The sequence below is a fragment of the Juglans microcarpa x Juglans regia genome, chromosome 5D (assembly GCF_004785595.1).
Source record: "Juglans microcarpa x Juglans regia isolate MS1-56 chromosome 5D, Jm3101_v1.0, whole genome shotgun sequence".
In the NCBI taxonomy this organism is placed as follows: domain Eukaryota; kingdom Viridiplantae; phylum Streptophyta; class Magnoliopsida; order Fagales; family Juglandaceae; genus Juglans; species Juglans microcarpa x Juglans regia.
The window spans coordinates 24,208,851-24,353,029 of record NC_054602.1 but is presented as its reverse complement, the minus strand read 5'-3'; the positions used below and the strand labels follow the sequence as shown (position 1 = coordinate 24,353,029).

Below are 144,179 nucleotides of genomic sequence, written 5' to 3'. Positions count from 1 at the left end.
AGAGTCATAACATCCTCTCCCTCTCAAAGGAACCTTGTCCTCAAGGTTAATAACAATGGCACAATTGTCACTCACACTCCAAGATAAGAATATTGAAAGGCATAGAATAGTATAGAAGAGTATAGGTTGCAGGCTCTAAGCAATTTTCTGAGATCAAAATCCAATCCTCATCCATGCACCAAAAATCATTTTGAATCATATATCAATCATAACGCCAAGCTTCCCACTCACATCAACTAAAACAAGAGGAGGCAAGTACTGGTTACTAGCTTTAAGTCTCTCCCTCCATTTCTTGAGAGCTTCCACCTCATATCCAAATAAGCACACTTGGCCAAAAGTTTACCTTAGAGAAACTACATTTAACCCCATTTCTTTTTCCTTTTCTCTGTCAAAGGGCCACCATATTTGTTCCTCTATCAGTTCCCAAGGTTGTGGCAAATTCATCTCATGCCACTAAAAAACAACCTTAAGTGATTATATCAAGCAGTTGAGGGGCACTATTCACCCCCTCATCCCATTTGCCACCAACATTCAAAAGATATACATGCCACATAAACTATGAAAGAAGTAAGTGTACAACACCAACAATGAAATTTTTACACTTCAAATGGTCACGAATCAGACCAAGAAACGTCTTCCCACACAAAGTCAACTGCACACGTGAAATACCATCCGCATCCACATTATTAAAAGTGAATGCTATTCCTTTATCACAATAAACTTTGTCTCCATCGTTACAATACTCACAAATCTCTCTACTGATCCCAGACAAAACTCCATCATCCCATGACCTTCCTCTATCAAAAAGTGCAAAAAAAATCTCATCAGGTCTTACCCCTTTCTCAAGCATTTCTTCAAACAGGTTCTCTACTCTAACCACCTTCCCACACTCAACTATTTTTACAAGAGAAGTGTACCTTGCATCATATTCCTGAAAGTATACACACAATACCTTATCCATGAGAGTGTAGAAAAAATAACGAGAAATGCTTGAGTGAATGGATTTAAGAGGGAAATCAAGAGTCTCTTGTTGATGGTGCTCCTTTAAGTCTGCTTTGAACTTCCAACATAAATGTGCAAGCATTTGATCTTGCAAGCGTACAGACAGTTGTGTCCTCTGCATGAAACTCGAGGTAGCTTGAATGGCATACTGGATAACAGCAAGCTCCAGCTCTGACTTCAAAACACGGCATTCAGTCAAAATGGGATGCAAGGTTTCCAAATCCATCTCAAACTTGTCCACACCCTCAAACTCTGTTGGTTTTGCATATTGATTGTTGTCGGTATTGAGCCCATGCAATAGAAACAACAAGGTTTTCCCACCCCCATTGAATCCAGGCAATCCATAACGCCGGAGAGCCCATGGCCCCACTCCCCTCTGGTTTGTATCACCAGTATCACTTCCCTCTGGTTTAATCCGACCATGAAAAGCGTCCCAAAATTCCACATACCTACGGACCATTTTCTCAAACACAGTTCTACTCCCACTTCGAATCTTTGAGCAAAAAGAAGCAAGAGATACATCAAAGGTCTCCTGTCCTCTATCAAAAGGCTCTAACACACCCCTCAGCAGCAATACATCAAGCAAAAGATGAGGAATACTGATGGCTAGGGCTTCCCCTTTCAAATCTAGTACCTCGATTTTGCTAGAAATGACCCAGGAAAGAGAAGGGAAGAGGTAATGATTTCTGAGATGAAATGAAGGAAACAAAATTCGGAGAGGAAAATCTGAGGGTTTAGAAATGAATGTTAGATTTGGGTTTCTAAGGACAGATGTATAAGAGATTACTTTGGGAGTAAGTTTCGTGGCCATCGCTACACTTCTCTCCCTCTCTGGTGCCTTTTCTATGCCTTCCTCCACAAATTCATCTTCATCTTTTGGTCCCTTTTCTTTTTGCACTATCAATTTTTGTGAGTTTTCGATTGAAGCCGTAGCTTCTTTTTCTACTCCCTCCCTCGCAGCTTGGTCTTCCCAGACCAAGAAGGATTCCTGTACTTGTTGCTTGAAAACCTTATAATTTGCTTGCATTCGATCGACTAATTCTGTGATGTGCAGCATTTTTTCAAGAGCCTTTTCCATCAATGGCAGTAAATTCACTTGCTGGTTGTTGAAGGCTAATTTGGAGGCCAGACCAACAAATTAACAACTCAAATACAAGAAAAAGTAACAACTAATTTGGAGGCCCATCAAGCCCGGCCCAACTTAATTGGGTTCATTACAGGATTATATATATATATATCTTGGTTTCATCCCTTGTTAAAACCTGTCTTGTAGGAACATGCTAGAAGGGGAGAAAGAGTCAATGGCGGTCCGGAGCGGTGAGATGGTATTTGTACGTACGCCCATTGTAGTAAATAAAAAATAAATACAACAAATATAAATGGAGAATGGGACACAAAGATTTACGTGGCTCGACACAGGGACTAAGTCCACGAGTCGCTTAGAGGAAAAATCCACTATAAATAGTATATTTTGCAGTCTCTTGTGGATCATTGTACTAAAGGGATCAACGACCCCTACAGCCTGAAATAAATAAAACTGAAGTTTTCATCTTGAGGTTGAAGAAGCTCCTGCATTCAGTCTCCTAGTAGTCCCCTGATATCTGATCTCAGATCCCTCTTTATTGAGCCCCTGTCAGTGGTTGCTTTATATCACTTTGCTGCCCACTTTGCGTGCCTGACCCCCCTTCTCTCTCTTTTCTCCTCTTTTCCGTCACTTCCCTCTGACACCTTTCTTTTCTTTTCTCAGCCTTTGTCCCTTCATCTCATTTTTACCACTTGCTTCATGATGCCTCTTGTGGCGGACTAGGACTGGGATGCCATATGGGCCAAGAGTACTTTAAACCTTCCAGTTTCCACGCAATTCTTAAGGTCGTCTTGCTCATCAAGAAGTCTTTGAGAACCTTCAAATCAAGCTACCTATAGAAAAAATAAATTTCAGAAATTGGTCATCGGTCTTCCACTTGCTAAAATGATGATGACCCTCGAGCATGGGGCTCAGCTTATAGAGCTACTCGACCACGCTAGGTGCGAGAGCGAAGCTCGGCTTATTGAATCAGGCGGGAGATGACTCAACTGCACTAGGTAGTGAGCATGGAGTTCGGCTTGTAGACCTAGGTGGGACATTACTCGATCGTGCTAGGTGCGAACACAGAGCTCGGCATGTAGAGTTAGGCAGGAGATGACTCGACCATGCTAGGTATGAGTGCGGAGCTTGGCTAATAGAGTTAGGCGGGAGATGACTCCACTACGCTAGGTGCAAGCGCAGAGCTTGGCTCGTAGAGCTAGGTAGGAGATGTCTTAACTGTGCTAGGTCTGAGCGTTTGCCAAATAATCGAATGCTTGGTTGGTCACACATGTTTGTTCAATGTTAGCGATGATTGTGTATACTTGTGAGTGTTCAGTGGGTTTTTGCCCCTTGTTGTAAGTTTTTGTTTGATGTTTCCATTCTGGCGTTGATGTTAGAACTTGTTTGCAGTAACCCATGCTTAAGTAGTCAAGGAGTCTATCTACCCCCTAGGTCCATCTTAGGCGGTATTCGAGCTCGTCAACTCGTTTTCGAAGGAAATCCACGCGAGGCGGTTGTGGAACTCGGAGATTCATTTCTAGAGGAAACCTGCTGGCGGTGGTCGCTGCTCGAGTGTACACATTTGGCTTTTACTAGAGAAGATGTTGTGCTAGCATTGCTATCCAGATGCGAGCGTGAAGCTCGACTTTGAACTAGGCAAGAGGTTTTCTCGACCGCACTGGGTGGCGTGGAGGGATTGAGACACTTAGGAGAGGTGTTCCCTCTTATGATCACTGGAGTGAGAGCGCGGAGCATCAACTTATGGCAGGGAATGAGTGAGACACTTGAGAGAGGTGTTCCCCCCATTGACTGGCGGGTGTGAGCTCAGAGTATCAACTTTGATGGGAGATGTGCTTGACCGCATTGAGGTGCGGAATGACTGGTTCACTTGGGAAAGATGTTCCCCCGTTGATCGTTGGGTGTGAGCACAAAGCATCAACTTATGGCAGGGAGGAAGTGAGACACTTGGGAGAAGTTTTCCCTCCGTTAATTTTCAGGTGCTAGAGTGAAGCATCGACTTTGGCGGGAAATGGACTCAACGACGTTGAGGTAAGGAGGGACTAGGTCACTTGGGAGAGGTATTCCCCCCATTGATCATCGGGTGTGATGCAAATCATCAACTTTGGTGAGAGATAGACTCGACTGCGTTGAGGCGTGAGGGACTGGGACACTTGGGAGAGGTGCTCCCCCATTGATTGTCGGGTGTGACACGAGACAGAGTTCGACCGCACTGCTGCGACGAGAGACAAAGCTCGATCTTGCTGCTACGTCGAGAGATAAAAACTTGACTAATCTAATGGGGCGAGAGAGGGAGCTTGACCGCGCTGAGAGGTCTCTGCAAAAAACCAAACGAGTCAGTATAGATAATCCAAATTACAAGTTTGAGATATGTAAACCTGAGCCATTTCTCTTGAGTGTTGTGAACGTTTAAGGTGCACAAGCGAGGCCCATGGGTGGCCAAGCTTTGGCGATGGTGAAAACTTGGGGTGTGCTAACATAGAGCGGTGTAGCCACTATTTCCAGTCTTTACTTGCCTGAGACTGTCCATTGCCTTTTTCTCTTTTCTTGTTTTGGCATATCCTCTACACTTTATTTGTGATCAAGGTGCTCTATCTCTATGCGGCTTTGGGCGTGGCAGGCTGTGCAATGCTTCTCTGGTTTTTGTTTCAACGAGTGTGGCAGTAAGCTTATGGTGAGGAATGGTCTTCGCAGGAAAAAAGTTGCGATGAGGAATCGTGATTAGTGGCACACGTTGCATGGCCCATGCAACATGTCGTGTAACTCTGTAGCATCGAATCTCCATGGTGTGAGTAGCTTGCTGGGCGAGCATAGGTGATCGAGTACAATTGAGTAACTCCCTATGGCCAAGTAGCTGTGTAGGGCCGAGGAGCTCGTGGTCGTTGATAGTCACTGTAGTGAGTAAGAAGTGTGACCAACCGGTCATTTTTCTCTCGATTGGTCACGAGTCTCGCTTTTGCGTTTTAAATCTTGAATTTGTGTTTTAAATTTAGCAGACGATTTTTAAATGGAGCCCAATGTTTTTTAGTCTTCAAAATCTTTATATAAGTCCAAAATTATTTTAAATGAGGTGTGTTTTAGTATTATTGAACCATATCTAATTTTTAAAGTAAGCCTTTTTATATTTTTGGAACCCTGAAAATAATATAGTTTTAGAAAATCATTTTATTTAAATGATTTTAGTTTTTTAGGAATATTATTTAATATTCATTATTTTATCTTATGTTAAAAACTCTATTTAGTTAGATGATTTTATTTCTCTTAAGAAATATTTATTAAACTCATTTTTATTTTATGATGAAGAATATTATTATCTAATCAAGAATAAAACTTTTGGTTTTAATACTTAGTATATTTACCTTTCATTTATTTTCTAGTCTTTATTTTCTATTTAGTCATCTTTTATTCCTTTTAGTTTAATCTCCACTGTTGGATCTAGGTTAGGAACCCTTAGATGTAGGGCTAGGATTAAAACCCTAAAGCCCTAATTTCCTCTCTTCTCTCTCTCACCCCCCTCTGCATCTTTTCTTCCCCCAAGCAGAATCCCCAGCCCATAACTCTCTCTTCTCCCCGCCTCCGCCGCACAGCCGCCGTGATCTTCCAGTGCTACCACCGGCCACGCCACCTCATGCCGATAAACTACTCTCTCTCCATTTCTCTCTGATTGCCTCTCTTTTCCTCCCCGATCTCTACTCCTCTCACCCTCCCCTGTACAAGCCCGTACCACCGCCGTCGACAACACCCCCCCTCCGCGAGCATGTCGTCGTCGTGACCACCCTCTCCTCTCCCTCAGCTCCTCACTCTCTCATCGTTGGCCTGTCTCTCTCTTGGCTTCTCCCTCCCGATCTCTCTGTTTCTCCCCTCCCTGCCGCCGTGGCCGCCACGTGCCACCAGGAGCGGTCACTGACGAAAGATCAACCCATAAGCCACCTCGAGCCACTGCTGTTTACCCTAGCTCAACTCAATGCCTCTATCTCCCTCTCCCACACGATCTCTTTGGCCACAACCTTGCCACCACACGAAGAGCATGCCGTTGCTACCTAGCTCAGCCACCGACAGAAGCAAGCTCCAGCCCCTAACATCTCCTTCACCCATGGCCACAACCACTACACCTAATGGAGAACACCGTAACCCTCCTCCAAGCTGCCCTTACTTAACCGTGAGCCACCATCTCCTTCCCTCCACATAGTTCTTCCCCTTAAGGTCTCGGCAGTATGCCACCCTTCTCCTCCATACACCACTTCAATGCCTCCTATTTTTAGCAACAAGAAAACAGAGCAAATGTTCTTGATCCTCATCCCTGCTCCACCCTACACGGAACATCAATTATCTCACAAACCCCCTTCGTACGTCACTGCTCAGCCCACCTCAGACCACTGAGAACCACCACATGGCATCCTCCCGATTTATGGTATATTTTTTATCCCTTTATATTTAGAATTTATTATGTTGGTGAATCTTATTGGTGTTGTGAATAGTGTACTGTTGTTGGTAATTGTGAGTTGAAAACTATGAACGGAGTAATTTGTGATGTGGCTGTGTGGTTTGAAGTGATGGACATTATGGAGTAGTTTGTGTTATGATTGTAAGTAGTATGAAGTGACGGGGTTGTTGTACAATTGTGATGTAGTGGGTGATATGGCAGAATGTTATGAAGTGTTGGGATTAATGTGAAGTTGTGATAAGATTGTGATGGGTTATGATTGTGAAGTGGCAAGACTATGGTGAATGTGCTCTGTGTAGTGAATTATGCTTCGTGAAGTGAAGGTATGTTGTGTAGTCGGCGACGTGGTTGTATGTTGTGTGAGATGTTGGGATAAGTTATGTTGTTTGGATGTGCTATGTACAGTGATATGTTGGTTGGGATTGTATTGGATGGTAGGAAGCATGTAAAAGCAAGTGGACGTGTTGGTAGACTATATATTGATCTTAAGTGATAAAAAGGTAATGTACATGTGTATATTGGTTGGACGCATGTGCCAGACAGGTTTACCATCTATAATGGATAGTCTGTCCTGAGCATGAGTATACGATGTTTAAGCCCAAGGTTGGTTTAAAGTTGTATGTTATGCTTGGTTTGGATTATGATGAAATGTTGATTAGATTATGCATGAATGGAGGAAGAGATGTATGTATTGACTAGGATTGAGATGCATAACTTGGTTGGTTCAAGTTATGCATCAGAATGGATAGTTTAGTAGGAAGAGTGTGATGAAGGTGATAGTATTTCTTAACATTGAAAGTGAATCATGGAGGTTCAGTTTAAAGGATAAGAACATGGAATAGAATGTTGTGTTTGGAAATATGACCTCAAGTGAGTCTCAAGCTATGGGTTTGAGAATTCTGAAAAGCGTGATAAAGGAAAGTATGAAGTATGGAATCATATAGTAGAGTATGTCTAAGTGAAAGAAGTCAAAGTGAAAGAAAGTGGAGGGTAGTTTATGCATTTTCTAAGTTTTAGTTGCTTATGCACTTGAGAAAAAAGAATAATGTAAAGTTAAGTATGCATGTAGGTTGTCATTTGACACACACATGAGTGGACTGCATGAAATGAAATTAGCATGGAGTCCAGGTAAGTATTATGTCTATACTCTTATAGAGTTTTCTAAATAATATGAAATGAAAATGAAAAACTTTTATAAAAAATATTCTTTTATACAATGAAGGAAACTAAAGGATGTTTTATGAAAATATGCTAAGTTAATATGTTTAAAGGTATATTTATGTAAAGGCCTTCTTTGGCAGCCCCTATTTATGCTCTTAAAGTAATAGTTGTGTGTATGTGAATGGATGTTATATGTAGTAGCTATTGTCTTTATTTTTCATGAAATGAAATGTTGAGATTTATGCTTGATGCTAAAAAATGATATTTAAATGATGCGTTGAAATTGTATTTAAATGATGCTATAAAAGAAAGTTTAAATGATGCTATGAAAGGAACGTTTAATGGATGCTATGAAATGATGATGTTTATGCTTATGCTTTTAAATGATGTTTATGAAATGAAATGGACAGATGAATGAAAAAAATGAAAATGAAATGACTGAAAGGAATTAATTAATGAAAGGAAAGGAAAGGAAATGAAATGAATGAATGTTTAATGTATGAAAATACGTAACGGCTATGACTGAATGAATGAATGATGGTATCAATAGATTGGGCAGATTGCAATGCTGGGTAAGTAGTATTGGTAGTGCACCCAGTGCTACCCCCTGACTGAATGAGATTCCCAACCTGTGACCACGAGCGAAATCCGAGTCCAAAAGACTGCTAATCCCAACACACAGTGCGTAACACTGTACCAACTAAAAGAAAAGTGAAAAAAGTAATTGAATGTATGAATGATTTAGTTTCTTTATGAATGAATGTACAAGGTGTGAGAAATATTTTATAAGAAATGAAAACCTTTTTAAAGAAAAAATCCACCTTGTAATATTTTCAAAGAACGTGAATGTTTTATGTAAAGTATGTAGATAAATGCCAAATGCATGAATGAAAAACTATGTCAATATATTTTTACAGTATGAAGTAATGCTTACTGAGTATTCTACTGTTTTTATTTTTATGTATGTCCCTTCCCCTCTTAAGAACAAAATGAGTAAGAAGTGCCAGTCAGACATTGCCCAAGGGAAGAGTGACAGAAGCCTAGACCTGTTTTTATGTAAGGTATGAATGTCAATTTTTTTTGTAAAAGGCCTTTTAATTCCATTTAATGATTTCCATTGTAAACTCTCTTTGAATTTATATATCATATTTTAATTCTAAATATAGAATTTTTTATATCCTGGGAAGGAAAGGGAAAAAGTTTTAAAAATGTCAGTAATTCTCGTCTCATTTTCTTAAATTATTTTCTAAAGTCCAACCACAATGATAGGCGTTACAAGAAGCATCAACCGTCGCATGGGACATGCAAAGTGTGGTCGAGCAACTTCTCATTGGCCAGGCATCTTTCTACACCCAAGAAACTCTGTTGGCCGAGGAGCTTAACCAAGCTTAGGTCATGCAAGTAGTGGCCAAGCAAACTCAGGCCGAGTTGCTTTGGCTGAGAAAACTCAAGTCGAGGAGCTATGGCCGAGCAAACTCGGACCGAGCAAGGGGGAGGATCTTCCTTGAGGGTAGAGAAGAACTTTTGTGGCGAGGAGGTTGCTCGCCTGAGTGGCGGGATGGATGCTTGCCTGTTGTGGCTGAGAGGATGCCAACCTGAGAGGCAGGATGGGTATCTCAGGTTGAGTAAGCTTAGGCCAAGCAAACTCAAGTCGAGGAGCTTTGGCCGAGCAAGGGTTTGTGGCTGTGGAGCTTGTGGCTCAGGAACACCCTACCGGTGACTGAAATCACCAACAGTTCTAGTGGCGGGTGGTAACAGTCCTGCTAGTCCACGGTTGCCTGCCATGGTGCTGCTCGGGCCACACAGCACCGCGCACCCACAACACAAATTGTGCATAGTGTGTAGGACCACCTCGGCGGCGGTAGAAAATGCCGGTGGTCAACGTGGTGGTCGTTGGCGCCTTTGCCAAGACCATGACTAGTGGGTAAAGGAATTTTGTTGACCTCAGGACATAGTACGGCGTGACTTGGGTGAGATGGCCTCCGCCAACTCTATTTGGCCACCCAGAGGAGCGACCATAAATAAACGGAGCTACTCACAATGGGCGGCGGGTTGAGCCTCCAGGGCGCATGATGGGCGTGAGCCCATCGTGTTGCCCTGCATGGCACTGTGCATGTGCATTTGGTGCACTGTTAAGACCTCCAGGGCGGCACTAAATGTTAAGGCCTGTTTTGTAGGAACATGCTAGAATGAGATAAATAGTCATTATCGGCCCACAGCGGCAGTTTGGGTCTCGATTAGTGTCATTTGGACCCCACAATAGCAATCCGAAGTGGTGATACGGTGTCCTTACGTATGTTCATTGCAATAAATAGAAAATAAATACAACAAGTATAAATAGAGAATGGGATCCACAAGTTTATGTGGTTCGACATAGGGCCTATGTTCATATGTCGTTTGGATAGCAAATCTATAAATGGTGTGGTTTACAGTCTTTCATGGTCTCTCATAGCTCACTGTACAAACGAGGTTGGTGACCCGTACTGCTTTGAAATAAATAAAACTGAAGCTTTCATCTGAAGGTTAAAGAAGCTCTCGCATTTAGTCGCCCAACAATCCCTTGATATATGATCTCATATACCTCTTTATTGAGCCCCTGACCCCCATTCTCTCTCTTTTTTCCTCATTTCTGTCACTTTCCTCTAACACCTTGCTTTTGTTTTTTTTAGCCTTTGTCCCCTCATCTCATTTTTACCACTTGCTTCCTGATACCTCTTTTGATGGACTAGGCCTAGGATGCCATATGGGTTAAGGATATTTTATCCTTTCCATCCCTTCTCATCGTCATTTTTTCTCCTCAATTCCATGTCAGTAATTAGGTTTTTTCTCTTCATTTTCTCTCTTGAGATATTCCATGAGTTGCACCTCCATGCTCCCTAGTCAAGATAGGCCAAGCCACCCCCATTTTTTGTTAGACGTTTCGCTAGGCAGATCATGAGCCCACAACCTAATTGATTAACATATATGCAATGTACCTATCTAGTTATAAAAGAGCTAGCAGTTTAAGGTCTTGTTTGAATATTAAGATAAGATAAGATGATAAATTTATATATAGTAGTGAAATAGTTTGTGAATCATAGTAAAATATTTTGAGTTAAGATATTTTATGGGATTTTGAGAAAATAAATAGAAAAAATTAAATAAAAATATTATAAAGTTAAAATATTGTTATAATATAACTTTTTTAATAATATTTTTATTTTAAAATTTGAAAAAGTTAAATTGGTTTTTGTGCTTTGTTTGGAAGTTTGAAAAAGTTATAATAATTATGTAATAATTAGATCAAAAAATTAAAAATCTGGAATTAAAAAATATTTATATTTTTAATGTTTGAATGTTAAGATGAAATGAGATGTGATGTGTAGGTCATCGAAATTATCTCACAGTGATCATTGTATATAGATAGAATAGGGAGCATAGGGGCCTAAGGCTGTAAAATGAACAAGATACTCGACAGGCAGCTCGAACTCGACTCGATTAAACTCAAGTTCGACTCGAATCGAATATTAAATAGACCGTTCACAAACACATAAATAAGCTTGATTATTAAACGATACAAACTTGTATAAAGCTCGACCGACTTGATTAATATTCGTGAGCAAAATTGTATGAAACCCGACTCAACTCGTAAACTCGATTTGTATATATTTTTACATATATAATACAAGATATATATATATATATATTATAATATACATAATTATGTATATAGACTTATAGTCCATTACATATACTATATATAAATTTATAAATTATAATATTATCTTCTAGTCTTATAGAACTATAAGTTATGATGAATACATGAGTCCAAATTCCAATAAGTATATAACATCATATATTTACAAATTACACCATATAGATGATATAGTCCATATATTATATATATATATATTCATATTAGTATATGTATGTTAGAAAGATGGTGGTGTTAGAACTAATTTACATTCATAATTTCATATACTATTACTAATGTATGGTGGTGTATTAGCATAACATATACTAATATACTAACATTAATATGAAAGAAAGATGGTGGTTTATTAGTATAATATCATATTAGCATATCATATTTTATATCAGAGCCATCTCGTTATCGTATTAGTATAATAGTATTATAGAGTCATATACTACAGTATATAATATAACTATAATATTATATTATGAGTAATAAATTATAATGTTTGATAAAATATAAATTTTTTATAAATATATATATATATATATAAAGTTAGACAATGTTATCTTTATGAGGAGTATTAATATTTTTTTAGCTATTTTTAATAAAATATGAACTTGTAATAATATAAATTATAAAGTTCCATCAAGCAATATAAAGTTGTTATAAAAAAATATATCTATATAAAATTAGAAAATGTTATAAACTTATATATGTATTATTGTATATAGTATAAATATTAAATATATAGTTTTATAGTATATAACATATTTTACAGTCTTAATTCTTAGTCATTAGATCTCTATAACTAAATCTGAGCCGTTAGATCATAAAGTTACATCCATAATTCTTAGTCGTTTGATCTGTATATTTAAATATAAGCCGTTGATTCATAAAGTAACAGCCCTAATTCGAAGCTATTGGATCTGTAGAAGCAAATCGTAGCCGTTGATTAAACTCATTACAACTTTAGCCCTAGTCGCCCCCTTAGTCCTTTCACCTTTGTCCTTCACACTTCTGCCGTTTCACTTTCACTGTTTCACACACAAGTCTCACTTCCTCTCAGACTCATCGCGATTCGCTATTCGTGAAACCCCAGCCTCCTTAGTCCTACGCTTCATCGCTTTCCTTGTGATTTCCATGGAATGAAGACTTGAATGGCTTGATTCTTGATTCTTGAAGGCTTGTAGCTGTCTATGAGTCTGCGACTGCTCAAAACCCTTGCAAATGGATGCGTCAGTTGGATTTGAGGGGAGCCATGACTGCAATCTCAATCTCAGAGATGGCAGTGAAGCCTCAACAGATGGGTCATTAAATGCTATCATTTATGACTCCCAACCAACAGAATCCCTGATGTCGTGGTTCATGCTTCTCTGGTTCTATGTTTGGTTCGTCCATTAGTTGATTACCAGGTTATTTTCCTGTTTCTAACCATTTTGTTGGGAAGTTGGGAGATTTGGTCCTTGACTCCTTTGGAAGTTTGGAAGCACTTACATAATTATTATTAGAGTACTTTTTAACCTCTGGTTCTCTCCTAACTATTTCTAAATTCTAGTATTGTAGATCTAATCATGTAATTCATGTTTGTATTTGTAAACCCTAGTACGCCAAAATTGTGTGACAGTGTGACATTGTCCTGCCATAGGCCCATACATGTTAAATCATGACATATATGATATATGCATGCTTGAATAAATCTGTGAGAGTTTGAGATTGAGACTGTCTTTGTCTATCACTCCAATATATCTTGATCTTGTTGTTGTTTGCACATTGCACTTGCACTATACAATCTGTTTCGAGCTTTATAGTTGTCATACTGAGAATGTTGAGGGAAAAACCTTCTGAAGAAAGAACTTACAAGTTACAGATCTATACTTGAAAGTTGAAGCAAAACTTGCAGCCCACAACGCAGTGAGTTTAACTTATTCTTCCTTGATTTGGATTGTTCTTTATGTCTGCTAAAAGTATGTAAAGATGCTTTCGTTAACATGTTTATGTGTTTATAAATTTTTTTGTTCTGTGTTTATGTGCTTATAAATTGGTAGGTTTTGTGTTTATGTGTTTATGAAATGCTATTATGTATTTATGTGTTAATGTGTTTATAAATTGTTCTGTTATGTGTTTATAATTTTTTTTGTTATGTGTTTGTGTTTAAGTTCTATTTTGTTCTGTGTTGATGTGTTTATGTTATATTTTGTGTTTATCCAATATGTTCTGTGTTTATGTTCTGTCTTCAAATATGAGAAAAATTGTTGTTGTGCTTAACATGTTTTGCTTCATTAAGTATTTTCTTTCTTCAAATATGAAATGGTGTTGTGTGTTTATGAAATGGTGTTCTTTCTTTATCCAATTTGTTCTGTGTTTATGTTGTTGAGGTGCCTTGCTTTTGGAGGCAAATGGATGATCGTATGAATTTGGTTGATCCGGTGGAGGAGTATGAAAATGAAAAGTCTATTGAGCTTAGCTTAGTAGAGCCCATATCTGATGATGATGATGGAGACACTGCAAATATTGAGGCCCCTAATACTCTCTCTACTGAGGGCCCAACAGAAGTTCAAACGGTAGCCTATGAAAGAAAGAAGAGAAATAGGATTTCTGTTGTATGAAATGATTTTGTCAAAATTGAACGAGATGAGGCTAAACAGCCTCAACATAAGTGGTGTAAAACTTTGTTTAAAGCATCTTGCTCAAGTTCTACGACTACACTACGTAGGCACTTGCTAACTTGTTTGTCATACATGGGATCTAAGAAAAAACAGAAAGTCTTAGCAGTTGAGTCTAAGGAGGCAGTTGGTGACTTCACTGTCTCAAACTTTACCTATGATTGTAGCAGGGTCCGAGAGCTTGCCTCTCATATGATACTTTACCATGAATATCCATTTTCTTTAATGGAGCTTGTGGTATTTAATAAGTTTATGAGTGCAAGCACTCCATATTGGAAAAGAATGTCTCGGGCTGCTGCAAAGAAGGAATGCATGAGAACTTATGAGACTGAAAAGATAAAGTTAAAGGTTTTGCTTAAACCTATTAACAAAGTTCATGTCACAACTGACATGTGGACTTATTGTCAAAAACTTTCATATATAGTAGTGACATGTCATTTTATAGATATTGATTGGCATCTTCAAAGACGTGTGTTGAATTTTTATAATGTGCCACCTCCACATACTGGCCTTCTTATTCCTGATGCTTTAGAAAAGTGTTTCCAAAATTGAAGAATTGGGAATAAAATAAGTTCAATTACTGTTGACAATGCAAGTTCTAATGATGTTGTCATTAGGATCTTAAAAGATGATTTTAGATTGAAGAAAACATTGTCTGTAGGAGGGAAATTGTTTCATGTACGTTGTTGTGCACATATAACTAATTTACTTGTGCAATATGGACTTGGGGAGATTAGGGAGATCGTTGATTGTGTGAGAGATAGTATAAAATATCTGGTAGCATCATAGAGTAGGCTAAAATAGTTTAGTAAAATTGCAAAATAGTTACAATTGCCCTAAAAAAAACTGATTTTTAGATGTGCCTACAAGATGGAATAACACTTATTTAATGTTGGATGCTGCAATTCAATTCAAAGAAGTTTTTCCTAGATATGGTGATAGATATAGCAGTTTTGAATGGGCTTCGATTGTTGAAAAGTGGGGGCAAGTTGAAAATGTTTGTCAACTACTTGCTATTTTCAATGAAGTAATCAATATTGTATTCGGAATTGATTATCCAACAAAAAACTTATTTCTTTCTGAAGTATCGAGGATGGAGAATGAAGGACACCTTAGGTAAGAAGAGTAGAGATGAGAATGAGTATATGAAATCAATGGTAAGGAAAATGAGTGCTAAGTTTGAGAAATATTAGGGAGAGTGTAATCTATTGATGGCAATTGCTGCGGTGTTAGACCCTAGATTCAAAATGGTCTTGATTCAGTTTTGTTTTCATTTAATTTATCACGAGCCGGACGCTTCTAAGAATATTGATCATGTCTCTCAAGTGTTGCATGAGTTATATGATGAGTATGTTCATGAATACAATTCGACTCTTGAGGCATAAAGAGAAGTTGAAAATGCTCAAATGAATGTATCCAATTGTTCCTCAAGTGCTGGGAGAAGCATGCAGAGTGGTTAGTCATTATTTAGATATTTTGTTAGAAGTGTTGATACAATGCAGTCTATTAAATCAAAACTGGACAATTATTTAGAGGAGAGTATATACATCTGTGAAGAGGGTTCAGATGCAAGTTTAGATGCCTTGGAATGGTGGAAAAAAAATAGTCTCAAGTTTCGAACTCTGTCAAAATTGGCCTGAGATATATTGGATACACCCATTACTACAGTTAGCTCAGAATCAACATCCAGTGCAGGAGGCTGAGTCATTGATCCTCATTGAACTTTATTGTCAACTGAAACAGTATAGATGTTGTTATGTAGGTTTGATTGAGTTAGACCATTATATGGGTTTAAAAAATCATTCACTAGTTCTGTAAGTGTTACATTTATTTTAATTTTAAGTTACTATTTTACTATTTTATACTTAGTATTATTTATAAAAATACTAACTACTGTTTTTTCTTGTCAATAGAAGGATGTTCCATCATAAACTCAGATTCTCTTGCCATAGCCATAGGCTGTCCTGATTCAGATTCATCATTCAAGTGAAACTAATATTTTCACATTTTATCATGTTTAATCTATGGAGCATCTGGACAGTTTGGTTGTTTTATCTGGTCTGCATTGTTTAATTTATCTGATTTGCTATCTGATATTTGGACAGTTTACTTTGTAATATTTGGACAGTTTGGTTGTTCTATCTGATTTTGTTTGGGATGATATGAGTCATGACAGTTCAGGTAATTTCTAAGTTCTTACTTCTCACCATCTAGATTTCCTAAAATTTTTTAAATGGCAAATTAAATTTTACATTGTAAACATCCCTTGACAGTTGACAATATTACTAAGTTAAAAGTATTTGAGTAATAATGCAATGGAATAAAAATGATATTAATATCTTTTATTGTATCAGTGTGTGCAGGTTGTCATGGTGATTTTGTTCAAGTTTGGAAACTTGCTAACTTTTATCATGGTGATTTCAGATTTTGCAAAAGTTTGGTAACTTTTTGTCATTGTGATTTTGTTGAAGTTTGGTAACTGCAGTTGTCTGGTTGATTTTGTTGAATTTTGGTAACTTGTTGTGAACTTGTTACTAAGCTAATTTTGTTTTGGTAACTGCAATTGTCTGGCTGATTTTGTTGTCTGATTGTTTTGGTAACTTGTTTGGTAATTGCATGTGGTATTAGTAATTTAGTGCATCTGTTTATAAAAAAAGAAGAAGTAATTTAGTGTATATGTGTATGCCTATTGCATACTACTGCCTGCAGGTTTATCTTCGATTCTTCTTGTGTCATGCTGATTTTGTTTTGGTAATTGCAGTTGTCCGCCTCACAGTTTGGCGTCTGACTGTTTTGGTAACTTCTTTGGTAACTGCATGTGGTATTCGTGTATGCCTATTGCATACTGCTGCTTGCTGGTTGGCAGATTCAATTGTTCTTGTGTCTTACTAATTTTGTTGTGGGAACTGTAGTTGTCTGCCTCATTTTGCTGTCAACTTGTCTGGCTGTTTTGGTAACTTCTTTGGTAACTGCATTTGGTATCAGAATCCCTTATGCACATATTTATTTATCAAATTGCTTGTATAATTGTATTGTATAACTGTGTTAAAGATATGACATTGATTTTTTAAGCAAATTAAGTTTGCATTTTCTGTCAAACATCCATTGACATTATTACTAAGTTAACAGTACTTGGGCAATGGATTAAAAATAAGTTTAAATTTTTTAGTGTATTAGTATATGCAAGGCAACAATGTCAAGATTTCTGACTCCATTCATGAAGACTGAGGACTTCACTGATTTTACAGCCCATTTTTTGTTTTGAAGTTTAATGTACCTTATTTCATAATTTATTGTTGTAAAATATTTTTTGATTCACTTGTTCCATTAGAATGTAAAATGTCATTTAATGTACCATAACCATAATACTCTTGAAGACTTCATGATGTAAATTTGTATTTAATTTGTTATTTTACTTATGCATTTATTTTAATTTTATATTATATATTTTGGATATAAAATATTTAGTTAACGAGGCTCGGCTCGTTAACAGAACCGAGCTTGAGCCGAGCTCGAGTTTACATTACATGTAAACGGGCCAAGCTCGTGCATTCTCATAGGCCGCCCGGCTGTAAACGAGCTGAGCCCAAGCTCAACTTGAGTTGTGAACGAGCCGAGCTCGCACACCCCATGCTTGCTCGAGCTTGGCTCGTTTACAGCCTATAGGGGCCTACTCTATTCGTATTGTATCATACCGATCTTTCTATATTTCCTTTTCTCTCTCTCTCTCTCTCTCTGTATTCCATGCACACTTTCTCACTAATCACTCTTCAATATTTTTCAACACACAATTCTTTGTGGTTGGTATGCGGCATCGTGCATGAGAGGTGAAGAGAGAAGTCTGAGGTGTGGGAGACTGCTTTGCATAACCTAAGTATGTGTGCACTGTGTGCACACATACACAGGGAGGTAAGGGTTCTGGAGATGAGACATGGATCGGCTCTCACATTTGAGCCAAGCTGGGTATTTAATAATAAAATTTAAGAAAAATTATGAAAGAATTAAATTGATTAAGTAAATGATGTAGTGGATTAATGGATGATGCGGTAGATTAATGAAGATTATACAAGAAATAGAAGAATTACAACTACAAAAAGATTTTATAAAAATAAATTAACTAAAAAATTGACATGATTTTATATGATACATTGGATCTACTTTACAATAAAAGTGATTTTACGATTTAACGTACTACATCAATTCACATCATTTTGTAAATTTACTTTTATAAAATTTGTTTGTGACAAACATTTCTCAAAAGGAAAGAGATATAGATGAATATGGTAATCTTTATAGCATAATGACGTGGCTGGTTAATGACAATCTTCTCTCTTGAGGCTCGTCTAGATTATGAGATGAGATGGGATAGTTTTAGATGAATTGAATAAAATATTGTTAGAATATTATTTTTTAATATTATTATTATTTTGAGATATGAAAAAGTTGAATTATTTATTATATTTTATATGAGAATTTAAAAAAATTAAAATAATAAAATGAAATGAAATAAATTAAAAATATTTTTGTATCCAAACCAACCTTAATATTTTCACCATCACAAAAACCTGGAAGGGAGATCGGCTTAAAAGTCTTAATCATGCAAATGTTTGTTAAATTAATGATACGTCCTGATTAAAGTCCAAACTAATTATGATCCCTCCTTCTTTAGTATTCCTGTCGTCGTCGTCATCATCATCCATCCTCCATTTAACAATTATTCCAGCCTTTGAAGTTTTGATAGCCACTAATTTCTGTTCCTCGAACCTTCTTCTCCAAATCACGCCATCTCCTATCATCCAACAAAGTAATATTCTGGGACCCATTATTCCCACAAACAACAAGTTCCATAATCCATTTCAAAAGCATCCATTATGGTCTTCTTGACAGAAGATTCTAACTTCTGATTGGTTTTTATGGAATATTAGAAATGTAGTGAGATCCATGAGGCCATGAAAAATACATAATATTAATTATTAGTTAGTGCTATGGTGGCTTTTGAATGAAAATCTACGCATGAGGTTCACAAGCTCATAGTCACCAATAAAATAAATAAATATATTATTTGATTAAATAATGCTTGATAAAAATTTAGGGCATGCAACTCTTGTGCAAACTCTCTTAAAAAAAGTAGGATCCATAAATAAAAAATTATAATTGAATTTTCACTTTTTCTAATGAGTCTCACTTTTTATGAAGAGTTTAGACGCCTTAAACTTGCATATATTGTTTTTCAATTTCATTTTAATGGCGTGGCTCGCTGCCATGGATATCGCATGTTTAGAAATGCCAAAAAAGTGTGTAACAAGTGGGCTTACAATGGAAATAAAATAATGTAGCTCACTCATAATTCCTCACTATTAAGGGTATAACCAGTCTGATTCGATTTGGTTTTTGATATTTTGTTGAACTGAACTGATATATAACGATTTTAGAAAATTAAGAACCAATAGCAGACTGATTAACTACCGAAATTGGAACTTTCGATTTTTCTAATTTTAGTCCGATTTTTCCGATTTTACGGATAAATAAAATCATACTCTAACAAAATTTTAGCAAGTGATTGACTCATATCCCTCATTTTATATATTTTGATTAAAAAGTTATAAAATTAAGATTTATATGTTAATATCAAAATTCAAATGTTATATTAAAAATATAAGATTAATTTTTGTTATATCATAATCAAATGTTATTGTTAATGGCTACAATCGCACAACATGCTAGAAGGGGAGAAAGAGTCATTCTCGACCCTCTATGACAATTTGGACTTCGATCGGTGTGGTTGGAGCCCCGACTGTGATCCGATGTGGCTGGATGGTGTCTGTGTGTACATCTATGACAGTGAATGGAAAATATATGCATGAAAAATAAAAGTGAGGGAGACACTCAGATTTATATGGTACGGCATAATGCCCTACTTCCAAGGGGAGTTTGGGGAGGAAAAATTCACTATAATATGCTTGTTCTATAGTCTCTCATAGCCTCTCGTCCTCACTGTACAATGGAGATCGGAGATCTATCTTCTAGGGAGATGTTGTCGCTGGAGTCCTTGTCGAGAGGTTGAAGAAGCTGGAGTCGTAGCCAGGCCAAAAAGCCATTTGGAAGACCCTCAAAAGTCCCCTTCAAATCGTCTAGTTTCCCCCTTTCATTTTCAGTTCATCCTTCCTTTATGTCACATCCCCTCTCCTTTATGTCACTTCTCTCATTTTTCTCTTGACACCCTGTCCTTCCTTGGCCTTTGTCCCATCTTTGTCTCTTCTTCCTCTCTTCTTCTGTTGTCTTCTAATGGGACCCTTTGATGTGCTGGGCCTGGCTTATATGGGCCTGAGATATTTTATCTCCTTCAGCTGCCCGCAATTCTTAAGGTCGATTTGCTCCAAAAGAAAGTTTTGAGAATTTTCAAGATAAAATATACGACAAAGATAGTTTGAAGAAATCTATAGAAAAATAAATTTTGGGAGTGGGTCCTTGGTTTTTTGTTTTGCTTGCGCTAAGCGATAAAAATCTCCAAGTGCAAGACTAGGCGGGAGATAGGCTCGACCGCGTAAGTTGCGAGCTCTGAGCTCGGCTCTAGCGGGAGATGGGCTCGACTGCGTAAGGTGCAAGCGCAGAGCTCAGTTGTTATGCGTACGAGGGTGTTCAGGCAGTCAAGTGACTTGTTTGCCTATTCGGGAGCCAGGGCGGTCCCTGACCTTTCCCGCCTGTTAACTCGTTAATGAAAGTGGTGATAAGCCAGACAGCCGAAAGACTAGACATGCCTTTTTGGCATGACGAAGGTCATGCAATTCGTAAGGCTGGACTCACCTCTTTGACCTTCGTAGATGTGAGAGAGGCCAATCAGTTTGTAAGACTGGACTGTCCTCATTGAACCTCATAGACATGAAGGAGGCCGAGCAGTTTGTAAGACTGGACCTGCCTTGTTGCCGTGAGGGAGGTCAAGCAGTTCGTAAGACTGAACTCGCCTCGTTACTGTGAGGGAGGTTGAGCAGTTCGTAAGACTGAACTCACCTGTTGACTCTCACGGGGAAGGTTACTGTGAGGGAGGTCGAGTAGTTTGTATGAACGTCTGTCATTGTCGAAAGGGTATATTCATCTGATGTTTTTGTTTTCGATGGTGTTGGTGAATTTTTCTCTTATGATGTGAATTATTGTTAACGTCTGTCGACTCCTTGGGTCCACCTTAGGCGGTTACTGAGCCCATCGACTCATTCTCAAAGGTAACCCGCAAGAGGCGGTTATTGTGCTCAGAGGCACGTTAACTCCGAATGCTCGTTCTCGAAGGTAATTTGCTGGTAGGGGTTATGGTACCAATGCGGACATCCGGCGTTTGATGGTGGAGATGCTCCCGGGAGTAACGTCCGGTAGTGCGTGAGACTGAACCTGCCTTGTTGTCCTGGCGAAGGTCGAGCAGTACGTAAGACTGGACTCGCCTCGTTAACCCTGGTAGAAGTGAGAGAATGTCGAGTAGTTCATAAGACTATACTCGCGTCGTTAACCCTGGTAGAAGTGAGAGAATGTCGAGTAGTTCATAAGACTATACTCGCCTCGCTGACCCTAGTAGAAGTGAGGGAATGTCGAGGAGGTCGAGCAGTTCGTAAGACTGGACTCGCCTCGTTGTCCCTCGTAGAAGTGAGGGAAGTAAGTAGTTGGAGCGTTTGACTGTGCTACATAAGCCAAATTGGTTAGCGTAGATAATTGCCAACCACAAGTATGAGATTTGCGAACCTAAATCTTCTTGTTGGAGTGTGGCGACGGTCTGAGGCATGCTGGCAAGGCCTAGGGGCAGCCATGTTACGGCAATGTTGAAGATCCGTGTGCCCGTGATGCCAAGCAAGGTGTTGCATCCGATGTCCAGCATTGTGCGAGTGAGTTACGTCAAAGTATGTTCCCAGGGTATGCTGACATTGGGATCCCCGTGGAACCATGGCGATGAGGTCGTCGTTCTTGATTTATGCTTGATTAAATTTGACCATCGTTGATTTTTCTTCCTTTTCTCTCCATTTTTTTTTTGTTAAGATTGTTTGCTGCTGGAGGAGTTGCTCACGTGCATGTGAATGCCAAGAAGTTTATTTTGATGGAGACATATTGGGACGTCTGAGCGGTGCCTAAGTGGGACTATGCAGCCGGTGTTTCGCGCCACAGGAATCAATTACATTAGTAAAAATGGAATTCATATAAATTTAGAGAGAGACAAACCGGGGTGTTTTAGCTATTGTAACTAATTTTTGCTTGACTGAAATTGCCCTCTTTCGATTGTTGTTTCTTCTTTTCCTCGCTCTTCGTTCCTTATTTCTTTTTTTTTTTTTTCTTTTTTCTCCTATTTTTTTTAGGGAGACTCACTATGGCCATGTGAAGCATTGTGGCTGGAGAGGTGGTAGGCCCCTATGCCCATGGCGGAAGAGCTGGGCAGTGGCTGAGGAGTTGGATTATTTTTACAGTGATACTAAGGGACCTCTTGTCTGAGTTCTATTGATGTCGAGTTATGTCATGAGAACTATTGAAGTCGAGGAGGTTGTGTCTGTGCAACTGTTGTCCAAGACGTATATGGTTGTGTAGTTCATAGCCGAATGACTTGTGGTCAAGGAAGGTACGATTGAGCAGCGTGTGTGTGTGGCACGGTCTACTTGTTTGCACCTGGCCAAGATGGGTGGTTGAGTAACTCATTTTCCGAGCAATCTTTGGCAGTGAAAGTGTGTTGGCCAAGCAACCAGTGATGGCCAAGGTCCATGGGCGCTGATGGTGTTGGTTGAGATGCTTGTGAAGGACAGGATGGTACTGGCTGAGTCAGGATGACACAGGTGGTCAAGTGAGACGATGCAGGTGGCCAGGACGGGATGTGTGCATGGCTGAGTCAGGATGGTGTTGGCAATGCAGGGCCGAGTCGGGATGACGAAGGTGGCCGGGGTTAAACGATGTAGGTGGTCGGGACGGGATGCATGCACGGTCGAGTAAACCAAGGCCAAGAAACCAGTGGCCTAGGAAGGCTGGGATGGTATTGGCCGAGGTACCCACGGTTGAGGAACATCCACGGCCGGGGAAGCCGACAATGTGGCTGGGGAACATTTTCTGTTGAGGGACCAGTGGGGAGGGTCCCCATCGGCATCTTCTGTGGTCGAGGACAACCACGCTGATGACAAAAAACGTTGGCGTGGTGCATGTTGTGTGTGCTGCTTCCGTGGATGGTGGTCGCTCCTGTGGCGGCAAAGATCTCCGGTGGCACATGAGGTAGCTGTCAGCATGCGAGGGATGTTAATGATGCGATGGAGGCTGCTGGAGGACTTCACAATCCTTAGGCAGTTGGTGAGGTGGCTACTGATTGCGTGCATGGCCCCAGCACTCGGGGCATGTCACCTTCATGGATGGGGGCAATCGCTGCGGCGGCAGAAATCACCAATTGGCCAAATTGGTGGTTGCCGACACCCTCACCAGGCCCACGGCTGGTGGGTGAGAGACGCCCTGGTTGTACGTTACCATGCATCCTTCTTACTATGCATGGCACTGTTCATGCCATGCACAGTCATCACGTTCCCTAGTGTAGTGTGCAGTTAAGTGCACAGTTCATAGTCTGTGCTCATGTGCATATTTCGAGTGTACTACGCCCTTGCTCTAAGTGCACAATGCATTCAGAGTGTATTTAAGTGCACAGTGCTTGTCTATGTACTCCCCCCCCTCTTTTTGCACATTTGCAGCTCAAGTGGCGAGTAACTTGGCCATTTTTTTAGTAATATTTTTCATAAAAATAAAAGTTGGAAAGCTGAGAATACTTATTTGGGAGAATTTCATCTGCTCGTTCGGTGATTACTTAGCGCGCTGAAAAATCATCATTCTCTCGCTTCTAGTGTAGAAAATAACTCAATTCCACAAACGGTGCAAATTGTTAATGCCTAAAATCGTACAACAGGCCGGATGAGAAGAAATAGTCATTCCTAGCCCATTGTGATGATTCGGGCCTCGATCGGTGTAGTTTGAAGCCCCTAACTGTGGTTCGGTGTGGTTGTATGGTGGTCGTGCGTACATTCATGGCAGTGAATGGAAAATATATGCAGAAAAAATAAAAGAGAGGGAAACACTCACTTAGATTTATGTAGTTCGGCATAATGCCTACGTCCATAAGGAGTTTGGGGAGGGGAAATTCACTATAATATGTTTATTTTATGGTCTTTCATAGTCTCTCGTCCTTACTATATAATGGAGATTGGATATCTATCTTTTGGGGAGATGTTGTCGCCGGAATCCTTGTCAAGAGGTTGAAAAAGCTAGAGTCATAGCCTGGCCAAAAAGTCATATGGAAGAAACCCTCAAAAATCCCCTTCAAGTCATTTGGTTTCTCCCTTTTATTTTCAGTCCCTCCTTTCTTTCTATCACATCTCCTCTCTTTTATGTCACTTCTCTCATTTTCCTTCTGACACACTGTCCTTCTTCCTCAGCCTTTGTCTCCGCCTTGTTTCTTCTTCATCTCTCCTTCTGTTGTCTTCTAGTGGGGGTCTTTTGATGGGCTGGGCTTGGCTTATCTTATCTGAGCCTATGATATTTTATCACATTCAGTTATACTAAAACTTTTAAGATTAATTTTATGTCATATCAAATGTTATATTAATTTTATATTATAAGATTAATAAATATGAATAATAAGATTAAAACTTCATGTTATATTAATTAGCAATTTAACATATAATATATATAATATATTATAAATAGTTATATAAATAAATATATATACCAATTCGGTTCAAACCGGTTTTCAAAATATGAAAACTCGTACCGATTTAGAACTGATTTCAATTCTTAAGAACCAGTTCCAAACCGGACCCATTACGAACTGGACCAAACACACTTGCTCACTCTAGTTCAACTAGTTTATCGATTTGTTTCACACCCCTACTCACTATTATGAGCTCACTTAAAAAGTTGTAGAAATCTCAATAGACCTTCTACTTACAAGATATTGTAGATAATACACCTCCCACACTGTGAAAGCCTGAAATGACATAATTTAATTTGTAAGAAAAATTTAAAAATAAATTCTCTTAGAAATAAATTATCTACACTTGCAAGTATAAATTTTCAAATCTCAATACATAAAAGTGGGTGTTTTGATAATATTTTGACAATTATTTTATAATTTATTTATAATCAATCAATACAATTAGCCTATTTTCAGGGGCGGAACTAGGATTTAGTGCGTGGGGAGGGGAGGGCGGGCGATTAGCAAAATGTATCATATGTAGGCGACAATAGTAACCGATATTTAAGGTAGCAAATTGTGTCATCGACATTTAACATTAACCATATAATGTTGTTATCTAGAGACAAACTAAATTATTAAAGCCACCCATCTAAACCTCTTATTTGAGCTCTATTGGACTCAAGTGAAAGATAAAAATTAAGATGGAAATAGTCATGTAAGATTTTTTGAAGCAAATGATAAAAATTAAGTAAACAAAGATAAACTTTTTTGTTGAATCTAAAATTAAATATTGTATAGTCTCTATAATATAGATAGAAATAGTTATGCGAGATTTGTTGCATTCGCTCCTAATTGTTAACTTGATGGTAGTATATATGAATTTACTAACAAAACTAATCCAAACAAGCTAGCTACTGGAAGACTTAAAAAGAAAAGTGTAAATAAATAAGAAAAATGAGGTTGTAAATTTACTAAATAGCTTATAATACGAGACCAAGATATTTTATTGCCTCTTATGAGATGTAAAAAAAAAATGAGAATGTGAGATTTTATTAATGACAAAAAATAGGTATAATTACGAAAAAATTATTAAAAAATTAAAAGAAACCTAGACAACTAAGTACTAAATGAGATTTTTAAAAATGTTTTGAGAGGGCAAATTATCTTTATATTAGGATATCTTTAAAAAAACCATATACTAAAGCATATTTTTTTAAAAACTTGGGGGGGTAACACCAATGTAGGTCCGCCCCTGCCTACTTTATTAAAATTAATTTTAATTTTATACAACTATCTTCTATTTAAAATACAATTATAAAATAATTATAAAAAAGAAAACTTAGGCGAATAGGGTGATTTTTTCATACTTTTGGAAATGGTCCACAAACGTGTTTAGAAATTGAAAGTGGGATCCATAAAAATAATTAGAATTGAATTTTCACTTTTTCTAATAAGTCTCGCTTTTTGTAAAGAGGTTTACACACCTTAAACTCGTATATATTGTTTTTCAATTACATTAATGGTTGATAAATGTTACTTATCATTCTTATACATTAATACGTGATTTGTTATTTTTGTCCTTCTATTTTAATATACATATTTACACATCAATATATGTATGTTTAAATAGAAGAACAAAAATGATAAATCACTTATTAGTATGTGGTGTAGGAGATAATAAGTAGAATTTTTCATATAAGATAATGGAGCTCACTCAAAATTCCTCACTATTATGAGCTCACTCAAAAAGTTGTAAAAATCTCAATAGAGCTTAACGGGTCGTATTCGTATCGTGTCAAGTCGTATATATTATAAGATATGAGTCAATTTGAAAACGACCCGTTAAGTTTAACGGGTCAAATTTCTAAACCCTAACACAACCTATTAAAATAATTGGTTGACACGATACCACCCGTTTTGACCAGTTATAAATTAGTTAAAAACATATTGGCACGACATGACACGACTTGTTTATGTAAATGTGTTGAATTGACACAAATAATCTATTTGATCTAATTAACATAATTTCACATAAAAGTTAAAATCACAATATTTTTCAAAAATATAAAACTAATTACATAAGTCTAAAATTACAATACAAATAATAAAAACACCAAAATTACGGGTATTTTTGTTTTCAAGTTAAAAAGAATATAATTATAATTTTGAGTAAAAAATTTCATAGGTCTAAACAGATCACTAACGTGTCAAGCGGGTTGACCCATTAATAAATCATGTATTAACGAGTTAACCTATTTTGACCTGAACCCATTAACATCAAATTCAAACCCGTTAATTTTGTATTGTGTTTGTGTTGGGTTAACGAATTGTGTCACATATTGTCACCCGTACTTATACTTACAAGATAATGTTAATGATACATCTCCCACACTATTGAAATGACATAATATTTTCTTATAAATATAATTTTACCATATCAATAATATGGAGGCAAAATCAATTTTAATTTTATACAACTATCTTCCATTTAAAATACAATTATAAAATAATTATAAAAAAAAAACTTAGGCAGAGAAGGTGATCATTGCATACTTTTGGAAATGGTCGGCAAACGTGTTTAGAAATTGAATGAAACTTGAAAGGTGTTCCGTAAAACTGGTTTTATAAGATAAGAACGTTTGAATTAAGAACATTAAACTTTCGATAAAAATTTTAAAAAATATCTATCCTACCCGTAAAACATTGCCACGCTTGAGTAACGTATATACCAACTTTGAATGAATTATGGTGACACGGAATTTCATTCCAAGTCACAACAGCATTAGCTATTAATTACTAATTATTCCAGTTTGATGGCCTGCCAGGCGCCATGAACATCACATGTTTGTAAAAAATGCAAAGAGAAGGGACCCACAAAGACATAAGACAGTGGGGTCCACTCCCTCACAATTATGAGCTTACCGACGAAACCCGACATCCTAGTAGAGCCCGAGTGGGGTCCCTTCTGCCCGTGTGGGCAGCAGGGCAGCACACAGACAATCGGTCCATTTTGGTCAGCATCTCTATACATAATCTAAAAGGTCATCTGAAAGAAAGGAACCACCATCCCTTTTCAAAACCAAATCCAAAACCTTGGGAGAGCAAAGGGGGAAGAACGAGAACGTATTTTCCTCACAGAATCTGCCCGCTTCCCTCTTAAAGTCTATAAAAGATCAGGGAATCCGGAGCTAATAAGAGTTTTTGCGGGGGATGCGAGGCAGGTTCACCGTAGATTTTCTTTGCTTGTAAGAATTCTTTAGGATCAGAAAGGAGAACAAAACAAGATCAGAGGGTTTGTGATTGATATGGGTTTCTTGGTTGACTCACAAGAAGGTGTTGGCAAGGGAGGCTCATGGGGTTGTGTTAGGACTTTGATTAGGAGGAAGCAGGTGGATTCTGCTCGCGTAAAGCCAGGGGGTCAACAATTGGCCAAGGAGTTGTCTGTTCCTCATCTGATTGCTATTGGTATTTTTTGGGGTTTCTTTTTCTTCTTTTAATCTTATTTTATCTGATTGTTGCGTTTCTTTATTTGTTCAGTTCTGTTTACATTTTTCTGCTCTTCTATGCATTTATATCATATTCGTGATTTGAACTTTAGTGCTTGTATCCTTTCAATTTCTTTTGATATGTTATAAATTCTTGTTATACGTTAGTTTTATTTAGATTCCTTAATCTAGTTTCTTGGACGTGTAGTTTCCTGTTTTATGGCTATGGTTTTGGAAGTATAGGTATTGCAGCTTGCTTAAGCCACTTCTTTTATATATACAGTCTTCAAATTAAATCTCAGATTTGTGTATTGTTTTCTAATTTATTCTTCAACTGGTAACGTTTGTGCATTTGAATTCCTTGTTATGTTCCTCTGTGTGTGTATTATATATATATTTTAATTCCCAACTAGGATTGTGAACTCCTGCTGTAATCCGCTTTTTAGATTGTAATTTATCTACCAAATTTTTTTTCCTTTTTGTTCATCGCTTACTCTTGAATTATTATACAACATGATTAGGAGTTGGCTCAACAATTGGAGCTGGAGTCTATATTCTTGTGGGAACGGTTGCTAGAGAGCATACTGGACCTGCCCTTACCATTTCCTTTCTAATAGCTGGAATAGCAGCTGCTCTTTCTGCCTTTTGCTATGCTGAGCTTGCTAGTCGTTGCCCATCTGCTGGGAGCGCCTATCACTATTCATACATATGTGTTGGAGAAGGGTAATTTGTTGCAGCTTCTTAAATCATTTGAGTGATGTGTGGACATCATCTTGAAGCATTTCTTGCTTTTCAGGAAAATAAATTAAAATTTGTGCTTCATTTTGCAGTAATAGGATATTTTGCCAGTTTTCCTTGGTAAAATTTTGGGGTCTCAAACTTCTACTTTTAAGTAAATTCTTTTCTGGGAATGCACATATGTAGTTTTTGGTCCCATGATTAATTACGAGATTGAATAAATAAATAAATAAGTGTTATCAACCTGAGAACATTGAAATACACCTATTGATGATTTTAGTACTGTGTACTGTCATTGTGCACAGTGTTGCTTGGTTGATTGGTTGGGCCTTGATACTGGAATATACAATAGGTGGCGCAGCTGTTGCTCGTGGCATATCCCCAAACCTGGTGCAGTGACTCTCTCTCTACCACTTTAATTTGAATTGTGTTTGTTTCCATTTAGCTCAGAGCATTTGGTTGTTTTATATTTTCTTGCTAAGCTGGTATAGGTTTGTCTTGATTGTTTATTCTAGATTTTTCTGCACAAATTCATGATTTAGATTTACTAGTTCTCCAAGTGAAAACTACCAGCTTCTCTATTGATCTAGCGATACCTATAGATATGTAGGGAAAATTTCTGATACGCTAGGAAATCAACAAGTATGTGCAATAGGTCCATAAAAATTGCTCAAAGAATTGTGAAACAAGACATGTAAATAATGCCATTGATGGTCCTTTCAATACCATTTATGTTTTCAGTGGAAAATAAATGTAATTAGGCATGAAGTGAACTTTATTTATATTATGATATTCATCTTTAAGTCTAGATTATTAGACATAGAATTAGATATCCATCATTAGCTTAGTTCCTGTGTCTTAAGTCTTGAGAATCCAAGGTCCTGAGCATTTGCAAATCTCCCAATAAAATACTTTTTTGATAAACGATTAATTTTGTTAATGGTCAAAAAGCACCATCCAAATATGCGTCAAATACACTTTAAGTGGAGAAAGTTAAGGGGTCAAGAAAATTATGGAAACGAAGCTAGAGAAACAGAAGTGGGCAATCATCCAACACTGAATTGTATTGGATGATATAGATTTGTGTTCCTCTGCTGTCCTTGTTCTATCTTCAAAGTTTTGATTATTTCTTTCCACCATATACACCACATTACACAAATTGGAATCAATCTCCACAAGAGTACTATGATCACTTTCAAACCTTCCTTTCTGACATGCTAATAAATCTGCCACCCATCTAGGCATCACCCATTCCTAGCCTGAAGAGACCAAAAATTGCTTGCTACTTGGTGTATCTGCCTCACAATGGAGTAAGAGGTGATCCCTGGTTTCTCCATCCCTCCTACACATGCAACACCACCTTCCACTGAGGAAATTTATTTGAAGGCTGCAAATGATTTGCCCAGTGCATTCTTAGCCTCAGTAATGCGGAATTATCTGAAAAGGCTTAAGAGGTTGATCTCCACACCACATATCATGTCAGAATTTTTCCTTTGACTCATCGCCCACCTTGTATCTGACATGTGAAAACTTCCCCCAACTCCTTTAATATTTTTCTATAATTCAAGTCCATAAGTCCCATTCACCTCATTAGAGCTCCAACCTCCCAAAGCACTATAATACTTCATATCAATCACCTAATTAAACCCGTACCCCTCCACCAAAAAAAAAAAAAAAAAAACCCTTTGTTATAATGTTGTATTGATTTCTTATTTTAAATGGGCAGTAGAATGATAGTTGGTAGGTTTTTTTTTCTCAACAGTCTGGTCTCATCTAAGTCAGTTATTCACATGGGCTACTGGGTCAATCAAGTATACCACTATGAAAAGATGGATAGAATGATGCTTTTGTCTTTTCTTTGTGTAGGCATTGCTTTTTGGAGGCGGGGATAGTTTGCCTGCCTTTATAGCACGTCAACATATTCCTGGGCTTGATATTGTCGTTGACCCATGTGCAGCAATTCTTGTATTTATTGTTACTGGGCTACTGTGTTTTGGAATCAAGGAGGTATACTATGCATCTTGCTCTTCTTCTTTTCTATGTTTCTATGTATTCAAATGTTCCAAACAGGGTTTCCTCTCATTTATAAAGTATTTTATTTGGTGTCATTAGTTTATGCACTTAAATTTTGCAGAGTACACGGGCACAAGTCATTGTCACTACAGCAAATGTATGTGCCATGATTTTTGTCATAATAGCTGGTGGCTATTTGGGATTTAAGTCTGGATGGACTGGATATGAAGTTCCAACAGGGTATTTCCTGTCCCTGGTTGTATATTTTCTGGGATTTGATTGATTTCTAAAATTAAGTTGGCTTCATCTCTCCCTCCTTTGCCCCCCCAAATATTGATTGATTATATAGGTATTTTCCCTTCGGTGTTGATGGAATGCTTGCTGGTTCTGCAACAGTCTTCTTTGCGTATATAGGTTTTGATTCAGTTGCCAGCACTGCTGAGGAGGTAACGTTGTTTCCCCTTTTAACAATATGTTGCCATTTGTGATGCAGGACTGTGCTACTCTGATATCAAATTGATGCAAGATCTTTAGAAGTTCAAACTATATTGGGTTAAATGATAAATTATTGAAGGCTCTGCAGATGGCATTTAATTTTTAAGCATTAGGGATTGCGGCGTCACATAAAAAATATTAAATCTTGAAGAAATTTACTTATAGAAATAAAAAATAAATCTTGAAGAAATTTGACAGCCATTGGTGTGTTAAACTTAAAGGAAAAAAAAGCGTGGGCAATCACACCCTTGAAACTTGAAGAAAGCTGCTGAAGTATGATTAAACTTAATCTCTGACAGATTTTGTAAGTCCTTATATAGGCTATTCCTGAAACGTACCGTAGAAAGACTGATTTCTAAACACAAAAGATGAAAAATAATACTAAATAATAAGAAACAGCTAAAACAAAATAGAAAATAGTTTGAAAACATAAATAAGACTCATGGGTCCACTTAGAGTCTGTTTCAGCAAATCTAAAAGTTACCAGATCATTCCTACTTTGATAAAACTTTATTAAAACTGAACCAGCAGCAACCTATCCTAGATAAACGACAAAGTGAGACTTGGTTCAACTACGACTAGCTAATCAAGGTTCCAAGAGAGCTCTTCATCAGGTGAAACATCCCAAATAAAACTTGAACGTCAGAACCAGCTTTCCTTTGCTCCTTAAAAGTCCTTTAAAAGGGGCTGGCCGGTGACATTCCCCCTTGATTTGTATATGTCTATGCGATTATAAAAATTTTATTTGTATATGGATTTAATTAAAGGGAATGTGAAGTTTACCACCACATCTTGATTGACTCAACAGGTGAAGAATCCTCAACGAGATTTGCCACTTGGGATTGGTGCTTCATTGTTTGTTTGCTGTGCATTATATATGATGGTATCTGTCGTAATTGTTGGTTTAGTACCTTATTATGCAATGGATCCTGACACCCCCATCTCCTCTGCATTTGCTAGCAATGGAATGCAATGGGCAGCGTAAGTGAATAATTTGTTTAAATTGCTTGGTGCATTCAGTCCTTTATAAAATTTTTGGCGTGTAACATGTATGTCTTTTATCTTGATAAGTATGTGGGTAAATTGTATTTTGTACCTTGGGTAAATTGTATTTTGTACCTTGAAAACCATTCTTTTGCTTGTGATTACAGTTACATCATAACTATAGGAGCTGTTACTGCTCTCTGCTCAACATTATTGGGTGCCATTCTTCCTCAGGTATAAAATTGGAACCATCTTTGTATCATATATATGGTATCACAGGTTAATTACTCTATGTATATATGATTGACAGCTCTGATTGTTCTGGAAATTTTGGAAATGATCTACCAATGACTCATCTAGAGTTTTATGTGGAATTAACTTCTAGAACTTTTGCAGGATAAATAATGAAATCTTCAATATAAGTTTTATCCTTATGTTTTCTGTACACTTGAGATCTCAAATAAGATTAATAAAAAACTTGCAGACAAAGTTGCTTTTGATCAGAGTGCGTAACATATATGGTCATGGGTATGGATATCGGCCAGAAACACGTATTGGCAAATAGGCAATATAGCATGCTCAACAAAGGATGTGCATGTCAGTGATGTCACGTACTTTTCCATAAATAATCATTTTCACATAGAAGTTAGGTTTTTTAATAAAAAAAGTTAATTCTGATTAGAAAATAATTATATAATATTGGTGGTGTGCGTTCATATTTTTTTTCATGGGTAGGCATGCTCATTAAATGAATAATCGGTTACCACAAAGTGGAGCAAAGACTCAAGTTATGGTTGGGGTTAAGTGACTGATAGTTGTTTTTCTTTTCACTTTTTTGTTCTCCTAAACTAGTAAGTTACAAGCGTACTCGACAGCTGTTGAATCTATGATCTCAACTTCTACTTGTAAGAGTGCAAAAATGTTTTAGCATTTTTTTTTCTCAAAAGCAAGAAAGGAGGCTAAACTACCTGCTATGATTCTTTCTTTCACCTCCTCGTTTGGATGATATAGCCCTGAAGGATTCATTTATTTCAGATATTCATCCTAAGGTTGAAACAAGATCGCTAAATTTCTCTCTTATATATTTCTAACTGTGATTATGAGTTCAACTACACAAACCTGACCGAACCATTTATGTTTTTGTTTGTTTTGTGTTTAGTAGAAATAAATTTTCCATTACTATATGTAGTATGTATGGTGTCTTTAAATTGCTATAATTGTTAAGAAACATTTTGGAATAAAAAATTGCTATAATTTTTAAGAAACATTGTTGGAGTTTCTTTAAAGCCACAACATCAAGAGTCTTTAGGCAGACCTTCATAGATTAATTGATGGCTTGAGATGAGGGAGAGCTGCCATTGTAATTTTTACCTTTTGACTTTTCTCCTATACTTTTTTATAAAAAACAAATCTTGTATATATGTTCGGCAATGTTCTGTTGCTGCCATCACCAATGAGGATTACTATTTTCTCAGGCTAGATTTTATATAAATGTCTTTCATCTTTCTTTGTTTCTCAGCCACGAATTTTGATGGCTATGGCTAGAGATGGTTTGCTGCCACCATTTTTCTCAGATGTTAACAGGCGTACCCAAGTTCCTCTGAAGGGCACTATAGTGACTGGGATTGGCTCTGCGATCTTGGCATTCTTTATGGATGTTTCACAGCTGGCTGGGATGGTGAGTTAACTTTTGCAGCTACCAGGATCAAATGTGTTTATATAGTGGAGCTCATCACCTCTTCTACTAGTGTGCTTAAATAGTGATAGAAGTCTAAATAACTTATGTACTTCAACATTTTTTGTTTACTTGATCGGGTCGTAGTGCATTTGGATGGAACCATTTATTAGGTCGTAGTGCATTTGGATGGAACCATTTATTAATCATAAGCACGTAACATTTACTACATGTATTATTTACCATCTTTGGAATGTGGACGATAGTCTTGTTGAAGTTCATTATTTCTCATTGGGGGGGACAGACCCAGGTTTTAAAGATTGGAGGAACCAGAGATAGGTGAACATATAAGTATGAGAATAGTTGTGAATATACATATATGGAGGATGGGAGAAGGGGGGACCAATATAAATTCTCTAAAACTAGACTCAAATTTTAGCATAAAAATTGGGAAGGCCCTTATTTATATGATTGCGTGTGTACATGTATAAATCCCTTTTTCTGTGGTATCTATTTTGGGCCCAATCAGGATTCTAATTAGTTGCGCCCTACCATACCAATTTGATAGGCTCCCGCCCGCCACCCTTGAAAGAGTGCATAATAGCTCACTGATTGAGCACTCTTGCACCTTAGATGAACAAGGCTAAGCGATCTGCCAAAGCTGTGGGATGTAAAAAGGTATCGGTAGGGTAGTGTTCTGCCTTAGCCGTTCCTAAGGCAGGCCCTGTTAACAGGACTTGCTGGGCTCCTAAGTTGTGCCAAAAATTAGTTGAGGAATGGAAATTATAAATATTTGCATTCTAGAACATGATAAGAATGAGCATTGCGTATTGAGTCATCGTTGATAGCTGTCTTTTATTTGCAGGTCAGTGTGGGTACACTTCTTGCATTCACCATGGTGGCGATATCTGTATTGATACTCAGATATGTCCCACCAGACGAGGTGCCGTTGCCTTCGTCTCTTCAGGGTTTAATTAATTCAGCATCATCACGATATGGTAGGATTAGCCAGGAGAAAAATGGAGAAGACCCTAAAGTTAGTGTTGGCCAGTCTAAAGATGCTGCTGAACCTTTACTTGGCAAAGAGGATGCTTCAGCTGAATATTCTCTTGCAAAAAATCTGTTTTTAGGCAATTGTAAGTTAGCTGCTCTCACTTCTTACTTCAGTAGTCTCTTCGTTAGATGCACCCTGCATTTTTTTATTAAGGTGATGTTTGGCAACAAGAGTGTTTTTGTAAAATTTCTCCAAATTTTTTCTCTCAATCCAAACATCTTTACACAAAAATATCTACCCAAAACAACTTTCACAAAACTCAAAAAACCCTTTCAAAGACTTTTTTCCCCAAACTATTTTCAATGGGTCCACCATATATTCAACCCCCAAAAAGATCTCAAAAAAAAAAAAAAAAGTCAATCTAAAAACGTACATTGATGAGTCCTACCACTTTCACAAACCCCATAAAACCCATTTTAAAGTGTTCTCAAAAGTTTTAAAAATTTCCAACAAATCTGTAATCCAAACACATGTTTTGCAAAGCTCTTCATTGCCATAGGAAACCTAGACTTTGTCATGGAACAGACGTGAAACCATGGATTACTTCAAAAGAACAAAGAAAACTAGGGTTTGAACAAGAGTGAAATCTTGACAACTCCAGTTTTACTTTTCCTTAACTGAAAAATGCGAAGCTGTGACCATCAACAACCACACAGATGCCATGACGATGTGTTTTTTATCAAGCTATGAGCTTCCTCTCTTAGCCAACATTAGCATCCTTTTGGATGACGCCAACAACCATTCAACCCAACCTTTTCTTCTTTTTCCCTTTTGTCTTGTTCTACGAATCTCTCGCTCTGTTTTTTTTTTTTTTTTTTTTTTTTTTTTTTAAAGTAGGAATCTATTGCTCGAATATCAAGTTGACAATGCTAAGGACAAAATTGATCGAGGAAAATAAAGAGAAAGAAAAGGAAAGAAAAGAAACTATCAGAAAAAGAAGACCTAAAAGAAATAGGGTTCTACTAGCATGTTATTTATATTACTGCCAATTTGCCAGAAATGACAATTACCTAATTTCTGTCAATATCAAAATGTTGCAATGTGTCAACATCAAGCTGTCTTACACAGTATGAATCTATATTGCTCATAGACTTGATCCATATTGAATAAAATTGGAAACCTCATCAATTATTGATATTTGAGTATTGGCTCAGCCTGACTACTGGACACATCATACGATCTACATTATGTTGTTACCTTACGTTCTGTCATCTAGAACAGTTTTATTGCTAATTTTCTTCACTTCGCCTCTATCATAGCAGATGTATTTCTGAACGAGGAAAACAGGAGGAAAATTGCGGGTTGGACCATCATGTTCACATGTGTTGGGGTTTTACTCCTTACATATGCAGCTTCAAATTTGGGACTACCCAGGTGGGTATAGCTGCAGAATATCATAGTACATTAGTTTCAAGAATAGAAGTCCTTGATGTATGTATCAAATCAGTAGAAAAATGGTTTAGTTTCTCTCAAGATGATAAGTTGCTTTTGTCCCAGTAGTTTAAGTTATTAGGCTCCAACACTTCTCCATATGTGGGCCAAAGATATGAAATTTTTAAACGAAGGAATAGGACTTGAGTGCAGGATCTCCTGCTTTAACATCTTGATTAGTTATTAGGTCAAAGGCTTAAGTTATTAGAAAATCGTAATCTACAACATATTTAATTTTTCGAAAGTTAGTCTGTAAGAACGTTCTATTATAACATATACAATCTGTTCCTGTGTCTTGTTACAGACTATCTTTGTTATACATGTTATAACTTTGTGCAACCATGATAAGTTGCTATTTTTAGTCTATAACATATATGATCCATTCATGTGTCATTTTTCATCTTTAAATAGTTTATCTTCTTTCCTCTATATATACTTTTTGGAGCAATAGCTTTTGACCCGTTAAGTCACATCGTCCATTCTTGTGTTAAATGATCATAAGGAAGTCTAAAACATTTTGTTTTCTTTAATCTATCAATAATGAATTAAAATTACTAATGGAAGGTCATATTTAAAAACTTAATAATCAGTGAATATAACTGAAACTTAATAATTTTTTTGCACACATTGTGCTGGTTCACAACTAGCTTTAATCAATTTTCGTGCAAGATTTGTTAGTGTTTGTGTGTGCATGTGCACGAGGGAGAGAGAGGTCAATGCAGTTAAGTCAAACACGCATACACAGGGAGGAAAGGAGAAAGAAAAGAAAATAAATTATCGTTTTGCATATAAAACAACAGAAGTTCTTTTACCTGCCCTCAGCCCCACCCCCCTTCTACAGCCTAACAGATTATATCTTGTATGTGGTTTCACTTTTTATTTTTTTATAACATCGTTTATTTGAATTGCAGATCTCTTCGTTTCACATTGTGTGGAGTTGGTGGTACATTTCTCTTATCCGGCCTGGTTGTGCTGACCTGTATAGATCAGGATGATGCGAGGCACAACTTTGGGCATGCAGGAGGTATGTTCACCATTTTAACTTGTACAACTGAAAACTTGACAAAGTCAGTCTGTAAGAACGTCTTGACAAACTGATTACACAAAAATAAATTGACAAACTGACGTGACTTGATGTGGTACTTCAGATTGTAAAGTTATTTTTATTGTAAAGTAGATCTAACAGATTACATGAAGTCACGTCAGTTTGTGGGTTTACTTTTGTGTAATCCTTTTGTGTCTGTAGCACTTCTCATTTAAGAATGTGTTGAATTTCGTGGTTGCACAACATGACAATGGGTATAGGCTACCAGTCGTATCTGTACCCGATGAAGAACATAGTATCAAGATGATTTTGAACTTTTTGAAGTGTCCCATGATATTCTCGTGACCAATCTATTGTTAAGGTATGTGTTTCAAATCTGGGGGTCCAATACCAAGCATATATGTGGGACCACTGTGCTAAGCTTTGTTAAGTCACTTAGTAAGTAGCGCTAAATGTTGAGCATGCATAAATTGCCTATACAATGGAAATACCTTTCTACACGGGCTATTTATTTTATTTTATTTCAGTTCTACTTATGAGATAATATATACTGATCTCTCTTCAGGTTTCATTTGCCCATTTGTGCCGCTGCTACCTATTGCGTGCATTCTTATCAATGTCTACTTACTGGTTAATCTCGGGTGAGTAGCTGGTGAACTTGTTTGCTGTTTACAATTGATTTACACCACCAAGAGCTCTTTTGGCTGGTTTGATATTGTAAACGTGTTTTATTTTCTTCCCCTCCATCTCTGATGGCTATTAATTTATGGTGAATCTCGTCAGAATTTTCGTTTCTAGTCAGCTTTCTTTCTGCCGATGGTATTGTTTACACTTTTTCACATTTATTTTTCATTCTTTATCAACTGAATCTTTATTGTGGTGAGGGTTTTCGGCTTGGAAGGGAAAACAGTTGTTCATATCCCTGAAAGAAGCAGGGGTGATCACCGCTTAGTGTCTTTGGGGAAGGGTAAGTGTTGTGTGGCCGATATCCTCGGTGAAGGCTCTGACTTGGGTGGTGGGCAAAGGGAGTTCACAAAAGCTTCTCCACGAGGAAACAGAGCATTTCTTGTGCAACATTGCTCCAACTTGTTCAGTCGTTTTCTGGCTCTTGTAGAGTATGGGGGAGGTTTCAGGGATGTTAGTTATTCCAGAAGGAAGAGATGGGAAGGGATGAGAAGCTTTTGGCATGAAGCTCTACAAGGTAGAAGCTTTTTTTCTGAAGGTTCATTGGCCATGGGAGCATAACTATGTTTCTTATAAGCCCCTCAGTGGTTTTTGCTGACGGGTTGTGCAAGAAAAATAAGGCAATGTAGTTAAGATTGGGCTCTTCAAGTCTAGAAGTCCATTGTATGCGAAGGTGGTGGGTTCTCAATGGCCAATCTGGGTAGTTCTGCGAAATTATATGTAGTGATATTTAGAAAGAGCATTTTATAATTTCCAGGTGCGAAAACTGTTACAAACACTCCTGCGAAGTGCGTGGGGGGGGGGGGGGGTGGCGAGAAGGAATTTGATGAGAGGTGCGTCCTTGGCATTCTGGTATCAATTAGAAGCTAGCTGGCTTATTTGAAGGTGGAACATGCTATAGAAATTGTCTTAAAATTCAATAATAATTGATTTCACCAGATTCCAATAAGATGGGTCATGGCAGCCTAGCCACAATGAGTTCCTTTGGACCTAGAGACATCTCTCGCAACAGGCTCAATATAAAGGCCCATACCAAAGAAGAAAAGGGTAAGGAATTTGCTGTCAGGTCTCATTCCCAACCCAAACCCAAAATGGTGGGTAATTGAAGAATCAAACCCAGGTTCAGGGCATATGATCAGCCTTGATAGTGAACCTAGATGTAGATTCTGGTCCTTCGTTAAGGGTGTAGTTTTGTTGTCTTCAGTTGTCAAAATCGACGTCGCAGACTTTGCTAGAGATCTAAATGCACTCTTTCTTGTACAGCGCAATCCAGCCCCTAAGCCATCAGCACTCTCATTTCCATCTCTGGAAAAACTAATAGAACTTATGACACCAGCATTTCTGTGTGGATGCACCTGCAGACGTCGGAGCTCAAGCTTCTTTATCAATCCACGCCGATGGGCACAAGCTGGTTTGCCAGTGAAAGATGTAGGGCCTTTGGAGAGTACTTAGCTACAAATAGCCTCAGGGAAGGTGGTAAAGAGGGTTATATTGAGCTGATTGTGTTAGAGTGAGTTGGGCTGCCAAATTTTGGTGGTAAAGGAGGGGATATGATTCCTTTTACTTAGGAGGGTTCAAGCTACTATGAACCATTTAATTGCACCTCATTGCTGTCATCGAGGAGGTTGCTTCACATTTATGGGAATTATTGGAGTTGGTTTTGCAGAAGGTAGAAGGATTTTATAACTTTTGGAATTGTCCTTTGAGTGGTTTGAGGAAGAATTTATGGCTTTGTTTATTACCATCAAAGCTTGCTGTCACCAAAAGACTCCAATTAAAATCCCTATGTTGACATCCAAATATTTGAATAGAGGAAACGAGAATTAATCAATATGTTCCATTAATTATGATAATAAGGGCGGCACCTCTAGTAGAGGTAGAGGAAAGGGAAGGGGTTATCTTTTGGTGTATGAAACATAAGATATTATCTTGAATGTATGATGGCTGAATGATATGGACAAACGGTTGAGGGTTAATAATTTACTTGGGGAGTGGAAGGATGATATTTTATGTCTTTAAGAGACTAAAATGGAGACTGTATGGGGGCTTTTCAAGGAAGCTTGTGGAGTTGCCAAATTTGAATTGTTGTTATTTGGGCGTGAGAGGAACTTCCCGAGGGATATTGCCCATTAGGATAGGAAGGCGGTGAAAAAAACTGAGGATAGTGGAGAATACAGTAGCATGCAGTGTTGAAAATGTTCATGAGAACTTTGAATGAGCCCTAAGGATGTTTATGGTCCTAATAATGATCATGATAGACGAGTACTTTGGGATGAATTGGTAGGCTTGATCAAGTGGTGGAACTTATTGTGGGGTAACTGGGGTGATTTATATATCATTCGTTTTCTAGCGAGTGATCTACCATCACTCGACTTTCCCAGGCAATAACAGAGTTGTTTTACTTTATTTTCAAACAGGGCCTTGTGGACTACCTCTTGTAGGAGGAAATTTTCAGTTTTTCTGGTAACCAAGATCCTCTGACATGATCTAGAATCAGTAATTTCCTTCTCTCACATGATCCGGAAGGCCAAATCCTAGATTTACTCAAAGGAGACTTTCTAGATTATTTTAGGACCACTTTCCTTTATTACTCAATTGTGATGATGATGTTCCCTAGTAAACAGTATTTCATGTTTAAGGACATGTGGCTCGAATTTGAGAGATTTGTAGAGAAGTTAAGACAGTGGTTGTTGTCATGATTTCCAATGTTCTTCTAGTTTTATCTTGGCCAATAAATTGATAGCTCTGAGGATAGATTTGAAGAGATGGAATGAGGAGGTGTTTGGCCATGTTGAGAAGCAAAACAACTCCTTATAGAGGAGCTCGGGGGGCTTGATGTGTCAGGACATCTGAAATCTCTACTGAGTTGGAGAGGATCATCTTTTGGAGGTGGTGAGTTGGAGACAGGAAGCAAAGGTCTCTTTTGCTAAAAGAGGGAGATAAGAATACGAAAAGTTTCCACTGGATGGCTTATTCGAACTATAGAAATAACATGGCTGATAAGTTTCATACACAAGACAAGCTTGAGAAGGGGCCTTAATGCCACCTTTAGTGCCATTATCTCAAAGAATAAGCTGAAAACAGTTTTAGACAATATTATCCCTGGGAGACAAAATGCTTTAATCAAGAGGCATTAGATCTTAGACTGTCCTTATTGCCAATGAATGCCTTGACAACAGAATGAAATTTGGGGGTGTCAAGGGTGCTTTGCAAATTGGACTTAGAAGAGGCATATGATCATGTTTATTGGGGCTTTCTGATGTATGTGCTGAGAAGATATGGTTTTTAGGGAGACCTTGTGTGGATGGATAGCTCACTGTATTTCTATGGTGCGCTTCTCTATCTTGATAATGGACCGGTTTTGTATGTTTAAGCAATATGGAGGAAGTATTGATCTTCTTTGCTTCACTGCAATGTGGCTACAGATATATAGGCAATCTGTATTTCATACTTTTGGGATTATGTGTGGCCCGGTAGGTGGTGGATTTGATGGCTTTATGGGCATTAACCAATTAGTAGCCATAGCAACTTAGAGATTCGAAAGAAGGCTCGCATATGATTGATGTAGTGTATATGACAATGTTTGGACATTTGAAGATTGTAAGATTGCAGCCTTAGACTTAAGTGCGATTCTGTTCAATTCCTCTTTATGTACGGGTGGCAGCGTACAATGGTGTTCATCTTCATACCTATAGTTGGGTTTTGCTTCTAGGAATTCTGTTTCTAGATTTCATGGAATTGTGTTCTTTTACTTCATTCCTCTATAGTGGGGCGTTTCTTGTTAATATGTTATTGTACACTTCCTTTATACTTGGGTTGCACCTTGAATATGAATTTACATTATATATCAGAAAAATATTATTGGCAGCAGAATCAAACCATGTTGGTAGCTGGTAATCTTGTAATTGAACCTGCATTTTCGTGTTTAGTGTATTCGGTTTGATTTCAAGCACTTTTCTCAACCGGTTATATTATTTCATAGCTTCCATATGTGTAAGTTTCTTTTTCCCTTTCTCATATTGATCGTGATATTTCATTTGTCAGAGCTGCCACCTGGGCTCGTGTTTCATTGTGGTTGGTAGTAGGAGTGCTTGTTTATGCATTTTATGGCCGAAAACACAGCTCGCTGCGGGATGCAATCTATGTGACAGTAGCTGATGCCGACGAGATCTATGCTAGCCCATCGAGCATTTTGGTTTAAATTCTGAAGGGGTGTACGTCTTCTCTCCCCCTACATGGGGTCCTTATGTACGTCTTCTCTCCCCCTACATGGGGTCCTTATGTATCTTTGTTTTATAGAAGAATCTCTTTGTTCTATCCATGGAAGTCCTAGGGCCTGTATTCTTGTCCTTCTCTCTGTTCCTTGTTTGTAATATTCTTATGGTAAGGACTCGGAATATGAGTCTGTTGTTGTACGATATTATATCGTACGTCATAGCTAGGTGGATGGTTTGATGCTTGTTCAAACATTGTAAATAATTTATAAATGAAGATCCTAGCAAGTCCAAGTAATTATATAAATAAATAAGAATCTAAGTGCACCCTTGAGTATGATAACAAATTAAAGAATGACTACTGCCTTCTGTTTTTACCATAACTAATTTCTGTGTATTAACCGAGACTCCCGTGCCCTACATATTGAGTACAAAGGCTCTAGTTCTCATGAAGTAATTTGTGATGGTTCCCAAAAAACACTTGACATCACAAAAAGGTTTGCTTTATTATTACTCTTGTTATTCTTCTTCTTATTATTATAATCGTCGTCGTCGTCATCAACTTCCCCTCCCTCTGTGATGCAATTTCCCGATTAACCCTAAATAGGCAATTTAAGCTTGGCTTCCCATTTATTGAATTGATAATTATTTGTATGAGATTATTGTGAAGGAAAATGCTTTAGCTACAAAAAGATTACACAAAAGTAAATTCACAAACTGATGTGGCTCGATGTGGTACGCTAGATTGTAAATTTACTTTTATTATAAAGTAGATCTAATGTATTCTATGAAATCACATCAATTTATAGATTTATTTTGTGGAATCTTTTTGTATCTGTAACAGTTCTCTTGTATGCAGAGACCCTAGTGAGTATTTGATGCTCTCTCTACATAAACTTAATATGAATCGTAGATCTCCGCCTTGTAAATAGACAAAGTTGATAGCCTGCATCATGAATTATATTGATCTTATGAATATAAAATGTTCTTATTTAATAAATATAACCTGTATACATCACTGAAAACATAAATGTGTCATGGTAAGTATACAATACACGTAAATAGTTCATGAGTCTGCCTGCTAACTTTTGGGATCCGAGTATTCTAAGATGATACAAAACAATACAAAACAAAATCGTTGAATTCTTATATAGTCGATTAAAAGACCAGATTCGACATTGATTATCAAAGCACAACTAGTAGGAGTGACAATGTTTTCCAAAACAAAGCACCAAACTAACCTAGCAAACTAAAAATTAAAACAATTAGAATTTAAATTTGAAAAATAAATAGGGGTGGCCGTTTGGCTGCCAAAAATCCACTGGCGTTGGATTTATTCGATCTGGTCTAGATCCAACACCGGATCTAGCCAAACTTGACAACGAATATGTTTAGATTCGTTCATATTTGTCCGAATCTGGTCGAGCACTACCCCCGCAAGGGCTTTCAGATATGGCCAAAAATAAATAAATTCGTCACGGGTGTATTTTTGGTTGAAGTGGTCATTTTTGTGATTACTCCAAGCATCTCTCAGACTGGCAGTCGGAGTGGTGGCTAGATGTAGTTTTAAAAATAATAATTAGGGTTAGAAATTTTAAGGGCTTAGACATTTTAGAAAACTATAATCTTGTGTGTAGAGTGTAAATTAAAAACCATTAGGTGTCATGTTACAATTGGCCGAGGGTGCACCAAGTACCAACAGGCGACAGCAGCTCTATTCTTGCATTTTTCACATGTAATTTGATTGGTTTGTTAAGTTTTATTAGTTTAGTTCGTTCTCCACTTTTTTTTTTTTTTCTTTTTAGGCAAGTCGACTACTATTTTATATATGAAAATACCAAAGATACATCAGTAGTTGTTAAAGTAGCAAGGCTTAATTATATAGATAAAAGGGGGGTCTTTCCCACTATGAAAGTTCAATAAAACAAGGGGTATTTGGATTAAGGGGATGTTGTCATAGACTTGCGTCACCGCTACCCATTGCGCTAGATTGTGCGCGCATCGATTATTTAAATGATGTATTTTCCTGACTTTCCATTCTTTGAAAGAGAGGAGATGGTGCTTGATATCACTGATGATGGGCTCATGGTCCAATCCTGTACAACTGATGAATTTGTTATTGCTGCTATGGTGGTGCTTGAATCACCTTCAAGTAATATTTTTTGCGGACCCAGTCTCTTTGCTTCGGGTATTGCCATCAATGCTGCTCTAGCTTCCCCAAGATTTGGGCTGACATTGGGAATAAAATCGGTAATTGCAAAGATTATCCAGAGTCATTCCAACATAGAGATGCTAAGCTGTTGTCTTGCTCTCTAACTGCCACATTAAACTTGATGAGAGAAAAACTGAATGGATGCATATCTTCCTTCGTTAGCTTGTGGGTATTATCATTAACCCAAGCTGTTGAGTGTTGATGAAAGGATGAGAGAACTTACTCAACAAAAACAAAGGGAGATGGAGAGATAGGAATTTGGTTGTGCACTTTTTTGTCTCTGAGAAACCAAATATTATCCACAGCAATGGTGGCAAATATTTGAAAAGAATAAGTTTCTTCCTCTGGAATCTTTAAGAACTTTGAAGGGTTGAGAATATTTTTTATCCAGTTAATGAAGGGCTGCCTTGCAAAGGAGGTGGTGTTTATTGGCCATTTTGAATGTCTCCAGAGAACTCTAGAATAAATGCAGTTGAGGAAAAGATGTGGAATGTCTTCTGTTTCAGTGTTGCAAAGAGGACAAACAATTTGCTCTTCCTCAAGATGAATTACGCTGTTAATCTTGGCTTTGGTGGGAAGAATATTATGGCTTATTTTCCATAGGAATAATTTCAGTCTGTCCTGCAATTTCAATTTCCATAAACTCTTCAAGTTTAATGGCTAATTGTTGAGATTGAGATCATTATTGTCATTGACAAGGGCAGGATAAAGTGATTTGACTGAAAAAATTCCAAATGAGTGAGGAAGCCATTTTATTTTGTCCTTAACATGATGATAATTATGGTTGGCTAGAGGGAATTTTTGGATTTCTCTTGAGGAAAATTCTGAGAAAATGGTATTGAGAAGAAGGACATTCCAACGTCTTGGTTCTTCTAAAATGAGTCCTGAGACAGTCATGTTATGATTAGGATTAGAATTAGTAATTGGATTCGGGAGGGGAATGGAACCAAGGATGGAGGAGACCAAGGGGTTTGTCCAAACCTTGGTGGAGATGCCATTATTGATTTGAAAACAGACACTAGACCGCAGAAACTCTCTCTGTTTAAGCAAACCATGAATCTATGGATTTAGGAGAGATTTCCAAAAAAGATTTGGATCCTAAGTATTTTTTTGAGATGACATCCTTCCAAAGACTTGTTGACCCATTGAAAAAAGACCAAGCATGCTTAGTGACCAGGACTGAGTTAAAGGCAGACATGTTTTTTAAGCCAAGACCTCCCATAGATTTGGGTAAACAAATGGACTTCCAGGACTTGGGAGTAAATTTCTTTTTTCCATTGCCCTCAAATCCCCACCAAAATCTACAGAATAGTGAATCCAGATTTTTGGTTATTGCTTTTGGGATAAGGGTTGATGACATGACATATGAAGGAAGAGAACTAGCTACTGCTCTTATGAGGACAGTTTTTAAAGCTTGAGAGGGGATTTTTTTATTTCCAGCCTTGAAGCTTGTTTTGGATCTTCGCCATTAATTCAGTCAGGAATTTTTTCCTATCGGGACTATTGGAAAGAGGTAATCCCAAATATTTAGAATTTGGAGGAGAAATTCTAAAATTGGAAATATTTTTTACTTCATTAATGGAGACAAGAGTGGTGTTTCTACTAAAATGAAGAGAAGATTTACCCTCATTTATACATTGACCTGACCACCGATTATAAACCTCAAGGCATTTAGAGAATTGTTGAGCATTAAAAGCTATGGCCGACCCAAAGAGGAATAGATCATTTGCAAAAAGAAGATGAGAGATGTAGGGACCGCCGCTAGAAAGCTTGATACCCTTTAAACTGTTAACCTGTTCCTTTTTAACAAAGAGTCTAGATAGGACCACAGTTCCTGGGATAAAAATGAAAGGAGATAGTGGGTCTCCTTGTTGAAGACCCCTGGTTGGGTGGAAGTAACCATGTGGAGAACCATTGACTATGATTGAATAGGTCACTGTTGAGATGCACTCCTGGATCCAACTGATCCATTGTTGTCTAAAACCTGCCTGTTTTAAAATTTCAAGCAGGAAGGGCCATTCCATGGAGTCAAAAGCCTTTGCCATATCTATCTTTATGGCCATTTGTTCAAGTTTGCCAGTTCTTTTTTTCATTTTGTGGAAGATCTCTTGGGCCATAATAGTATTGTCTTGAATTAGACGACTAGGAATGAAAGCATATTGGCACGAAGAGATGATGTTGGGAAGGATGATTTTGAGCCTGTTGGCGAGAATTTTTGCTATAATTTTATAGCAGAAATTAGACAGGCTTATGGGTCTGAGCTGGTTAATATCATTGGGGTTGTCAACTTTTAGGATCAAGGTCAAATTTGTATGGTTGAGTTCCTTTAGCAATTTTTCTTGAATAAAGAAACTTTTTATAGCAGCTATCAAATCAAATTTAATAACCTCCCAAAAAGTTTTGTAGAAGAGACCCGCAAAGCCATCCGGCCCAGGAGCCTTGGTAAGGGGGAGTTTCTTCACAATGGAGGTGATTTCCTCTTCATCAGGAATTTTACAAAAAAAATCATTTTCACGATCTGAAATTTTCCTTGTTCCATTTCATCAGGTGGAAAGGGATGAGAGGAAGAAAAGATTTTATGGAAATGTTCCTGGATCTTGGAAGAGATTATGGATTGGTCTACCGTCCAATTGTTCCTGCCTAACTTGAGGCAATCAATGTTGTTTCTTCTACGTCTGATGGAAGTGGAGGCATGAAAGAATTTTGTGTTAAGGTCAGTGGTGGTGAGCCAAGTTATTCTGGATTTTTGTTTCCAAAGGGATTTCTCTCTTAAGAGCAGCTCATTAATGTTTTCTTTTAAATCGGCTTCCAAAGAGCAAGAGGAGGATTGAGAATCTTGTTCTTGAAGAGAGGAAAGTTTGGACATCGTGACTTTAAGGTTGGATTGGATGTGACCAAAGGTGTTATGATTCGAATCAAGAATGGCTTTCTTGGTAGCTTTGAGTTTTTTTTTAGAGGATGAATGAAGGGGTGCCAATGAATTGTGAATTTTAGACCTTTTTGATAACTGCGAAGATAATCGGATCCCGGATCCAGAATTCTTCAAATTTGAAGGATTTTGGATGACTCTTCCTATTTGTTGTGTCTAAAAGGATGGGAGCATGATCAGAAGAGATCTGTGGGAGAGTGGTGAGTATAGCTTGGGGGAATAGATCAATTCATGAAATGTTAGCTATACCTCTATCAAGTCTCTCCATGATCTGATGGGTATCAAATCTATTGTTGGTCCAAGTGTATTTTGGATTAGATGATCCTAGATCCACAAAGCCTAAGTTTTCCATGAACAAATTGAGATCTTTTGGTTTTGAGGAATGAGCAAAAGGCTTACCCCTTAACTTTTCAGATTGTAAGAGAATGGAATTGAAATCCCCTAGTGCTAAGGTAGGACCCAAGAATGATGATGTGATACCAGAAAGCAGATCCCAAAATAATTGCTTTCTTCTGTATGGGGCAGGACAATAAACCAGGTTGAGAAGCCACGACAAGTGACTAGAATCAGAATACACCAAAACAGAAATAATATTACTAGAGATATGAACATTTTTTATATCGACACTTGGTCGATACAGGAGCAAAAGCCCCCCGCCTCCCCCCCCCCCCCCCCCCCCATTTACAAGATGGGGAGAGAACACAAAATAAGTATAACCTAACCTATTAACAATACATGCACAATCATTAGAAACTAACAAACATTCTAAAAGGAAAATGATATCAGGGTTATAAACCCTAATATTAGCCCTAACTGATCTGATTGCATGAGGTCGGGCTATTCGTCGACAATTCCATGATAATAGTCTCATGGGTCCTCAGGTGGCAGTGATGACCCTGCCACATCAGTCATTGGATTCATAGGGAAAAGATTCATGGTTTGAGACTAGACTTTGTTACCTGTAGCATTCAGATGTTGATTTTGATATGGTGTGTAACGGACTATTGTTAGGCTCCTCTTCTGTTGTTTTCTTTGATTCCTTCCTTTCTTTGGTTGCTGAGTTGCTTTGCTTTGATCTGGAGGGATTCTCAGGTTGGCTGCCCCTTATCCTTCTTTTTGAACATCTTCTTCCTCTTGAACGATCACTGGAATAGTAGAACTTAGCAGGCATTTTTTGTGGGGATTGAGGGAAGGGCTCTTCTCTTCTGATGAGCTTTTCCTCTTCTTCATAGTCTGATTTTGGAAATTGGTTGGGCAATGAGGCATCATGGTAGGGGAGGCCATTTTGGTTTTTGTTAGGGTTTGTATCGGGGAAGAAGGGGCAATCTGGGAGCCAGAATGGGGAGGATGTGTTTGGTGATTTGGAGAGAAAATGTGGGTTGGACTCAGCTGGACAGTGTTAAAGGCAAAGTAGGCCTTACCTAAAGGGCTAACAAGCAAAGATATGTTATGGCTTGGATTTTGAAATTCTGATGGGCTTTTTTTATCTTTAAGTTGGGAGATGAATTGTTGATGAATGTTGACTTGGGCTTGGGTTCGGCAGAGAAAGGTTCTATGGATTCATTAAATGGGCTCGGGAGTGTGAGCTTCATGGAATTGGAAGGAAAGCTCGGAGGGGCATTGTGGGGAATTTCTGAGCCAAGCGTTGACTTATTTGGAATCAAGTTGGACACTTGGGTGAAGGCAGACTCTTCAGCAGACAGAATTGCTAGAGGGACAGGAAGCATTTTGTTGATTTTGAAAGATTGGCTACTCACCTTAATTGGATCTGATGCTTTGTCTGGGAGCTTGGATTACTGCCATGTGGTGGCTGGATCTGCTTGCATGGATCCTTTCTCAGAGCTTGCAAATGAACAGTGTCACCCTTTGATGTTTTGCTACCATAGCTTGACATTGCATATAAGAGTTTTTTGATACAGAATTCCTTCCTTTGGCCTTCTTCCTTGTTGACGACGATGGCTTTTCCTTTCCCCAGATGTTATACAAGGTTGCTCTTTTTTGCTAAGTCGATGATTCCTGAACCAACATGGGGAGAGGAGTTAGGTGTTTCTCTGATGCGTACTAGAGGGAGGGAAGGCGAGATGTGGTTCAGTTGTTCTAACAACGGAAAAACCAAGGGGCATTGTTGATTTAAATCTCTTTGGGTTTCTTCAAAACAAGGTTGTCTTCTTGAGTCTTGGGGTTCCACTCTCATCTAGGGACCAAAGAGAGGCTCCTCTATTGGGCTGATGTAAATGTGGCAAGCCTATTGAAGATGATCGAGTCATCCACATCCATAGCAGAATTCAGAAAGCCTGTCATATTTGTAGCTAACCTTTGCTGGTTGCTTGTTGGGATGGGGCAAGATGAAACCTTCATGGAGAGGTTTTTCTGTATTGATTTCTACTCTAATCCTGAGAAATTGTTTAACCCCATTGCTTGGAAGAAAAGCTTGATCTATTTCAAGTAAATGGCCCAGAACGTTTCCTATTTGTGCATCATTTCCTTCAGTCATCATTTCTAAGGGTAACCCATATATATGAATCCACAAAGCTGAGTGTGCGAGGTCTATTTCTTGAAGGTTGAGACCGGGAGGCCAATCTTTTTAACACCATATGGAAACCCTTGAAGTTCCAAGGCCTTTGAGAATAGACTCTATTTTTTACGATTTCTGATGGAGAAGTGAATAGGAAGATGTTGGTTCCAAGATCTTCAATGGTGAGACCATGAATGAAGTTCCATGCCGCACAGATAGTGGAGTGAAATGTGTGTTTGTTCAGTTTCTTGGAAGAGACCAACTTACCAATTAGAGCTTAGTTTGAGATTTTTGCAATTGTTTCTTGTTCGGGCACTAAACGATGTCATCCCATGAAAGAGCTTTCGTTTGCTCGAGGAGTGACTCAATATTTGCTTTTGCTTTCTCTGTTGACATTACTAGATGGAAGTTGGTTGGTAGTCGCTTTCCACTTGTTAAATAGTTAGATTATTAACTCTATGTTTACACGTGCGTGCTCTTAATTCATCATCTTGTATATAATAAAAGAGTAATGCTACATACAGTCGTGGAGTGCGCAAACGCCGAGCAGTCGCTTTGAAAAATAGTGGGGTCTATTATTAAAAAATTAATTTCTTTTCATGTGGGTCCTGTATTTATTCACTTTTTTCAAAGCAACTGCACGGCGCTTGCACACTTACGACTACAAATATCATTTCTCATAATAAAATAAGTAGAGCACTTGATGTAAATCAATTATGGTATTCCAACAATATTTCTTGATCACTTGCCTGTTGCTTAATTTTTCTGTTCATAAACTGTTTCGCTCCTATGCTCTCTCTTTTGTGGTCAAGTCCTGTAGTTCCAAACTTCCAATAATGCCTTACCATAGAGATGATGATAAATGATAATATATTTAATTGGTTTGTCTATGGCCTTGGGGATAAGAGTTGAGGGACCATTTTGACCAATTTTTTTTTTTTGCATAAATAGTTTAAATGATTTTATTTTCTAATAATCTTATGTTTTAAGATTCTATCTTAATTTAATTTTATGTTATTTAATATTTTATGAATTTTATGTTTTCTAAAAGTTTTCATGTAATTCTTTTTATTTTAATGTGTTTTTGTTTTTAATTTAGTTGATTTTTTGAGTTTTTGTAACTTTATTTTATTTTTAATTCTTTCTTCTATTTCACTGATTTTCGTTTTCCGTATTAATTAAAAATTTTTCTACTCAGCAGTCCTACACTACACACATAATGAGAAAAAAAAATAAAAAGATAAAAAATAAAAGCAGGTGTATGATGTATGGCTGTTGAGTAGAATTTTTCATTAATTATTATTCATGCTGACGTGGCATGTTGATTTTTTTTTTCTACTCAAACCCTAATTTACACTCGAAACCATGGGACAGGAAGATCACTTAAGACATGTTCTAAATAAACTGGGGAATAGTTATACTCATTTGTCTGCTACTACTCATACACCACACACGCTGAGTGCTTGATGTGGTTTTTTTTTTTTTTTTTTTTGTTTTGTAAAACACGTGCGTTTTACCTTTAGCCCCCTATTTCTCCAAATCAGTTTGATGCGTGGATTTCGATTTTTTTCTCCTCCCTTCACATTTCTTCCTTCGCCCACCTTCGCCCCTCTTCGCCCCTCTGCCCATCTTCACCCACGTTCAGCTCATGACCTTTGAAGTTGCACTACATCCGCCACCGTTTAGGGTCGCCGATGAGGATGACTGACTGACGAGAATGACCGTCTGAGGCTGCGTTCAGCTCACACATATGTTTTCTCTCGCCAAGCTACTCCATAGTTCTTCATTGTCTTCATTCGAAACATGAGCAACACTCACGAAAAAAAAAAGAAGACAAAAAGATATAAACAAGAGGATGAACAACGTTGAGAGCATAATGGATCATTTATGACAAATACCATAAACTCTCATTTGATTGAGAAATCATTTTCAGTCTCTTCATCTTTCACGGACTTAGCTTTTTTGTGTCCGTGAAGTTGGGTCTCCACTAATGAACAAGAACTGATCAGCTAAGGAGCATAACAAATATAGGATGAAGAGTTCGGCAAGTTTAGGACGAAAAATGACTTTTAAAAAACAAAATATTTTGATGTTAAGAAACCACTCGGGGGAGAGGGATTTTTCTGAGGGGATGGGCAACTGGGGATTCGGGTGTGGCGCCCCTAACCCCGCTTGGGATTAGATGGTGACTGAAATGCTGGGGCATGCAACACATGGTCACATACCCCTCGTACATGACAGATAAAATGCAATGCTCCTATGTATACTAGCAGTATGCAATAATTAATGTAGCGAAAAATGTAAAGTTCATATAAAACTAGGCAACGCCTAAAGCAATTGCCTTAGCACATAGACCATAAGTCTAAGCATAATCCAAACATTGTCTTTAACATAACATTCATATCAAAAGTATCCAATGAAAGATATGTTCATTGCCTCCCAAAACATGGGTAACCAAGAAAATATTTTTCTCCAAAACAAAGGGACTGATCACAAAGTGCTTAAGTCACTAGAAAATCCAAATCATATTTCTTGGCACAGGAAAAAGGTCCCTCTTTTTTTTTCTTGCAAGTAGTCGGGCTTATTCATTTTCTAAAAAAATCGATCCTTATCCCAATTCCTTAATCTTTTTAGCTTGTTAATAAGCTGCAGTTCCTCATAAATGAGTCGGTTGGCGTTTTGTATCCTATCCAACAAGGAAGGCTCTGACGAGCTCTCATTGTTCTTCGATACCTCCTCACTGGTTGAGGGTACAGTAGTCCTCTTGCGTTTCACCATGGGGTGATCTTCTAGACCTGTCACAACTTCTACCACTCCGGACGTGGAATGATAGTGGAAACTACCATAATGAGATTTCGAGAAATCTCAATAAGTAAACATACAACATACGATGATTAATATAAGCATACAAGGGGCAAACTGTAGAATGCATGCATAAACATGTACTTAACACATGACGTGACCAAAACTTGACTTATGCACTTGACTTTTTTCAAAAGACATGTAATGAAATCTTTGGACTTTTCGAAAAAACATATTTTGACATCATTTCATATCTTATCATATTACGTGATCCATATCGTAACGTATCATATCATATAATGTGATTTATATCACCTGATCCGTATCATGTGAGTTCATTGTGTTGCTCTTATAACATATAGTGGACATAACACGGCTCCCCTAAATACCGTGTGCTCCTGTTAGTAACCGCACCACCAACTATCCGTACATCGTGGTGAATACGTCTTATTCATATTCATTATAATACGACAGTACTTCGTTGAGTAATTTTTTTTAGTCATGGCACCCACTAGCGTTACGTGCTACCTCACTCGGCATCCTTTCCAAAAAGATCCATTCGAGGCATTCTGATGATTTTTTGTCGACCATGGGTTACCACTCTATTCTTAAGCACTCCATAGTGGACAAAGGAGTTCCACTAAAGCATTCCCCAGTCCTAGCATTTGGGGTCGTGATAAAATATTTTTAGACACTTTTCCTTTTCATTTTACAAAAATTATTTACCCATGTGACATGAAACTTAAGACATATTCATTCTTACACTTGACATGTGACACATGAAATGCCGTGCATGAAATCATCAAGTGTGATATATCCAAATCATGACATGATAACATAAGACACAAGAAATATAGAAAAATTTAATGAACATAAAAGAACATGACTTGGCCGAAACATCATAGGCATATTAACATGGAGAAATTTCACTTTTACATGTTTCACACTTGAAGCATAATAGATAAATATCATGGCAAGGGTGAATCAAAGCATGAAATCATGACAACATCACATAAATCCGAAACACTTAACCTTACAATAGCCGAATCTTCATGACACGTGAAATAATAATAACATCAAGCAAAACGAAACATGTGCATGTTAATTATGGAATTTTCAGCATGGATCGAAACATATAACCTATTTCATGATCTTATACCAAGTCGAAACAGAATATTGAACCAAGTAAAACATAGATTAACAATTAAAGGTAACAATAACAAAGAAAGATTTACACAAATATATACACATGTTAACAAAACAAAGTTGAGTGTTTATTTACAAAAATTCTTCGAGAAAGCACTAGAAAGGATGTAAATGGAAGTACAACTTGAACAAGGGTTTTAAACCCTAATCCGTGTGCATGATTGTGTGTGAGGTTTCTAGAGTTCGTCACTTGTTGTTGAAAATACCTCAACCTTTTAGCTCTAGAATTTTTGAACATAAAAACCCTTCAAGTTCACGTAACCATGGCTAGGTTATGAACATATGAGTAGTGTGTGTGTGTTTGGCCGATTGTATAGAGGATGCAAGTCCTCAAAATTTCAGCTTCTTCTCCCCTTGGAAAATTCTAGGTTATTCCAATATGAAATAACCTAGAAATCATGTGAGACCCTTCGATAATCTCAAACTTTTTGGAGATTCTATCATCTTCTCGAGTGAGGTGTGAGTGGTGTGAAGAAAAGATAAGAAAATAGGTCCTTACCTTGGATTCCTTTGTGTTTGGTGTCGTGGTCCTTCTTTGTATGTAGAGAAGAGTTGTCTTTCTGTTTGTTTGGAAAGAAAACTCAAGAAAATAATGAAAACACCAAGTGGTTGTGTGAGAGGGTGTGGAGAGGGTGAGAGCATGTAAAATCCGAAAATGACAAAAGAGAAAAATCCCTTGGGGGTGTAGCTCCTCCCCCTTTATATAGAATTTTCCACAAAAATTCTATTGGTTGCTGGTGATCCATTGCAAGAAGGACAAGTGGCACGTGGCCTTTCCCTTAGCCGAACGTTCCTTTATCTTCTTCATCATTGGATTGCTTTGGGAAGGCTAAAAGGCACATGGATGTGGTGTGTAACCCTCCCCTTGGGTGAACCTCTTGGTCTTCCAAACCCTTATTCTCTTGTCTAGGTGTAATGTACCTTAGGGTAAAAGAGTAAAATAACCACAAGTGTGTGTGACATGGCATAGGCGTGTGTGTATGCCCTTGCCATCCAATTCCTCTCATTTCCCCATGAAGATTGTTCACCTTCTAGTGCTCATTCCCAAGGTGGCATTTTCGAATACCCAAGACTCTCTTATGCAACTCTAAAGTGACAAGTGGCGCATGAGTGTGTGCCCTTGAGTGTAGTGGCCGAAAGTCTAGGGTTAGGATAGTCATAGTACTCACAAGTCCCTTCCTCTTCCTTCTAGAAACACTCATCTACTAGTACATGATTGACAAGTGGTGAAATGTTAGAAAATCACTTGAGTGGGCATGTGGATGAGGGAAATCCGAAAATTCCTTTTATCCCTTGGGCTTCCCTATGCAATCTCTTGAAAAGGATCCCCTTTTGTCTTCCCTAAGTGCCACTTTCCATGTAAATCTTCTAGGAACTACAAGCAATTGCTTCACGATTCTGATAACGTAATCAAATGCATGGTCAAAATATTAAAATATGCATAATAATGCTCAAATTTGAGGAAGCTTTACCGTTTATTATTATATTTGCGTTGATTAGCATTTTCAAGATAGTCCAGAACAATAAACGTAGAATCTGGAAGTCCTACGTTATCATACCCAGAGCCCCTACATCAATAGCCTATTGCATATAGTATGTTTTCATCTCATGTCGATTTTAGTCAATGAACTTATTTTAGCAATGTTATGAACATTTTGCAAAACACCTTTGTTTTCATGCTTGAATTGATTCATGATGAACCTATGACTATAAAGAGAAATATTCCAAATAGAACTTCTCTAACGACCTATAAAGTGAGTAAAGTTGAACGTGGCAACCCTTCAACGGAGAAAGTTAAAAATCTTGGCAATGCCACTCTAGCCATATTTGGAGTATACTAAAATTCAACGTGGTAAACTTATGGTCGGGTGAATTAAGATTTCTAACAAGGCTTATTTATATGGCCATATATCTTTTTGATTAGGAAGCTCAAAAATTCTAAAGGATAGAAAAAATGGAACAAGGATAAATGATGATATGAATTATGATTGGATGAATGTCATTTTTATAAGGGTGGCTCTACAGCCACCACTGGGAGCTTCTGTTGGGGGCTTCCGCTAGTGTATTTCATGTGTATTTCACAACATCATTAAAAATCAATTCCTTAATCACTAAGTATGAAAACAAATCTAGCGAGAGCCCCCAACAGGATGACTAGCATTTTCTTTTTAATAATTGTTTTTTGATGATTAATTATGCATGTGCACTTCTGATGTAATCTAGATTGACAATGTATATAACCACCCTTTTATGAAAACTTGGGAAGTAAAGGAACTTTATACAACAAATCATTCTTGTCTTATTCGTTATGATTTATATCTTATCATGGTAGTCTCACATATAATAAAGTTGAATATCGGAACACCAAGTTTTATTATAAGTTTCAAGAAAACTGATTAACCTGGCAACCAAGACGAGGAGTAGAGCCAAACTATGCATAACTTCCCAGTGGTTGGAAGTTATCTGCATTTTTAGAATTTTGGTTTCTGTTTAAAAACAATGAGGTAACAATATTGTATAATTGTATTTAGCATTTTTTATAATGTGCTTCAATGGACAAGTGTGGTTTGTATTATGGTAATTTGTGCTATTCTACTAAGTATTGTAGTTAAATAATTTTGGTATGACCTTGATAGATTTGCTTATTTTCGTCGTGTTTTACATTAAAATCTAGAAGCATGTTAAATAATTGTGCAATATGATAGATCGTAAGGACATGTGACTATAAGTTATTTGTCCAACGTTTCGATGACCCGATCATATATTGACGTCACACATTTGATTTTTAACTTTTTTTTATCATATCTTGTGTAACACCCCATTTCTTTAGGATTGAGAAAAAAAATACTAGTTTTAGAACATTGAGAGAACAAGATACTATTAACTTCCTTAAAGAGAAATGATACAAAGATGTTTTACACCACACATATTTAAGCATTAAGATAAAAAGATAAAAAATGATAAATTACATGTTGATTAAGTGAAATTTCTCTTTCCTTAAAACAATTACTTACACGTGATCTAGGTACACTTTATTAACCGAATCTTTTAAAAATTGTTTGGCCTTATTTACTAAATAATTTAGTAAAAGACAAACAAAAATCTCATAATGCTCTAAGCCTTGGCTTCCTTAGCACGTCTTGTTCAACTATATATGTTGTTAATCAAATATTGAGTGGTCAAAACATATTAAACAATGCAATCTTTTTGTTAATTTTTTCTTCATTATTTTGATTTCTGAATTTAAGTTTGTTCTTATTTATATGGTTTTTATTGATGTGTAGGTTGATCGAATATTTTTTTTATTCTTTAAAATGACACATGGCATCCAATCGTTGGTGTCGACGCAATATTTTAACAAATTAGTAACAGATCAACTAACGTAAGGATTTATTTAACTAAGAATGAAAGTGGAGTATAAGAGCAGTCTAATGGATTAGCCAAATGCCAAAAAAATAGATGTTGAGAGCTATTAGGATAAAATTCAGCCCACATTGGATTAGGCAAAACATTTGAAAGTTAATTTTTGTAATAGTATATCTAAAACAAAAGTCAAATTTAATGTATACTGTAGATGAATCAAATATTTTTTTATTATTACTTTTGGCACATTCTCTCTCTTCTCTCAACGCTTTCTATCCCAAATATCATTTCGTTTATTTCCCTCTCAAAAAACCAGAAACTCTCTTCCTTTTGCACAACCTTCGTTCGACCAAGGAGCCCCGCCACCGCATCACCATCACACTACCAACCCAAGTCTCGTCGGCAACAACGACACCACACCACCACACTCCAACTCCAAGGATTGGAAATCGCTGAGTTGACTTAGAACCAGGTAAACCCATCTTTCTCTCACTCACTCCTTGATTCTTCTACCCCTGATTTCGATTCCTTTTGGAATGAAAGGAATGATAGAATCTTTGGTACTCCTTCATAGATACTCTTCTATCTTGGACTCCTTCATAGACATTAATGGCCCAATTCTACGTTATTTTCTTGTATTTTTAGCCTCTATTCAACATTTCTTTTGTATTCTTCCCATGTACTTGAGTTGTGCCTTAACTCTCATTAATAAAGAATTATTAATTATAAAAAATATCCAAAAAAAAGAAGTTGCCTCTTTACTACAGTGCTACCATGTTCTTAGGAGATCTTTAATTTTTTTTTACGTATAGCACCGTTGTTGTTTAGTACTTGCTCCTTGATTTGTGGATATTTTGTTCAACATGTTACATGTTAGATGCACATATGTCATTGTTGCTGTTCAGAAAACTTCTTTATTCTTATAATCTTCTCAAAGGTTCATTTCCTCATTGATTGCTAACTTTGGACCTTAAAACTTGATTTACAAGTTCATTTTTGTTCTGGTTGCAAGTTACATTCTCCAGATTCCCACATTATGATATTTTTTATGTTTAAGTTCCTGCTTGTTCAAATTCTCATTTGCCAATTTATTTCTTGTTGATGGTATTATTTAGGATTCAGAACATCTGGCTATAGGATTGAACGATTGTGCGTCCAACATTGCTGAACCTCTTTGATAACTGTTGAAAAGCCATTGCTCAACCACACATCCAGATTTGTTTATCTAGGTAAGATCCTCTTATATAGTTATTTACCATGTTAGTTTGTATCCTATTATATCCCAATTATTTCATTCGTTATAATTATAATATGATGAAGGATAGTCGTACCATTTGATGAGGATCCTTTCTTTACCGCTCTCTTACAAAATGGTGGGCATGGGGAAGATAGCACTCCGCTCCATAGCATAGATGATAATGCTTCGGTCCAAGCTTCACATTGCATAGGTGAAAGAATGCTACCCTTTAAAAAATCATTTTGAGGTGTCTTTCACCGTAGAGAAGGACACCCTTCTTGTTTCAGCTTGACTAAAAATTAGCATTGATACTATACACGAGACTGACCAAAAAATTCACTCAAATGAGGGAGAGAATAGGGGAATATTATAATCAGTATAAAAAAAAACCAAATAGTCCTAAATGTTCTGTAGTGTCATTAACCAATCGATGACAATGTATCAAAAAATGCACAAATAAACTTTGTGCTGCTATTACCCAAGTAGAGTCAATACATCCTAGTCGTGCGACGAAGCAGGACAATGTAATAATTTAATTTTTCCTTTATGTTATTTTAGTGCTTGAGCATATTTTTACTCTAACATTCTCACTTGGCTCATTTAAGCTTAAAAAGGCCAAAATATTGTATAAAAAGAATGAGAAGGTGAAGTACACCATAAGACATTGTTGGTGTCTATCAAAATGATAACAACATGTATCGATGTTGCACACGAGGAGGAAACCGCCTAGGAAACGTCCAACCATTGCTGACTCAACTCCACTAGCAAATGACACTCTCGATGCAATGTCGAGATCATTGGTGAGAGATCTCTAGGTAAGAAGAGTGAGAAAGAGAGGAAGTGAAAGAGGAAGTCTAGAGAAGGTGAAAATGTTAAGTTTAATAAAGCCTTAAGTCGCATAACCAAAGATAGAACCGTGTGCATGGTGGAGAGGAGAGAAGCGATCACCAAGGCCGAGAGCGATCGAATGTCATTAATTGCACTTAAGAAGAAGAAGATTGATATAGAGATCATCTTGCTGGCATGAATGCAATGTATCAAGACTATTTTCAAACTCTTCAGAAGGAACTTTACAAGGAAATGATGAATAGATCTCAACATCTACATCTCCATCCACACCTTTTGGATGGAAGAAACTTTTTGGTACTCGTACTCTTTTGTTTATTGTAAATGCACATTAATATAGTTAGATGGTAGACTCTAAAATTCTGATTTTAGTGGCTGCCTAGCCACATATGCTGGAAATACATGTGGTTGGCTAGCCACTATGTGATGTATTTTGTGGAAATACAAAACCTAGGCAATTGCTTGGTGCTTGTGCAACTTAAACTGGACTACAATATTTTCTACATATTAGCTACAGTCTATGATTCAGCTTTGCATGGCTTTCGTGTCTATTATTTTGGTGCTATTGTGAATTATGCCGTCATCATTATAGACAAGTTCTCCAGTATTTCTCATCATCAAAAATATTAATTCTTACTCTAGTCCAGTTGTTTTAAGATTGATGCAAGAATCATCTATGAACTTTGCAATGTGTTGGTAAAGCTCCAAACATGTAAATTATGGATATGATTACTAATTAATTAGAATATGATTATTAATTAACATATAATAGGTAGAATGGTAAAATATGATAAAATTTAAAAAATTAATAATTAAAAAAATTAAATTAATATTATTTTATTACTATATAATGAATAAATAGATAATCTAATGTGGAGATTTGATGTGAATGTAATAACTAAAGTAAGATTCATCTCATATTATTTTATTATTATATAATGAACAAATGAATAATCTAATATAGGGATTTGATGTGAATGGAATAGCCAAACCCAAATTCATCTCATATTAGTTAAAACTTGGGTTTAACTTTGACTATTCCAATGAGAGTGCTCTAATGATTAAGCTGTCCAAAAGTCAATCATAGAGGCTATTTTAATATTTTAATAAATTTATTTATTTTTTATTTTTAGAATGAAACATATGTTATAAATTAATAATCACAGCTATTTTTTAGTTACTACTTTTGTTCTCAAAGAAAGAGATAGAGATAGAATCTGAAAACTCTCCTTATTGGACTAGTAGCTATCATTTTCGCATCCTGCCGCCCACTTGGGAGGATGGCTATATGGCCAACTCTTTTTAAATTAATTAGTTTTTTTTTTGTAAGTTTATTCTTAATGTTTTTAAGTTTTTTTTTTTAATATTTGGTTGGTTTGATTTTTTTTTTTAAATTATGTTTAAAGTACTTTTTAGATTTTATTCTTTTTTTTTACACTAAGAGTTAATTGTAAAATGGACAAAAGGACCTGACTGCAAAAACTTTTACACTATGAGAATTAATTGTGAAGGAAAATTTTATTTATAAGCCGGTGTGAATAATATCTAGTAAAATATTTATATGACATAGTTTGATTTAGAATAAAAATTTTTAAATTTGAGTCTTACAAATCAAAACTTACATGTAAATAATGTAAATAGTATTTTTATATACTGAGTTGAGAATATAATAACTCAATTATAAAAAGTGTTTTGCAAATATATAAAAACCTAGGGATAAATTTTCGATTTACCCTAAATTTGTTATATAATGTAAACTACAAATCTATATTTTTTTTTATAAATCTATATTTTCAATGTCTTTTTACTGTTGATGGTGTTGGTCGTGGAGGTGCTATAGCCTTACTGTGGAAAGATGCTATTCCACTTGAAATCCATAGTTTCTCAAAAAGACACGTAAACTATTGGATTGTAAACAACACCTCTAAACCCCCATGGATGCTCACATGCTTTTATGAACATCCTGTCACTGAGAATAGAGTTGAAGGATATAATATATTGCGCCATCTACATTCTTTGCACCCTCAGATGTGGCTTTGCCTTGGTGATTTCAATGAAATTTTATTTCATAATGAAAGGTATGGTGGTGCTAGGAGTGATAAACGGATTGCTATGTTCAATGATGTCTTGTATGATTGTTAGCTTAATGATTTGGGATTTCGTCAAGGGAAATTTACTTGGTTGAATAATAAAATAAATGGTTCTTTTACTAAAGAAAGGACTTAATAGAGTAGTGGCCTCAACTAAAGGGTGTGATGAATTTGGGGTTGGGGAGATCAAGGTAATTACTTCGGTAACCTTTAATCATTATCCTATCTTATTGACAGTGGAACAAAGAAATTGTCCCTCTATTTCTACTTACAAAGTAAGTAGATATGAAGCTAGTTGGTCTTTTTATGAGGATTGTGCAGTTGTTGTTAAGATGCTTGGTTGCAGGTAGGATTCTCTTCTGGTAGTCTTACCACTCTTTCAACAAAGCTAGGTTGTTGTATGAAATCATTAAAAAGGTGGCTTCAATGTAAAGCTCCATCTTCTAATCAAACTCTGAAAGAGAAACTCACAAGATTAGAGGTTATCCAGACCAATCTGACAGCATCATCAGTTGAAGAAGCTAAGCAACTTCAAAGAGATATCAACTGTATCCAAGAAAGCTTACACCTGAAATGGAAACAACGTGCTAAAGTGCATTGGCTACAACATGGAGATAGGAATACAAAATTTTACCATCTGTGTGCAAGTCAAAGATAAAGGAGAAATAAGATATTGTATTTGGTTGATGAACATAGGGTCCTGCACACTACCCTACTGGGATAGGCAGTGCTTTTACATAGTTTTATCAATCTTTATTTACCTCTACCCAACCTTCTCTAATTGATGTTTGTTTAAAGGCTATGAACCCAAAAGTCTCTACAGAAATGAATGAAGCTTTAGTATAAGATTTTACTGAGGAATAAGTTAAAGCTGTTGTTTTCCAAATGGGACCCTACAAAGCACCTGGTCCATATGAATATGGTGCATGTTTTTATAAAGATCATTGGTTTGTGGTTGGCAATGAGGTTTGTCATGCTATACTTTCCTTCTTAAACTCCAATGCTTATATTGAAACCATCGACTACTTCACATATTTGGTTTTGATTCCAAAAACCAAAAATTCAATGAAGAATATAGACCAATTAATCTATGTAACGTTTTATACAAAATCATTACAAAGATGATCACCAACAAACTGAAATTGATTTTTCTTCACTCATTTCACAAAGCCAATGTGCTTTTGTCCCTTGTAGATTAATTACAAATAACATTTTGGTTGCCTATAAAATTCTTCACACTATGAACACTCAGCTCTATGGTAATAATGGATATATGGCCTTGAAATTGGATTTGAGAAAGGCCTATGATAGGGTAGAATGGGCATTCATACGAGTGTGATGTCCATGTTGGGTTTTGCAGCAGAGTGGATTGATCTGATCTTAAACTGTATCACTACTTTTTCCTTTTCTATTTTGGTGAATGACATTCCTCAGCAAAGATTTAAACCACAAAGGGGTTTAAGGCAAGGCTGTCATTTGTCACCTTACCTCTTCATTCTTTGTGCTGAGGCATTGAGTTCTCAATTATATACTGCAGGACAACAAAGGCTCATCACTGGTGTTCCATTTGCTAGGGGCAAAATCAGAATGAACCATCTGTTTTTTTGCATATAATAGTCTCCTATTTTGTCAAGCTAACATGCAGGAATGAGCCACTTTAAACTAGATTCTTAGTGTCTATGAAACTGCATCTAGATAACAACTCAACAGAGATAGAACCTTTTTGTTTTTCAGTCGAAACACTAAGGTAGCAATAAACAATATATCATGGAGGTGCCAGGGTTACAAGTTTCTACTAATTTGGATAAGTACCTAGGCCTTTTCCTTACTTATTGGTAAAACCAGACCGAGTGCTTTCAAATATATAATGGATAAGGTAAGTAAATGGCTTGGTAATTAGAAGAATAAGTTTCTCTCAAAAGTTGGGGAAGAAATTCTTATCAAAGCTGTGTTACAAGCTATTCTAACCTATAGTATGAGTGTATTTTTGCTGCCCAAGTTGCTTTGTAGGAAGCTTCATTGTCTTTTTGCTAAATTCTAGTGGGGTCATCAGGAAAATCATATGAGGGACTGGGTCAGAGACTTGCATAGCTTTAATCTTGCTCTTTTGGCCAAGCAAGTTTGGAGATTTCTTATGTATCCTATTTTTCTTCCAAGCAGGATGTTAAGGCAAAATATTTTCCAAACAATACATTCTTACAGGCTGAGTTAGGCTTCAGGCCTTCTTACGTGTTGTAATGCCCCAATGGAAGGCCCAAACCACATGGCCTATACTCCAAAAGGACTAGTTAATAATACAATTGGAGCCCCATTAGAACTTTATAAAGAGCAAGAACTTCTCATTTCCAAGCAATGTGGGATCTCATACACCACTTACCTTTCCATATCATATGAGGTATCACAATCTACCCCCTTTAAATTATCGACGTCCTTGTCGAGTTTGTCCATTGTAGGTGGCATGGCTCAAGTCCTACATTTCTGGTTGGGATAGGCTCTGATACTATTTGTAATGCTCAAATGGAAGACCATAACCACATGGTCTATACTCCAAAAGGATTAGTAAATGATACAACTGGAGTCATATTAGAACCTTATAAAGAGTAAGAACTTCTCATTCCTAAGCAATGTGAGATCTCATACACCACTTACCCTTATCCATATCATATGGGGTATCACAATCAATAGTGGATTAGTGTTGCAAGATAAGTAGTATGATCATATCCTTACACGTATGAACGGTAAACGTCATTTTTTTTTTATAAAAATATTATACATGTACGCCTTCCATTGGAAGCCCCTTTTTACGTACTTAAATCATGATTTTATGTGAAGATTTATGTAATAAAGTATTTTATGAAAGTCATGATTTTGTGTGAAGGTTTATGAATATTGATGTTCTTATGTGATAATTTATCCATTAAAATAATTGTGGAAAGTTATGCATGATTTTATGTGAGAGTTATGCATAAGATTATTTATGAAAAGTCATGATTTTATGTGAGGAAACATGTATCACGACATTTATGAAAGAATGCGATTTCATTTGAAATCTATGATATGATAAGACATGTATGCATGTGATTTCTTTTGAAATCTATGAAATGACAAGTATGCAAATATGATTATGATAAGATATGTAACGACCTACGTTATGATATGAAAAGACGGTACCTATGCTATAGGCATATTGAATTGCCAGGTCGTGTATGTTGGTAGTGCACCCAGTATATCTTCCTTATGTATGGATTCCACAACCCGTAGCCACGGGCGGAATCAGGATCTACATAGATTCGCTAACCCTAACTCACGGGGGTCAACAGTGGATAACGGCCTATGATAAGTGAAAGATAAGTTCATATTCATGTTTATATTAATTACATATGTATTTGTGAGTATGCACGTTTTCCAAGAAACCTTATGTTTATTATGTTTACTGTATGATGTGTTGTTTATTGAGTATTCGACTTATTTTTGTATATTTTTATGTTTTTAAACCACCCAGGTGATGACATTTATGAGAATGAGACTGCAGGACAGGACTTGACCCTGAGAGGTGAGGCAGAGGCCTAGACAAATTATGCTATGATTAATTTTATAGTTTAAGGTTTAAATAAATTATTTTGATAAGCACATGAGACTTTCGTATTTTTTTTTTAAATAAGTGCTTCCGCAGACTTTATTTTGGATTTTCAGTATTTATTGAAGTTTGCTTTATTTATGGAAATCTTTCGCATCTGGCGCTTTGTTAAAAAGAAAAATTTTTAAGTTTAAGTTTAGTAGTAGCACACTGGCTCCTCGAAAATTCTAAAATGTCTTTTTGGGAAGCGGGGTGTTACACGTGTGGAGGAGTATTTTTCAGTCCATTCCCCTATTAGGCTATTTCCAATCACCTTCTTTTGTTTATTGGCAAGTTGTCCAAGCATTTGAGGATTTTAGAGATGCAATACAACAACAACCAATGACTAGACTTATAACACAACCTGCTGCATTCTATTGGGAATCTCCTGCACCCACGTGGGTCAAATTGAATTGGGACATGGCTATCAAAGAGGAATATAACAAGATTGAGATTGGAATAATTATTAAAGATCACTCTGATTTTGTTCTTGCAAGCTTGATGCAACCAATATTTTATTGTGTTGATTCAGCAATTGCTAAAGTTAAGGGCTTAATTACTGCTGTTTTATTTTGTCAGGATCTTGGCTTAGATTACCTAATCTTTGAGGGTGATTCAAGTCAGATGGTTCAAGCAACTCTATTGGAGCCTAATGATGGGAAGCTTAGCTGTCTTTGTTCAGACATATGAATCTTACTTGCTAATGCCCATTGAAAAATTCAGCATGTGCGACGCCCTCAGCCCCCGCTTGGGATTGAACAATGACTGAAGTGTCGGGACATGTAACTCAAGGTTACATACTCCCGTACATGACAGTTATGATGCAATGCACCAATGATCTAGCAGCATGCAATAAATCGCAGTAGAAAAAAAAATTCTTTACTACATAAAATTGGTGGCAATGTAATAACATGGTACCGAAGTGTAAGCATTCCAAAATTTTTAAACTCCATTAAAATACTTCCAAAATAGACATTGTTTTCAGAAGTCTCCCAAAATAAGTAATCATAAAAAAGTTGAAATTTCCAATCCCTTTCCAAAATATAATTTTACAAGGTCATCCCTATTCGGCCTTATCTTCGTTCAAAATTCTCCTCAACTCCTCGAAGAGTTGCGACACTTCAATAATAAATTGGTCGGCAACTTCCAACCGATCTACTAAGGATGGCTCCGAAGAGCTCTCATAGCTCTTCGGGACCTCCTTGACTATCCTGGAGGCTGGCCTCTTGCTTTTCCCCATGGTAGTTCTCTTGTAGTCCTGTAACAACTTCTACCATTCCGGGTGGGGAATGGTAGTGGAAACTATTATCGTGAGATTTCAAAAAATCTCAGTAAGTAAACAGGCAACATACAACAGATAACATAAACATATAAGAGCAAACCATAACGAATGCATGGACATGTATTTTAACATAAAACTTGACTTGTGCAATATTGACTTTTAAAAAATAACATGTAACATAGATCTTTTAACCTTTTCAAGAAAACGTCTTTTCCATCTTTTCATCTTTGGTTCTTAAACATATAACATATCATTTGAGTTCGAGTTCTTGGTCATTCACATATCATATCTTTAAGTGCAACCCTGCTCTGATATCATTTCCACAAGAATCCATTCGAGGTCTATCAACTGTATTTTGTCGACCCAAGGGCTACCACTCTATTTTAAACACTCCAGAGTGGACATAAGAGCTTCATTAGGGTATTTCCCTGTCCTAGCATTTGGAGTCGTGACAAAATGTTTATTGACTCATTTTCTTGAAAACAGTACACAAACCCAATACATGTGACATGAACTTATGATACTTTGCTCTTTTTGTGAATCATGTAATCACGCATGCTGAAAATCATGCAATCTCATGTCAGTACAAACAATATACATCTCGCATTATGGCTTGAAAATATTAAAACAGACGATACTTTACTTACTTATACGAACAACGACGTTCAACGATTAACAAAGGGTAAAACAGATTTGTAACAACATTCACTATGCTAGGCCAAAACATAGAACCATTTGAAAGCATGATTTTTCAACAATAACCTAAGCTTAGGACTTCTAACATATTCGGTATAGCATTATCAAACAACATGGTAACACAATCGTATAGATTTGAATACAAAACATAGTATTACAAGAGATTTCATGCATGGTCATTTGAAACCCTAATCTCTTGTGTGTGTGTCGTATACATAACTCATGAAACTCAGTTTCATGGCAAGAATGGCTCCTTAACATTCAAAATTCACTCTCAAATCCAAAAACTCATGAAGAAATAAACCCTAGCTTATCTAAGTGAAGTCGCCATGGCTCTCATTCCTTTCAAAAAACTCGTGCTCACATGCATAGTGCTAAGGGTGGATTGGTTCTTTCCTTGAGAAGAAACCTTAGCCCTATTCCGAATGTCCATGTACAAAAGAAGACATAGATCACTTTCTTCACTCAAAATAGCTCTATGTGTGTGTGTGTGTGTGTGTGTGTGTGTGGATGAGGATGGGCATATGACTCTTACCGTGTGTGACCTTCGTCTTGGATGGAGTCACCATTTCCTTCGTTACTCATAAGATTGGTTGGATGAAGGTGGAGGGTGCGTATATGGTGTTTGGTTGGAGAGAAATGGTGAGAAAATGTGAGAGAATGGTGTAGCCGTGTGGGAGGAGAAGTGACACAAGAGTGGGACTCTAAAATTGTCCAAAAAGACTCTTCACCCGTCGACTGCTCCCATTTTATAGACATCCCCTCCTTTCTTGGAAAAGCAAAAGACTCATGCATGCGTGCCATGTGGTATCATGGCCAAAAATTCCTTCATCTTCCTCATGATTGAGTTGTGTTGGGAAAACCAAAAGCCTCATAGATAAGTGGCATGAACCCCTCGATCCGAAACCCTAGCTTCTAAATGTACCCTTCCTCATGTATCTAGGTTCAATGTATTTAATAGCAAAAAGGTCAAAACACAAACCCTTAATCATCCTTGGGAGGATGAACGTGTGCATGCTTGCCACTTGGCAAGTGGCGCGCATGTGTGTGGGGTTGGTTGAACTCCTCATTTCCCACAAATCCTCTTCCTCTTTCCTTGACTTGAGTGGCGTGTACATGTGGGTTCCCTATGTGACATTTTCTCTTCTCTAGGCTTGGGTGACGTGTGGGTGTTGGTTCCCTAGGCAAATGACATGTGGGTGTGGGGTGCGTGTGTGGGTGGCCGAATCTAAGGACTTGGTTTTACCTTGTCCCAAGGTGTCTCTTCCATTTATCATCATTGGTTCTTTATAGAATCCTCCATCCCGAATGCATGTGTGACACATGACAACTTTCATCCTCCTTGGCCGAAACCCTAGTCTTCATGGGTTGTGCCTCTGCCCTTTGAGCTTCCCCATGCGTCATCTCCCATGCCAACTCCTTAGAACTCTCATGATTTCGACAAGTGGCAAAAGATTGTTGGTTTTCTCATTTGGCTAAGTTCATATAGTCCCTTAGAGCATTGTGCCTCTGATTTTGCACATTTCCTAGGTGCCCCAAATCATTGCACCTTCTAGGAACTCACACAAGTGCATGTGTGTGTGGCATGTGGCCCTTAGGGTTCCAAACCCTCTTCTCTCTCTCCCTCTTCTTCCACTTTCATGTCTAGGTTCAATGTACTCAGTTATTGGCCACATGGCATCACTTATGCAAACCAAAGTGCTCATTTCCTAGGTTCCAAATGATGAAAATTTCTCGGGAAGACTAAAAACTCATTTCCTCTTCCATGTGGACGCCTTCCATGCTAAATCCTAATTAGGATTTTTTTTTTAAGCCTTAGGCCCCTAGTGGCCGATTCACACTAGCCCATGGTGGGCCTCCTATTGGGCTTGGGCGCCTCCTTCTCTAAGATAACAAGACCCTTGATGCTTACTATATTCTCTACATACCAAAATTTGGACAGATAACTATGTGGATTAAACTAATCATAATAAAAGTAATAGACGTGGACTTGACTAAGTCTGGGTTATCACAGCATGTGAAGAGGAAACTCAATGGTGTTGCTCACCAATTAGCAAGGAAAGTTGTGTTGTTGGAAAATGAATTAATAGACATTGACTTTGTTGCTGATTGTACTCAAACTCTTGTAATGGCAAATGGCTAGCATTGTGATTAATATCAAACATGCTTTTTTTGATTAAAAAAAGATTTACTATGCATCAACTACTGTTCATTCTCACACCCCACACCTATAGTTTTTTCATAGGGTGTGATGGTGTTTTTCATAGAGTAGATGAGTGTTTTTCATAAGATATGGGGTATGGGGTGGTGAATAGTGACAGATGAAAAGATTTTTTCTAACAAAAAAAAGGGAGATGCTTCAAACCGAATGTTTTGTGAATCTTAAATTTATACCTTTGAATAAGTAACAGAGATGTAAGCTATGTATCTTATTTAGCATAGAACCGATACCAGGAAATAACCTTCTGTACGAAGCTTCTCTCTTCCCATCAATCTCTTTTTTTCTAAGCCCGTCTCTCTGTTTCCTCAAGCCCTAAGTCCCAAGAGCTCTCCCTTTCTCTCATCTCAAGCCCGCCCATAGAAATACAACAAAAATTGGAAAAGAGTTGGGGTAGCTCATCAATGATGAAAGTGGCGTCTAAATGGTAAATCCGGTGAGCAAGTTTCTATTTTTCATCCCCCACTTCATAAGGTAAAAGCCCATATTTAGTACAGCGTAAGTGCACTGCTTAAAAAGCTTCACCATTCTCATGATATAAGAAAGAGACCACTGCAACTCAATGACACTACATTCAAGCCAAGTGCAAATTAACTTTTGGCAGGTTAAACCAAAAAAGCCATCATCAGGGTCCAATATGAGGAGGAAATCCATGGCTAAGGGCACTTTTGGCCTTCTGTGTGTGCTTGTTTTGAGCTACCATGTCTAGGCCACTACAATGAGAGAGAGTTTGTCGACCAGCTTGAGATGAGAAAAAGAGCGATTGATAGGGGAGAAAAGAGAGAGCTTCGGGGACTCGGGCTTAGGAGAGAGATAAAGAGAGATTGAGAAACGTGCTTGAGTAGAGAGAGAGAGGCCAAGATTATTTGGATCAATTGGCAACACATTGGTTTCTCACTAAGAGAACTAAGGATCGAATCCCCTTTCCCCATGTAGGGGTGAACAAAAATCGATGTAATTGGCTGTCACCGACGGGAACCAACCGGCTGCGTCAAGAACTGGCTGGAACCAGTGGAGAGACGGTCGGCGTGCGGTGGAAATTTGAAGAAATTGACGTTCAGCAGTTCGATCTTGGTTTGAAGTTGGACCGGATCGCTGAACTGGACGATCAAATAGACCAATTTTTTTTAATATACCCTACTCAAAATAACATCGTTCCACTTAAGTGGAATGACGTCGTTTTACGCCTATAGTATACAAAACATAATGGAAACGATGTCGTTTGGTATCAACGTCGTTTTATTCAAAACGTATGAAAAGAAATATGTGTGAAATGATGCCGTTTTACTTTAAAGCAAACTGTGCCATTTCGAGATGATCTTCTTTCCTTGATCCCCTTCGCTCTTCTTCCCCAATTTAGTTTCTCCTATGCAACTTTCTCTCTTTCTCTCTCTTCTGCAACCCCCCCTCTCTCTCCTCTCTCTCTTTTCTCATAGATCGAGAACCACCAGAGTCGATATGACTGGTTTTTCTCCTCCTCATCTATTGGTTATGGTTGGTCGCTCCTCCCTATTTTAAGACATTGGTTTTGTCTGAAAACCGTATCGAAGGCTTCGATTTTCACCCCTACCCCATGTATTAGAGAGAGAGAGAGACCAGTTCTACCATTAATAAAAGAGTGGTGCTACTTTGTCCCTTAGAGTAGCCCGCTGCAACTTACCGCTAGGCCAAAATCACATTTTTATTTTTTTTAAATTTTTTATTCATATTTTTTTATCATTTTAATTTTTTTTAAAAAAATATAAAAAATATCAATATACTAATAGTCACTTCCTTAATTATTAAGTAAAGAAAAAAATTAAAATATATGAGATGTCAAAATGAGGAGGCAAGTTGAGTGGACAAAGTAACATTATTCTTAAAAAATTAGATAGCTTACGTGGCCCCTACCTAGTGGAGGGTGTAAATCCAACCTTCTCACCACGTCTGATCTGAATATTTTTCCTAAAAAAAACTCTCAGGTTTTGTTTGATTATGCAGTTCAGATGAGATGAGATATTTTGTTGAAAGTTGAATAAAATATTATTATAATATAATTTTTTAATATAATTTTTATTTTAAAATTTGAAAAAATTTAATTATTTATTATATTTTGTATGAGAATTTAAAAAATTATAATAATTATATAAGATGAGATGAGATGAGATGAGATGCCATGGTTTTGTATACCAAAGTAGCCTTACTAATATAACCACTAGTGTTTGGTACGGCCATTGAAGTGCGCCTTTCGCCATCCGTGCATATGCGCTATTTCATTCCTTCGTCTATCTTTAGACAACCTCGTAATCTTCGAAACAGTAAATTATAAATAAGTCGATAGCCTATAATTAAATATATAAATATTATAAAATATATGTACGATATATGATATAATATATATATATATATATATATATATAATGAGCTATGTATTAAACGAGTTTAATTAATTTATTTGATATTCTTCTTCTTCTATTTTTTCTGAAAATAAAATAAAATTGAATTATAGAATGGGGGATGTTACTATGAGTGTCAAAAAATTGAAAAATCGGTTGAGCTTGATTGGATTGAATCGAACCGATGGATTGGGTCTAGGGTACCTATTCAGTACTCATTTTCAGACTTTGAAAATGGATTTGAATCGGACCGGATTTGTATATACATATTTTTAACATTTTTTTATATATATTTTATGTTAAAATGCTAATTAATATAATATGAAATTATGATATTATTATATAACTATATTAATCTTATAATATAAAATTAATATAACATTTTATATAAGTTAGGCACTCTATACTTATATTATAGTAGTATAATTAGGCACTAACAATACTATTTTAATCTTATTATTCAAATCTAAATAAGTTAGACATTATCTATTCTATATTAGTATAATTAGATATTAATGATTTAGTAATTGTTAATAATAAATATTAAATTCTAAAAATTAAGTTTAGTGTTGTAAAAATTATAAATACTAAATTTATATAATGCTACACGTAGATGATAAATCGGAAAAATCGGATCAGACAAGATCGAAATCGAAAAAATAAAAAATTCTAATTTTGATAATAAATCTTATCGATTTTTAAATTTTCATATACTTAACGATTTCAAAATTTATCCAAAACTAAACTCAATTGCATTAAACCCTAATCCCAGTTTGGATTGGAAACTTAATTCATCTCATCATTATAATTTTCTTAAATTCTCACACAAAATATAATTAACAATTTAAATTTTTTAAATTTTAAAATAATAATAATATTAAAAAATAATATTTTAATAATATTTTATTTAACTGATTTAAAACTATCTCAATTCAGTTCTAAATCTAAACTCTCTTACTGCAAGAATATCATGGATTTACGAATAATTCATTTATTAAACTCAAAAAACAATATCAATCAATTCACTTTATAGAAAAAGAAAAAGCCGGACTCGTTTCAGAGTGCGTGTATAGATAGAATACTCGCGAAATATCATTATCATCTGCTTCGTCTGCAAATTCTCTACCACTGAACCGAAAACCGCCGGGCCATAATACTCTTTGCAGTTTGCACCCCCTTCTTTCTTAAGGGTTTTTCTTTCTTCCATTCACTTCTTCTACTTCTTCTTACTCAGCATGATGCTTCATACGTTAGTTTCCTCCAGTTCGCCTCTCTTCTCTACATACTGCTATTCTGCTTCTTACAGACACAATCCCCTTCTTTTCTCCAAACCTCGCCGCGGCGTTAAACTTTTCCCTCGCTGGCATTTCAGTCCTTTCAGAATTAGGCCTCTTACAGCAGGTACGCACTTGTATTAGCAATGCTCGTTTTTTTTGTTTGGTTTTCGAGAAAGTGAAAACTTTTGTTTGAGTTGAACTCGGTACTATAGTATTTGAACATTAAAGTAAATTTGGTCAAATACGTGAGATGGCTAAGGAAGCAGGGGAAGTGAAAACTTGAATTTTATATTTGTTGGTTGAGTGGCCACATTATGAAAGGGCGCCATTACAGTCCCACTTTCAGGTGCGAGGCCAAATGCATGGAGGGCTATTTCCTGATAAGGTTTAACTGGAAGAGACATGAATCGAGTTTGAAATCTTTCATTGTTTGCTGCCAAAGTTTTCAATTTTTTTTTTTTATTTTTTATTTTTTTATTTATAATTTGTTTTAGATTTTGTTTCTTATATTTTCTTTACATAGTCCCTGAATGGTAAGAGATTTTGTTGGATCTAAGACACTGTTTTGAAAGTTTTGTATCAAACTTGGAGCCTAATTTATAGTAGTAATTATTTTATGACATTTCAGCTGCTGCAACGGAGAATGGCGTGTTTACTTCCCCAGAGGTGGCAAAGTCATTTGATTTTACTTCAGAGGAACGGATATACAATTGGTAGTTCATTTTTCAGTAGGGACCTTTATCTTATATATAAAATTAAAATTCGTTACGGCCCTTGCTTAGATATGTGCTTGAACTCTTGATTATTCTTTTATTCTGTATGCGTTGAGAGTAATTGATTTTGATAATTCCCTTGATTTCTGCTCTCATAGTTTCTCTTTTAATATCTGTTTCTTGACTCTAGTTGATGAATATTTATTCCGTCAAGTGAAATTAAATCTTACCGCATACCGTGTGCACCTTGCATTAGTCCATAAGTCATAAATAGTTAGTGCAACTTGAAATGCGCCAGACCTTTATTTTTTTAAAGGAAATATTGATGATTATTAGATAATCACTGAAAATCAAGTGTATTCTACTGACCATAGTTCCATGGAATTGGCTTCAGGGATGCTGTTCGTATCAAGATACAGGGACACTAGGATCCTTGATATTTGAGGACTCTTATTCATTCTTATTATGCTACTTAAAAGCCTCAAACTCTATTTTATAATTTTAAATTTAATTCCAATTTTTTGGCTCCTATACATGCATCGAATGGGATATGAATGCACGACCTCATTGTAACCTCATTCTTTTGCTGATGGAAGTGTCATTTAGCCCAAAATGTTATAAGCATTATTGAATGGGCTATATAGCTCTAGTACCTTTGGATAGTTTTGTTGAATAGTTGATATATGTAATTTTAATCTTTCAATCCTAGTATCATTTTTTTGGAATGTTAAATATTCAATGGATTGCCCGTTAAAAATCAAGCTTTGTACTATTATTGTTATGTAGAGGTAAAGTTTTCCTATCTGCACTTCTTAACTCCCCATGTCTCTAGTCTTTCCATCCTTCATCTCTTACAAAATAAGATAATTTCCAAACTTTAGAATACTAATATATTGTTTAACTTTAATTGAACTCTAACAAACATTGTACATCAAACTTAAATCACTTGGTGTACTTAAGTGCAAACGCTCCTTAGAGCCTAGGCATAGAGCGTGAGCTTGTGCCTAGTTTAATTGAAACAATTTTTATCAAAGCTAATGTATGATGAAATATTAGTAAAAGAATAAGAAGTTTTCAGAAAAGCAAGATGGTAATATATTTAGCCTAGTAATTTCTTAAGAGAGTTATGCAGCATACATTCAAGTGTTCAATTAATCACATCTAATTTATATGTCTCATTTATATAATTCTGTTGTGCTTTACGAAATACACATGACCATGATATTGATAGCCATAATCAAAATAAAGTACGTGGTTGACTCAAAACATACCTTAAACTTAAATTCAATGACCGACAAGACACAAGAATTATTGATGTTGACTTTTATGCCAACTTCCCATAGTAAAGTATCATCCTCATCATTATGCATTGTATTGTCAGCATTGTCAACAAAAGATTCGTAATCCTCATTCATCTAAAGTAATGGTCCAAACAAATAGTAACGGGTAAATGATATCTTTTATATGCATTTATGTGTGTGTGTGTGTGTGTATATATATATATATATATATATATATATATATATATCTATATATTTTTTTTTCAAAAACTGCATCAGAACTTTTTTGCACTTTAAGCTCCACGAAAAAAAGTATGCCCAATTTGTGCCTTTGTAAATGTGTTTTGCTTTTTGTAAACGATCGGCCTTGGCACTTTGCTCTTATGCATGTTTTTTCCAACACTGGTCAAAAGTAGTTGTTTTACTCTCTTTTGATAATCACAATTTTGTTATTTTAGGAACTGTATAGGCGGAATAACCCATGCTATTTTTCAAGGCACGTTATAAAGGCATGGATTGTTACTTCATGCTCGAAGAGAACTAAGTTTATTTACTACTTTTATCAGGGATCTGTGGAGCCTGATACGTTTCCTAATAAGTGACGTTAATTTTCATGAGCCGGCTATATATGCATATTCAGAAGCTAGCCAGTATACCATGGCTACAACTCTTCGCAAAAGTATATACTACTGTAGCAGTTGATTTAGTGCTGTATGGAGCTGCAGTTCATGTGTAATCCAGCATTATGTGTTTTTCCACCTCTTACAAATGCAGAGGCACTTTTTTTTTTTTTGGTAACTTAAAATTACATTTAATAAAAAAGGATAACTTTCTGTCTCTATAGAATGTGGGCTTTGTAAAACCATGACTTGGTCTCAGAATATTTGTACTAGTTTTAAGTGGCTTACTCATGTTTTTAAACAGGTCTTAGACCTTATAAAATCTCATCTTCATCCTACCTTGACCTGTGCGTGCGTGTGCGTGTGCTGAATTTTTCCTATTTCCTAATTATTCCATGGCTGGGTGCTGGTTATCATGTTGCTGCTTACACGAGTCCTCAAGTGGGGTATTAACTGCATTTTCACATTTCTAAAATGGTCTGGACTTTGGACCGGTTCTTGAAGTAGTTTCTAACTTTTTTTTTCAGTTACATAATGTCATCATTATGATGTGTTGATTGTAATTTCTGGATATTAGGTGGGAGTCTCAAGGGTATTTTCGACCAAAATTTGATCAAGGAAGTGATCCATTTGTGATTTCAATGCCACCTCCTAATGTTACTGGTTCACTGCACATGGGACATGCAATGTTTGTGACTCTTGAGGTTGTGAATTGCTTTTAAGTTCTTGAACTATTAATTTAAATTCCATCTTAGCGAAATGCTTGGTCCACAAAGAGATTTACAAAAAGTTGCTTTACAAGCTAAAGTGGCTTGATATTGTATGTCAAGTTGTAAAGTTCTTTTTCTTTTAAGGTAGATCTAATGTACCACATCAAACCATGTTAGTTTGTAAACTTTCTTTATCTAGTTGTCTTTGTAGACCTAACACTTCTCTCCATTTAAATACATACCATTTTATTTCAATTCATACAAACTTTGAATATGCACCTGACCTACATCGAACTATGAGGCACGAGTGATATATACATCAAGCGACTGCTTCATACTTGCACTATGATTCTGTTAACATTTTTCTTTTCTGATTGTAGCATGCAGATACAAAGTTGTGGTATTATTTTTTGATGTAGACCAAACACTGGTTAACAGTACCTGTAAATGGATGTGTGAAACGTTATTCTGCTTATGGATCGTGTAAGGATTGAGTAGCTTAGGATTTTGAAGATTTGGGCTTTACAGAAAGTATGGGTCTTAATTTTTAGGCTGCTAGAAAAGTTTTGGGGATTTCAAAGGATAAAACATGGATGAGAAAGACAAACCTAAGCTTCACACAGTTCCTTGACTTTACACCATGGAAGTAGTTAATAATGCAATCCATAAAGCAATAGCGGCTATAATTTTCATATCTGTCTTCTTTCACTGACAAGAGGAAAAAACATTACATCCATATTATAGGCCTACAGTCCTAACCTAATAGACTTTGAAATAAAAACATCGATAAACCAAGCTTCATCATCTGGCTAAATAAAAACATTGATAAACCATGAATTAATTTATTATCATACTTTCTTTCATTAATTTCATTACATGAGTTTTTCATGTTTTACATATAGTGTGGTGAAAGTGCTAGGCTCACTTAAGTAAGGTGATCTACAGGTGCAAAACACAAGTGTGTGTCTGATTGGTAAAGCACACAATTGTAAAGATCATGGTATATAAAAAAAAAATACATAAAATAAAATAAAAAGAAAGCAAGAGTTATAAAATATTTAATTTTTGGTTGATAAACAAAAATTTTATTGATCATGAAATAGACAAAAGCCTGAGTATACGGGACGTACAAGAGCGTCGCCCATGCGGGTTCATTTAGTGATACAAGGAAGTCATGAAAAGACATGCCATTAAAATCAATTACAATCGACCAATGAAGCAAAGTAGTGAAAAATAAATTTCTAAGCTCATCCATTGACTGCTCTCAATCTTCAATGCTTCTTGCTCCTCTCCCTCCAACTACACCACCATAGACATTTTGGGACCATATTCCACACTGTTGCAATCTGAGGGTTGCCCCAGATGCCTTGCCAAGAAGCTAGGAGATCGATTACCCTTTTTGGCATTGCCCAAGCTAATCCTATTCGAGCAAAGAAGTCATTCCACAAGGTCGTAGCAATCTCACAATGAAGTAATAGATGATCTAGGACTCTCCACTCTTTTTGCACATACAACACCAATGTGACGTTTCCGTAGGTTGTCTATTGTGTGGATCTTCTCTAATGAAGCCGTCCATAAAAAAAAAAATTTTGCCTTCAGGGGTGCTATTGTCTTCCAAATATTCTTCCATGGGAATGGATTTGTGTTGTGTCCGCTCATGGCTTGATCGTAGGAGTGGACTGTGAACTTCCCTTTCTTAGAAGGGCGCTGAAAGATCTTGTCGTCAACTCCCCTTATTATACGGGTAGAGTACACTAGGTCATAGAACTCCAAGAAAGCGTCAACTTCCCAATCTTGTGCATTTATGAAGAATATAATGTTCCATTGGGGAATACCATGAGATAGGATTAAGAGGTATGCAAGTGAAGCTTCTTTCATTCTTGCTATGCCATAGAATTCTGGATAATCTTCTTTCAGTGTCCTATTGGCACACCGTACATCATCCCAAAATTTGATTTTGACCCATAACCCACCTCAAAATGAATATTTATTGAATATGTGTCCCATCCTCTTCTTATGTGTTTCCATAGTCCCACCCCATATGGCCCACTTACCTCATTCGTACACCATCCTCCCCATGGTTCACCAACACAAGGAAAGCTCTTGGCATATTTTTCAAAAGGACTAGTCAAGGTTATTCTTGGAGCTCCTTGGAATCATTATAGAGGGCAAGAACTTCTCCCTTGCAAGCAATAGGATCTCATTTACCATCATCCTATACTAAATTCGGGGTGTTACAATCACCCCCATTAAATCCTTGATCCTTGACATCTTCATCAGGCCATTTCATCATAGATGGCACTACTTAAGTCCCACTTGTAACGACCCAAGGGTGTAGCATTTGATATTATGGATAAACCCTGCATTTGCTGACCAATCAAGTGGCAGCCGCAAGAGGAAAAGGGTGAAGCAGACTAGGGTTTTGAAACTGGGGACATATTTTATTGACAACTGCAATAAGAGGTGATAGGTTGCTGTTTTCTGAAATTTTCATTAAGAATAACGTCGAAACACAACGATTTTGCTCACCTATGGCTGTGGCAGATTCAGAGGACTCTTCCAGCTACTAGATTGATCTTAATCAACTACAAAGTACAAGTTCTCTATACTCCTTAACATCACTGAGAAACCCAATAGAATCCCTCTATCCATTGTGGTTGATGCCATCCTACTCCGAGCTTCCACAACAGCCATGAATAATGTCTATAGCAGATCCCCTTGTCTTAAATAACAAGTACTACAGAAAAATCTAGAAGGTGGTCCGTGTATTAAACAGAAAATCATATTGTGGATTTACAAATTGCTGTCCATTCACAAAGTCAAATAGTTGTTTACATGAGTACATCATAAAATCAAGTAGCCTTATAATAATCATTCCATTCAAAGGATAATTTAACCTATTAAAAAGTTAACAACACTCGTAAAGCATCCTTCTTCATCTCTTTGGTATTCTACATCTAAACTTACAATGATTCAATCAATTACTAGTAATGAATGTGACAAGGCTTTTACTTAATAGGATTTTTTGAATCAAAACCTTAGGGAAGAAACTAAAAATGATTGGGGTATGAATCTTGATGAGTTTGGTGATGATCGTATCTTTCACCAATTTTAATGATAAAACTGTTCAAGAAATATGAAAGGAGTTCACTAGATGACAACTTATTCAAGGCTCATTCATTACTGGCGGTGCCGCTATGCCCTACTATTTATTACCAACTTAAGTGCTCCAGAAAAACCTCTGATTTAGATTTTTCGAGCTCAAATTAAGCTTTGGCTATCAAGAGTCACGTTGTCCGTGTTTCTGAAATTTGCTTCTTCCCTTAGCTTTTCTTTATCTATCTACTTATTTTTTATTTTCTTTGAAAATTTATGGAGATCTTCTATTTCTTTTATTAATTGATATTGACCAACCTCTTAATGGTGTGTTAGTATAGTGACCAATCTGTTCATTTTACTCGTAATATAGTATCTTTTTCTCCCACACCTTGTTATCTTTTGAGGGGTCAAGATCAGCTAATTTTATAGTTCATGCTCTTTCTGGAAGGCCAAGGATGGAGGAAATCATTTTATGATTATTTTGGATTGAGTTCAATCTTAAAATAAATTGTTTTCTTCTCTTCTCTCTCTCTCTCTCTCTCTCTCTCTCTTTTTATGCATCATGTACTAGTGATGTTTAAACATTAAGGCTTCTGATGCCTCTTGTTCTTGTTTCGTTAATCAATTATGTTCTTAGTCAGTTTCAGTTGTTAGGTATGAACACCATACTACTGATTAACAAAACGGTCCATAAATTCTTAAGAACACTTCTACCCTTTTGATGTCAGTGTAATCAGCTGATTGTATTTGGTTAGATATCATGAATGTACTATGCCTTGGTGTTGCATATCACCTTTTTACCTTTCCAGTAATGATATTTTTCTCTTATGTCATGGTTTGCTCTACTAGGATATTATGGTTAGATATCATCGAATGAAAGGAAGACCAACACTTTGGCTTCCTGGGACTGATCATGCTGGTATTGCCACTCAGGTTTGTGTCTGCATTATGAACTTCTGTAGCTATATCATCTTTCAACCGAGTTTACTTTTCTGTGGAATGTCTATTTATTTTCCTTTTATCCCTATCTTATATTTAAATGTCAATAAGATTCCTTATCTACCTCAAATATTATGTATTGTTGTCTTAATCACTTTCTTTTACCTTTCGATTTCTTATCAAAAACAAAAAAACTCTTTTATTCTGAAATTTCTTGCTGAAGCTATTATATTCCTTTCTTTTCTTGTTCTAATTTTTTTCCTTATTTTTCTCCCAGTTGGTAGTGGAAAGAATGCTAGCATCTGAAGGAATAAAAAGAGTTGAATTGAGCAGAGATGAGTTCACAAACAGAGTTTGGGAGTGGAAAGAGAAGTACATATTCTTCCTAATTTCAGTTATTTATGTTCTCTTCCATCTATGTTACTTTGATTACGTGCAGCTGGACTTGTATATGCTTGCATTGATGTACTATTTCCAGTTAAGCCAAACGCTTGAGTGCACTAACTACAATTATGTTCTCTTGAGGTAGGAGAAAGAGAACTTCCTTAACAAAAAAAAAGTAGAGCACACCTAGTGCACAAATTTATAAACTTTCTTTTTATTAATGTTTTGACACAAGCAGCACACTGTGAACGTTTGTCCTCCTTTAGGCGGCACTTTCATTTTAAAAATTTCTATTAAGCATTTACCAATTGATTTACAAATGTTAAGTAGGTTATTACTTGTTCTCAGTGGGTTCTTCCCACCACTTTTGTCTAACGATGATAGAAATTGTTTTTGCAAAACGCGGAGGGTTATTTTTTCTAGGGATAATGTAATTAATTTAGTAGGAATTCTATTTCTAGCAGAAGCTGGATAAATTTTACATCGAAATCATAATGCAGAACTTATTTTCTCTTTGGAGATGTGCAATGAAGATCAACTGTTAAATTGACTCTAGAGAATAAGGACACAGAAGAAAGTCATAGGTGCTGCAATTCTATATAAATGGAAATTTGATTGTTAGGCCTTGGGTTTTCAAGTTGTTAGTTTTTAAGTTTGGAGCATGTAATTATTTTTTTAGTAAGTTAAAATTTATTAACTACCAAAAGATATGTTGCCAAGTACATGTGTCATATACATGAGAAACACCTTTTTGATTGGTCATATATATGGGAAACACCTAACTAGAAAAAGAGAAAGGAGCAAAGAAAATTTATAAACTAGAAAGAGAAAACCCAAACTGAGCAATCATATAATGGTTAAGGATTTTGAAAAAAAATCCTCGAGGTCCGGTTGTTTCTTTTTTTCCATGAACACCACAATAAACAACACATGATCATCTTCCACAATGCTTCACTCTGTGACAACCAAGCCTCCCTTTCCAACACGCCAATTATCCACAGCGTTGTGTAGAACACTGCAACAGTACTGGCTAAATCGACTACTAAAAAAGAAATTATCATTGGCTCAGTTAGTTATTTTCTTTGACTTGTCAGTTAAAGGACATGCATAGTCGTAGATGTTGGCTGTTTTTTTTATTGATGTATAATTGTGGTGCTTATTAATGTTCTGCTATAATTTAGTTTGAAATAATCTGAGTTTTGATTCTATTTTTGTTATTTGTATTTTTGCTTACTTTTCATTTGCTTTATTATATATCAGGTTTGGTGGAACCATCGCAAACCAGATTAGGAGACTTGGTGCTTCTTGTGATTGGACTAGAGAACACTTCACCCTTGATGAACAGCTAAGTCGTAAGGCATTTCTCTTTTAAGTAGAATTATAGCCACTATAGAAAGTGTATATGTGATGTGGTTGATCTACTATTTTGGATGATATGTAACATGTATGGTGTTAGGTGATGTTGCATGGTCCTAGTTTTGGTAATGCTTTATTGTTCATATAAGTAGTAAGCTCTAAATGCCTCTGTAGCTTTCTTTCAATAATTAATGCATTTATTGCTAGACGTAACATCTGGACTTGAGTACATATTCCTTGTAGTGCCATACTTGCTGAGATCACGCCTTTTACCTTGTGCAGGAGCTGTGATCGAGGCATTTGTCAGGCTTCATGAGAAAGGCTTAATCTATCAAGGTATTACACTTTATCTTTCTATTATAGATCTATGCTAAGGCGGTTTTGGTGGCAGGGTTTGGAATGCTGATGTTTCTTTTTCTTTAGTTTTTAGTTTCTTCCTACTAGTATGTTAAAAACAGCACTCTACAAAATGTAGGTCTGGACTAATCTTCATGAATTATGTTGTGGTTATTTTAGCCAGTACCATGCTAATTATGATATGTTGATTTTTATTTTTATTTTCTTATAAGCTGGCTAAAAGCACGATGTGCACTTCTGCTTTGAACCTTTTCTGTTTTTGTTTGGATGAAGTGCAGTAAGACTCTCTCCATTTTTGAGGGCCTTCCTTTGTTTTCAGTTCCTTCAACTTGCCCCCTTTGCTCCATGAATGATTTTATCAAGTCCTTGTGTCTCTTTTGCCATTTAAGTTAACATGATGCACACATGGTTTCTGCACCACTAATATTGTGACGTGTTGGAGACAAGTTTTTTAATTAATATTAAATGTAGGGAACAAAAAGGAAAAGAAAATGCTTCTTTCTTACCAGAGGGTAGTATAAGAAAAACTGAAAACTAGGAGGCTCCTAATAGGATGCCTCAAGATTGGAAGGGTGTTTGTTCATTGTGCCCTTTGGTTTTTTCTTCTGAGAGATATTATTTATTTGTAGGAAGAAATGGCCAGAGTGTTAGTACATGAGGAGTGTTCACTAACTCTAGCCTTACGAACACAAACACATGGAGCTTAGCTGATTTGCTATTTGAATTGTTCGTTCTGGATTATATTTAAGGGATGATCATTTGATAAGTACGAAAGAAAATTTTATTAATTCAAATGAAAAAAGCGATGCCCATGTACACAGAAAGTATACAAAAGAAAACAACTAAATACATTCTAAGAAGCAGAAAGCGACAACAAAAAGTCAAGAACAGATGCTCTCTTAATCACTAAAGCAGAAAACCAAAACAATAAAGAGTGCACAAAAAAAATTCTGAAGTTCCTCCACAGGACGCTCCTTATCATTGAAACACCGCTCATTCCTTTCCAACCAAATATACCACATAAGACACAAATGAACCATCTTTCAAGTTGCATCCACTTGAGAGCACTATCAAACACAAGAAGATCAACCACTCTCAAAGGCATCACCTAAGCCAACCTAGCTCTACTAAGGAGTGGTTTGGATTTAGAGATGAGTTGAGATGATTTGTGAATAGTAGAATAAAAGTTTGTTTATTATGTTTTGTGTGGGGATTTGGGAAAGTTGTTTCGAGTTTTGAAAAAGTTGAATTGTTTATTATATTTTGCGTGAGAATTTGAGAAAGTTGTAATGATGAGATGAGATAAATTAAGGTGGGTTTTAAATTCAAATGAGGCCTAAAACTCCATCCCACAAAGCCCTTGCCACCTCACAATGCAGAAATAAATGATCCACAAATTTTCCATGCTTCTTACACATAAAATACCAATACATAACAATAAGACCGTGCTTTTAAGATTGTTAGAGGGCATTATTGTAATATATATAACTTGTGAGGGTATAATCGTTAATTGTATGTTAGTATATATATATATATATATATTGGAACAGTAATGAATAGAGTAAGAGTTTTAGTTTATCAAATTGTATTCCCTTTGGTGTGGGTTTTCTCCATGTTTCACAACATGTATCAGAGTGCTTGTGGTTGTCTGCAAATTTGTTGATTTCTTTTGCAAGTTTTATTTCACCCGGTTTGTTGCATACATTCAGGGGAAAAAAAAAGTGTCAGTGTTGTCGTCGGTTGGTGGTGGTTTGATGTATTTCGTGCCGTTGGTTTTCAGTTGGTAGGGGCCGGTTGTGGTTGCCGGACCTTTATGTGGTGGCTAGTGGTGTGGTGGTGCCGCTAGGAGTGGCCGGAACGAATTTCTCTGGTGGACCACTCAAATTCACACTGTTTTTGGTGTCGCATCCGATATTGGTTACTGGATTTGAACTTGCCCTCATTCTCTGTGCCTCTCGATAAGTTTCCTGTCGTCATCGGCGACCGAAAGGGCCATGTTAGGGACGTCGGTCAAGTCCCTAAACACTAAGTCCTCCACGCCAATGGTGGTCTTGTGATGACCGAATCCTTGTTCCTCTCTTGCTTGGTTCTCGAGCAATGGTGGTCAAGATGACCACTTGGGTAGGGTGAGGTTAGGTGTTTAGGCTAAGATGGGTGTATGGAATGGTGGTAAGGGTCAAGGAATGGTATGGGGTACAATGGATGGTGGGTGCATGGCACTAGAGTGGCTAGGGTTGGCGCCACTTGGAAGATAGGGTTTAGGGTTTGGAAGGTGTGTGATGGACGGCTAGGGTTTAGGTTTAGTGTTTGGAAGATGGGAAGGTATGTGGTCGGCTACAGTTGGCCGAACAAGGCTAGGGAGAGATTTTAGGAAGTTGAGGAATTTAATTTGGAAAGTGGTTGGCCGAGTATGGTGAAGTGTTTGGGTCAACTAGGGTTCCTAAATTATAGGAACCTTAATTTGGCAAGAGGAGTGGGCGGCTAGGTTAAGTAGCCGAATAGGACTTTGCACAAGGGGGAAAGTGTGTTTCGGCTACGTTAGGGTTTGATGAAGGAAATCAAATATGGAAAGTTGACAAACAATGTGTTGGTCGACTTTTATGGGTTGAATGGATTTGGAAGAGCAACTTATGAAGAACACCAAGAACAAAATGAAGAACACTCAAGAACAAAAACAAATACTTATGAACTTGAATGAACCAAAGCATAAACAATAATAATTCAAGACTTGATTCACGAATTGCACAAGAATTGAATAAACCTCATATTAATAAACTCAACTTGGATTCACGAATTGCACCAAGTTGCAAATAACAAGATAAATGAATCACACTTATTCAAAGAATTGCAAAGTGTGATTCTCTCTTTGGGATTCACGAATTTCACCAAAAAAGCCCAAGTGCAATGGCACCGATTTGTGATCTCTCAAACAATAGTCTTCCCTCTAGGAGTTTTGCCAAAAGATTCTAAAGCAAATGAAAGATGTCCTATTTATAAGCAATACAAATTGGAAACCCCAATAGGTCCATTGAAAATAAATAATTAAATCAAATTAATTAAATAAAATAAATAACAAGATAGTGGTCATGGACCAAGGCTAGCCGTGGCATGCATGGCCCATGATGGGCTAAGTTGGTGCATGGTGGTCTTCGGGTTGGTACATGGTTAGGTGATGCGGCATGGCTTGCTGATGCTGAGCCAAGGTGGTGCACGACATGGCCCAGGCTGGCGGCCTAGGCGCTGAGTTTGCAGGGCATAGGCTGGAGCCATGCGCTGGATGGCATGCCAGGTGGGCATGCCACTGGCTTGCTCTGCAAGGCACGGGTTGGAGCTGTGCGCTGGATGGCATGCCATGAGGCATGCCACTAACCTCGCTGGAGTGCGGCAAGGCTGGGCAGGTGCGCACGCTGGGTGGACCAGCAGTGCCGCGCAAGGCCTTGCAGTGCATGGGCACGCGCAAGGGCCACGCGGCCCATCAAGGAGCGCATGGGCCTGTGCACAATGACTTGCCGCACACATGTGCGCGCGGTCCAGAGTTGCGCGCATGGCTGTGTGCATGAGCGTGCGGCGCATGCCTGCGCGCCTTGCTGCGCGCATGGGTGTGCTGCGCATGGTTGTGCGTGTTGCGTGCGGCGCATAGCTGTGCGCGCAGGCAGGCCCTCACTAGCCTCGCTAGCCCGCATGCTGGGCGCCTCGTGTGTGCTAGCGCGCGGGCCAAGGCATGCATGCATGCTGGGCGCCCCGTACGCATCACCCCACGCATGCTGGGCGCCCCGTACGCATCACCCCACGAGTCAAGGCATGGTTGTGGGCTAGCCAAGGTGATTGTCCCCACTATGACTAGGGCATGTGCGGCATCTTTAGAGGCAACTCGACGTGGGGGTCTAACAGGCCATTTGTCGCTGGCAATGTTGAGCTGTGGTTTGGGTCTTACATCAAGCTTTAATGTGGCTATGACTTCAGTAAAACTGAATGGAAAGAACTATATGCTTTGGTCGAAATCTATTGAAGTGTTTTTGAAGGGCTAGGGTCTTCGTAGTCACTTGATTGACCCAAAACCCAACTCAATTGTCTTCCCGGAAGGGCTTCCCTCATTTCTTGATGTGTTCTCTCGGCTTCAACATGCCACATTGTTTGGACTTGGATCGTAATTGTCTTCTGATCAGAGTGGTGAGAAATGTTCTTTAGTTGCCTCTTATGTGAGTCAGAATGTTGCTCTTGTCGAGTGTGGAGGTCATGGTGGTAGCACGTGGGGGACGTGATACCAAGGGTGGTTGCACTCGAGGTTGTGAATCTCGTAAGTGCACTCATTGTGGTCGTAGTAATCACTCGGTAGACTATTGTTGGGATTTACATGCTAGACCATCTGGGTCTGCTAATCAGGCCATTTGTCAAGATACTACCTCTCCATTAGCTAGCTCCAACCCACCTCTAGATTCGGATATGATTGGCATACCGAGTGATGAGTATGCTCAGCTTTTGTCTCACACACAGGCTTCTTCATCTTCCATAGCTACTCTTGCCCAATTAGGTACAACATCCGCATGTCTTATCTCATCCACTCAAGATCCATGGATCATCGAGTCAGGAGCTAATGAACATATGACCGGTTTGTTTGATTCCTTATTTAATTTAGATGGTTTCTGTTTGTATTCTATGGTGCTTATGGCAGAAGCGAAACGACATGACGTTCAAAGAAAAGAAGCGATCTTTTGAGTATCTTAGATCTCTTTTGGTTAGAACATTATTCCTATTCTATAGATTTTAATGGTCTAGACCTGCATGGTTTTCTTGTTTCCTCTTCTTCATCCTAGATAGGCGTTTCCTCTTGTATACCATCTTGTGTTCTTTGGCCATGTCTATTCTATTAATACAATCTTTTACTTATAAATAAAAAAGATGCTATGAAATCTTCAAAGAGTGTTACTCTTGCTAATGGTTCTCTCGCTAAGGGTAGTATCCACTAAGTTTACAGACTCTATATCCTTGGCTCTTGGTTTCCCCTATAGTTTGTTGTCCATTAGTAAGATAATTTAAAATCTCCAATGTTCAGTGACTTTTGACCCATCTTTATGTATCTTTCATGATCTCAAGACAGGGAAGAAGATTGGTATGGGACATGAAGCTGGTGGCCTTTATTGTCTTGAATTCAAGCATTCACCCACTTGAGCTCTCACATCTTCTTCATCATCCGCTTTTGAATGGCATTGTCGCCTTGGTCATCCTTCCATTTCCCTTTTGAAACGTTAGATTAAGAATCTTGGAAATGTATCTTCATTTCCTTGTGAAACGTGTTAACTTAGCAAACCATTGGGTGTCTTTTGGACCTTGAGTTGATAATCGAGTCTTGAGTCCTTTTGAGTTGATTTACTTTGATGTATGGGGACCAATCAATATTGAATCAAACAAATTTTAGTATTTTGTTACATTTATGGATGATTATTCTTGTATGACATGGTTGTTTTTTATGAAGGCACAATCTGAACTTTTTTCCATATTCCAAATTTTTAGGAAAGAAATTAGAACCCAATTTGGACAAAAAATTCAAGTTTTACCTTCCAAAAATGCCAAAGAATATCAATCTGGTTCCTTTGCTACTTAAGTAATAGAGGAATTGTTCATCAAACCTCATGTTCTTATAGCCCCCCATAGAATGGTGTGGTTGAACGCAAAAATCGTCGTTTGCTAGAATGTGACCCGAACACTTTTACCTCATGTGCATGTTCCTAAACGTTTTTGGAGTGATGACGTCCTAACTGCTTGTCACCTTATCAACCGCATGCCTTCATCAATCATTGGTGGTGTCTTTCCTTTCTCCATCTTATTCCTTACATCTCCTTCATTTTCTCTTCCAGCAAAAATCTTTGGATGTGTTTGTTATGTTCATAACCTTGGCCCAGGCTTTGATAAGCTTGATCGACGTGCTACCAAATGTATTTTTGTTGGTTATTCCAGGACTCAAAAAGGATATCGCTACTACAGTACCGTTCTTAGACGCTACTTCACTAGTGCTGATGTCACGTTCTTTGAGTCCATACCCTATTTATAGTACACATCTTCGATTGGTGAGTGTGATCTTCCACAATTACCTACTCTTACCCTTCCTTCCTCATCCTCATCTACTCTTACCCACTCTTCCCCAGCGCCTTCCACCGTTCCTTCTACAGGTTTAGTCGTGTTGCTTGCATCCACTGGCTCCCATGCCTCCATCCTTGTTTATGTTGTTTATGTCTTTAGATCCTAAATTACCTGGTATTTTAGATTCTCAGCCTATTGCTCTCATAAGAGGTACTTGTTCTTGTGTTACTCAACACCCAATTAGCCAGTTTGTTTCTTGTCATGCTTTATCTCCAGGATGCTCTATCTAATCTGGAGTGGAGGACAACAATGAAGAATGAAATGAATGTTCTTCACCATAATAGGACATGGGATGTTGTTACACTACCACCTGGTAAACAACCTGTTGGCTATAATTTGGTGTGTACAGTCAAATTCCATTATGATGATTCTGGGGAAGGTCTGAAAGTTTGCTTGGTTGCTAAGGGTTACGCTCAAACTTATGGCATTGATGACGAAGAGCCCTTAACCCCGGTTGCCAAAATCTCTTCTATTCGAGTGTTGATCTCTGTTGCCGCTAATTTAGATTGACCCTACCTATAAAACAAAAAAAGAAAAAGAAGATTTGACCCTTATTTCAGTTGGATGTTAAAAATGTATTTCTATATGGCAACTTGCATGGGGAAGTTTATATGGAGCAACCACCTTGGTTTGTTGCTCGGGGGGGTGTATCGAGGTGCTGTAAGCTATTTAAAAAAGGCACTATATGGTTTGAAGCAATCCTCTCGAGCATGGTTTGGAAGGTTTTCTAATGCTGTATTGGCATTTGGTCTTCATAGATGTCAAACAGACAATTCGGTATTTCAACTACACAGTGATGCATGTCATATTTTGTTGGTTGTATATGTGGATGAAATTTCTCGTTTGGAAAATTTGAGAAAAGCCTCAACACCACTTTTCTTGCTTTAATTCCAAAAAAGGTAGGGGCCATTGACATTACAGATTTTTGGCTTATTAGCCTAGTGAATGGTACATACAAGATTATTGCAAAAGTGCTTGCTAATCGTTTAAGCGGGGTCTTGGGGAAGATTGTTACTAAGCCTCAAAATGCCTTTGTGAAGGGTAGACAGATCCTTGATGCGGCTCTAATTCCTAATGAATGTCTGGACAGTAGATTGAAGGCTGGCAGCTCAGGGCTTATGTGTAAGTTAGATATGAAAAAGGCGTATGATCGTGTTAACTGAGATTTTCTTCTATATCTACTGGGTAGGTGCGGTTTTGGAGAAAGGTGGAGGTCTTGGATCAGCTGGTGTATATCCACGGTAAGATTCTCTGTGTTAATCAACGGCAGCCCAGAGGGTTTCTTTCCAAGTTCTCGTGGCTTGAGACAAGGGGATCTGTTATCTCCTTTACTTTTTGTTATTGTTATGGAGGCTCTAAGTAGGATGATCTTAGCTTTAGTGACTAATGATTTTATAGTGGTTTCCAGATTGGATCGCCCAGTAGGGGTATCACTACTATTTCGAATTTACTGCTTGCAGATGATACGCTTATTATGTGCGAAGCCGATCAAGATCAGTTGAAGGCTGTGAAGGCGCTGCTGCTTTGTTTTGAAGCAGTGTCTAGTTTAAAAGTGAATTATGATAAATCCGAGTTGGTGCCTATTGGAGAAGTTTAGAATATAAGGCAGTTGGTTGGCACACTGGGTTGTAAGATAGCGTCTTTCCCTATGAGTTATTTGGGATTACCACTGGGAATAGCCTCGAGGCCACGCTCTATCTGGGATACAGTGATTGAAAAAGTAGAGAGGAGACTAACAGGTTAGAAGATGATGTATTTGTCAAAAGGGGGCCGGATTACGCTAATTAAAAGTACACTTTCTAATCTACCCACGTACTTCTTATCCTTATTCCCTATACCGGCAAGTGTGGCGGGTCGACTTGAGAAGTTATAAAGAGATTTTCTGTGGGGGGGCTTAGGAGAAGAGTTTAAATTCCATCTAGTCAAGTGGGAGATGGTGTGCCGTCCCATCTCTAATGGCGGTTTGGGTATCAGAAATTTGAGGTTGTTCAATCGTGCATTACTTGGCAAATGGTTGTGGCGATATATCAATGAACCAGAAGCCTTATGGAAGATTGTGATCGAGAACAAATATGGTGATTTAGGGGAGGGATGGTGTACGAGAGAAGTTAGAGGGGCTTCTGGAATGGGGCTATGGAAAGACATTAGAAGAGGGTGGGAGGTCTTCCATCAACACACTAGACTATAATTGGGTATAGGTTCCAAGATCAGATTTTGGAAGGATGTATGGTGTACCAATAGTGCTCTACAAGACTTGTTTCCTACACTATTCTTGATTGCAAATGCTCAAGATGCCATGGTGGCGGAGGTTATGGAAGTTGCAGGTAGGAACATTCACTGGAATATCAACTTCAACCGGGCGGCACAGGATTGAGAGATGGAGAGTTTTGTAGATTTTTATAGTCTCTTGTATTCTTGTTGTCCAAATTTCCAGCATGACGATGATCTGTGGTGGAGTCCAGCAAGGAAAGGAGTGTTCACTGTTCGTTCCTTTTACAAGGTACTTACACAAGTTCTTGAGATACAGTTTCCTTGGAGAAAGCTTTGGCGCAATAAGGCTCCTCCTAAAGCTTCTTTCTTTGTGTGGACAGTGTCGTTAGGTAAGATTCTCACTACGGATAATCTGAGAAAGAGAAGGATAATTAGTGCAGACTAGTGTTGCTTGTGTAAAAAATGGGGTGAGTCGGTGAATCAGTTACTTTTACATTGCGAGGTAGCCAGGACTATATGGGATAAGGTGTTTAACGGATTGGACATAGCGTGGGTTATGCCAAAAATTGTGTTGGATGTTTTGGCTTCCTGGTCCTCAATTCAAGGTATGTGACAGATCAAAGCGGTTTGGAAGATGATTCTTATCTGTATTATGTGATGCTTGTGGCAGGAGCGCAATGAGAGGATTTTTGAAGACAGAGAGATCTAGGGCGGAGCTGAAAATGTTATTTTTTAGGACTCTTTCTACTTGGGCCATTGTTGTGGACTTTAATGGCATGGATTTTCATGACTTCTTAATTTCTAATGCTCCTACATAAATAGGGCATATTCTGACTTTTTAATTGACAGTTGAATGGATGAATAATACTTATTTTACTTATATAAAAAAAAAAAAATTACCGGGAGTGACTCAGTTGGGATTTGCAAGATGAAACAATTTTTGCATGATTAGTTTCTGATAAAGGATTTGGGCAAGCTTAGATACTTATTTGGGATTGAAGTTGGCACATCTAAAAAGGGTATTAGCTTATTTAAGAGAGAATATGTACTTGACCTATTGGAAGAAACTGGCTTGTTGGGTGCACGGCCTATTGATGCCCCTATGGATCCGAATCGTAAAATCTTGAACGAAGAAGGGAAGTTGTTTGAAGATCCAGGTACGTATCGACAACTTTTTGGGAAATTGAATTATCTTATCATCACTAGATCTGACATCTCTTATGCAGTGAGTGTAGTAAGTCGATTTTTGGAAACATCCAGGGTCTCACATTGGGATGTTGTAGTCCATATTCTTAGTTATCTTAAGTGAGCTACTGGCCTTGGTTTGTTGTGTAAGCCAAATGGACACCTTAGAATTGAAGCCTTTTTTAGATTCTGATTAGGCAGGGTCTCCTCCAGATAGAAGATCTACTATTGGATACTATACCTTTGTGGGAGGTAACTTGGTTACATGAAAGAGTAAGAAACAAATAGTCGTAGCTCATTCTAGTGCAAAATCTGAATACAAGGCAATGACTTACACTACTAGTTAGTTGACATGGTTGCAACACTTCCTTCATGAGATTGGATTTCTAGCTCCTGTTCCACTACAGTTATTTTGTGATAGCATATTGCCTCTAATCTTGTGTTTCATGAGAGGACTAAACACATAGAGATTGATAGTCACTTCATTTGAGATAAGATACTGAGTGGTGACATTTCTATACCTTTTGTGAAGTCTGCTGATCAACTTGCAGATGTGTTTACTAAGTCCGTGTGTCATAGTCGGTTAAAGTTTATTTGTTTCAAGCTGGGTTTATATGATATATATGCCCCAACTTGAGAGTTAGAGGGCATTATTGTAATATGTATAACTTGTGAGGGATAATCGTCAATTGTATGTCAGTGCATATATATATATATATATATATATGCACACACATATATATTGGAACAATAATGAATAGAACAAGAGTTTTAGTCAATCAAACTATTTTCCCTCTGAGAAATCCTACGGATCAGCCCCTGTTCACGGCTGATCCGTAGCACACCTTACGTGTCCCTTGTCCCTTACATTTACATTCACGCCGAAATTTTCCAGAAAAGTAGTCCTTAGCTCCCACACTTTTTCCTTGTTTCAACTTCACCCCGCACCACACGTTACCACTTCATCGACGCCATCTCTTTTGGAATGATCAATAGCAAGGCAACGGCCATTATTTTGGTAATCACTAACTACCTCAACAAAATCTAAGACAGACCCATTTGTTATAATCGAGCATCCCGCCATGAACTTGACTAATTTCTTACTAATATTTCTTTCTTCTACTTCCTCTTCTTTTCTTCTCTCTTTTTTTTTTTTTTTTTTTTTTGTTTTTGTTTTTTTATATGTCAAACACAACCAACAACAACGAGGTTCTTATCTTAGCTTTTTACAGAAACTGATTATACAAGAAGAAATTTACCACACCAACCCAAAAAAAAAAGAGGGTGAATTATGTTTGGGCATGGTTTCTCAGAAGATTTACCTAATTTCTAGGTTGTGAACTGTCTTGCCTCTGATACTTCGCAAAAGCCGGAAAATGGGATACACAGGAGATATGAGGCGACAAAGAACAAAAGGGTGGGTTAGGACAAGCTAAAGCAATCTAGGAAATGATGAGTGGGTGCCAGACGAGAGGAATTAAGATGATCAACAGAGAGAGAGAGAGAATAGAATAAGGTGTGTGCCCGCCTGAAAGAGGGAACAATGAGAGAGGGAACGAAACGTGCGTTTAATGGACATGTAAGGTGTGCGCCGGGCTGCTGCTGCACAGGGGCTGATCTTAAGATTTATTCTTTCCCTCTGGTGTGGGTTTTCTCCATGTTTCACAACAGAGACAATGTGGAAAGAGACAATGAGTGTCTATCACTTCCTTTTTCTTGTTGATATGTAGCTCTAACTCTGCGAATTCTTGTGGTGATTTGTATTTCTTTCGTCTTTTCATGCGGACATAATTTTTCTTATATGATGTGAAACAGCAAAGGATGGGTTACTGTAAAAAATTACCTAAATAATTAGTAGGCGGCTAATCCATGGATGCAGTTGCCTTATTGGTGCAATCTCTACCATTTCTTGATGGTGACAGAGACGAACAAATTCATAGTTCAAAATGGTTGAAGTTAATCTGTTTCTCTTTCATAATGTTTACGGGGTTCAACGTTTTTTTTTTTTTGGTATTGTTTCAGGATCTTACTTGGTAAACTGGTCTCCCAATTTGCAGACTGCAGTTTCAGATTTGGTATATTCCTTTCTATTCTTTTTTTAATTTCATGCTGGTGACACTTTTTAATTATATTACAGTTTATATCAGACCGTTCGACATGAGTAGTGAGCCTTTACTTTTTGTGCATAGGAAGTTGAGTATTCTGAAGAATCCGGTACTCTGTACCATATCAAGTATCGTGTTGCTGGAAGGTAGATATCAGAAACTCCTTTTTATGCTTTTGTCAATATGATCCTAGAATATATAATGCAAATAATTGCTGTTAAGTGAGCCATTTTTGGTTGCATCAATTTGAAATGATGAATTGGCAATTATTTGGGTGAAATTAACTGGCATGTGAACTCATTTTGCATTTGTGAAGGTAGGATTGCTTATGCACAAGGAACTGAATTTGTCCATATCGGATAATGTAAAGATTACACTTCTGCTAGGATTATAAACAACAAAATTTTGAATACCTTCTAAGCAGGAAATAGTGTTGGAAAGTTGGCAACATTTAGGAAATTAAATCTCATGGGTCAACCTTTAAATAAAGTATAAAATTGGCGAAGCCGAATTGGCCATTTGGGAACCTGCCATACTATTGTGTATATGGAGGCTTATGGCTTGCAAAGTTGTGGTTTTAAAGCTTGGGGCTATAGAAATTTAATTTTTTTGAGTTTATCATGGTATGGAAAGACATTGATTAAAAATGGTGTTGGTAAATAGAGAAATACAGCCATGGATATACTATCTGTCTTTGTTTAATGAGATAAGGTATTGTGGAATTTTATGATCGTTGCCAGTGTTAATGCTCAATTTCTTAATTTTATTACTTGAGCTTTTCTTTTTGTTTTAATGGTAGAATTGAGGAATTTTTTGTTACCAGTAGCTGATGGTATATCAGTAATTTGCATTTATGAGATTAGCAGAGGGATTTCTTAGGCAGTATCATTGGGTGGAGTTCGTCTCAGGTGGCTATCATCCACCATACTTCCTACTTCAGGTGAAAGGGTTGTTGGGATTCACGGCCAGCATTTGGCTCTAGCAGAGTTGGGTGATGGAGGTTGTTGGGGTCCATAGTTGTTCCGGAAGGAAAGGAAGGAAGGGGCTGAAAAGGACTCACATATGAGTTAAGGTCTCTGTTTGTGTTATTTTTTAAATAAGCTTTTCAACAATTGTAATGGAGAGCCTCATGAATGTCAGGTTCCTGGAAATTCAATTTCAAGTAGCATGAGTTATTCCTTTGATGATTGTGCCAAAACGAGATGCTGGCCAGGATGAGTGGAGCTGTTATGTGGGGTGCTGTTGGGATCAAGGCAGTTTCCGGGCGTTACTGAAAATGGAAACTAAGAATAATTGTGGGGAGCATGATTTATGGATAACCTTGAATACTGGAGTTTTTTTTGATTGGTAAATAAGATTTTATTGATCATAGGAATAGGCAAAAGCCCAAGTACACGGGTCATATACAAGAGCAACACTTTCCCATCACCTGCCTCAAAACGGGTGGGATATCACCATAGCCATTTGCCCATTGTTACTCAGCCCAATAATCGTGCTGTTGAAGTTATATTGGGTGATTCTGCTAGGAAGATATATGGTTGAAATTTCCATAAATTGAGAATCCAGTTGGAGCAGATTGGGGAAGAGGTAGACTTCTTAAACATGTTGATGGAAGTTATAAAGACAGATATGGTGGGCCCAAGATTTAGGTGGGTTGGTGCGGGCTTGACAGTTTGTAATGCCCAAAATCAGATGATTTTAATATCCCACATTTTTTGGGCTTAGTCAATGATAATGGTGGGTTGGTGTTGGGTAAAAGATTTGAGGCTGAAGGAGGGGAAGTTGTCAAATCCCATCTTATTGGATTTATAAGGCAAAGGCTGTTTCACTGTTATGGATTCCAAAAATAAAGACCCTTCTGATACAAGTCAAGATAAAATGCTTCTTTTAGAGGCAAAAGCCTGATTTTTTTCAATGATGGTAACTTGATCCGATCCAGTACTTTGAATGGATGGCTTATGAAAAAAGGATTTGAATGAATGCGCTTGTTCCTTTTGCTTTTTTAGCTTTCAGGTTTTTCTTGCTCTTTTTTCTTTTGTTGTTTAGGTGTCTCTCGTGTATATGCCTTGTATACTTGGGTACTTACTACGCTTATAGCTTGTTATAAATAATATTATTGATCTATTGATAAAAAGGAGTGAAAACAAATACTGGACAAGTACATGGGCTATGCCTATTTCATTCGTATCAATAAAATTTCTCTTATAAAAAAAAAAAGAAAACAAATACTGGACAAAAAATGATGATGTTATGTTTTTGAAGAAAAATGGGCTGCGGGTGTCTTGGTGGAGTGTGCCTGTTTTGGGATTTTGGGGCTTTGTGATAAACACAGGGATAGACAAGTGTGAATGTGATGCTAGAAAAGTGCGGATAATAGTTTTGTGGAGAATGAGACTATGTTGCACAGAATTATGGGAAACAAAAGGAATAAAGGGAGGGGGTTAGGCTTACAAATTTGTGGTTTTAGGACTTTGGACTGTGGAAGGAGGTTGAAGTTTATATACTGAGTATGGTATGAAAATCAAATGCGATAAGAAGATGAAGGAAGACTTTTCTTAAAGAAAACAGACCACAAGTTTCTTGGTGGAGTACGCCGATTTTGGGGGTTTTGGTTGTTCAGAGGCTAGGGTGGACAAGAAAGAAATTTGGCTGATTGTGTGCAGAACTTCTGTTTATAGGAAGACTCAACCCTAAAACCCAAGTAGATTAAATCTTAGCCCTTAATTTGACCTGATCCTACATATATATATCAATTCAAATAAGATTGAAAACAGAGAAATATACCCTCCGAACTTTTTGCTTGTACTTGCATAAATGACACATCTAAATAACGACACTGCCGTTAGTAGTACTATTATTATAAGAGAAATGCTTTAGCCACAAAAGGATTTCACAAAAGTTAACTCACAAACTGACGTGGTTTTATGTGGTATATCAGATTATAAATTTACTTTTATTGTAAATTAGATATAATGTATCAGATGAAGCCACGTCAGTTTGTGAGTTTATTTTTGTGAAATCTCTTTGTAGCTATAGCACTTCTCTTGGTACTATATCCGCGAAAATTACATGACTATAGTGCCATGAACAGGAACTTTTTTTAAATGCATGTGTATATTTTTGGCATGTATCATCCTCAAAACAGATTGGAAGGAAACATGTTGTCAAGTTTGGCTTCTACCTTCCCATGGTCTATTGGAATCCCAAACAATACTTTGCATCAGTTCTTTCTGTGATGGACTGCATGAAAGAGCAATTTACTCTTTTGCCTAAATGCACTTGGGACAAGTCTCACATATGGCTGATGTTATGCACCTTGTTTCAACTTAGTTGACTACCTGTTAATCTATTATGGAAGGAAGATCAGATTGCTGTCACTGAACCACATATTGCTTTCTCCCCAAATCCGAGACAGGCTAGCCCTATCTTTCTGTTCTTGAAGCTTTTTGAATAAATTCCCCATGGATAACTTCTTGCCAAATCTGATCACAGATGGCCTCTGCCAGATTTTCTCTCAGTGAACTTTCATCAGACATGAGTTAGGTTTCCAATAAACATTTATAGGCCGAATGCTAGTGCTTAAGCCAGAACTTTTTCAATATGATCTTTTAACTATAACCTTTGATCTATTTTGCTCTCTATGTAATTATAAACTTTCGAATGCTATAATTGTTGCATATCTTAAACAAGCTATGTTTTATGCACTTACACAGCCTCTTTAGTATATTCATATATCATTTTCCTTTGTCTTGCAGTAATGACTATCTGACAATAGCAACAACACGTCCAGAAACTTTATTTGGTGATGTAGCTATTGCAGTGCATCCAAAGGTAGGTTAGCTTCGTTTGCCTTGCAGGCTTGCACTTTCAATAATAAGATTAATGGGCCAGGTGTTTGGAGCTTATGCTTTGCTTATATGATTGTCATTGTGGTTGTCATTGTGGTCTTAAACTATCTGTACTGGTGAAGGTATGCTTTGTCACTTTCTGTCCTTGGGATCAAGATTAGTTGCCTTTGTCCCAGTATATAATCTCAAACCTGAGATTCAGAACCTTCCTTTTTCCCTGGATGTATCTCAAACCTGTGGTTCAAATCTTTATTTTCTGCCCCCTTTAAATGATTTATTTAGCTACGTTACTAGGATTGTTTTTGTATGTCCTTACTGGAATTTTTCCTGGAGTTAAAAGTTTGTCATGTGTTCTGAGTTAGTGGCTGAACAAGATTTGTGCAATGGTTGAGTAGGTTGAATTATAACTGAAGATAAGAATGTAGATGTTTTGAAGTGGATTAGAAACAAATCAGTTTTACTGCAAACATATGGATATTATTTTAATGCAATATTGCAAATAAGACCTTATAAGTGACAGTGGAATATACTCTCTGCTTGTCTTGCACGTCTACCACTGAAACTAAAATTTGTGTGCACTTATCCATGCACATTGCATTTTGTTTGGAAATTTGTATGTCCCTGTTCTTCTTTTGTAAGAATAAGAAGTATTTTTTACTGAGTCGAATATAGGCCTGTGTTGTCTGTTTTGCATTATTTTGATCCGTTTTGACTAGGGGTGAAAGAATAACCGACCAAACCGTACCGACCAGTTTGGTTGATTTTAGTTCCCTAGACTGAAATTTCATGAAAATCGGTTTGGTCCGGTTTTCATGTTTTGGGGACTGAATCATGAAAATGGGACCGAACCAAATTATATATATATATTTAATTGCTTTATATTATGCATATTATATGCTATATTTATTATGTATATTATAAATTTAATAATTATAGCATGAAAGTCTAATCTTATTATTTATGCTTCCTTGATATAGACTTACTCTTATTCATTAATATTAATATTAAGTTATTAACATGTTATTGTTTATCCTTATATATCAGGCTACATTCTAGGTTACATACTTACATTTTCAATAATGTTTTGATAAGTAACATATATATATATATGTATGTATATATGTGTATATATATATTGTTGTGACTTTGTACATACAGCATAATATTTATCAAACTTATCATATGTAATATATATCACATATTAGTATAATATATAGCACTTATTAATTAGATGATGTATTCATGCAAATTGGTTATAACTTATATGCATGTTTTAGGCTTTTAGCCTTTTGGAATGTTGTTATGTGCATTTTTGATAGGTCTTTTAGGCATTATTATATGTATGTTGTAATTAGACTAATTAGTGTATTGTGGCTAATTGTTTTGAGCATTTATTTAGTTATATTCATGGTATTTTGAACTGAAAATAATGTTTTGGGCTCTAAAACTCATATTTGGGCTAAAAAAATTATTCATTTGGGTCAGAAAACCCAACCAGTCCAACAAGAAAGCCCAAAACCGAATAACCTCTGTAAAGCCGAACCGAACTGGAAACAACCGAGAAACTGAAAGTAGCAGTTCCCTTGGTGAACCAGCCGGTTCTGGTTTTCACAATTCCAAAACCGACTTGTCTCGGTTTGGTTCACCAGTAAGTCCAAAACTGGACTGAACTGAACCGATTACACCCCTAGTTTTGACCAATATTGCTATAATCATTTCAAGAGTACTGTACTTTGTGCTGATTTGGCTCTTTTTAATAATTTTTTCATGATTTATTTTATTTATTTATCTAAACAACACAATATTTATTTTTACTTTCATCAATCAAGTCTACATAGTAGTTAATCAGAAATAAAATTGTTGATTATACCAGTGTCTGGGTAGATGAAGTCAGCCACCATGCTTGAAAATTTGACATTTGCATGGAAATCATATACTAATTGTATGCTCCCCTCCTCCTTTCTTTCTTGCACTTTTTGCTGTTCTTTAGACACTTCACGAGCATGCTATATGTGTTTACTTTTGCAGGATGATCGATATTCCAAGTATATAGGTATGATGGCGATTGTGCCTATGACATATGGCCGCCATGTCCCTATCATCTCTGACAGGGTAAAAGCTTCTGGAAAATATTTTGCTTGAAGATCATTCCATAATTAGTTTATTTTTTCATTGTAGATATGGTGCTAAGTATTCCTGAAGTTTCTTATTTATTTCGATTGGTATATGCACTGTGCTGGTACAATAGTACAAGGGCAATATTTGAATCAGTAGAAATCCATTCATAGAAAATGTATCCCCCCCATCTTGGGGAGGTTGTGCCTAGTATTTTTTCTTTTAATGGAGCTTCCTTCACAGTAAGTGGGGCCCACTGCCTTGTTCTAGGCATTTGAAATTACTATGAGACTCTTAAGGAAAATGCTGTGTCATTAGTAATCTGAATTTCGAGTCTGTCTGAATTTTACTTATTCGTACATTTCTGATTCAATCCCTTGATTACTGATGCTCTCCTGTTCTCAAAAGTCATAATTGTTTTATGGGCCTCTTTTGGTTCCTAGAAAATAGAATGTAGATCATTAACATTCCTGGAGAATGAATGCTTTTTAGGTTTGTCAAATTTTGCCAAGTAGATGTATACTCGTAATTTTCATACTCTTATTCCTTACACTTATTTCAATAATTCCTGGTTAGCAATTTCTTCTAGTTTACTTTTTCCTGCTATGTCTGACAGCAAGTTGATAAAGACTTTGGAACTGGTGTGCTGAAGATAAGCCCTGGACATGATCATAATGATTATCTTCTAGCAAGAAAGCTTGGTCTCCCAATACTTAATGTCATGAACAAGGACGGGACACTTAATGAGGTTGCTGGATTATACTGGTAATCTTTTAAACTAGCTTTATTTGATTGCTGTACATGCATCATATTGGGGAAAGCTTTCTATGCTGTGCCTAACATATGACATTGACGTTTATAATAATAGTGGCCTTGATCGGTTTGAGGCCCGGAAGAAGCTGTGGGCAGATCTGGAGGAGACGGGCTTGGCTGTGAAAAAGCAACCGCACACTCTACGAGTTCCCAGATCCCAACGTGGTGGAGAAGTGAGATGTTACTTTAGTTTACTAATTTGAAAATTTCATCTAGATAATGGATAGCCATTCCATTGTGAATTTCTTTTCATGATGTATTTTCCCTACTCTTATTTCCCCTTCCCCTCTTCCTCCACCAGATAATAGAGCCACTAGTTAGCAGGCAGTGGTTTGTTAGCATGGAGCCCCTGGCGGAGAAAGCTCTTCTTGCAGTTGAAAAAAGAGAATTAAGCATTATTCCTGATAGATTTGAGAAGGTATTGTTATGCACATATATCTGTCTTCGTGCATTTGAAGTGCACTAGAAAGCTTTTCTCTTCATATTATCTGTTGGCCGTTTTAGTTTTATTTTTCTGTTATTTCTAAATTATGCAGCTTCTGCCTTGATCTCCAATGCTTCACCATTTGAGTATGGTTTCTCTTAGAAATTTAATAACGAAGATGATGGATTTTTTTAAAAAACAATTGTCACACAAAAACATCCATGTTTAATAAGGGTACCTTCATACCATTGGTTATCTTTAACATGATTTTGTTATTGTCGCAGATCTACAATCACTGGCTATCAAATATTAAGGACTGGTGTATAAGCAGACAACTCTGGTGGGGACACCGCATACCTGTTTGGTACATTGTGGGAAAGGACTGTGAAGAAGAATATATAGTTGCAAGGAGTGCTGATGAAGCTCGTGAGAAAGCTTGTCAGAAGTATGGAAAAGATGCAGAAATATATCAGGATCCAGATGTTCTTGACACATGGTTTTCCAGGTCTATTTCTAATACTGCTAAGGATTCACATATTTTTATTGTGAAAGCGTTGAATCCTAACAACTACACATGATACTACTAAACTACATGTTACTTTTGCATTTAATTATTGTTGCAATGGATTTCATGTTTCACAAATGGCACAATTTGTTAGTCAAACTATTGTAGAGCAAGTGATGACAAGTTTACTTTTTGAACTTTTTGTTTCTTTATATATACTGAAAATTTTTGAGTTTTCATGATTCTTAAAAAAAAAAAAAAAAAAAAAAAAAATACCATGACATGGTACTTTGCTCGGTGTTGTTAACGCCTTCTCTAAATTCACTTTTACTCTTTCTATCTAGATGTCTCTAATATATACTTCCTATGTACTTGGTAACACCTTTTGCTCATTAGTAAATTTATCTTATAATTTTTTTTTAAAGAAGTTTCGATCTGGAATTGGCAATGAATTAAAGTTGCAACTTGTTTGGTGGTCTAAGGTACGCACCCCAAGCTTGTTGGGTGGTTTGGGATTAGAAATTTGCTTTTATTCAAGCTTTATGGGGGAAATGGTTATGGCGTTATGTCATGGAGAGAGAGGCATGGCAGGCATGGCAGATGGTCGTTGAAGTAAAATATGGAAACATGTTGGCAGTTGGCATTCAAGTGGGTCAGTGGGTCTTATTGGTTTTTTTTTTTTTTTTTTGGGGGGGGGGGGGGGGGGTGGGGTGGGGTTGAGGTGTGGAAGAATATCAAGAAACGGCAGGGGATTTTTCTTGTGTCACTAGATATGAGTTGGGTGATGGGACATAAAAGTAAACAGAAAGCATGTTGTTTGTTCTTAATTCTTTTCTCTTCGATATTGATCCAGTGGTTTAACAGGATGTTGCAAGAAAGACACTTATAATCTAAATCCTGGTCATGCATGTTTGAAGTCATGATTGTATAACTGTTACTTGGAGCAATAAACCAAATTCTGTTGCTGCTTAAACTTATTGGTATTTGACTGTAATTATGTCACATCTTAGCTAGAGAATTAGAATCTTGAAATTGAGATCACTAGATGTATACCCGTGCGATGCACGAGTAATTATCAAGTCTTTAAGTTTATTATATTCCCCTACCTCTCTCATAGTCATGAGAAGTTCATCATATTTGTAAATTTATACACCCGGGGGGGGGGGGGGGGGGGGGGGGGGTGGGGAGTTCAAAAGAGGAACCATCATGTTGACTATCTATGTTGGTCATTGGAGTTAGACCAGTATAGCTCAAAAGAACAACCCGAAAGTGGGCACACAAAGACAACAACTTCAGACGTTGGGCTTGGTATTGGAGTCCCAGTTACCATAGCTTTTTGCGCAGAGATGGCCATCAACACCACCCTTATTGCCACAAGGAGTTTCATTTCTAAGAATGTAGATTTATCAAAATCTGAAGTGGTTCCTGTTGGCTTGGTTAATAATTTAATCGATTTGGCTGCCATCCTGGGCTGCAAGGTGTCATCCTTGCCCATGAAGTACCTTGGTCTCCCTTTGGGGGCTCCTCATAAATCCAAAGCAATGTGGGATGTGATTGTTGAAAAGATCGAATGTAGATTGGCGAGTTGGAAGAAGATTTACTTGTCCAAAGGTGCTAGAATTGCTTTAATCAAGAGCACGTTGTCCAATCTCCTAACATATTTCCTAGCTTTATTTCCTTTGCTTGCAGGGGTGGCAAATAGACTGTAGAAGGTTTTTCGTGATTTCTTGTGGGGAGGTTTTGAGGATGAGAAAAAATTCCATTTGATTAAGTGGGATAAGATCTGTACCCCTTTATCTTGTGGTGGGTTGGGGGTTAGAAAACTGAGAACCTTCAATAATGCACTATTAGGAAAATGGTTATGGCAGTATCATTGGGATGGAGGAATGTCATCGATGTTAAATATTGGAGTTGGTGTTCTAATGAAGTAAGAGGGACTTATGGCGTGGATGTTTGGAAATTTATCTGCAATGGTTGGGAAGATTTCTTCAGTAATTTCAGATTTGAGGTGGGAAGGGAAACATGAATCAGATTCTGGCATGATATTTGGTGTGGTGATGTTGCCTTGAAGATTGCTTTCCCCTCTCTTTATAGAATTGTGTTGGATAAGGATGCCTCAGTGGCTGACAACGTGGACATTTCTGCTGATTCTTTTCAATGGTCTGTGAGGTTTATTAGAGCTGCCCATGATTGGCAGGTGGGGGGTATTACTGAATTTTACAGGGCGTTATACGTGTTGAATTTAACGGCTGGAGGGAGGACAGGTTGCTTTGGATACATACGGGGTATAAGAACTTCTCGGTCAGATCCTATCATAAGGTTATGTCGACCCATTCTTCCATTGCCTTCCCTTGGAAGTGCATTTAGAGGAGTAATGTTCCTCTCAAGGTTGCTTTCTTTGGCTGGCTGGCATCTCATGGGAAAATATTGACTACTGACAAGCTGAGTAAGCGTGGCCTCTATATAATAGATTGATGTTTCATGTGCAAAAGTAATGGGGAATCGGTGGATCATCTCCTTCTTCATTGTGAGGTAGTTAAGCTTTATGGGATGAAATCTTCACTAGACTCGGTTTGGCATGGATAATGCCTAGGAGGGTGATAGATCTATGGTCATGTTGGAGAGGAATTCGGGGCAATCGTCACATCGCGGCTCTTTGGAAGATGGTGCCTCTATGTTTAATGTGATGTACTTGGAACAAGAGGAACGGTTGCTGTTTCGACAATAGGGAACGCTCATCAGAAGGGTTTAGGGACTTTTTCTTTCAGACATTGTTGCTTTGGGCTTCAGCGGTCAGTTAAAGTGGATTAGTGGGTTAATGTGTTCCAGCTATTGTATTGAATGGGACGAGTTTTAATGACTTTTATGCTGTTTTTCACAGCGCTTAGCTTGTGATTAGGTTCATCTCCTGTATACTTCCTATGTACTTGGGCCTTGCCTAATTACGTGGTTTAATAAATTCTTTTACTTAAAAAAAAATCTCTTAGAAAGAAGCCAGTTTTTTAAACTTTCGCGACCACCCAATATTGTTTGGAGTACCATCGATAACTGAAAAGATGACAATCTGCCATCCCTCTCCAAGTTGACAACGGAACCAAAAATAACACCTTAAATGGAAGACCAAGACCTGTAGAGAAGTAAGCGGAAGTGGAACAGACTTCCAATGAAGCCTTAAAACCGAATGGCCTGGAAACTGAACAGTCTAGAAACTGAATGGTGTTTAGGGAAATAATTTAATGTTGAGATTATTATCCAAGTATTTTAATAACATTTAATAACCTGGAAACTGAATAGTTCTGATAAAATTAAGTTATGAAAATAAAAAGCAGTAACTGACTGGAAGTGCAAGAGACAGGAAGTGTAAGAGACAGCTAATGAAGTGGTAATAAAGGGTGGAAGTAGATGGGAAGTGCAAGAGACGAGAAGTTAGAGATGGCTGATGAAGGGTAATAAAGGATGGACGTTGATGGGAAGTGCAAGAGATGGATGATAAAGTGGTAATAAAGGGTGGAAGTGTAAATGTTCTTGTATTATAATTAGAGAATAATAAATAATTAAAAATTAAAATGAGAACATACAAATGTTGAGGTGGCACAATATTTTACGAAGATTGCCGCAGCTTTTATATATTGTAATAGATTTGTCTTTCGCCCTATCGCTTTATTAAATTTCAGCTCTTTTTACTGGTAACTTTAAGGATATGACAGCTGTTCTGCTTTGTGGTTCTACATTTATCTGTTAAAAAACACTCACACACTCATACTCGCACGCGCCCCCTATATTTTCCTTTTACTAAGCATATTTTCTTACTCGTGTGTTCAGTGCGCTATGGCCTTTTAGTACCCTTGGATGGCCAGACGTGTCAGCAGAGGATTTTAAACGGTTTTATCCAACAACAATGCTTGAAACTGGGTAATGTTACTCCCTACCTAGCTTCCACTGTTCTTACGATCTCTCTCTCTCTCTCTCTCACAGTGAAACAGTTAGTTTTCTAGGTTCTTGTCCTGTATTAGGTTAGTTTTCTAGGTTCTTGTCCTGTATTAGGGTGGAAAGCAGCACTGCAAATTGCATTTTGTTGCCGATGAATATAGTTGATAATGTACTGCTAATATACATATTTTTGGTCCATATTGCACCTCTTTTTTTTTTTTTTTTTTTTTTTTTTTTTTTTTTTTTTTTTAATGTGAGAGGATATGGGAAGTGATATTTCTTTCATGTTTGGACAGGCATGACATATTGTTTTTTTGGGTGGCGAGGATGGTCATGATGGGAATCGAGTTCACAGGGACTATTCCATTCTCATACATTTATCTACATGGGCTCATCCGAGACTCACAAGTGAGTGTAGTGCATGAGTAAAGTTTTGGCATTGATATTGTTTATACAAAGCTGCAGCCCTTAATGAATAATCTTTATAGACCTTCATCTCAAAGTTTGTTTTGCACACCTTCATGGTAGACTTCTTTATAATTATTTAAATAGGACTGTCCAATTGGACCATGGTAGTTGGAAGCCGCCGAACGAAAACCAAGACTTGAAAAAACGGTTTTATTCAGGCCAATTCAAATTGAGTTGTTCAGAAATTGAATTGATTTTAGTGAACGTTTTGAATCGTTTACTAAACCGCTTCAAACGACCTGTTTAGGCTGATTCAAGCTGATTTTAGACTGATTTGAACCAATTCCAACTGATTTAAAACTGTATCTATACAAAGATATGATAGAACTAAACATATATTAACTTTTTCAATTGTATTCAATAAGAATCGCAAAAACATTGAAAGATAAAATATGCAGTTCTTTATTTTCTTTAGTTGAAAAAAAATAGGAATGAATGAGTATTTGGTATTAAATTTGTGCTATTGTATAAAATACTACATTTACCATGTGCTTATAACTTAATGATTTTTATCTTTTTCGCATATGAGGCAGAAAAAAGTCGACAATTGAGGTTAAATACATTACATGTTTATTGAAATATTAGATTCATATCATATTTTTTTTTATTAGTAAATAGGAATTTTATTAAAATAGGCGAAGCCAAGTACACATGACATATACAAGAACCACACCTATGTATGACTGTCTAAAGATACAAGAAAATCATGTACGTTCATGCCATTAAAGTCTATTACAATCAACCAATAGAATAATGTATGAAGAAAAAAAGTTCGAATCTCGTCCATTGTCCGTTCATGATCCTCAAAACTCCAACCATTCCTTTCCATCCATACGCACCACCATAGGCAAATCGGTATCATCTTCCACATCGCTGCAATTTGAGAATTACCTCCAATGCCGTGCTAGCTGGCCAAAAGTCAACAACCCTTCTTGGCATTACCCAAACGAGTCCCACTCTAGCAAAGATATCATTCCATATGCGCGTGGCTACATCACAATGCAATAATAGGTGATCCACAGACTCCTCACTTTTCATACATATAGCACCAATCCAATACCATCAATCAGTGTTTTCTTAGATTATCTAAGGCTAGAATCTTCCATACAAAAAAAGAAGCTTTTAGGGGGGCCCTTAGTCTTCCATTTGTTCTTCCATGGGAATGTTCTTGTAGAATGCGTCATGAGGAACTCGTAGTATGACTGTACAGTAAAATTTCCCCTTCTTGGATTGTGACCACATAATCTTATTTGCTCCTGCAATCACTCTACAAGTATACACAAGGTTGAAGAAATCTATAAATGTGTCAATTTCCCAATCTTGGACAGCTCTAAAGAAGGTGATATTCCACTAAGGGGAGCCACTAGAGAGATCCATGAGCTATGCTACAGAAGCCTCCTTTCTTCGGGCGATGCCGTGTAGTGTTGGGTAGGCTTCTTTGAGGATTTGATCTCCACACCATAGGTCATTCCAGAATTTAATTCTGGAACCATCCCCAACTGCAAAACGTGTATATCGATGAAGATTGGTCCAGCCTCTTCTTATTTGTTTCCAAAGCCCCACCACATGTTATCTGTCACCTCATTCGAGCACTATCCTCCCACAGTCCACCATAATTCAACTCTATAATCACCCTCCTTAAAGCTCCCCTCTCTTCGTGGTATCTCCACAACCATTTACCCAATAAAGCCTTGTTAAAAACCAACAAATTCATATTTCCCAACCTGCTTTCTCGTATAGGGGTACAAATCATTGCCCAATTCACCAAAGGAAACTTGAATTCTTCGTCTATTCCCCCTCATAAGAAGTCTCTTTGTAATTTCTCTATCCGGTGAGTCACTTTGCATGGTATTGGAAATAAAGATAAGTAGTAAGTTGGCAGGTTGGATAGAGTTCTTTTTATCAACGTAACTTAGCCACCTTTGGAGAAATACATCTTCCAACTTGCCAATTTATGCTCCATTTTTTCCAACACTCCATCCCAAATAGACAGCGATTTAAAGGATGCACCCAATGGAAGACCAAAATACTTCATTGGCAAGGTGGAGACTTTGCATCCTAGCATATTGGCGAAGGTCAAAACACTTGGAACATTACCCACCGGAACTAATTCTAACTTGGTGAGATTCACTTTCAAACCCGAAGCAGCTTCAAAGCAAAGTAAAAGAGCTCGCAAGACTTGAATATGATTATGACTAGCCCCACAAAAGGCAAGAGTATCATCTGCAAATGAGAGGTGAGTCATCTCAAGTGTACCGATTCTTGCCTCCCCTACGAAAAGTCCTGATAAAAATTCACCTTCCACAAGACTTGCAATCATTTTACTAAAAGCTTCCATTATGAAAATAACGAGTTATGGAGATAGGGGATTACCTTGCTTCAAACCCCTTGAACTTCCGAAGAAACCCATTGGGGTATCATTCACCAAGATAGAGAAACGTATGATGGAGATGCAAAATCTGATCCAAGAGCACCATCTCGCTCCAAGTCCACACCTCTCGAGCATGTAACAAAAAATTCCTGTTTACACAATCATATGCCTTCTCCATGTCAAGTTTGCATAATAACCCGGGTTCACCCGACTTGATGCGACTCTCCAAGCATTCATTGGCAATGAGAACCAAGTCAAGGATTTGCCGACCTCGGATGAATGCATTTTGGGGCTTGGTTATGATATTCTCCAGTACCGTACTCAATCGGATAGCCAATACCTTCGAAATGATTTTGTAAATTCCACTCACTAAGCTAATAGGACAAAAGTCCTTAATCTCCACCATCCAAGGCTTCTTTGCGATAGGTGTAAAGTAGCATTAAGTCTTTTTTCAAAAATACCTCGTTCATGAAACTCTTGGAAGAAGCTCATGATGTTGTCTTTAACTGCCTCTCAACATGCCTTAAAAGGCTATAGTGAACCCATCAGGATCCAGAGCTTTGTCACTAGCCATACTTCTCACCACCTTGCGAATCTCCACCTCCTCGAAAGGCCTCTCTAGCCAACTTGCTTCTTGCTGATCAATTGACTCAAAAACAAGGCCATCCAAACAAGGTCTCCAAGAAAATTGTTCCGAAAGTAATTGTGCATAGTAGTTAGTAATATGATCCGTGATCTCAGACGAATTCGATGTAATCCTCCCATCTACCAATATGGACTCAATGATATTGTGTCTTCTATGCGAATTAACCATGCGATGGAAGAACTTGGTGCATTTATCCCCTTCTTTTAGTCATAAAGCCCTAGATTTTTGTCTCCATAAGATCTCTTCCATTAGAGCCATCCTTTCAATATCTGAGGTGACTTGCTTTTTGCGAGCCTTTTGTTCTTCTGAAAGCCCCCTCTCCTCCTCCACGTCCTCCAAACCCTATAATTTGTCGATGAGGGACTTCTTTCGGTGTTCCACATTCCCAAACATTTGCTCATTCCACTTCTTCAAGTCCTCCTTGAGAGCCTTTAACTTACAAGCCAACACATAACTTAGGTTGCTTTGTATGAGATAGGACGACTGCCATTGTCTAACTCGCTCAACGAAGCCTTCGGATTTTAGCCACATGTTCTCAAACTTGAAATATCTTTTACCTCCCTGTATGCCTCCACAATCAATGAGAATAGGGAAGTGATCCGAACATAACCTTGGAAGCTGTTTTTGGATTTGATCCGGAAAATGTGTTTCCCAATCAGGCGAAATGCGGAATCTATCAAGTTTTGACCAAGTTAGATATTCTCTATTACTGGACCATGTGAATGTGCCACCCACTAGAGGAATATCCAGAAGATCATGCTAATAAATAAAGTCTGAAAAATCCATCATTGCTAAGCTAGAGCTAGGACCTCCTATTCCCCCAATGCACCAAGGGAGGCTCCATAAGCTACAAAGACCAGCCAATTCACCCCACATGCCTCTTCTCTCAGTATTAGTATTGGGACCATAAACATTGGCAAAGGACCATTGATAATTGATACCTATTTTCCACATTTGTAAAAGAAGTAGCCACTGTATAACCCCCACACACTCATTATTCATTTTTTCCACCACCCTTTTTATCCCATATGACAACAATTCCACAAACTCCGTATGCTATTAGTTCCAGTTTTGTCTCTTGTAAACATACAACATCCACTCTCCAACTACGAAGCTGGTTTCGTACTTTGGTGCGCTTCTCTAATTCGTTCAACACCCTTACATTCCATGAGACTATTTTGAGCTTCATAAAACCACCGATTTTGCCCTATCGTTCATCCCACCACGACTCGCACTTCCTTCATAATTTACTGAACGAGTAAGGCTCAACCCAATGATCATTAGCTCCCATATTTCTACCTACTGCTACCTCCGTCAATTGGAACTCCCCCTCGTTATTATTGTGTTCAGAAGCTTTGAATATAACCAATGTGCCAACATCGGTTTGGTTGTCACCCTTAGACCTGTCCCCCATCGGCATCTCAATGTCCATTGGAGGCTCCGGTGCAATCACAACAAGTATAGGACTTTCAACTGCATCGAAGAAGGTCCCCAGCTCACTCTGGCCCTCTTCCTCTGTTCGGGAACTCTTCGTACGTTCGAAATGGACATTTTTGGCTTCTAACACCATCAGCAATGTCAACTCGAGTACGACGTCCACCAGAGGCCAACCCATTAGGTCTCTTGGTCCAGGCGATGGGTTCTGTCTGTTTTTCGTGACTTGTTGGCCCCTCGTACATCCTAAACAAGCATTCTTGACTTCGATCTCTGTCATCGACGTCAACTCTGGTGATGGTTCGACTAGAGGCCCACCCTCCAGGTCGCTTGGTCCCTACGGTGGGGTTTGTCTCTTTTTCGTGACTCGCTGGTCCATACATTTGAAACAACCAATCTCGACTTCAATCTCTGTCGGTGGCGTTGGTGATTAGACAACGTCAGTAGGTCCTTGCTAGTAACAGTCACAAAGCCTATTTCGGGAGGCCTTGGGGGTTTAGCCCACTAGTTATTGGCTGGGCTGTAGCTTTGCCTTTCTTAGCCTGAGTGAAATGCCTCTCCTGACCCAGCCTATTCTTACTCGGCCCACCTTTGCCCAAGAGAGGACGTCTCCGTCCTTCTCCCGCAATGACTTCTGCTTTACTTTTGAATACCTTGAATTACCCTCCACCCTTGGTTTCGTTGTTATTGCATCTCCCCTAGCGCTCATTGTCATTTCTTGACTACCTGTAGCAAGTCCCAATGACCAGACCACCTTTGCATAGGACTTAGGCAAAGTGTTCATCGACACTTTCTGGTTTGAGTTTTGAAACCTTGACAACCCAACCTTTCTCCCCTTCTCCAAGCTGTTGCGAGCTTCCTGCAGTGCAACCACCATTTCTTTCCACCCTTTCCCCTCCATTTCTTCTGGTATAAAAACAAAATTCCGTCTGCCACTATTGCCATATTCCACTAATGCCTTATATCGACCTTGAGCATTGGAACATCTTTGGGCAATGTAACTTCTGTGACCATCCCTTGAGGTTGCAAAGAACTCCTTTTTGTCACCATATGAACATTCCTCAAGGGCTCTAATGAGCTAGTTCACCGTGAACATCTCCAGGACAAATGCTTTCGTAACCTTCCAACTTCTCTCTGTTATGCGAATCCATCGACTACCTTCCTCAAACAGTTCAAAAACCTTAGATTCTATAAGAATCTGCTTCATGAAACCCATGATAATCTCATAGATAAGCACCAGAAATCATCACTAGTGAGAAAGCGTATGGAGAGAAAAGAGCTTATTGGAGTTTTATACATGAACTTATATTTATACATGATATTAAATGCTTGAATTTCATTGTATATGATTTTTAATACTTTTTATCAACAGTGAAATAACTAATTCAAAATTGTCATGAATTGCCCGATTCATTGAATTGGTTCGTACCCAATTCCGAGTTTTCGAGCCTTGACGAAAACTCAACCCTCAAATGTTTGCAACTTTGCTTCCAATAGGTTTGCAAGTGAGACCAAGAGAAATAGGGATAGAGATAATGCGGTAAATGTTTTGTCCAGCTATGCCATTGAATCTATGGTGGCACTGAGTCTGGCAGGTAAAAGAAATACAGTGCTCAAATTAAAATATTTGAAATGCAGAATTGACACTTTCTGAAATCTAGTATCAATGCTGGACTAACCCTACTTCTCAAGGACCATCATTTTTTTCCAAAATCTTTTTCAATGCGTAATAGGTGGTATTGTTGACATAGTCCATGGTGGACCTAGATTTGAAGTGAATGTAGATATGACTCTCTAGCTTTTTCTCTTTTTCTTTTGTATCTTTTTTTCGTTTTTTGCCTTGGGGGGGTGGTTACCAAGCAAGTCTCAATGGTCAAATCAACTCAAATTTTTTAATACATCGTTTTCGATAAATTATACCATAATATATTGCCTTAAATCGGTCATTGTCATGAGTAAAATTTTGTATTACCTTGGGGCTTCTTAACAAAATTATGGATCTTTTTGGTTCTGTATACTTGGGTTCATTCTGTAATAGGCTGCAAAAAAAGTTCAATGGATGAATTTCTTTAGAACTTAGGAACATCGTGAAATCTCGAAAAGATTTCACGAATTGAGCGACCTATTATAAAGTTTGTCAGCATAGTTGGATTCCGACTTGCTACGGTGACAAACTTGCATTTTTATTTATTCGAGGCACTTAGGAGTATAATTAGCAAAACGAATTGCAGCATTAGTCTCGGATGAATATTTAGGATTTTACGGTGCAATGTTACATTTTCCATTTCTTGGATGAATGGTACCTGAGAGTGCCTTTTGATTTAATCAAGGCACTTAGGAGTCGAACTTTGCGAAGCAATTTGCACCACTAGACTCGTATGATTTTTTAGTATTTTATGGTGTAATAGTAATTTTGTAATTTTTTGGTAACACGGGATAGCGCCACTTGGCACTCAGTTGAAACGATTGTAAAATCGCTAAGTGAAATGTTCAAATACATTTAGAATCACTAGGATTACTCTTTGGATGGACACTTGACACATTCCTAGCCACACATTGGAATAGTAATAGGACACTTGTCACTTAATGAGTTAAGTGTGATGGAATGGAGGCAATTCAAGCCATGTGATCGTGCCACCTTTGCAAACACTATTCCGACCACCCGAAACACTTTTTGATAAACCAAAAGAGGGTTTTAACCCTAGTGAAACCCCACACCATTGGATTTCAATCAAAACCCTAAAACCCTCATGAGGGGCGAAGCCCTAAACCTTGATTTCAAACCCTAACGTGGCCCGGTTTTGATGAAGTGATTAATCACTTCCACATGTTATTAATCACTTATTTTTTTAGTCATACACTCTTAACCACTCTCTTACATCTTGATAATCACATTGGGCCAAAAAAAATTCGATTTGGACTTCATCCCAACCGAAACCCCGAAGGAGACCCATGAAAACCCTAAATTGAAGCATCGAGCCCATCTTTGACCCACTGAAAACCATTACCAAGTCAAGCTTCTTGGAGAAGTTTCTTCCTCCTCCGAAGGCCAAGCTAGAGCTGACATGCCACTCATGGCTAGCCTAAAAAAGGTGGCTTGATGGCAAGTCAAAAGGGCTATAAAACCACCACCCACCAATTCAGCTTTTGCAGCAGAAAACCATGGGCTGTGTAGCCCACAGTTTCACCACCTTTTGGGCTGCCAACCTCCCATCCAAGGGTCACTCAGCCACCCCATGTCAGCCCCCTCTCATGTATATCATGCCATCCCCCTTCATCACTTCACATTTTGCATTTCCATCCCATTTTCTAGAGAGAACCTGAGAGAGAGTTTCAGGCAGATTTTCTGGCTATTCTTGCCTTGCATTTTCCAGCCCTTTGTAAGTCGATTGTGGTAAAAATTGAATCGATTGCATTGATGTGATTGTAGTCTTTACACGGCTATATATACTATTACATAGCTGATTTACAGAATTAATTAGAGGGAGATAAAATAGGAAACTTTCCTTCCGAAAAAAGATTTCTATATCAGTGGGATTTCTTAACGGTTATCCCATAATCCTAGGAAATTCAAAGATACAAATATATAGGTTTCCTAATAGATAGAAGATTGAGGGAATCAATTATCTATTTTCCAACACTCCCCCTCAAGCTGGTGTATATACATCCTTCATTCCCAGCTTGAAGATAAGTCTTGTGAATGCTGCACTGCTAAGTCCTTTTGTGAGTACGTCTGCGAGTTGGCCGTTAGTTCCACATACGGAGTACAAATTAATCCACCATCCAATTTCTCTTTTATGAAGTGTCTATCTACTTCAACGTGCTTCGTTCTGTCATGTTGAATAGGATTGTGAGCAATGTTGATGGCTGACTTCTTGTCACAAAATAACTTCATTGGTCCTTCCCATCTGATTCTAAGGTCTTCCAGAATTTGCTTGAGCCATACTAATTCACACTCCCTGAGCAATCGCCTTGAACTTTGCCTCCGCACTCAATCTAACTACCACATTCTGCTTCTTACTCCTCTAGGTCACAAGATTGCCTCCAATGAAAGTTCAATAACCCGTAGTGGACCTCCTATCAATGGGTGAGCCTACATTATCTGCATCAGTGTATTCGTCAAGGATCAATTCAACGTTTCTTCTAAATAGAATTCCCTTGCCAGGATTGGCCTTTAGGTAATGCAGTACCCGATACACTGCCTGTAGGTGAACTTCTTTGGGTTGTGCATAAATTGGCTAACCATGCTCACGGCATATGCAATGTCTGGCTGTGTGTGAGCAAGATATATAAGCTTTCCTACTAGTCTCTGGTACAATTCCCTTTCTACGGCTGGATCTTCATTTGCCTCTCCAAGTTTGTGATTTGGCTCGATTAGTGTGGAGACGGGTTTACACGCCAGCTTTCCTGTCTCCATTAGAAGATCATTTACATATTTTTGTTGCAAAATAAAGATGCCTTCTCTGGAATGAGCTACTTCAATTCCCAGAAAGTACATCAGTCTTCCAAGTTTTTTTATTTCAAATTCTCTGACTATACACCTTCCCAAGGCTTCCTTCTCCTTCTCATCTTTTCTTATCACAATTATGTCATCAACATATACCAAAAGAGTCGTGACTCCCCCTGCATCTAAGTGCTTAATAAAGAGTGTATGATCTCCTTGACTCTGTCTGTATCCGGTGGCAAGCATTACTTTGGTAAACCTTCCAAACCAAACCCTTGGTGATTACTTAAGACTATACAATGCTTTCTTCAATCTGCAAACTTTATTGCTTCTTAGATTTCCCTTGAAGCCCGGAGGAACATCCATGTATATTTCCTCCTCCAACTCACCATGAAGAAATGCATTTTTTACATCAAATTGCTCCAAGTACCAGTGTATGTTAGCAGCTAGCGATAGTAGCACTCTTACCGTACTCATCTTAGCCACTGGAGCAAATGTCTCTCGATAGTCAATGCCATAGGTCTGCGTGTATCCTTTTGCCACGAGTCTGGCCTTGTATCTATCCAGGGAGCCATTTGACCTGTACTTCACTGTAAACACCCACTTGCATACCACAACTTTCTTCCCTGGTGGTAAGTCAACAATTTCCCTCGATTATTTTCTAGTGTCTGCATCTCTTCATTCATAGCATTTCTCCAATTCTTACTAGATAATGCCTCAGATAAAGTATTAGGAATAGGAATGGTATTTATGCTGACTTGAAAGCTCCTATGTGATGGTGAGAATTTTTTAAATGACACAAACTTTGCTAAAGGGTACAGTGGGTGTTTAGTGCATTCTCTTGTGCCTTTTCTAATAGCAATAGGAAGGTCACGATCATGGGCTGATGGAGGAGAAATATTAGGACTTAACTCACTCTCAAGATCTAGAGTTGAAGCTTGAACTTGCTCAGGATTAGGGTCCGGATCTCTTCGTCTTGAATAAACTTGCATAAATCTTATAGAGTCACAAGATTCATCACTTTGTCACGGGTCTAGGTGAACCTTGTGCAGCACGTCCCGACGCTTCAAGTTTCGTCAAATCCAAAGCAGAAGTTGAGGGTGTCGCACATTCCCCTTTTAAAACCCATCTTTCAATACTCTTTCCCTGACTCATGCCGTCCCATTACTCCCTCCCCCCACACGCCCCAGAAAAAACCTGAAAAAAGGAAATTGCTTAAAGGAAAAAAAAAAAGTAAGAACAAGGAACAAGTTTCATGGGTTTTACACACCCCATGGAATGCAATTCAGGAGTTTACTGAAGGAGTCGATGATCCTATCACTGCTTTTATTAAGCTCTTGTTTGTTCTCGCTAGCTGTTTAGAGCATCTTTCTAGTATGTCTTTGTAGCTTACCAAATTCCCATATATTGATGTGGCTTTGAACTTTTAATTCTTTTTCAGGGGCGTAAAATGTCAAAAACACTGGGTAATGTAGTAGATCCAATTGATACTATCCAGGAATTTGGAACTGATGCTTTACGATTCACACTTGCACTAGGAACTGCTGGTCAGGTTTGATTTATTCTCAATAGAATACACTGGCTGATATATTTTATGCTGTCAATTGAATACGTCCTCTTCTTTCAGGACCTTAATTTATCCACAGAGAGATTGTCCTCCAACAAGGCCTTCACTAACAAACTGTGGAATGCTGGCAAGTTTGTGTTACAGAATTTGCCTAATCAAGATGACGCATCTGCTTGGGAAACTGTACTGGCTTATAAGGTTGGTTTGTGTTCATTAACCTTTGATGAATTCGGTGAAATGACAATATGATTCTAGAGTCAAAACTCATAAAAACATTCATATTTTGTGGAATATTTTTGTTTAACCAGAAAAGAAAGCTATGTTTATTAGGCACAGAGCATAAGAATAACATAGCCCTAATTTGTTAAGAAGTGTGATGGAGTTAACTAAATCTCAGGACAATACTTTTTTCTTTTATTGGCGCCGGGTGTCCAGGAACAACGTCCCGACTAATTCCAGGGCTGCACAGGCCTCGGCAAGGAGTTTCCCGCAAGTGCACCTTGGGTAATTCAAGAAGAAAATCTCCCAGTCCGATGGCCCTTAGAGATTGTTTGCACCTAAGGGGATGTGAATCTTAGACTTGGGGGGAGCATACCCCCAAGCCCAAGGCCTTTACCACTTCAGCCAACCCGTAGGGGTTAAATCTCAGGACAATACTTTAGAATAAGATCCTGCAAACAGTCGAAAAACAGTCAAGTAAATACTTCCTCTGAAATAGGCTAACACCCTTTTTAGAGTTACCAACTTGAATCACAAGAAAGGATTTGAGTTTCCCTTAATCTTTGGTGTGAAACCAATCTCGGCAAAATCATTTGAACCTGTAATCCCCCCCCCCCCCCCCCCCCCCAAAAAAAAAAAAAAAAAAAAAAAAAAACATTGCTGGTAATTACAATATCATTCTCATATACTACCAGCAGAATGTAACCTGCATCGATATATTGGTGATACACCAATGATATGTTTGAAATCTACAAAGCTCTTGGGGATATGTTTTAGATATATAACTTCTTTAACTTGAACACACTACCCTGATACCCCGTCTTACCCAAATGGTTGCTACTTGTAAATTTCCAGCTTATATTCAGCTGAAATGATTGCTAGTCAAGATTAGCTGTAGAGAAAATCAGCAATCGAATGAAGAAGAGTTTGGCCATCGAAGAAAAAGTTGCCTCATAATCAATGCTATATGTATGTGTAAAACTCTTAACAACCAATCACGCCTCCAAAATTCCATAGAACCATCTTTTTTAAACATTTTTTTTTATCGGTAACCATCCGTCTCAAACATCACCAGATATACAACCTTTACATCCAACAATCTATTTGCTAGGAGGTTGTGGAGCAAACTCCCATGTCCCATTATGATAAAGGGTATCCATCCAATCTTCATGGATTTCTTCCAACTTGGACTAGATAATGAATCCTTGACTGACTTCGAAATAGAAGTTGTAGAAAGCTTAAGGTAAACTTGAAAGGAAGGGGATAAAGAATGATAAAAACAATTTGACTATTTGGATGTTGATTGACACAAGATTGTACCTTTTCTAAAAGCAATAGGCAAAGAGCCTAAAGTTATATGTGAACATGGAGTTAAAGAAGGCTGCGAAGATGGTGTTGGCATAGGAGCCAGTGGCCTTAGGTGACATAAATAAACCTGCATGTGAATTGCATGAGGTTGTAGCAAAGAGTCTGATGAACCAAGATTTGGTGGTGATGGAGATAGAGTGAGGGTAGGCAGTGGAACAGATGATGAGGACTATCCTCTTTAGCATGTGAGTAACCAAGAAACACACTAGAAGATCTTTTGTGGAACTGAGAAGGGAAGATGCAGTCGGAGAGAAGACAATCTGAGGAGGCACCGTATAGAACAGAGGGTGGAAGTTGCTTAATATGATGACAACTAGAAAACGCATCATTCCAAAACCATTTGGGAACATGCATGTGAAGTAACAGAGTGATTTATGTCCAATAATTGGAGAGGGTTTTGTTGTCAGAAGAGGTTTCATGGCGTCAAAAATCTAGGGCGCTTTGGTTGAAAGAAGGTGATAGGTGTACGAAGTTCTTTCACAAAGTGGCTAACTCACATCGGCGCAACAATGCTATCGAATCACTTCAATCTGGTTCTCAAGTGATATCTTCTCCTCCCGAGCTAGAAAACCATATAGTACAGTATTACGAGACCCTTCTCACAGAATCGGTTCCTTGGGGGCCGAAGCTTGATGCTTTGCACTTTGAGGCAATTGACTTGCAGAGTGTGAGTGTTCTGAAGAGAGCTTTTGACGAAGAAGAGATTTACAAGGTCATATCGGGCATGGCTAAAGATAAAGCGTCGGGGCCGGATGGTTTTTCGATGGGTTTTTTTCAAACTTGCTGGGACACTGTGAAAGGGGACGTTATGCAGGTTTTCAGTGAATTTCACTCTTTTCAAAAGTTTGAAAAATCCCTTAATACGACCTTTATTGCGCTCATTCCCAAGAAACACGGGGCTGTGACTATTGAAGACTTTCGGCCTATAAGTCTGGTGAGTAGCATTTATAAGATTATATCGAAGGTTCTTGCTAATCGGCTTAGGCCGGTGTTGGATCATATTATCTCCAAGTCCCAGAATGCTTTTATTCATGGGAGACAAATTCTGGATTCAATACTCATTGCAAATGAGTGTTTGGATTACAGAATACGGGAGGGAGGTTCAGGTGTTCTGTGCAAACTTGACATGGAGAAGGCATATGATCATGTGAATTGGGAATTTCTCCTATACATGCTTGAGAGATGTGGTTTTGGGGATCGGTGGATTGCATGGTTGCGTCATTGTATTTCAACTGCCCGTTTCTCAGTTCTGGTTAATGGCACACCTGCTGGTTTTTTTGATAGCTCGCGGGGATTGCGGTAGGGAGATCCTTTATCTCCTCTTCTATTTGTTATAGTTATGGAGGTTTTAAGTAGGATGGTGCAGGCCGTTGTTGGGAGAGGGTTCTTATCGGGTTTTCTGGTGGGCAATGTTGCTGGTGGCTCTATTATCATTTCACACCTCCTTTTTGCAGATGATACGTTAGTTTTTTGTGAAGCAAATAGGAGCCAGATCCAATTTTTACGAGCATTGTTACTTTGTTTTGAAGTAGTGTCAGGGTTTAAGGTGAATTTGGGCAAGTCTGAGATGGTTCCTGTGGGGGGTGATCTCAAATATCCTCAGTTTAGCAAGACTTCTGGATTGTAAGGTGTCCTCTTTCCCTATGAAATATCTGGGCCTTCCGCTGGGAACAACTTTCAAGAATAGAGCTATAAGGGATGGGGTAATGGAGAAGATTGAGAAAATGTTGGCTGGTTGGAAACGAATGTATCTATCAAAAGGGGGTCGTCTCACTCTAATCAAGAGTACTCTCTCTAACCTCCCCACTTATTTTTTATCTTTGTTTCCTATGCCTGTAGGGGTGGTGAACAGAATAGAGAAACTTTTTAGAGTGTTCTTATGGGGAGGTATGGGGGTGGAGAAAAAATTTCATTTGGTTAGATGGAAGACTGTTTGTGCCTCAGTTGTGAACGGGGGGTTGGGAGTGTGTAACTTGAGAATTTTTAATAAAGCGTTATTGGGAAAATGGCTTTGGAGATATCATTTGGAGGGGGGGTTCATTGTGGAAGGATATTATTGATGCTAGATATGGTGTCGATTGGGGTGGTTGGTGCTCTAAAGAAGTGAGAAGGGGGTATGGTGTGGGTTTATGGAAGTATATAAGGAAGGGATGGCCATGTTTTGCAAATCAAATTCACTTTGTAGTTGGTGATGGCAATCGTATCAGATTTTGGAGAGACGTGTGGTGTGGAGACCACGCTTTGGAAAGGGCTTTTCCGGCCTTATACCGTATTGCAGTGAATAGAGAGGCTTCAGTGGCGGACATGCGTTTATTTTCTCATGGTGCGCACCAGTGGAACATTCTTTTTAATAGGGATTTGCATGATTGGGAATTACCTATTGTTTCAGAATTTTACAGCGTACTATATTCCACTGAGTTTCCTATGGCATAGGGAGATAGTTTGAAGTGGAGGTCTAATAACCATAAGTTATGTACAGTTAAGGCGTATTATGGCATCTTGACAACACAACTTGATTTTACGCCGTTCCCCTAGAAGATTATTTGGAGGTCTCGTGTGCTTTCAAAAGTAGCTTTTTTTGTTTGGAGTGCTGCTCTAGGAAAGATATTGACCACGGACAACTTGAGAAAGAGAGGATGTGTACTGTTGGATTGGTGCTACATGTGCAAGAAGAATGGAGAATCTGTGGACCATCTCTTATTACACTGTGAGGTAACAAGAGTGTTGTGGGATGAGATCTTTCTAAGGATTGATGTTGCTTGGGTTATGCCTATGAGGGTGGCGGATTTGTTGGGTTGTTGGTCAAAGATGCAAGGCTGCTATCAAGTGGCAGTAGTGTGGAAGATGATTCCGTTGTGTATTATGTGGTGCACTTGGACGGAAAGGAATGAGCGTTGCTTTGAAGATAAGGAACGTACATTGCCCGAGCTGAAGAATTTTTTTCTCCACACTCTAATGTGTTGGTTTTCCACTATTGTTCTACATGGGGATAGTGTTCAGGATTTATTGTCTTTAATTTATCGTTCTTAGAATGTAATTAGGAGCTCTTAGGTATACTTCCTGTGTACAAAGGCTATGCCTATTTCATTCATATATATATCATCTATCTTTTATCGATAAAAAAAAAAAGTTAAAAGAGGCATTATATAACTTAAGTAGCCTGATTGGTCGACCAAGATGATCTACCATGCAAATCCCAACAATATTCAACTGAATGGTTATTATTACCATAATGAGGGCATTTATGAGATTCACACCTCAAGCTTGACCACTGCTTGTCATGGCTCCCGCACCTCAGCCACTACGTCCTTTAGGGGGGAGCAGTGGGAATCCTATAAAAGAGTCGATTAAGTCAGAGCTCTCACCACATTGATCAGAGCTCAACCAAGACTCATGTCTAGATGTGTGGCATGTTGAAATTTGGAGCACACATAGGATTGTGATGGAAGTTGTGCACCATTGAAAATCTGGTGACAAATAGGCTCATATCTTGGCTTTATGTTACCTATCGAAATAGGATATATTTTGGCTTCGAATAACCAAGGAAGTGAAAACATTGAGACCATCATGGAAAGTGCATTCTATAATGTATTACCTTCCCATAATACCATCTCATTCCCATGGGAAGATCATGTGATGAAGTAAGGCCCCTTTTGAGAGTGGCCTTCTATGTTTAGACAACTATTTTAGGGAAGATTCTCCCTTTGGTAACGAATGGAAGATGATTTTTATTTTGATGGATTGGTATTACGTGTATAGGCATAATGGGAGGGGTTTTGTTTTTTTAATAATCTGTTGTGCAATTTGAAGTGCCTGGTGTTTTGTGGAATGCTATACTTGGGTTGTTTGGGTTAGCTTTGGTTATGCGTCGTTGGGTGATAGATCTTTTAGACTGTTGGAAGGACTAGTTTAGCGACTAGTTTAGCTGTTTCTAGAACGAAGCTTTGTCAAAGATGGTCTGGTCTTGTCTATTGTGGTGTATATTGAGGAAAACTGATTGGTTTTTTGAGAATAGGGACAAGACGGTGGCGGAACTCAAAGATTTCCTTTTTACAAACTTGTATCATTGGATGATTGTTCATTTTGGTTCTTCCATTTCTAGCTTTCAGGATTCATTTGCTCTTATCTTTTATCTGGTTAGGTGTATTTCATATACGGAAACACCTGTTGGTCATTAACAAAGGTAACTTTTCGGGGAGAGAAAGAGCTTCATCTTCTCTTGATGGTTAGGTTTGGTGCCAATCTTGCATGGTTCCTCCCGATTATAAATTTTCTACTTATGACATTGTATAGAAGTGGGTAACCCAATAGATTACCAGGATCAGCCTACGCTTCATCCTGTGTTCTCAATTTGCTTCCCAATGTATCAGGCAGGGTTTAAGACAATCACCCATCCAAGTAATCAAAACTTTTTCACTAAATCATACACCACACCATTTCCAGATTAAGCAAGGATGATATAGGGACTGTCCTACATGAATGGTTCATCAAAAACTTTGATCATCTACGAGAGCTTACATTTGGAAGTTGATGAACTTAAAAGTATTGAGAACATAAATTTTTGCATTTACTCATGAACATCATCTCATCATTAATTTTATTTGTTAAGATTGCATTTCATTTTTTTCTAGATGTAGTTTTAGCATTTATTTGGGAAGGTAGCCAATACAGAATTATTGTTATTATTATTGTTATTGTTGTTATCATTATTATTTTTTTGTTTAGTTTGACAGAGAGAAGTCTCTTGTTGAGCTACCATTGCCAGAATGTTGGGTGGTAAGATAACTGTTAACATTCCTTTCTATATTATTCAGTATAGCCCGGGTGGTTACCATTTTACTTTGTCTTGTTTTCAGGTCTCAAAACTTCATTTGCTTATTGACCTGGCCACTGCAAGTTACGACAAATATTTCTTCGGAGATGTTGGAAGAGAAACCTATGATTTCTTTTGGGGTGATTTTGCTGATTGGTATGTTACATTTGATGAAGTTGTTTTTCATTGGAGAATATATCTTTATATCCTATCGTTATACGGTTGCCTTCTGGAGGGTAGATTAATTTACTGGTTAGACGCAAAGCTTAGGTTTCTCCAACGATACATAGTAAAGCTGAAGTCCAGATGTATTAATTATGCTTTAAGTGCTTGAAAACTAAACAAAATCCTGTTTGGTCTTGAGCGTTGAGCATGGGGTACATACTTTTTTGATGACCAAGGAAGTTATATACTGTAAAAATGACAGATGAACATACATTTCCTTGACGTATCAGGTGAAGCAAATTACTTCAGATACCTGTTTTTTATGATAAGGGATTTCGGAGACTGCAAATGCAACATGTCTTTTACCTGTTTAAACCCAAAACTAATGTAACATGTCCCCATCACACAAATCAGGTAAATCATTGGCTTTTCACCGAGGGACGTGGCCCTAGAAATGGTTTAGTTCAAATCTTGACCCTTGAGGGAGCATATCACCATGACTAAGTGGATGTTTGGCAAACATGAGAATTCTCAAAATTCTCAAAACTTCTCATAATTTCATTCCCAAACATAATTCAAACACAAAACACTTTTCAATTTCAAGTTTTCAAGTTTTTGATTTAATTATTACCTAATCATTATTTAGACACAAAAATCAATACAATTTTTACAAACTTAAAACAAAACAAAAAAATTAATACAACTTTTACAAATTTCAAAATAAAAATAATATTAAAAAATTATATTCAAATAATTTTTTAACTTTATAATATTTGTATTCAACTTTAAGAATCTATCGAGTCGAGACTACGTCTGATTATCAGATCACGTGAAAGAACCCTCCACAAGTGGCAGATCCATTAAGTTCAAATCAAAGATGTACTCCGAGAATTCTGTCATTGCTGGCCGCACTCTTTTATTTCCAGAACATTCACTTGGGAATCTTATGACATTAAAATCTCCACCAATGCACCATGTAAGGTCCCACCAACTATGTACTCCAGCTAATTCTTCCCACAGTATTCTTCTGTTGGTGTCTTAAGTTTGGTCCATATACGCCTGCAAAAGTCCACAAAAAGTTATGTCACACTCACATGCTACCTTGAATGCCCCTATAAATTCCTCCCTTTTCTCCATCACCCGTCTATCCCACATCACCAAAACACCTCCTAACGCCCCATTAAAAGCCAAGTACACCCAATCCACATGTATACTACTCCACAAACTTCGCACAATTATTCTAGTAATTAATTTCAATTTTGTCTTCTGTAAACAAACAATGTCCGCGTTCCACTCATGAAGCAAATTTCTTATTTGGAGATGCTTATTGGCCTCATTGAGCCCATAGACATTCCTTGATACAATTTTGGGTTTCATTGGGGGGAGGCTAGCCCCTTCCCTTTTGACCTGTCCTTGCTGAAACTACCCTCATAATTCATCCACCATGTTAACCTCTTCAGCTTTCACTATTTTTTTTAACCATTTTTCCTATGTTGTTGGTGCCTCACTTCAATGGTGGTAAGCAGAGCGATAAACTATTTCTCGAAGCATTCACTCTCTATCCCCACACATTGTTGTAATTCCTTCACCTTGTGAATTACCCAGTTTGAAACACCTGATTGAATTGATAACATATAATTCAGCGGGATAGGCTCACCCACTCTGAATTCCATCGACAAACCTTGTCTCTTTTGCAAAAAACTTTTCACCCTCCCCGACATGTCCATTGAGCACCTGGACGAGTCTCTGTGAATTATCTTCTTCAGAAAAAGCAGTTCTTCACTGCCAGATTGGGAAAGGTCATTTGAGCACGCGTCCACATTTTCCTCTTGAGTGTTCATCCAACTCAGAATCGTCGAGGAGTCGTGTTTGGGAGTTCGCCAGAGTAAATCGTTCTTGCCCGCATCCCATTGACGCTTTCTGACCACCGCTTGACAGTGAACTCCTCACGGAGGTTTCGGAATGCCCTCTGGATGCTCCGCCGCCCTTTTTTGGACATACGGCGTGTACTGACCACCTACTGATTGTTCCACCGCCGTCCCCAGCGTCTTCTATGTCCCTGTCGACGTGTCTACCGCCGTCCGCTTGCTTCGCATCAAGTTTTCCTGTGGAAGGAGCCCCTTTGCGCCATTGGATGGAGCCTCTTTACCTTCCCTCCATATGGGTTGGGTTCTACCGTCATGCTGCCCCATGGGTTGAGGCCCAACCTGTAGGCCCACTTGATTACTCCCCATGGGCTAACACTCGTGATCTCTCCACACTGGCCCGACCCTTTGAGCTTCACCCCCTTGCTCGGTCCAGCAAGCTTCAAGGCCACCCCTTTATTCTGATGTTTATATGAAATCTTTCTGGGCCTCTGATCACCCAAGCCCTGCCCATCCCATCCCTTGTACTTTCTTGTTCCCTTTCCTTTTCCTTATTACCCTCGACACATCTCATCACTTTTCCCACCTTATCCTGCAGCTTCCACAATTGTTCCTGCATCTCCAACAACGTGCTGCATACATCAATCTCCTCCATGCCGACACCTTCCCTGCCAATGCCTCCTTTCCGTAAAGCAAAATGAGGGGCTCGATGCATATTTCCTGCAGTGTACCCATTTTCAAACCTACCACTGCCGTCTCCTACTTGCAGTTCATGGTGAGACACCACCAGCATGAGCACCTCCTTGTAGGACCGAGTATTCGGTTGGAGCTTTTCCACCATTGGCCTCAATTGTGCTCCTTCACGAGACCCATCCATGTTTCTCCCTTCCTGTAAACACTCTTGCAGTGCCTCCCTCAGTCTCCTCCATCCCCTCCCCCCTTCTCCTTAGGTATAAAGATTAAGCTTCGCCTTCCTCCCTCACTATATTCTACTACCGCCATATATCGACCACGGCTATTCAAACATCGTTGTGCTATAAAACTATGATATCCCTCCCTAGTTGTCGCATAAAACTCCTTTTTATCTCCTTTCAAACAATCCTCCAGTGCTCTCCCTAGCCATTGCACTGTGGAAAAACCCAGCAGTAACTCATGCTCAATCTTCCAACCTCTCTCTATGATATGTGGCAAACATCCTTCCTTCACAAGTGAAAATAACTTAAACATCCTTCCTTCACAAGTGAAAATAACTTTGATTCAATCACAAGCTCTCTTATAAACCCCATCTGGATACCACGGTTGTACTACTATGATCGAAAATGTAGCAACATCGTCGATGGAATGAAGAGAAAACAAAAAAACTAATTTTCGTAGGTGTACAGAGAGAAAGTGTACAGAGAGAAATCCATAGATCCACACTAGTACATGAGGTTAGTACAAAAGAGACACCCCGAGAAAAAAAAAGAGGAAAAAAGAAATGGGTGAGTACCAAAACCATCTTCAAGCAACAAAACCATCAAGCCCCATAACTTCCAACCTCAATTGACTAAACCAAGTCCACGCTAGAGTCTTTGGCTCAAAAGCTATCACCTCAAAAGGAGCGACTTTTTACAACTCTGAAAAAGATGTGAAATGAAGTGAGCTGCCACGTGCTCAGTAAGTAGCAATTTAATGGGGGTGTGGGAGTTGGCAATTATCTTGACTATGAGAGTGAATAAGTTCCCAATAAAAATATAATGTGAGTAATACAATTTTATCTCATCCACAACCAAATGTCATATTCAAGGCCACATGATAATAGGGAAATCACCAATATAGCACAAAGAAATCATGCCGCGAGGGCTCAATATACCACAAAGATATAAAGACACGAAGACATCACCCCATGAGGGACATCAAACATGTCACAAAGACATTCATATGGCTCAAGCATAAATAGCATGCTCACATTTAACTTTCAAACTTTAATAAGCCACATAATATTTCTCAAACATTCCAACCATTACTAAATTTGCACAATTCCCACAAGCAGTGCCCAACTACCATAAAAATGTGCACAAATCCAAAGTTTACACAAGTTTGAAATATAATATCAAAGTGCACCATTCCAAACAAAACCAACCAGTTCTTTTAGCAAAACCCCATTAAAGAGCCACTTACCTCGATTTCTAGTCAAAATAATCACACGATGTTCCTTCGCCAACGATCACTTGGAACCTATTTCAAGGCCAATACAATCCGTCGACTTCAACACTAAAAATGATCTCATTTAACTCTAAAATTTCACTCAATCATGAATTTAGACTTGCCCAAAAAGATTATCCTCAAATTTGATAAACCCAAATTTCTAGATTGTAAACATGATGCTGGACAGCACATATACTGGCCTCTATTCCCTTATTATTTCAACGTAATTAAGGTCTAAACTCAACGATATAACCTTGACATAAACGTGGATAAATTCTAGCTAATACCCGCAATTGAGACTTGCTAATTTACCCTAAAGTAAGTCTAGATGAAACTTAGACAGATTGAAAACATCTAGGCACATTCAAAAAAGACTGATCAAAGATTTAATCTTCCAAAATTTCACCATCCCCGAACTATACACACCCACGACTAACACTTGAGTATTAAATTCATCTTCAACACCCCCAACAACATAACTAAGTATATGTTCTCAACAATTCAAAACACTAAGGCTCAGTTTGGATTGAGAAACGCTCTCATCTCATCATTATAATTTTCACAAATTCCCACATAAATACAATAAAAAATTCAACTTTTTCAAATCCCAAAATAATAATAATATTAAAAAATAATTTTTTAACAATATTTTATTCAAATTTCATTTTTCATCTCAACTCATCTCAACTCAACTCAACTCACTATCCAAACCTAACCTAAATCTTAGCAAATCTCATTTTCGAAATTCATTAAATATACTCCTTATGAGGGAGAATAATTTACCTAATATTGTTGAACTGGTGATAAAACGGCATGGAGCAGTGGCTGTGGGTGGAGATTATTACATTGCAAAACAAGAACTGAGAGGGAAACAGAAAATAGAGACAGAAATAGATTATCAAACACACACACAGAGAGATGCGCATGAGAGAACCAGCGAAGGGGTGTGTGTGAGAGAATCATATTTTTTTTTTTTTTTTTGGGGGGGGGGGGGTGTTGAGAGAATTAGATTGGGTGATGCCACGAAGGGTTGTGGATTTTTTGGCCAGCTGGCAAGGCATCCGAGGTACCACAAATTGCAGCTATGTGGTGGAAAGGAATGGTCAAAGTTTTGAGATTCGTGAACGGACAATGGACGAGATTAGAACTTTATTTTTTCATGCTCTATTCCATTGGTCGATTGTAACAGACTTTAATGGCATGAACTTACATGATTTCCTTGTATCTTTAGACACTCATGCATAGGTGTTGCTCTTGTATATGTTCTGTGTACTTGGTTTCGCCTAATTTAATAAAATTCTTATTTACTGATGAGAAAAAAGGTATCTCATGTCATGTTGTCACCATCCCACTTTGGTAATCTCCTTTCCCATTCCTTTGAGGTCCACTAACTAGGGCAGATTGTTCTTGTCAAATGGAGCCTAGCCTGGTACTACAACTCTCCTCATTCTGGAGATATGCAAATACCTCACTTTGAGTAGGAGGGGGCTCCTTGTCCAAATTCTAAACATGAGCTGGTTCATATTAAGAATTCAAACCGCCTAAGAACTAATAAATCCACTCCTATTCTTTCATTGTTTTAATCTTCAAGCATCTGGAACACTTAGTTTGGAGACTTTGATAATGATTCAATTCCTATCATAAATCCTGAAGCTTGTGAAAATAGGTGGCTACCGACCATCCCACATATTTGTCTCCTCAAGTCATAGACTTGTGATTCATTCCCGATTTTCATGTATGAGTAGCTGCATCCCAAATCTTCTATGCCATCTGGAGAAATATAACCCTGATTAATCTTTGTTAGCATAGAATACAATAACTAATACATAATTGTCAAATTTTCTGCACCCCACTTATCATAAGTTGTATCCCACTATTGCATAACAAAAAGGAATTTGGATTCTCAAGTTTTTGGAAATACACCTCACCAATCTGGCAACGAATGTATTCTGTCTCTTATTTGAAAATTCACAAATGCGGTGCATAGAATATTTACTTTATTTAAAAATATTCCCTATGCCATTTGGAAAGATATTTATTATACAGGAAATGCTTAACCTAGATTCTTTAGACTTATTTATCGTGCCCAATTTTTTGAGAACTAGACCTGGCCTACCAATCTCCCAATTCTTGATATGTATTTGAAAATAAAATCCCATTTCTGGTGTTCTTTGGATGAGCTGAAGCGATTCTTCTACAATACTTTACTGGACTTCGGCCATTATTTGTAATACGGAAAATTTTCATGAGCTGCATGTATCTCTTACAAGTACCTAGATGTAATTAGGCATGCTCCTTGTATACTTCCGGTGTACTTTGGCAATGTCTTTATTTCGATAAAATTTTACTTTTACGTATAAAAAAAAAAAAAAAAACATGAAGACATTGCATGGAGTACTTGTTGAGCAGTACATACAATCTCTGAAATTTGCTGACCTTCTATTATCAACGAGGCTATTCAGCTTACTAAATTGTATTGCATGTCTGGCATTTGGAACTTTTCATTTTGACCAATTATTCACTTTTGCCCTTCCTCAGGTATATTGAGGCCAGTAAAGCTCGCCTTTATTCCTCCGAAGGTGATTCTGTTGCATCAGTGGCACAGGCAGTCCTGTTGTATGTTTTTGAAAACATACTAAAGTTGCTGCATCCTTTCATGCCTTTCGTTACTGAGGAACTATGGCAGGTTATTGAGTTCTCTAGTATTTCAGCCCCTGCATTGAACTGTACATTGTTTGGTGATTCTTTAATGTTTACCTCTTTTAAAATATAATACTTTTTGCTTTGTTGGGTCTACCAAACGGTAGTCGAGTTGAATAACTATTGAGGTATTGTAACCCGTATTACATGGATGTCAGTATGGTGGCAGGTATAATTTCAGTATTGGTACTGGTATGTATAGAGTTCCAGAAGTGTCTAGCTCGTGTGGAGTGTAAACTTTAAAATGCAGGGACTTCTAATAAAAGGATTAAAAATTGCATTTATCTCTCAGAATGATGGAAATAAGAAGGGTAAAAAACAGAATAATTTTGTAAACCGCAATACCATGACATTGTTTTTACCGATGGGATGTGGCCCCTAGACATTGTTTGTACTTAAGGGTTTGAACCTTATACTCGTGGGGTGCACATTCCCCCAGAGTAAAGCCCTTACCACTTGAGCCATCCCCTAGTAGTGGCAACCCAAATATTCACATGCAATGAGTTAAGTTCATAGTGCAATGACCTAATGCCCAATGGGAATTCAGTAGATAAGAAGCCTTTAGACCAAGTCTTTTTAAGTGTTTCTAGAGGGCAAGAGACTACTAGGAATTTAGTATATGAGAAGCCCGAAGAAAATATATCTTGTCCTTGTAGAATCAAGGAGGGCATACCTGAGCTTTTGTGCAAGTTAGACATAGAAAAGGCTTATGACCATGTTAATTGGGATTTTTTGTGCTATTTACTTGGGAGGTGTGGATTTGGGGATCAATGGATATCATGGATTAGGCATTGTATATCTATGGTTCGTTACTCGGTTTTGGTGAATGGAGCACCGGAAGGATTCTTTAACAGCTCTAGGGGACTATGGCAAGGGGATCCTCTTTCCCCTTTGCTATTTGTTGTTGTTATGGAAGCACTAAGTCGAATGTTGAGAGCGGCAATGAATGGAGGTTTACTTGCTGGATTTTCAGTGGGTGGGGTTACTATATCTCACATTCTCTTTGCTGATGGCACACTTTTGTTTTGCGAGCTGCACAACGATTATTTGCAATACTTGAGGGCTGTATTACTTTGCTTCGAAGTGGTTTCAGGCTTGAAGGTAAATCTCTCAAAGTCTGAAATGGTTGTGTACATAATATCCAGGACTTGGAGAATATCTTGGGTTGCAAGGTTGCTTCGACGCCTTTGAAATATCTTGGCTTCTGTTGGGGGCTACTTTCAAGACAAAAACCATTTGGGATGGTGTGTTAGAAAGAATTGGCTAGGTGGAAACGGCTATATTTGTCCAAAGGTGGTCGATTAACTCTGATCAAGAGCACTCTTTTTATAACCTCTCTACCTATTTCTTATCCCTTTTTCCATTACCTGCAAGTGTGGCTTCTTGTATGGAGAAAATTTTTCACAACTTTCTATGGAGAGGCATGGGGGAAGAAATTAAGTTCCATCTTGTGGGTTGGGATAAAGTTTGCTCACCAATTCCATGTGGTGGGTTGGGGTGCTCAATGTGAGGGTCTTCAATAAAGCACTTTTGGGGTAATGGTTGTGGAGATACCATAAGAAAGGGGAGGGTTTATGGTGAGAAGTCATAGATGCTAAGTATGGGAGTATGATGTGGGGATGGTGTTCTAAGGAAGTTAGAGGGACACATGGTGTGGGCTTGTGGAAAAACATAGAGTTGGATGGGGAAGATTCTCCAAGTGTTATAGATTTGCTATTGGAAGAGGTAATAGAGTTTATTTTTGGCATGATGTCTGGTGCGGTGAAAGGGTCTTAAAGCAGGTGTTTGCCACTCTCTACCAGATTTCTTGCGACAAAGCCATGGCTGACTTAGTGGTAATATCTAATGGTGCTGTCCATTGGAATGCAAGTTTCTCAAGAGCTGCTCATGATTGGGAGTTGGATATGCTTGCTGATTTCTTGGACTCGTTATATGTAATATCGATGGGCAGTGAGATGGAGGATAGGATGATTTGGTATTTGAATGGAAATAACAAATTTTTTGTGCACTCTTTCTACAATGCTATCTTGGGAGTATCTAATGATCATAATTTTCCTTGGAAGGCTATATGGCAATGTAAAGTACCTTCTAAGATCGCTTTCTTTGTATGGACTGCATCTCTTGGGCGGATCCTCACGTTAGATAATCTGAGAAAATGTGTCTTTTCATAACAGATTGGTGTTTTTTGTGCAAGAGTGATGGGGAATCAGTGGATCATCTCTTATTACATTGTGAGATGGCCAGGTGTTTATGGAATGAGATTCTTAATAGGACAGGGGTGGCTTGGGTCATGCCCAGAAGAGTTAGGGATATTCTGGGAAGTTGGACAGGAATTAGGGGGAATGCACAAATAGCTGCTATATGGAGAATGATCCTTTACTGCATTATGTGGTGCTTGTGGCTAGAGAGAAATAAGAGGTGCTTTGAAGACATGGAGCGTTCTTTGGATGAGCTGAAGCGATTCTTCTACAATACTTTACTTTCTTGGGCTTTGGCCATTATTTGTAATATGGATAATTTTCATGACCTGCTTGTATCTCTCACTAGTACCTAGATGTTATTAGGCATGGTCCTTGTATACTTCCAGTGCACTTTGACAATATCTTTATTTCAATAAAATTTTACTTTTACCTATAAAAAAAAAAATGAATGAGGAGTTCAAATTCAGTTAGGGGGAGGGTTGGAAGTTCCTAACTTACTGGTTTTCAACCAAACTCTGTTGAGGAAGTGGTATGGTGATATCAACAAGAAAGGTAGGCTTTGTGGAATATTTTAATGGACTCAAAGTTTGGTGGGACTTGGGTGGATGGTGCTCTAATGAGGTGAAAAGATCACATCAGGTGGGTTGTTAAAGCATTCACAAGAATGGGAAATTGATGCATTCACCCTGTTTTATATCTATGGTACTGTACTAGAGTGAGAATGGGAGATGTGGACAACATTTTCTGGAGCCCCTCAAAAAAATGGAAGATCATCGTCCCTTCATTCTATTGGGCCCTTACTAGTTAAGATACTAATTCATTTCCTTGGAGCAGTATTTGGAAAACTAAGGTGCCCCTAAAAGCAGTTTCTTTTTTTGTATGGACAGCTTTCTTAGGGAAGATTCTCACCATAGACAACTTAAGGAAACGCCGGATCATTGTGACAGATTGGTGTTGTATATGCAAAAGGAATGGGAGACCATCAATCACCTACTTCTACTCTGCAAGGTAGCTAGGCCCCTATGAAATGATTTCTTTAATAGTGGGATTAGCATGGATGATGCCTAGAAGGTCAATTGACTTCCTAGTGAATTGGAAGGGCTTACATGGAAGTCCAAAAATCATAGCTGTACGGAAGGTTGCTCCTATTTGTCTATTGTGGTGCCTCAGCCTCTAGAAGGAAAGGAATGATAGAAGCTTCAAAGATCACGAGTAGACAACGAATATGCTTATATTTTTATTCTTAACACTTTATTTCAATGGTCAATGGCAATAAATTTTAATGGACTAAATGTCCAAGATTTTCTTGCATCCGTTTTCAATCATGCTTAGGTGTCACTCTTATTTATATCCAGTGTATATTGGCTATCCTATTGTTTTCTTCAATAAAATCTTTCATTACTTACTAAAAAAATAAGATACTAAGCTTAAGGAACAAACTTCAATGAGTGGTGATATTTCTGCTCTGTTTGTGAAGTCTGAGGAGCAACTTGCAGATGTGTTCACTAAGTCCTTATTTCATAGCCCGCTGAGGGATAGGATAGTGTGAGGATATAATTGTAATAACCGTACTCAATTAGGGTATAAATGTCAAATGTAACCTAAAATGTATATATATGTATATATTAAAATTGTAGAAGGGGATTTTTTATCAAGGAAAAAAGGTCTCTGAGAAAACCCTAAGCCACCCAAACCCACCGCCACCTTTCACCCACCCTAGACCGGCGACTGACACCTCACCATCTACACAGACAAGGCCGACGTGCCCCGGCGACTTCGCTGAGGGCCGTCTGGTGTAGGTCCTCCCTCCGGCGACCTAGACTTTCACACACTTCTCTCTCTAGCTTTCTTAGAGGTGACATCGACTGCCAAACCTGTGCCTCCATTGAGGGCCCCTGACGTCGGTCCCCTTCGGCGATCGGGATTTTGATCTGCACTCTATTTTTGTCGGCAAAGATCTCCTATTCTGATTTGCTTTTTTTTTTTTTTTTTATAACATCTTTTCCTTGAGATGACAAAGAGAGATGATCTTGGGATCAGACGATGACGATGTGCGACGTGGATTCGTCTCAGAGGGAAGGTGAGAGGTGGTTGAAGGTGGAATCGAAAACTTTTGTTTTTATGAAAGAGGGAGGAAATAGCTTTCGCATCTCTAAACGTGGTAAAAGGATGGCTAAGTTCATGTGTCTAGGTGGGACGGCAGCTTTGTGGGTGGCTAAGGGAATAGAGGATTGTTTAAAACTCAACCATCACAAAGGATTCTTTAGGGAGCTAAAGATGGGTAATGGAGTTCTCATTATTCAACATCATATTAACGCAATGGGTAGCTTTTTGCAACTCTCAAAATTCTAGAATGGAAGGAGGAAAGGTTTATTGGTGATTCCGGAAGGCGCAAATGACATTGGATGGAAAGGTTTTCTGCAGTCCATTCAAAGCGTTATTGGGTCCAAAGCTGCTATTTTGAAGCATGCAAACAAAGGGGAGTTTGTTGATGGAAAGACAGTGGGAAGGCCTTCCTCGGTCAAAGGTGCCTTGTACGCTTCAGTGTTGAGGTCACTGGTGGGTAGTCCAGCCGAGAATAGCTCTGTGGCAGAAGGAAAGGGTACGACACTTGTAGGAGACAGGCTGTCAAGTGACAATGGGAGAAGTGGAGGAGGTCTTGTGGGCTGTCAAAGCTCAAGTGCGCCGGCAAAGGGTGTTTCGACACCGTTACAAATAGCTTCGTTGGACGCCGGCATCCCTGTTTACGTCGGTGTTACTCAAGACATCGGTAGCTTGTCATCTGATTGCCCTCAGTTACCAGTTACTAATGGGGTTGATACTTTTTTCCAGGGTTCACTTATAGTTGAACATGGGGGGGTCCTTCCAGAGTCTTGAGTACTTTGGAAGAAGCTGACGAGCCTCTTTTAGAAGATGAAAATGGGGCAACAAAATGTAGTGCTTCCCCTACCTGCTCTATGCCTCCCGAGGGAGCAGTAGGGTCTAACAAAGTGGCACAGAAAGGATAGTCAGGGGGTGGAGCACACACAAGCAATGTCTTCATCGATGGAGGGGAGGAACCTTTAATGGTGACAACAACAATGGGCAGCAACCAAATAGCTATTGAGGAGGTTCGGGATTTGAATGCAGGATATGGTGGGGAGGAAATTATGGGTTTGTCGTTGGTGCCTTGTGGGGTGGAATGTCTAGGGTCGGGAGTGCAGTTGAGTACTGTGTCTGGGGATAATGTTGTTCCCCTGGTTTTTGTTCCTTCGATAAACAATATAGCGGGTTCACCATCGGATTAGGTTCTGCATAAGGTTAACGAGATTCAACATATTGTGGGGCTCTCACATGGAGGATGTGAAGACCAATTTAAAGCACTACTCACTATGATTAAGGCGAGCCACTTGCTTGAAACCAAATCAAGTTTTAAGAAAAGCAGGGAGTTAAAGCTTGGGCAATCAACTACTACGCTAAAGGTGGTAGCTCAAGTCGAGAGAACACTAAAGGGAGGGCATTATGAAGACGTTCTCGTTGAGGGAGTTTCGGATGGAGTATTAGTCTTACGGGAAACAAGGGGTTGGGGTTGGGGTTGGGGAGGTGTGTTTTATTCCAATTTGGGCTTGGTATATTTTGGGTAGTCTTTCACGGGCTTTTTGGGTCATTAGGAGCTCTCTAGTATGGGTTAGGTGTTTTCTTGTATACATCTAGTGTACTTGGTTACTCTTATTGATATATATAACATTTTTACTTATCAAAAAAAAAAAAATTGTAAGAGGGTATTGGGACACTTTTGATCTATGCCATATTTTTCACTTTTCCAATTTTTCTCTCCAAAGCCCTGAAATCACCATTATGAATTATGTATCGATCGACTCTTTATCTCTCTCTAGTGTAACAATTTGACAGTCGTCGTATCTAGGATTCTTTATTTCTTTTAATTGTTTGAACAGGCACTCCCCAACGAAAAGAAGCTCTTATGGTGTCTCCTTGGCCACAAACATCACTTCCAAGGCATGCCAACTCAATAAAGAAGTTTGAAAATTTACAAGCGTTGGTAAGTATATATGTTCTTCCTTCTCCCTCAACCCTCACATGTAACCTGTTTCTTTGTAAAATTTCATTACCTTCATTCCTATTTTCTTCATTATGGTTGTTAGATTAGAGCAGTTCGGAATGCTCGAGCGGAATATTCTGTTGATCCAGGGAAGCGTATATCTGCATCTATTGTTGCAAGTGAAGAAGTCATACAATATGTATCTGTAAGCGCTGTCCATTTCTCTATCCACGGTATTTGTATATAGAATTTTGCATTCCCCCGTCTGCATAACTCTTGTGCTATCGTACATGACTGTTTTCGATCGTAGAGTCATCTGCTAAACAATTAGAAATACTACTTTATTCTTGATCCTTGTGCATTTTTTGGTGAATGAGAAAAGTTAATGATGCACTTCATGAAGAGTCCCCCATTTGATGGTTCATAACTCATAATATGAGTATCCAATGATCCTAAAGTCTTGAGATATTTGTGATCAAATCAGGTTGATAACCTGTCCATGAAATCAAATCTTTCGATATAGTGGAACTTAGTTTGTTACAACAGACATTCTATTTACCTTTTCTTTAATAGGCTGGAAAGTCTTGTTATGCTCTTCTTTCTGAATTATGTTGTCATGAATTTGATCTGTCTCTGCATAGTTGTTTTTGTATCTGATTTTGCTGCTTTGTAGCTAAATTTGAGAATTTTGTGTGTTTTTGGTGTTTGTGAAGGTGATGGGGTCCCACTTAAAGTAGAAACTTTTCCTTTTTCTTCTGAAGGCAGTGGGATCCACTAAATGATCAGATGAAAATTATGTTGGAGAGGAAAAATGATTTTGGGGTAAAAAAAAATGTTAGTTTTGAAAGCTGAAAAATGAAAAAAAATTGTTGGGGAACATCATCCATACTTGTCTGTTAGCTATCTGATACATCCAGTTGATACTGTTTAATAACCTGGCTATGTCCATGGAGGTTACTTTAATCATATGGACACTTGGCAGTGTGACTTTTGGTAGAAGTCCAGCACGTCTTTCTAAGCATACATTTGTGTGATGCAGAAGGAAAAAGAGGTTTTAGCACTTTTATCCCGGCTAGATGTTCATAATGTTCATTTTACGAACGTTCCTCCAGGCATGTTTCCTTTCAAATCTTTTTACCTTTTGGCCAAGAAGTGGATTTGTACTTCAATTATGTATGTTTATCGATTGGTTTCTGATGACGAAGTGCTGAACCAGTTGTTTCAATGAATTTTTATATAACTTCAGGTGATGCAGAGCAATCAGTCCACTTAGTATCTGGTGAAGGACTCGAGGCATATCTCCCTCTTACTGACATGATCGATATCTCTGCGGAAGTTGAACGTCTTTCTAAGCGTCTTTCCAAGATGCAGACTGAATACGATGGACTAAGAGCTCGCCTAAGTTCTCCCAATGTATGAACTCATTTACTTCTTGCCAATGCCCTTTAATTGCATTTTCACCAAGTATTCTGCATTTCAAGCAATGCTTTTAGCTACTGCAAACATGTTAGTTAATTAACAAAGCACTAAAATTTAATTCAGAGGCACAGAGTGCTACTGCATTCCCAAACAGTCCACTAGTTTTTTTTCATCATTTTAAATCCCTATCCTTGGGGAAGGGAAGAAAGAAGATAAACCAAAATCTTCCTGCTCAAAGAAGTTATATAATTGAGTACTGTGATCAGGCCTATTGTTCTGCATCACCCATCACCATGAAGAAAAGAACCCAATGAATGAAACTGCCTACCCATCATTAAGCGATCAAGTTTGCCCTTGGCTTCTTGGGGAATTTTTTTGGCTTTCCTCCAACCCCCGCCATTTACTGTTCCTGGGGAAAGTGACAGAACTATGGCAATTATCTGTTTCCACCGCTGACTGCAAAGACAGTGGAGGGACTACGACTAATTATCTGGCATTTATGAGCAACACTTTGGCCTACTGACCATTCTGTGTGAGCTTTTATATCTATTTGGTGATCTTTCAAAGGTCTTTGGTCACACCATATTATATCTTACTCTACATACTTTGAAAACTTTTGAAACAAGTTGAAAGTTCAAATAGGAAATCAGGAAGTTTTTTTTTTTTTTTTTACCCGGGAGAGAGCTGATAACCCCTGCAGTGGTATCTAGGACGAGCGAGTAGTTTAAATACTAAACTAATATTGTACTATAAGAAAGGATATGTACTGTGGGATACTGATTCTATCAACTTTATTTAACTATTTTAAAGTTAATCCTTGTACACCTAATTGTATTTGACAAATATGGAAAAATGTGGTGTATAGCGATGCACTTCCGTTTAAATTGTTTTCTAAACTGAATTCTTTCTTCATAAAAATGAAGGAAACAAAGAGGGACGTTGCTAAGCAAAATCACATAAATTGCTAACGCATTCCAATATTATTGTCACTGGATATCTTCCTGACGTCAGGTATATTAGCTGGGGGCTCTGGCCATTATACCAAATTTATTCTAGAATGAATGCCAGAATTGTACGAGCATTCATATTGATAGTTTTTCCTATTCTCCGCATTGGATGTAATAACTTACATGTCCCTTTCCTTTCTTCTCCTATAATTTCTGTAACTGGACATGGTTATAAAATTGGTCATCATTCCCCTAGAAAGCCATCACCATCTTCGTGATGGAAGATTGGCAGTTTTCCCATGCCATGGTGAGGTGGAATCTGGGGAGTGAACTACTTTATCTTGCACAGGGTCAGCCATCATATTACCTTCCTTTCTTAATTATCAGCATGATGTGCACCTCTTACTATCTCTTTCTGCTCTCTGCAGTTTGTGGAGAAAGCTCCCAATGATGTTGTCCGTGGGGTTCGAGAAAAAGCAGCAGAAGCAGAAGAAAAGATAATTCTCACCAAAAATCGTCTAGCTCTCCTCAAATCAACCGTTCTAGTTACAGAATAAGTTACACCCGTGATTCTCGATTCCATCTCAAGAGCCCTAATTCTCTCATCAATGGATTTATCTCAGTTGCTTGAACAAACTCTAATTTCTAAGTTATTCAAGCATGAGTATTACATTGTCTTCGTCAAAATAGATTTAGTTCAGCGGCTACTTACAACCACCCAATGTCTATGCAGCGGGTAGCAGGGATGTGTAAACTTCCCACAATGTCAGAAAGCTTTGCATCAATAGTAGCTTTACGAGTTACAGAAGTAAATTGAATTGGCTGTGATGGATGTCAAATGTATTCATTCTTTTAGTGCCAAAGCTCCACATTTTTGTTGTGTTGATGTCTCACTGATGCTTCCAGGCTGTCTGTCTGTCTGTCTCTCACCCTCCCTCCATCGGGCTTCTTGTTCGTAGTCTACTGCCACCAGAGACCAGGAGCATCATCTGTTGTTTTCTCAAGATTTGAACTCTAGAACTATATATATCGGAATTATCTGTTACGCTTCCAATAAATAACAGTAATGTAATTTAGAGCTAGACTAATCAAAGTCGCACATAACATGCAGGAATAATTAAAGTTGATTAAAAATAATATATAAAATTATTTAAATTGCTTTTAGATTCTTTCAAGTTTGTTCGATCTGAGTTTGGGTTTATAAAATTTTGGATGAAAATTGCCACTAATGGCAAGAAAAGAAAATTATACTCGTACAGTGAAAGTAAAAAGGCATTGCAAAATTACTTTGCTTTTTCACTGTATGACCAAATGGTGAATAGACAAGAGAGGGAGAACCTAAAAGGAGTCATGTTTCCCAAAAGATGCCAATTGGGTCCAAAAGAAAAGCTCCTGAGAGTCATAAACCACAGCAGTCAAGGAAATTACTTTCTTCCAGAATAGATTTCTATTAAAACATATGCTATATCCAATTCTTTTTTTTTTTCTTGGATTTGATATTCATGTTTGATTCGGCTTTTATGTGTGAGCATACTTTTGCTATATTTTTCTAGTTTAATTTCAATTGATCCATTAGCGAATGAAAAATAAAACCGAACAGTGCATTCTAATGTAATTCTTTACATTTTAAACGGTGAGATTTCATTCAAAACATTGCGTAGTTAAATAATCAATTTGGATCGAATAAATGAAAGGGAAAAAAAGATCAGTTAAAATATGCAAAGACCCTCCACGTAAATGATAAAATCAAGCAAGTAGATAAAAAGAAGGGAAAGACCAAAGACTTCTCAGTTCTCAGTAAGCTCTTCCCAACCTCTCCGTGAGTACCCTTCCGAATACCCACCATCTAGTCATCTGGTGTTAACCCCCCCCCCCCCCCAAAACCATCCGCAACATGAACAGCCTTATCTCACTCACAAAGGCGCTTTTATGGAATGATCTGCAACTAGACCCCGCAACAGAAGCAGTCACCCATACTTCAAATCACACTCTGGTAGGTTGCCTCATCTCTTCATGACCTCTCACACCACCATCAAAGCAATATGGAGTTTTGTGAAGAGCATAACCACAGAAGATTTAGACAACACTACTTTCCTCTTCTCCTTCCAATAGCCAATGACAAAGATCGTATACTTTCCCAATGTCCATGAAAATTTCGAGGTTTTCACGTGATCTTGCAACACTAGCACCCAGGACAAAGTCTCTCTGGAATAGACCTAGAACATACAACTTTTTGGCTGCAAATCCATGGACTTTCTCTAGAATTGATCCTAGGCTCCATACTTGAAACTGACTACACTTCTTGTGTAGATTACTTCTCTAGCCTAGGAGCTTCACCAAAAAAATTCCTTTGGATCAAAATTAAATTCAAGGCTTCTACCCCCTGCAAGAAGGGTATTTCCTCCCTAGAACTAACAAATCCCTTGCAAAAGTCTTATTCAAATATAAACGTCTTTCAGACTTTTGATATTCCTATGGATGTCTAGGTCACACGCACCACCAATGCATGTTCTCTTTAGGGCCGTAAGAGATATTAAGTGTGACACTCCTAGGTCACCGCTTGGGATATAACGGAGACTTAGAAAGTCGGGACATGCAACACATGGTTACATACCTATGTTCATGACAATTAATATGCAATACATCCTAGTATGCAACTTGCAGTATACAATAATAACAGTGAAATAAGGGTGACTAAAAAAAACTCATGCCAGAATGAACTAAAACATCCCAATAACATTAATAATCATCATAAGTTCAAATTTAAAGGTAGCATATCCTCAATAGAAGGGGAATCCTTAGTCAGAATCAAGGACAACCAAGTGTGGAGGACTATTTGGAAACTAAAAGTACCCCTGCCACTAAGATGTTTCTATGGAGAGCCTGTAGTGAGGCTCTCCCCACTCTAGCTAATTTGAAAAGGAGGAAGGTAGTAGAGGATAGCCTTTGCCTAATATGCGAATAGGAATCTGAGACCTCTGGCCATGGTCTGTGGGGATGTATTGCTGCTAAGGATGTGTGGTGTCAAGGAACAAAGAAAGTGCAGAAGCTATCTATCCAGAGTGTTTCAAGTGCTGTCACTAAACAAGCCAAAGCAAAAATTTTATCTCATAAGGAGGCACTCCAACAAGAAGCTGGACTTAATCCTAAGTCTCTGGCAAGGGCTCACAGATGGTCAAAACCTGCAGTAGGGTGTTTCAAGATTAACTAGGATGCAGCTGTACAATCGAAGGAGGGGTGGATTGGCATAGGAGTACTCATCAGAGATCATCAAGGCTTTGTGATAGGTGCCCTTCGTGCTAACAAACCCCTAAGAGGCAATTCTTTTGATGTTGAAGCCTATGGGCTTCTTTTGGCAACCGTTTTCTGCAAGGAACTTAGACTGAGGCAGTTCTGTCTAGAGGGGGATTCAAAACAGGTAGTAGACCTATTGAACCAAGATACCTCCAATTAGAGTATGCGTGAATGTCACATAACATATGCAAGATTTATACTTGACTCAGTTGGTACTTGGTCAGTTTCTCATGCACAACATGAGGCTAATATGTCAGCTCACAGTTTAGCAAAAGCTGCTCTTGAATGCATAGAAGATGTCTATGATATTGAGATATGTCCAAATTGTACTTTACCGCTGGTTACCAAGGACATGATGTAGTTTGGTTCCATTATATTTGTTTTATCGAGTTCATGTAAGTGTTTGACTATGATTAATGAGATCAGTTTTTTTATCAATATATATATATATATATATATATATATATATATATAACAAGTCTTCATAGTTAGATCAACTCTTTCATAGTAGAAGACTTGATCTAACTATGGATGGGGCCTGTAAGTCCTTGGGATGGGGCCTTAACTATGCATTTCCTTACTTGCAAAGCTGAGATTAGAGAGGGAGTAGCCTTCACAGTCCCTCCTTTATAACGGATCTGACTAACTTCTGGTGGATAAAAAATAATCTTCTTATTTCGGCAATCTATCCCAACATAGTGCTTGGATAACTAGTCTATCCCTAATATCATATCAAACCTAAATTGAAGATGATCAAATCTGCTTCCATAACCTTTCCACCTAGGCTTAGCGGGCAATCCTTAAGGACTCGGGTACATGTGACCATACTTCCGTCAGGAATCAAGACTACTATTGCTTGAGGTAATGATTTGATCGGTAGGTTACACGTTCATGCAAATGCCGCTGACACAAAGGACCTCGTGGCGTCAGAGGCAAACAAGGCGTATAATCATATAGGGTGACTTTACCTAAAGCACATATACTTAGCAGCTAAATTATAAGAGCTAATTTCTACAAAGAGAAGGGTACTAAGGAAAATACCAATGATAACTCCTGCTTCTTCATCTTCTAGTACCTCCTTGTCAACTTGATCGGGGGTGATAGCGTAAACGTGAGCTTAGGCAGGCAGCCTCTAATTCGCCTAGTTGTTAGGAGCATTCTTTCAGCCTTGTGCATTCTGTAGGCATTCCCAAATCATGTGCCCTAGTTGTCCACACCGAAAACATACCCCTAAACCTACTCGGCATTCTCTACAATGAATTTTCCACTTTTCTTGCAGATAGTAGTTGGGGCTGTCATGACGCCTTTGCCCTTGTTGGCTCCTTGTATTATCCTCCTTTTAGCATTATTCCATATTGCTGAGAAGGGAGAGGCCTCTTCCGTTCTAGTCTAATCTGGGCTGCAATGCTTCGTTGCTTTGCTTCTGTTTTAACGGCCACATTAACTAACTCCTGGAAGTTATTAATGCAAAAATTGACTATGTAACTGTGAGTCCGGGGTTGAAGTCCTCCTTGAAACTTCTGCATTTGCATCTTCTTGGTGGCAATCAGGTGTGGAACGAACCTTCCCAACTCCGTGAACTTCACAGCGTATTGTTCGACTGTGAAGTTTCCTTGTACTAGAGTGGCAAACTCTAGTGCCATCGATTCTAGAAATAATTGATTATCGAACTCCTCCTTGAACCTTTCCCAGGTCAAAGCGGCGATGTTGCCTAATTCCCTAATTAGCAGCTGCCACTTGGTTTCCCACCAGATATCAACTTCACCTTGCAACAGATGCCCTATGTACTGCACCTTTTGCTCCTCAATTCAGCTCCTTATCTCAAAGGTCTTGTCGAGATCGAGTAGCCACTTGTTGGCCTTCATGGGTCTTTTGATTCCCATGAAATTAGGGTGTCTGTATATTAGGAATTTTTCATACAAGTAGCCTTTGTTTTCCATCCGTTCTTGCCTTTCTGGGCATGGCTATTGTTGGTTATGCCTTAGGATAATCTCCTACTGCTGCTTCATTGTCTTTATCATCTGGCGAATTGCTTCCGCCAAGTCGTGTCCTCCATCCAACGGGTGGTCCTGTTCTATGCGAGCATTGGATCCCTCAGGGT

The 144,179-nt window shown here is 37.9% G+C and overlaps 2 protein-coding genes and 1 long non-coding RNA gene across 5 annotated transcripts; all 3 read left to right on the top strand.

Moving 5' to 3' along the window:
- The first annotated feature begins 27,766 nt into the window (after nucleotides 1-27,766).
- LOC121264443 (cationic amino acid transporter 2, vacuolar-like) lies at nucleotides 27,767-42,849 on the top strand. 2 transcript variants are annotated; one of them, XM_041167612.1, is made up of 15 exons: nucleotides 27,767-28,182; nucleotides 28,724-28,925; nucleotides 29,246-29,330; nucleotides 30,807-30,947; nucleotides 31,075-31,193; nucleotides 31,303-31,399; nucleotides 32,257-32,429; nucleotides 32,600-32,666; nucleotides 33,952-34,110; nucleotides 34,973-35,243; nucleotides 36,424-36,535; nucleotides 37,504-37,616; nucleotides 38,203-38,278; nucleotides 42,366-42,533; nucleotides 42,570-42,849. In XM_041167612.1, the coding sequence occupies exons 1-14, from the start codon at nucleotides 28,023-28,025 to the stop codon at nucleotides 42,520-42,522; spliced, it is 1,932 nt and encodes a 643-aa protein (XP_041023546.1). In that variant the 5' UTR covers nucleotides 27,767-28,022; the 3' UTR covers nucleotides 42,523-42,533; nucleotides 42,570-42,849. The 2 variants fall into 2 exon arrangements, with proteins under 2 accessions (XP_041023546.1, XP_041023545.1); XM_041167611.1 differs by having other exon boundaries at nucleotides 36,421-36,535.
- Nucleotides 34,117-34,792, top strand: LOC121264445. Its single transcript, XR_005940500.1, has 2 exons — nucleotides 34,117-34,247; nucleotides 34,281-34,792. It is a non-coding gene; the product is annotated as an uncharacterized LOC121264445 (long non-coding RNA).
- A 30,117-nt stretch (nucleotides 42,850-72,966) lies between the features above and the next one.
- Nucleotides 72,967-139,677, top strand: LOC121264852 (valine--tRNA ligase, chloroplastic/mitochondrial 2). Of its 2 annotated transcripts, XM_041168163.1 has the most exons (27): nucleotides 72,967-73,323; nucleotides 73,828-73,912; nucleotides 76,390-76,516; nucleotides 80,471-80,554; nucleotides 80,838-80,932; nucleotides 82,205-82,296; nucleotides 82,583-82,636; nucleotides 94,214-94,266; nucleotides 94,381-94,442; nucleotides 98,052-98,127; nucleotides 100,173-100,256; nucleotides 100,876-101,024; nucleotides 101,128-101,245; nucleotides 101,374-101,490; nucleotides 101,781-102,001; nucleotides 105,824-105,913; nucleotides 106,228-106,339; nucleotides 116,736-116,846; nucleotides 116,922-117,059; nucleotides 123,174-123,224; nucleotides 123,305-123,417; nucleotides 130,017-130,180; nucleotides 136,315-136,418; nucleotides 136,522-136,623; nucleotides 137,458-137,530; nucleotides 137,665-137,831; nucleotides 139,213-139,677. In XM_041168163.1, the coding sequence occupies exons 1-27, from the start codon at nucleotides 73,158-73,160 to the stop codon at nucleotides 139,339-139,341; spliced, it is 2,937 nt and encodes a 978-aa protein (XP_041024097.1). In that variant the 5' UTR covers nucleotides 72,967-73,157; the 3' UTR covers nucleotides 139,342-139,677. The 2 variants fall into 2 exon arrangements, with proteins under 2 accessions (XP_041024097.1, XP_041024096.1); XM_041168162.1 differs by lacking the exons at nucleotides 136,522-136,623; nucleotides 137,458-137,530; nucleotides 137,665-137,831; nucleotides 139,213-139,677 and having other exon boundaries at nucleotides 130,017-130,164; nucleotides 136,315-136,409.
- The last annotated feature ends 4,502 nt before the right edge of the window (nucleotides 139,678-144,179 follow it).

Coding starts and splice junctions, on each gene's coding strand:
- LOC121264852 (XM_041168163.1), top strand. CDS start 73,158: ATGATGCTTCATACGTTAGTTTCCTCCAGTTCGCCTCTCTTCTCTACA. Junction 98,128..100,172: donor CTATTGCAGTGCATCCAAAG/GTAGGTTAGCTT, acceptor TTACTTTTGCAG/GATGATCGATATTCCAAGTA. Junction 116,847..116,921: donor CACTAGGAACTGCTGGTCAG/GTTTGATTTATT, acceptor CTCTTCTTTCAG/GACCTTAATTTATCCACAGA.
- LOC121264443 (XM_041167611.1), top strand. CDS start 28,023: ATGGGTTTCTTGGTTGACTCACAAGAAGGTGTTGGCAAGGGAGGCTCA. Junction 28,183..28,723: donor TCCTCATCTGATTGCTATTG/GTATTTTTTGGG, acceptor CAACATGATTAG/GAGTTGGCTCAACAATTGGA. Junction 38,279..42,365: donor TACTTACTGGTTAATCTCGG/GTGAGTAGCTGG, acceptor TTCATTTGTCAG/AGCTGCCACCTGGGCTCGTG.